This window comes from Stegodyphus dumicola, chromosome X2, assembly GCF_044657685.1.
Source record: "Stegodyphus dumicola isolate Sdum_Otavi_A_Nest chromosome X2, ASM4465768v1".
Classification (NCBI taxonomy): Eukaryota; Metazoa; Arthropoda; class Arachnida; order Araneae; family Eresidae; genus Stegodyphus; species Stegodyphus dumicola.
Window position 1 is genome coordinate 177,961,410 of NC_140781.1, and position 121,896 is coordinate 178,083,305.

The following is a 121,896-nucleotide window of genomic DNA, read 5'->3' on the forward strand; positions in this document are numbered from 1 at the left end:
AATCTTTAAATTATTTCGAAGCATATTTATTGCTTTAAAATCTTTTTTCTTTGGGGGGGGAATAAGCAGTTATAGATTAATTAAATTTGGAAGTACATTTAAAGTTCTTATAGTTTGCTGAATGGCAAACTCTGATAGATGCACATTAGCAACACAGCAGGCAAAATAAATTCCTGATATAGCACTATATTAAAAGCCAGCACTTCCAAGTCACATAGATGATAAATAATAGAACTAAAAAGGTAGGGGTTCTAAAATTTCGGAAAGACTCCGTTAGAAACTTTTCTAATGTCAGCGAAGCCGGTACGACAGGTGCAGATGCACTAGGTGACATACTTTCGGAGCGGCAAATTTTAAAATCTCGGAAAAGAAACGAGCGACAGAATTTATGAACGGCAGAACGCAAAAAGCTTAGCGGAGATCCTGAATTTCATTAATAAGAACTCAAAATCCAAACTACTGTTTTGCGAGATTTTTACGAGTGTTAGTTGTGTCGTAAACCGAAAGAGACCGAAATAAAAAAAAAAAAAAAAAAAAAGAGAGAGATTGGGAATTACCACGCTGAACTAACCTCTGGAAAATGCAACAGAAAATTGATTGGCACCGTAGAAGTGAAAGCTTAGTCACTCTATAAGCCAGGTCTCGTTATGTTCCAAAAATGGTGTTGAGTATAAAAGATCACATGGCCGGAAGAAGGATGAAGAGGAAGCTTAAGTCGGCGCTTTCTGATTAAGATAACACAAAATTCTGGTCTAATGAGATACCTCTTCCAGTCACTATCCTTTCGCTTCAAGCACTGCTTGAACTAGGCATCCTGTATTAAATTTATCTGTTCGATACTGCATGGTTTCTTTAAATTTTTCTCTCGCTACTCCTTTGATTCTCATGAATTTTTCGCGATCCCTTGTGTAAAATCCTAATATCCCAGAAAATGAAATTCGTTAGCGGAATTTAATAGAATTAGATTTCATTAGTTTGGTATTAAAAATAAAATAGCGTCATAATGAATAATTGCTTTTAATCTGTAATGTATTCAATCTCGTAGCTTGCTAATGAGATCTTAAATATTCCAAAATTTTTAATAACTATTGAGACTGGTATTCAGTGTGACTGAACTTCCACGTTTATGCTGTTGTAACGTTCGAACCTACATTTGGTCACCCACCCTCAAGGAAGGTGCAGAGACCCTCTTCTCGCCTCGGCCGGAAGAGGGAGGCGGACTCTCCCCCCCCCCGCAGGTGGATGTAAGAAGAGATTGAGATGTGGAAGAGAAGAGCAGACGCGTTTCTGCGTGCTTTACTGCAGTGAAAATGTATTTTAAAATTTTTCTCAGATGTAATCTGTACATAGTTATATATAGTTGTACATGGTTGTAAATATTTAGTACTAAATTTTAATTAAAGTTATAATAAGTGCCGTATTTGACGGCATATAAGACACACTGGCATATAAGACGCACCCTTATTTAGAAGGCCACACACATGTAGATGTAGAAAAAGTTATGTGTGTCTAGACCTGTATCCGGACTAAAAATAGCATTCAGTATTGAAAGTTAACCTGTGTCCTTCACGTATAAGACGCAGGTAACTTTTTTTGAGACCAAATTTAGAAAAAAAAAGTGCGTCTCATATGCCGTCAAATACGGTAAATATTAAGCCTAGAACAACAGGTCTTATTTATTTGACAAAGTTACAACTATGGTTATACTGTCAATAAATATTCTGCTGTATTTTTAAAGGATAATTTATCATGGTGATTCCCAAATTTTCTTGAAGCTCAGCAGCGGCCCAGCGGTAAATTGAATACTAATACTCGGTCGTGGCTAAAATCCCGAAGAACTGGCTGGTTCCATGGGCGTTTTTATGGATTTTCCAGTATGTAACATGGATACGAGTCAGTTGCCCTCAGAAAATCCTCCATGAAAGCATCTCTCCTCTTAAGCAGATAGCTCTAGTGTGCTTTGCTGAAATCAAAGAAACCAAACCTGACCTTTCTACAAGTTACCAAAAAGCTAAATAAAAAAAGAAATTGTAATTCCGAGCTACTTTTCAAATCACAACCACTAAAAGAAGAACAAAATATTACTCACATAAACAAAATTGCTAATCACTTAATTATTTATATAAAATACAAACTTAAAATGCTTCTGAGACCGTAAACAATTTTTATACAACCCTTAATAATTTTAACGCAACCCACGAACCCATGCCATATTGGAGGAATATACTCGGGGGAACAGATATTCCATGGGAAGAGGTGAAAATGATGGCCAAAACGGCAAAGCATGCAAAGTTTATCTGTTTAAGCGGAGGGGTGTCTTCGTGGAGGATTTTCTAAGGAAAAATTGCTCCGCATTCAGGTTGCATATGGGGAAATCCAGAAAACCAATCATGCAGCTAGCCCATTCGCCTGGAATCAAACCTAGGCCGAATTCCTAGTATTCAGCAATTTTAAGTACTCGGCCACTGGTGGAGGTTTGAAAAAATGAAGAAGTGTGCCTTATGTACACCTATATATATGCATCTTGTAGATATTCGCCCTCATTCTAAAACTTTGAGGCAGAAATATTCAGCTGAAGTTTTGATTTTAAGTAGTTTAGTTTCAGTAAGCTTTTGATATTAACTGCTATCAAAAACTTAAACCGTTAAACTATTTTAAATACATTAAAAACATTAAAATTAATGTATGTTAAGCAGACAACGTTTATTTCTTCATATTACAAGAATGACTTCTTTTAACTTGTAAAATATATACATATATATATATATATATATCTTCTTCATATAGAATACGCCAGATGAGTAACTTGGCTTGTGAGTTTTCTTAGTTGATACAATTCGTAATTTTAAGAGAGAATTTATCAACGCTACAATAGCTGTAGATAATCTTATCTTATTTATCTTACCAAACGAGACTGAAAACTTAGCTCTAACGAGATTCTTTGTCTGATAAGTAAAGACCAGCCCAAACATTGACGGGTGATGTTTCAGCGAGAAGGATAAGAACTTTAAATAAAGGAGCGAAATGCTGCTCACAGACGCCTTTGATTTGCTGATAACTTTTAACTCAACGCATGATTGAATTTATCTCGGGAACAATTTTAACAGGAGATTGCTCACGCATAGTTTATTGAAGGGAGATATAAATTTAGAGAAAAGAGTGAAAAATACCAAAGAAAAAAGTTAACTTTGTATAAATTATGCTTATCAAAATTGAAACCATTTTGCTGCAACATTTAAAATCATTTCATGAAAGGGAATCTAACATAAAGTTAAACAAACAGATTCTGGTAATGCACTGAAGACAGGTGATCTGTAAAATATAATGCTTTGAAATTTAGTTTTTGAGATGCTTTGAAGCTTAGTTGAGCGAAAAGAAAGCAATATAAGTGAACTGAAAAAGCAGATGCAGATGCCATTCACGCTACGACGCATCTGATTTGCTTGCGAGGAATTTCCATAGTCTTCACATCTCGTACTCAGAATTTCAAGATTTAGACAGGCACGATCTCTTCTGAAATACTATATATGTTATTTCTCCTCCTGCACGTAACAGGACGGAAAAAAAAAAAAAAAAAAAATACTAATGTGCAGAAAGATGATAAATGATTCGACAATATGGAATGTAATCTTAAAATATTGATCTTAAAACATTTTAATATTTCATTTAGAAGCTGAAGTTTTAAAATAATACATTTAAATAATATTACATATGGAATAATGAAGAATACATGAAAATAAATGTCAAGTATCCAAGTTTTTTGTTCATGTCATCACAAATTTTCCGCATGGCTTCCTCTGGTCACACGACACACGTCTGTTCGATATTCGAGTTCGGTCCACACCTGTACTAATGCCGTAAATGCACAGATAATGCTCAACTAAAAAAAAAAAAAAAGAAAAAAAGAAATTACAAACCGTGAGATCCGAAGATTGTGGCGGCCATGAGAACAGCATCAGCGTATCGCCCAGTCCATCGGTGTAGGAGTACTTCATAAAAGTAATCAAGCAAATTTTAAAACTGGTATGCAAATCTACATATTTTTAATTTATTTTCCTGTATCAGCTTTTATGCCTTGTGTAATATTTTGTGAAATACAATATTTTAAGCCTGATGAATCACTTATAATCCCCCCTATATGATAACAAAATATCTATGTGCATATCCTCGCTTGCTAAATCAAAGTTAGCTGTTTCTGTTACCAGCGCTTTATCCGCGGCCCGAAATTTTCTTTTCAGTGTTAAAAAATATACGGTAAGTTACAAATCAAGTGCCAAACGAGAACGGTTTTATCATAGTCAAATACACCAACCCATATGTTCCCGGTGTTGTCTTTATACAGCAAACCCGATAATTATCACAAATACAGATGTGGGATTCGAGGCTTAGTTTCATCGGTTATGAAATCCGTTAATGAACAGACTGACATTTTACTGCCCTATTATCCCTTCAAATTGATACTCTACTAATTTACTCATTTAATACTTTCTTACTGATTTATCATAATCTTATGAGGATTAGGTCAAGACGTCAAAATCCCTTATTCTCAGCCCACCAGCGGTCGAGCGGTAAAACAGCTGAATACAGGTAATTGACCTGGTTTCGATTTTGGAAGAATGCGATGGCTGCATGGTCGTTTTCCCGGTTTCAACTTGTGTAATGTGGGTACGAGCTATTATATCTTAGAAAGTCCTCCACGAAGGCATCCTTTCCCTTAGGCAGATAGCTTTGCCGCAATCAAATAAACCAAACCGTAGTCCTCAAATCTGTCTCAGAAAGAGAATGTACAATGGTAAATGTATAATGTTATACATTGTACATTTCATTATTACTTTATTTAATAGTGGTAATGCGTTAGTGTGCGAATTTCAGTAATAAGAGTTTAATTAATTCCTTGTGTATTTACACAAATATCTTTAATTTGGTTTCATCCACAGTTTCAAGTAAAAGTAATAAGTCTTGGAGCATACTGTGAAAAAATAACGGGATATAACTATACATGCACTCACATAGATATGCTACAGATATTGTTAGAAATTTAAAGAAAAGCGCCAGTGAATATCAGAAAAGAAAGCAAAGTAATAAGGGGACAGGAAAGTAATGTCGTTTCTGCGCGTGTCGACAAAGGGCAGAAGTGGAAGCAAATCCATGTCAAATACTCTTAACCAACCTTGGTCGACCATCCAAGAGCATTTAAAGCAGAATGGAAAAATAAGCAAACCAGGTGTTTGAGTCCCCCATAATCTATCCGAAAAGAATAAAGCCAACCTATCCATCACATGCAACGTATTGCTTCAACGGCACCATACAGAACCGTTTTTTGATCGTTTGATTAGTGGAGTCAAAAAAATAAGTCCTATATGATAATCCAAAACTCAAAAGGCAGTTTTAATAGGGGTTACAAAGGGTTTACATCCCGAAAAGGCGCTTCTGGGTGTTTGATAGAGTATTCGCGGAATTGTTCATTTTGAATTGCTGAAACCTGGAAAAACTGTTAACGTAGAGCTGTATTGTGAACAATTCGATCTAGTGAACCAATCTTTAATCGAAAAATATCTGGCGATTGTCAACGGAAAAGGCGTCATTCTGCAACACGACAATGCAAGACCGCACTGTGTAAGACGAACATTGGAAAAATATAATGAATTGGGGTGGGAGGTACTGCCTCACCCACCATATTCGCCCGATATAGCACCCTCGGATTTCCATTTATTCCGATCCCTACAACATTTTCTTAGTGACAAAAAAAAATTGAAAATTTGGATGATGTCCAAAATGCCATCTCGAGATATTTTACTCAAAAACCAATTCATTTTTATCGGTCTGGGATTGAAATCGGCATACTAGATGGCAAAAGGTTGCTGATAACGAGGGTAATTATATTATTGATTAAAAATAAAAACTTGTTACAAATTTATTCGTTTGAATTTAATGTAAGAAAGCGACATTACTTTCCTGTCCCCCTATTATATGAAATTTAAAGCAAGTACCAATTTAAAAAGATGCGGCTGCAAACACACAATATAAATTTTTTAAGAAAAGATATGACATAGGGGGGGGGAGAAGACTTTCATATATTTAAAAAAAGTGACCATATTTAGTACGAATGCATGTTTTTATTCAAAATTATTTGAAAACTTGCCATTCAAAGTTATTTCCAAAATTATTCTGATATTCTTTATTAATATTTTAAAACACACCACAAAATATACCCTGAAGTTTGAAATTTTGAAAAGTCTGCTTGCAAACTATGTTTTTTGAAGAACTCTGGCGGTATTTATATGCAAGTAATTTCGTTACTTATTGCCGACATTTAACAGAAATAGATAAAATCTATAATTTAATTCCTTAACAAAATATTCTTCTGAAAGCAAAGTTTATTTAATAATTTTTTACAATTTATAAACAAAAGTTGGTGTATTATTTTAATCTTAATACATTACAATGTGCGTTTAATAAAAGTGTTTGCGTTAAATTCCCAGAGAGATGTCATACGTATTGGTGACTGCATTCTGAGTTCTAGGAATAAATGAATGACTGCGAGCATTACTAATTAATGTAGTAAAATAGATTCAGCTAAATGTCTTTACTGATTAGTGTACTGTCTACTATGTCTCAGTGTGTCAAAAAATCTATTTCGTGCCGATCTTTTTTCATTTTACTTTTTCTTTACACGAATTAGCTTAATCTAAAATATTTTTGGCACATTAAAATGAAGGGAAATGCAATCTGAAAACTTCTGAATACAATCTAATATCGGGAAAAAAAAAAAAAAAAAAAAAAAAAAAACTGTAAAAATCTCAAAATTAAAAAAAAACTGTAAAAATCTCAAAATTTAAAAAAAAAAAAAGAAACTAATTAATTTACGAATGTAAAATGGAATACGAATTTTATAAACAAATTGCACTCTGATCTCCGTACTGAGTTTCCATTTTAACAACTGATACAGTTTTAGATTCGACAACTTTCTAACGGCAGGGCTACTAGTTTAATAATTACTCCTCATAAATTCAAGACGAGAGTATAATATCGCATATTTAAAACAAGCTGTTCGAAAAAGTAGTGCCAGACTCTATCGGAAACATTTGTTGTGATATCAGTTCTATTAATGCATTAAAAATGAACTTCAGATAAGATTTTTGGCATTTATTTAATTTTAAGAAACTGAATTATTCCAGACATTATCGAGCATTTTTATCGTGGGATCACTTGTTTGCAAGACTTGCAACGAATACTTTCTGCAGGTGAGGAAGCAAAAATATATATTTATAGACTGCAGTTTCGTATAGTGAAAAAGAGTACCACTTTTTCGAAGTTTTTTTTTAAAAAAAAGTGGAAGGCTGAAAGCGAAGCCTTTTTTCAATTCACCCAGCTTTAGATCTTAAAAGCATTAGATCTTATTCAATAAGAAAAATAAGTTAGCCATTTTATACAATATGTTCTCCTTAATAACAAGTTCCTTAAATAAGTTTTACCGATGTTTGAGCTGTTAGTATACTCAATAAAAGGCATTCTTAATGCCATATATCAAATGCTACTGCTAAAAATTTCTTTCTATAATAATTCTAATTATTCGACTTTCTAATTATACTAGTTTCTGCCTCAAATAGGCCTATCAGCCGCCGAGCGGTAAAGTCCTGAACACGGGTAGTTCGATCTGGGTTTGATTCTAGGGGAATGGGCTGACTAAACAGGTGTTTCTTTGCTTTCGCGATACGCAAGAGAAAAATAGGCAGTATGCAAAGTATTTCTAACTACTAAATTCAAAAATTTCGCAAAGAAAAAGAACAATTGATAGACATTTCCTATGATCGAACTCTACTGAAGAAATCAAATACTTGTTAACTTTCGGCTGAACCGAAAAAAAATTTTTTTAAGGCATTTCAAATAAAATTTTTAAATTATTATTGCCTTTTCGCACAACCTATTTGTGTGAACAAGAATTTTCTTCCATGTTACATTTGAAAAATAAATACAAAACAAAATGAAAAGCGGATCCTAAATGAAATAAGACCAGACATAAAGAAATTGATCTCCCTTAAACCGGTCCAGGTTTCACCTAAATTTTAGAATTAAATTATATTTTTATGTGTAGAAATTTAATATAAATAGCCAATAGGTTGCGCAAATGGGAATTTTTTTTAAATATTTCTATTGAGAAACTGAAAAATAATTATTGCAAAATGTAGTAGTGGTGCTAAAGATTTTCAATTTTGTTTAGATGGTACGCGTTAGTCAAAAGGTTGAAAACCGCTGCCTTAGATACCCCTTCATGAAGGCATTACTATCCTTAGGCAGATAGCCCTAGCGTGCTCTGCCATAATCAAATTAACCAAACCAACCTGTATCAAAATCGTAATAAAATCTTATAGAAATGTACAAGTAATAATTATCTGCTTTTTTTTTTTTTTTTTTAACCTAAGCAGTTTTCTTTAAATTAGTTTTGAATCCCGGAGTCAACTACATAAAATCTGAGCTAGCTTACACGGACGTGTTTTTGTTTTTCCTCGTGTTTAACGTGACTGAGACAGTTTTCATAGTAAATTGCTCCATGAATTCGTCCTTCCCCTTAGCCAATACTACTTGTAAGTAAGCTTTGTCACAATCGATTGAGTAAAAGAACAATAAAACTTTAATTTTATTTAAAACGATTCATTAATATTTTGATATAATTGGAAAAGAAATACCCAAATAAAAAATTTAATATTAGACCCCCCGAAAAAAAGATTAGCCTAGATTTTAAATAAAGCTCTGTTGATTTCGAAGGAGATCTGATAGTTCTTCAGAATCAAAAAGTACTTTAATACTTTACAAGTCACCCTATGCTTTATCCACAAACAAAATGCAGAACCAAGTAATCGAAACATTAAAAACCGAAATATTCTGAAGTTAGAATCCTTTTCGAATTTTAAAGACGATGCTGCTGATCTCCCCCCTTCCCAACCAACCAATTCAAAAGGCTATTACGTTGATTTGAGATGTTTTCGTAGCATTTTGTTTCTTTCAAATATGATGATAAACCTTATAAAATGCATTCTGGAAATGATTTTTAAATTTTTACTAGAGATCGCTAGATCATTAAATGAAGCTTTCTGTTATCGATTTAACTACATAGAATTGTTGCTGAGTCACATTTATTTCGACGGCTCTGTAACGACTGTCTGACGGCATTTCGAAGATGTTAAGATCTTTGCCAGAGATTTCAGTGTGTAATTTCAGTTGAATGATGACAGCATTTCTGCAAGAATTCTCTTCTCAGTTAACGATTGGAATCATGAACTTGATACTTAAGTATTAGCTTTTCAAAACTTTATAAATCCATAAGACTTATAAGTTATACGAAACTTGATGTAATATTTGCAGGCAGAATAGAGCCGCCAGACGGTATAGTGGTTAGGGGAGCCTACTGCGATACCGAAGGGCTCGGATTCGAATCCGGGAGAAGGCATGCATATTTGTAAATGCATAGTGTCTTGGTGGCATGGGGACACTCTAAATACATGGCGAGCCGAGAGTCCTTTCGAGAGGTTGTTGGTAGGGGAAGAGGGGTGGGAGACCCTCGGACCAACGACAGGCGCAATGTTGCTTTCCTTGCCACGGTGAATTTAGTGGGCTTGACCTGATGTTACTGTCAGACAAGTCACAACACAACAGAATGATTAGAACAGATAATCGTGCTTGTGCCTCATACCAAAGTGCATGCATGTAACATAAACCTTTTTATGGCAGAATATAAAAATAATAGGAAGAAGTAAAAGATTTACTGAAGTAATTTAAATATAAAGAAAAAAATAATCACTTTTATGTGTATAATTGGACGTCTAAGATTCAAACTGTACTTTTTTAATGAGTTCAACCTGATTTCTAATAATTTTTTCGATTAAGTTTGTCCATTTAGCTTATTATTTTCAAGACATTTACATTATAAAAAGTAAGTTACCTAAGTAAAGTAAGTTCTAAACTTTTTTACTTGCTTACGCGTAAGCTTTTGCTAATAATGCTATGCTCGTGCAGACCATGTTTTATTTAATTATTTTTGTTTTGAAATGTAATAAAAAGTAATTGGTAATGAATAAAATTAATCAAACAACACAATTAGTATGGACGCTTTCGAGGTTAACATAGCGAAAAAAATCACTTCTCTTCAGTATTAATTTCCTTATGCACGTATTTGATCACAATAATAATATCGCATAAGTTCTGTCTGGAACTGAAACTTGTGTTGGTATTTTAATCATTTATAAAATGCTTTTAACTGTACACAGTTGTGTTTAAAAAGTGTCCAGCTGCTTTACGAAATATGCCAAATTAACTTACAATAAAACTTGTGGGAAAGGTTATCACTCATCACACAGGGTTATCGGGAAAAGATCCTCCTTCGAGGTACTTATCAGCACAATTCGCTCTTGTTCTGTCGAAGCTTTTTCTTTTTTCCCCTTTTTTAAGAGAGAGGAAATCCCCCCCCTCCGCCGAAATCTTTACCGTACTCTCCAGTGATAAAACGAAAAGAACACAGGAAAATGTTGCAATTACTAGGGATTTTTCTCCAAAGTGTTAAAATTACTGTTTAATGTAAAACCACACAGCAGCTTAAGAACTTTCCCCTAAAGGAAAGGAAACGAACAAGAATTATCGAGAAATATGGAAAGCTTGTATACTTGTAATAAAAGAATAATCAAAGCAATTCCTTCTTACATTAAATTTTAATAGTTATAGAATTATATATTATATGGATTTATTTTAACAGTAACATAATTATAGACGAGATATTATCGTTAAGTTGATACTATTATAAATATCAATTAGATTTAAACATTTGTTCATGGTTTTAATTCATTGACGTTTATTTAGTAAAGATTATACCTCCTCCTCCCCTCTGAGCCTTCTAAACCAAGATTTTTTTTTTTTATATATACTGCAACGAAAGACCTTATAAAAGTTTTATACATTGGGAAACACAATTTCTTATCTAAATAAAAAGCTCTCATGCTGAAAATTTTACGGAGAAAGGAAATTGATTCTTTCGTAGTTTTGATTATAGCTCTTTTTTGCCGAATTAATTTAGTTGCAACAATATATGCACTTAGAATTAGCAGCATAAAAACAAGTCTTTCTTCATCTGCTGTTTCTTTTACTGTTCATATATGAAGAAAATTTGAAATGGCCATTTTGTACAGTGGCTTCAAGATATCATTATTTGTTCAACAAATAAAAGTAGAACGCCAAAATCTGTTCATGAGACTTATCTTACTTGTCTGGTCGTAACATCAGAACAAGGCCACGAAATTCATCGTGACAAGGAGTGCAAGACTGAGTCTGTCGTTGACTATATGTGTGACCTTGAGCACCATATACGTGACAGTACGACTTTGCTCAGATCCGCATGACTCTTCCTCTACCATCAACCTCTCGAGAGGACTTTCTGGTCTTCTCATATTTAAAGTGCCCCCATGCCGCACAGACACTATACATTTACGAACATCCATGCCTTTCCCGGGATTTGAAAGTTGCGGCAGTCAGCGTCGCTTCCCACTATCCCGTTTGGGCGGTATACCAAAATCTTATGTGATCCATAGATTGTGCAATCGATTTCATAGTACTGATTCCTCGCTAGGTCCACTGAAAAAAAGGCGTAAAATAATATCGTTGTCTAAGATCATTATTTGTGATTAACTTGCGACGGAGCAGGATGTCTAAGCGGATTTACCTGCGATCTTCTATTCTAGTGTGCAGGATCTTCTTGTAGGTACAGGAACACTCTTATCATCTTCATAAAAGAGATCTCTATAGCAGCAGAGCTTTCTCTTCTAGTTAGAAACTCTTTAATGATAAATTTTTAATTTGTGAGCTGTTGCATTTATTCCATAGAAGAGACCGGATATTCCCTAGAAAGTACTTTTGAGAATTTTATCTTTGGAATTAAAATGGAGAAAAGACTCGGTGCATCTGTAATTACACGCTATTTGTAATTATTCCTGAACCACTATCCGAAAAACTGATCAAAAATTTCAGGAAAGAATTTACTTGCTTGAAATTAAACAGCAAACCGATAACTTATTTCCCCCCCCCCAACAACTTAGTACTATGCATTCTAGCAAGAACTGACGAAAACATTTTAGCGCACAGAGACATCGGTGGCGTAGCGTTTGATACAATGGCATCAGAAAGAGTCTACTTATGCGTTTACCTATTTCAGATAATGAATGGGCAAATTAAAGAAAATAATGGGTATCAAAATATCATACTTTAGGCGTCCTGTTAAGAGTAGGCCCGTTCTCATTCCCATTGCGAATTCACTCAAAATTCGCGTAAATCACATTGTGTTTTCAATATTTAATCTTACTTTCAGAACAACATTCTCTCTAAACTGTGAGCGTCGCGGGTCCCATGAGTTTCCTGGATACTTTTATTTTCTTCGTATATATCCGCTTCATGACAGCTACATACAAAACATTATGACGATCAAAACAATTTTTTTTAGTGTTGAATAAATACTGAAGAACGTAAAATTATATATTATAGTTAGCTATTAAAAAATACAAAAATTATACAGAACAATCTTACAAAAGATGCATCGCAACTATACTACTCGCATTTCCGTATCCGTGTGCAACGTGTATACGAGCCAATTTTCTCTTAAGAAGTTCTCCGCGAAGGCATCCCTTCCTTTACGCAATTTCGAGTACTTTGCCACAACTAAATAAACCAAACCATTTCTGTATCAGACAGTTATTGCGCTGGAAAAAGGCCAAAGGGCACATTTCTTTCGATTGCCGACTTTCAGCTGGGCTTTATGTGTCTATTCCGTTATCGGTAGGAATAGACGCTAGCATGCATAATTCAGTGATTAATATCCGAAAGCATATACATAAGCGAATGATTGATTAACTTTGCACAACTGAAAAGAAATATGAATCCTTTGAAATTGGGAGAATGGCCGAGTGCTTCGCGATAGTTTAATTTCATTGTCGAATAACAGCTGGATTTTTTTTTTTTTTTTCCTATTACAAGCCTTTTAAAATGCTGTATTTCTCCGAATCAGATAACTTTAAAAAAAATTATATATTCTCAGAAAAAATTAAATTTTTCTTCGTATTTTTTCATCTTGCATTCATTCCCATTCCTCCTTATTCCCCTTAAATGTGATCCATTTAAAATTCTATAGCATCTTTCATTCTTTTAGCTACGAAACGCAGTTGGAATAGACATTCAAAAAACAGTTTCACAAATCGTTCTTCTTACGCACCTCGAGAATTCCGTAATAACAATCATAATAATAACAACAAAAGAAAATGAAAGAAAGAGAGCGAAAAAATAATAATCTAAAATTTTCTATTATTCATTTGACTATGGAACGTAATTTATTCCTATCTTCTCCCCTCCCCAAATATCTCCATCATCAATAAACAGCATTAGCAAAATTTTCGTAGACTCTTTGCCATACTTGTAATATCCAGGACTGTTTTTTCTCTAGTTTAGTGTAATTTGATGATTTCTTTTTCAATTCAGTACTCTTTAACTTAGCGCTATTCCGTTTAGTACGAAACGTTTGGCCTCATTATTACAACAACCAAATATAATTATCTAAACCTTGGACTATTTTGATTTCTTTACATATTTTGTGCATTTTATTTTGCGCAAAATCCGAGGTACTATTATTTTATCTGACGTTTTTAAATGAACATTATTATTTTACCAAAAAATAAAAATTTTGGAACAGAAGACGTTCAGAAAATAAATAAATAAACAGCATGCCTATCGGTTAACGGAATGCCAGACAATTCCGATGGGTTCAATTGAAGCGACTGGCGACCAGTCTCGTGCCTCTATTATAACGCTTTCTTTGCGTCATCGGAACTTCCGAGTAAAATGCCTCCTCTCGGGAACCTGTACGAATCACGTGGGTGTGAGGATGTGTGACCTCACTTCCGTCGCTGTTGCCTAAAGAATTGAAATTAAGCAGTGAATTTTGTTTCTACCGCCTCATTTCGAATCGGTACAGCATTTGAGAGCGGGAGTGCACACATGCTTGGTAGTTGTTTTGTTAAGAAATCAACTTGTTTTATGTTCAAACAAAGTTTGTTTAGAAAAGAAAAATGATTATTTTTTCGTCAACTGCGGGAATAAAGTTTTTTTCGTGTTTAGTTCAGCTAGTGATATTTTCTAGGATTTCCGGGTATAACTTGGACACGAAATTTCCTATCTTTTATGAAAGTTTACCTGGAAATTACTTTGGTTATTCTGTTGCTCTTCATCGTAATCGAGATGGACCCATGTGAGTATTAAAACTGTTTTAATTTAGTTAATTTAAAATTTAATGTATAAAAATTGCTCGATGATTTTAAGGCAGTTTCGAAGACAATAATACAAATTTATACTGTTTGGTCTAGAAATGTTTGTAAATATGCTTTATATGGCTTGACAAATGTTTACATTCACTTACTTAATATCTGATTTAAATGCTTTGCTTTTATTTCATTATGGTTTCGGTTTGAATATTCCATACTAAAGTATTACCTAGTGGTAATCGAATTATAATATTCCGTACTAAAGTATCCACTAGTATTACCTAGTGGTATTTAAATTTTCTTGATAACTCTTGATGAAATTTCTTTGAAGAGTAGCTGACAATTGCAAATCCAAAATTTAAAATCCATGTTTTTATGTAAAATTAAGAAAAAAAAAAAAAAAAAAAAACCCTCGATTGGTGTAATTAATCTTTTTCTTAATTTTACATTTTAGAGTGGCGTATTTCTTTTCCATTTAAATGAATTTTATTTTGGTTTACACGTACTGGGACTAACAAGCGAAAGTAATTATCCAGAAAATCTTAACAAGTATAGGTACAGAAAGATGCACTAGAAATATTTAAATTCGATAAACGGTATTTTACTCTTTTGGGGGAAGAATAAAATTAGATGAGGCAATGGGTTTATGATGTGCGTGAGGGAAAAGTTAACTTATCTGAATTTTTTAGGGTTTCTTATCTTAAGATACAACCTATGTTCACAGTTTCATTAAAAATCAATTAATGCTTTAGGCTCCTCGCGATAGTGACTTGTGCGATCTCCTAAATCCTCCTGTGAGATGATATTTAATCGACAAATCGGTATTTTTTCACCCGACATATTTGAAGAGTTTGAATTGCTTTTAGCCTTCCCATCCTTGGTCGCAAAAATTCAATATTATTCTCTCCCTCTATCGCAGAATTTACAATAGGGCCAGAAAGTAATATTTTCATTTATTATATTAAGTTTATATTTTGTAGCGCACTGATGATTTTGCTCTTCTGGAAGATCCGGCTATCTTTCTGGAATCAGAACTACACCTGAATTACATAATTGGCTGAAGTTTTAAATAATCAGTTTAATGTTAATGTTTGAGAAATAAAAAAGGGGATGATTAAAAGTATCTGGAATTGTTTTACAAAATATGTCGCATTGATAAAATACATGTATGAAAAGTTATTCAGTTATAGGTATAACTAAATAGATTTAAACAGGATGTGTAAAGATGCGTCAGGTACATGCGGTGATTTGAAATTATGAAAATCTTAAGTCCCTCGTATAATCACTGTCTACAGAATAGTTCAAAGCTCTTGCAAGTTCATTGACGTGTATTGCGAATATGATGATTGTTAATTATTGTATAGGTTTTCATTTAGTAATTATTTAATCTTTCGCGCTAGAAAATGTATGTTGGAGTTTACACCTGATTTATTTTTATTGAGCGTTAGGACTCTGAAAATATAAGCATATTTTTAGTTGTATGAATATTTTCTGATCTAAGCAGTCTGAATACATTGCCATTGGAGTTCGAAAAATCAAGGTAATAGTTAAACATACCACTATGTATGTATTTTTTAATACTTTTGCTCATACCACTGATAGTTTTATATTGCAACAAACTTTGAGAACTTTAATACTATAATAACTTCATCATAAATTGAGTACTTCATCATAAATTTAGGTTACTTTTTCCTATAACATGGATTATTTTTTCTGAATGAAAAAAAAAAAAAAAAAATCACGCAGTGTAGGATTAAAATTTTAGGGGGCGATTTAGTTAAATTCTAATTTATTCTTAAGGTTAATATAATTTTGCTGAAAGTGTAATTTTTACTTTTGCTATGCGATAATGTTGCTGACAGAAATGTGCTACATAATTGCTGATTATGAAATAAACTGTAATTCTGAAGTTGTATTTTTTATGCGGGGAGCGTTATCGCTATCATATTTACATTTGAATGCATTTAACATACTTTAAGCATGTAGTATACCACCTGAAAGAAATACTTGATTAAATATACAAAATTCACTTGATCGCCTGATCGAACGTTATATTTCTGGCGACTAAACGGGCTGACTGAGTATTCCCGGAATGCTTTCCGTCGAGCAGCGGCGGGACGGTAAAACTGCTGACCTGGGTTTGGGTTATGGGTTATTCAATTATAGCAAAGCACATGAGGGCTATCTGCCTAAAGGGAGGGATGCCTTCGTGGAGGACTTTCTAAGGGAAACTGGCTCGTATACACGTTACACATGGAGAAAACCACGAAAACGCCCATGCAGCCTGCCCGTTCGCGGAATTCGAACCTCGGACCGAACTACCAGTGTTCTGCGCCTTTATCGCTTGGCCGCTGACCTGGGTTTAAATCCCTGCGAACGGGCCGGCTGCACTGCTGTCTTCGTGATTTTCTCGTGTGTAACGTGAATATGAGCCTGTTTTAAGCCCTCCACGAAGGAATCCCTTCCCTAGGCTAATAACCGTCGTGTACTTCCCCATAATCTAAATAAAAATCGAATGCCTTGCATATACCTATAGTGTTCTGTTGCTTAAAAATTAAAATGGTTATGTTATTAAAATGCTTAATCTAAACAAGTTTTAAAAAAATACGATACTGAAGGTAGACATACTGCAAAAATATTAAAATAACATGTTTACTTATGATTAGCAAAAATTATTGACAGATCCTTGATGAATAAGGAGTTCCTGAAACTATATTGAAACACTTTTCTTGCTACGTAATATTTTATACATTCATACTCATCTTTAAAAAATATGAAAACTTCTAATGTCACTTTTTTTTTTTTTTTTTTTTTTTTAACGGTGGTGTTAAAAGTTTGCTTGAAAGCAATCGAAACTGCTGAGGTTTCGGTCTTAAAAAAAAAAAGGTGATTTTTTTTAAAATATATTTATCATATAATTGTTCCGTAAATCCTAAACTGTGTTTTATAACTTAAAAAAATTTGTCTTATTTGCGTTTTAGCAGAAGCAGTTTGTCTATTTCATTACCAGCATTAGTCCTAGCTCGAATAACTTTAAGCTTAATCACTATGCTATAGGCAAAGTTGTACTTATAAGTTGTATGAAATTGTATTAACACTATTTGTCTACTGGATCTAGGGATCCTTTGTAAACATATCAGATTTATTTATAATTCTGAAAAAAGAATTTTATTCTAATAATTCTCATTCATTTCAAACACTTTCATTAAATCAATTTAAATACTTTCATTTCGAGGAAGCAGGTTTGTTGTTGGATACTCGTTAAGATTTCAGATATCTTTTTCAGTTTTAAATATCGCTGTAAATTTAAAGAGTACTTATTAATTAAAAGTTTTCCAATCAGTTACCGTTTAAGAAAATATTCCATTAAACAAAATTATCATAATTGCGTGAACATGATATTTATATTTTGAAATTAGAATCACAATTTTGTTTCAAGACTGATGTCTGTAGCTGTTGTCTATACTCGTTTTTTTTTTTTTTTTTTTTTTTGTGGTAGATTATGGGAAAGTATATGGCAACGGGTATCTGTCTTGCTTTGGGAAAAATTGCTTCCGAACGAAAGTGACTCATATTTGTGTTGCTACACTCCAAAGAAAAAACCGTGACAACTTTCATGCAGTCAACTTGTCTCGCCGGAAATCAAATCTCGGCTTCCCGTAACCACTAATAATCAGTAGTTTTGGGCGCCCTTTTTTTTTTCTTGTATGTGATACTGCAATCAAAAACCGAATTGCACATTGAGCATTCCGGTATCTATTGCTAAAGCCCTATTATATTTGTAATTGGTTCCCCTTATATGCAGACTTTTAGGTTCTTTTTAATTGTTTGTGGATGGTAACTTAGGATGTGCAAAATTCTAAATGCTTTCAGACACAATTAAGTCAATTTCAACAAATTTATATTGCCTCTATCTTTTTAATTGGAAAGATAATGTACAGTAAACCCTTGCCGAAGGTTGCGGAGGTTGTCGTTGCGCGTGCGAAATATCGCGTTCCGCAAAGTTAAATAAATGTCTGTGGGGAGTTGGGAATGGTTAGGTATTGTTCAGATTAGAAAGTTTGCATAATTTATACAATCTTAAATACTATTGTAATCAAAAAGGAAGAATGAAACAAATGATAATTGAAAGAATTTCTATTAATGCTTAATAAGTAGGTACATGATGCATTATTTTTTTAAATAGCTGAGGATTTTTGCTTGGGACCATGTTTGACGCAGCTCATTAAACATTTTGTGGTTACAAATGTAAAATTTTTCAATACCTTTTTATAAAGCGTCCTCTTCTTTCTTCATTTGGTTCAGTCTCCATTACAAAATCAGGCAATTTCTGCGTCTTTATCTTCTGCGTCTAGGCTCTTTATCTTCTTCACTATCGCTGCTTTCACTAAATTGGCCAGCATCAACTAGCATTAGAAGAACATCCAATTCTTCCTTTGTCATTTCACGATCGTCATTCTCGACAAATTCTTTAAAAATCGTCTTGTTTCATATTTGAAAATCCTTCCCTGCTTATTGCTTTTTGCAATTTGTACTGTTTCCTTGGCTTCATTTTTGGAAACCCTTAAAATTTTTGGCAAAATCTGGCCGCGCTGATGCCAGCAAGCATTCATTGTTGACGAATTCAGTTGTTCTAATGAGAGTTAAATCATTTCTATTTAGTGTCTTATGTTGAATAATTTCCAAAATGCCATTAGTGTGTCCTGCTTTCCTTAGTCTATCGCTTTATTTGAAGAAATGGAAACATTCCTGACATGATAGGCTTCGAATTTTTTTACGATTCCTTGATTCAATGGTAGATTAAGGAAGTGGTGTTCGGTGGAAGGAATAAAGTTTCTACATTTGTAGGCATTTTTGTGAAGGCTTCAGTTCCGTGTCCTGGAGCATTATCGAGAAGTAGAAATTTAAAGCTCAGATTTTGCTGTTCTAAAGAACGTTTAACTTCTTTAATGAATGAATTTTCAAACCAGTCATTTAAAGGTGACTGTAGCAACGTGGTCGACGCTCTGCAACATACCGCGTATAAATGAAAATATGGCGTTGGATAAATTAAATGGAGCCAATTAAGATAACGCATATACGCAAAATCGCGTTTCCCAAGTCCGCGTTTGGTTAGGGTTTGCTGTCTGTTTTATGCATTTCACATGCTTCTCGGTGGCATCGTTTGAATAGCTAAAGCCGCCGAAATGGTGATAGTTCACCAGGACTTTTATTCCTGGCGATAATACGGGATAATTGTATAAGGTTATTTTGTGATTTTCCTGTTAATAACATAAGAACATGTTGTGTTCCTGACATAAGTACAAGCCAGTTTCATTTAGCGAGAAGCATACCAATGGATGAGGAGTTAAAACCGTTGAATACTGATAATTCGACCGGCTTCGAATAGTAGCGAACGGCTGGCTGCATGGGTGCTTTCGTGGTATTTCCGTGTACAACAAAAATATGAGCATGTTTCACTAAAAACATCTTTCACGAAGGCATCCCTGCCTTTGAGCCGTCGTGTGCTTTGCCGTATTAAAATAAGCACACACCTGGGAAGAATTTTCGCTTAAGGTATCTTTTAAGTAATCAAATGCTTCTTGTAGATAAGTTTCCAAAACTAAAGAATGACTCATATTTTTGCAGCTGCGTATGAATTATAATCTTGGGCTGTAAGTAACCTCTCTATATAATTGTTCAAAATTATGGACACTACGATTTTCATTCTCAGCAGTTTCTTCAAGCTAATTTAGGTCGAGGTTCAAGCTAATAATAAACAGTTTATTTGTTTATTTAATTAGTTACGGCAAAGCAAGCAAGAATTATCTACCAAAGAAAAGAGGTGCCTTTGTGGAAGATTTTCGAAGGGAAATTCGCATGTTTTCATATTACCTATGAGGAAAACACGGAAAATCCCATGCAGTCCATTGGGCAGAATTTGATTCCCGATCGAGCAGCCCGTGTTTAATAGACGTAATTCACTCGTCCACTGGTGGGCACAGCAAATAATTAATGTACGAGTTTTCTCATGCTCAGCAGCCGTACACTGTTAAAAAATTATTTACATATCGTAAACGTCAGAGAAATAAATTTTCAGCATGTTAAGTTTCATTTTCTTAAAAAAAATGGTAGCCCATCAAAAAAAAAAAAAAAAAAAAAAAAGTCCTGCATCTACATACATTTTACCAAAATATTTTTAAGGAATGCACTTGGAGAGTAACAGTTTGTATTAGCTAGACAAAGTGAAATTGCAGCCTTCCGACTTATGAAAAGTCGTCATACTAGTTGTCGAGGTCAGCAGTTTAAGGTGAGTTTTACTATGCAAGAGAGTAGACGAAACCTTGAAAAATAACTTTCATGTTGTTTACCTTATGCAATCGGTGCAAATTTTCTATATTTATGTAGCGTCGAACATTTAATGCCAATTGAGGCTATTGTTATTTTTGAAGAAAAATGAAATAAAACAATAGTTGATGAATGTGATTTCAGAAAAATTAGTGTACCATATTCCCAGTTATTAATTAAATATATAAGAATTAAAATAAGCCCTTGACATAAAATTACTAACACGAGTAGTAACATCTTAGAATCTTAGGTAAAACTTGATTAGGGAAGAATGTGTTTTATACATAAAAATACATTGCTAGTAATTTCTATCTGGTGTGAAAAGCAATAAGAACTAAAATTAACAAAAATCAGTGAACGTAATGCTTTTAATGCGTAGTAAATTTAAGCAGTTCAGAAACATGCCCATGTTTAATTTGTTGACTTCCTGCCGTATGACATAAAAGAAGATACGAAATGAGGCTTGTCAATCCAACTCCGCCCAATAACATCGGGTCACCAGCTGACTGATAAAGTATCTATAAATATTGCTCATAAACGCTGGGGATAAAAATATATTGAAAAGACTTGATGAAACTATTTGCATTTCTCATAGTCTACCATTAAATAACAGTAACAGTGCTAGATGACGTCGATAATTTCATAACTACCACCGCTTTCTGTCTGGAATTAAGAAAGGCTATTCCGCCGAATAATGTTTCGTAAGAATGTAATATGATGATCGGGCCTGACACCATAGGATTTGCTGCCTATTATTGTTTTGCATGTATCAACTAAATCATACAAAAGAAGATTAATATGTATTTCTCTGTCTTGAACTTCTTCTGCAATAGAAAATATATATAATTATACTTCTATTTATAGCTCGTTCTTTTCTAAATTTTGAGCTTTTAAATACTTTATTAACATATCCACGACACGATTGAAAGGAAAACTTCACGCATTCTTTTAAGATAGTACGTTTCAAAACTGTTTTAAATCACAGTGAAGTAAATCTAAATGCAAAAATCAACTTCTATATTTAAGAACGAATAACTGCTTTTCTATAGAATAATATTATCGCCAAACTGTGTTTTAGAGCTATAGAAGGGCTTAACTTTTACACATGTACGAACCAATTTAAGATGAGTGTTAGTGGCATGGCCTGCATATAATCTCTTTGCATTCTTAAATATTATAGTTTAATAAACGTGTTATAATAATAAATAGGGTTTATTTCAAGGCAGTAGTTATTTTTCATACCAAATTGTTATTTAAACACTTTTCAAGAAACAACAATACATAACACTGTGCGCATAAAATATTCAAAATCACGTTTTGAATGCATTTTTCAATAAAATGTTTGTCTTTAAATTAATAATTCACTTAAATTTGTAACACAGATTTATAGAAGCATTACGAGTGCTCATGAGAAGCAAGAAGTTAAGTTTCAGTGATGCTGTTGATGTTTTTTTTTTTTTTTTTTTTTTTTTTTTTTTTTGTGAGTGTGTGAGTGATATTTACACTATCTTTCCGTGTTGAGAAAACAGATTCCTTCATCCGCCTATGGGCATCCAAACACAGATACGATTTTCCTGCTAAAAAACCACCGTATTGGGAATGTAGCATCAATTTTCAAAAGTCAGTACCATTCTTTTCCGTTAAGATCACACAGTGCGATTAAGAACCTATTTTACACTGAAAGTTATTAGGAAGAAATTTGAAAATAAGCATAAATCAAGAAATCTGTTTAGTAATAATAAATGTTGTTAATGTTACAGTAAAAAACTCGTAAGGCCCACCAGCCACAAACTTGCCACTGGTGGTAATTCGACCGGGTTTCGGTGGAAAGGCTGGCTGCGTGGAATTTTTGTGTTTTCACCATTATAACATGAAATGCCAGTTTGTCAAAGAAACATGGTATTCCTTTCCGTAAGTACACTGCTGGCCACCCAAATTGCAACACCAAGAAAGACAAGAGATATCACAACAAAATTTATTTAGTAGATAACATGTTGACCAAGTATCAAATGATTAAATTTATCGACTTCTGTGAAGTGTGGTTCCTTCCAGAATCAGTAGCCGCCATATTTGGAGATCACCGCTGCCACACGCCTCCTCGGCATTGATTCAAAGAGACTTTGAATGTGTTCTTGGGGTTCAACAGACCAAGCAGCTTCCACACGTTGCCAAAGTTGATCTGGTGTGGCAGCTTGGGATGTAATCTGGGTCAATCGTTCAGCAACCATGGACCACATGTTTTCTATCGAAGAAAGATCCAGACAGCGAGCCGGCCAGGGAAACAATTCAATCTGGCGATTGATGAAGAACTCTTTGACAATGCGTGCCACGTGTGGTCGCGCATTATCCTGTTGAAATATGGCTGTGGGCAAGCCCTGAAGGAAGGGAGGACAACTGGCTCCAACACCTCGGAGATGTAGCGCTGGGTGTTTAAAGTACCGGCAATGCGTGTTAGAGGAGTGCGAAAGTGATATCCAATACCGCTCCATACCACAATATCCGGTGTAGGATCCGGTATGGCGGTGCATAACGCAGCTGTTCAGCATCCTCTCTCCACGGTGTCTCCAGACTCGAATCCAACCATCGTGGCGTTGCAGACAGAAGCGTGACTCGTCAGTAAAGACAATTTCATTCCATTCTATCGTCTACATCCTTCATCGCACCATCGGCGGCGGAAACGTCTGTGGTTCTGCATCAAAGGTAGACGAAGCAATGGACGTCTTGCGGACAGACCACTTTGCTGTAAACGGCGTCGAATGGTTCGCGCAGACACTGGATGATGCGTTACAGGCTGAATGTGCTGTGCTGTGCTGTGGTTCGTGATGTGACTGAGCGATCCGTCACTGCCATGCACAGACACAGACACACCAGGCGAGGGACCTCCGTCCCCGGTCTTCATTATACGGGACCCACTCAGAGTTGAAAATCCAACGCCCGTGGGACCTCGTTCTCGCGGGCGCAACCCCCGCAGTCCCCGTCCGGCTTTTACGAAGCATTGGGCAAAACTTAAACGTTGCTAATAAAATACGGTGTCACCTTGCCTCCGGGCACCACTCCATCGGCAAAACCACATTGTAAAAGGTGCTCTGTCCGCATTATTCCTGTCATCACGTGAAGTGGTGCATTGAGGTGGATGCGATCGAACACGTCGGTCCGTCGTACCTTCCTGCATCCAACGGTCACATATCTACATTACAGCTGTTTGGTTTCGTCCAACACGACTACCGATTTCTCTGAAAGAGAATCCACACTCTCAGTAGGCCACTGTCCTTCCTCTGCCGAACTCGGATACTTGATCAAACGATGATCGCTGTTTACTACGAGGCATAATTGATCGCTTTTTTTTTTTTTTTTTTTTTTGAAAATTGAAAAAAACCACAAGAGAAACACAATTGCTGAATTTGAAATCGTCGAAAACTCCAAGCCTTAAATAGCGCTTTGAAGTGGCGTCGCAGGCGCGCGTGATGTGCGTCTGCGCTGAAATTCTAATCATTTGCATATCTCACCTCCGCTAATGCATGTTGTAAATTTCATGTTATTTGCATGCTTCCTTCAAGGTGTTGCATTTACGGTGGCCAACAGTGTAGGTAGCTCTTGTTGCTTTGCCGTATTCAGTTAACCAAACCTAAGCACTAAATTGGCTACCTCGATTTTAGGAAGTGATGAGTAAAGCTTTAATGAAAAACTGGGATAGAGATTATTCACTAATTCCAAAAGTTTAAATATATCCATCAACCTTTGCACTTATAAATATACATAATTATCGAATAAAACTTGATCCATACGAATGAAAATATACAAATAGTAATATATGTTACTTGCATTTTAATAAGAAACCGAGTTTCCTCTAATATTTTAAGAATTTCTTGTGAGATATTTATATTTGTATTCTAATTATTACATAAAAATAATAAGAATTATGATGAAATTCAGAAAAAGCAATTTTTTTACTGTTCACGATCAGAAAAAGAAAATGATATTTAAATGCAAAATGTTCTTTACAAAACCAAAATTATTTATGAGGACACATTTGAAGATTTAACACAATTTATTTACATGCAACATGATATTTAGATATGCTTTTGGAAGCGTCGTAGAAGAATTTATGAAATACAGAGAATTGCGAAATCTGTTTTAATTACAATAATTAGTATGTAAACAAATACAAATAATAAATAAGCGTAAGACGCATTTTTTACATTCTTATATATTAAGACGCTGAAAGGTATGCAGAAACCACGCCCCAACATATTAGCAATTTATTAGACACAGAGTAAGCCTAGTAAATTTGTAGTTGGGGAAGCAAGTATTTATCGCAGCAATTTTTATCATTTCGAAAAATAGTTACAGGTCTTGTTAATATTACTAAAAATATTTCATAGCGAAAGGAATGCCTGGTTTTATTTCAGTATTGGCATCTTGCTAATAGATAATAAACGACTAAATTGATTCTGCAGTGTTTCAGATTACGATTAATGACCTCAGTTTTGATGGAGATATTGCGATATGTCCGGTCTGTTCATAACCGGATGACCAATATTGCGTGTGCAGTAGTGTAATGCGTTCTGTTAACGGCTGGAAGACCGAAAATACTTTTCTATCAAAAAATAGCTCTCTTGCACTTTTGTAGGTTGGATATCTCCGCCAGTACAGTCGGTGAACGTTCTAACATCTGTTACGCGTGTAAACAGAATGAATGCCGCTGTGCAATCAAATAACTGACAATAAATACACAGCTTTTCCGAGCGCGCTTGTATCTGGAAACCGGATTTTGTGATCGGAAACGCATTCATAGTTCTTTTCCAAATTGAGAATGCTCAGAATGTCTCTAAAATTTTAATTTACAACCTTAGCGATGAAGAGCAAAAGAAACAAGTTTTTTTTTTTTTTTTTTTTTTATATTTAAAAATAATAGTTTGCATAGTTCCATATTTGTATTTTCACTACCTACAAACTTGGTGGATTAATATTTTTATCATATATAAGCGTCTAGAATAATTTCAACAGTCAGTACACTTTTGCATTACTCTAAAAACCATTTTCTTTATATCGGGACAAAATGAAGAAATTGTTTGATCATGTAATCCGAATTTATTATCAGAAAATTCTTACGAAGTCTAATAAATATTAGTAATGCTGGATAATTATTTAATAATTTGTCATTTAACTGTAAGCTGTAGATAAGTTACTACCTATGAATGCTTTATGACGTGCAGTAAGACGCTGCTTACGTTGCACTATTTATAAAGTTGGAATAATTTCAAACGAATTCCGAAATAGCAATTTAGTTTTGAAGGAATATTGTGGCCTACTCTTTAAAATTTTATGTCTAAGATTTTTAGCATGCTTTATTGAGATTTTATGGAATGTATAAATTTTGTTTATGTCTTAGCGCAATGATGTAAAATGAAGCAGCATGATCTTAAGTGCTACTTTCTATTTACTTTCATCGCTTTAACTGGAACCAGAACTGCGCCTATTCTTTCGCGGGTTCAAGAACCCTGTATCCTTGCAAAACTACATTCATTAATTATAAACATGTTATCCTTGAACAGAATGTGGCAAGGATTCTTTCAGTAGTTATTGCCCTTAAAAGTCTGTCGAGTATCTTGCACTTTGTTTTAAATTATCTACGCAACTTCTTTTATTCACCAACAATTATTGAGAAATAATGAATAGGAGGATGAAATGGGAATACTTAGTATATCGTATTTTGGGCTAAGACTTATCTAGGGTTAGTTTTTGTTATCTAATGTTAGTGAAACAGTACGAATGCAAAAGGTCACTAGAAGCTGAAAATGACACCAATTTGCAAGATAAGATCGCCGCGGAGCTCTCCTTACCCATTTCGAAGTTCGAAGTGACACTTTTCCCCTCGAGTCACGTGATCCTAAACGTCAAAAGCAGAATTCATCATTTTGTTCATCTAAGGATAGAGAGTGTTTAACGAGATGCGATAATTAGAGAGGAATTCGAAAAGTTTCTATTTTGAAATGTTTACATTTCGATGCATTTAGCAGAGATAAAATTCCTCAAATGCATGCATACGGTTTCTGAAAAGGACATTGACGTTTTTTGGTCAAATACGAAATATCAGATTTTTTTGCAAAAGAGTCAAACATTTTATTCAAAATAAGCTTCCTATACTATCTTACATTATTTAGTGCTAAGTACAGTACACCAATAGCCAAGTAGAAAAGACCGCTGAACACTGCTGATTCAATCCAGGTCAGGGGCGTAGCTAGAGGGGGGGCAAGGGGAGCATCTCTCCCCAGGCGCAGAAACCAAGGGGCGCCAAATTGATTAAATGTTTTCCATCCTTGGCCAGCAGTAGGGGGCGCGAAATCTTCAGTTGTCCCTGGGCGCTGAAAACCCTAGCTACGACTCGGATCCAGGTTCGATTCCCAGCGGGCCCACCAGCAGCCCGAGCGGTAAAGTCGCTGAACGCTGTTAGTTCGATCCGAGGTTCGAATCCCGCGAACGGCTGGCTGCATGGGTGTTTTCGTGGTTTTCCCCATGTGAAACGTGTATACAAGCCAGTTTCCCTTAGAAAGTCCTCCACAAAGGCATCCCTTCCCTTAGGCAGATAGCCATCGAGGCTTTGCCGTAATTAAAGAACCTAACTTAACCTTATCTAACCCAGTAGACGGGCTGGCTACTTAAAGTTTTTTTTTTCCTCATGTGCAACATGGATACCAATAAATTTCTCCGAGAAAGTCTTCCGATAAGCCTCGCATGTTTTCCATATCCCATTAAACAATAGTACTAGGTATGCTAAATCAGTATATGGATAACGACGCCCAGAGTGGCCGAGTGGTTAACACCGTTGGACACTGGTAGTTCCACTTGGGTTCGTATCCTGGCGAACGAGCTAGTTGCATTGAGATTTTCTCCATGCGTAATGTAAATGCGAGCAGTTTCTTTTAGAAAATGCTCTACGAAGGCATCCATCCCTTAGGGTAGGTAGCCTTTGGGCTTTGCCATTATTCCGTCTCTGTTAGAATGTTTTGTCTATATGTACTGGCGTAACGTTTCCAGAGCCACGTAATGTCAGTGGTGAAAGCCCAGTACTAATCAGTAAGCGATAGGCATGCACTCGGTCCACACGGAGTCTCTTTTCCTCTACCCGGTCAAAGCGGCAATCAACTGTTAATTGTAATCCTTACTCCCTCCTTTGCTCGTTTGAAAGAGAATAAATGTTAAGTTTTTTCAACTTGACTTTTATGAATTCATATACAGTCCACAACCACATGCTATCAACAGCCATACTGGAATAAACAAACAATATACGGATAGATTTTTGCGAGTTTCTCTTTACAGATGACCTTCATCACAGTATTTTCCAGGGCATCAATATCAGTGTGCAGCATTAGACGGTATAGTGGTTAATGCAAATTGACCAATTTCTATGCGTTTGAGTTCCGAATTCCTTGACAACGCATGTTAGTGTCTGTAATATATTTACAAAATGGGGACATTTAAAATCTGTCTAGCCGGAAGCCTTCTCGAGAGCCTTGTGATAAGGAGAGAGGCACACGAGACCCTCGGACTCCATAACTGAGTTGCTCCCACGGTGCAGCTCAGATAAACAGTGATTATGAAGTAAACCAGCCTGTGTTATCATATAGAAATTTTTTTCTTCCTCATTCTCATTTTGGGAACGAAAAACAGTTGTAGGTGGCTGTTACATGATACTTTTCTAAACCAAAAAAATTGTCATGCGAGGATCTGGGGAGCGTTAGCATTGTCATATGCAGCAAGTACCAGTTTCGTGGTTATCGGTATTGTGGCCTAATTCTAACATTCTGTCGTCACAAACGGTTTATATTACGCAAATAATACAGTCTGACAATAGTTTCACCGTCTATAATAAATTCAAAATAACTGCTATTTTTTTTAATGGGGCGGGGGCTTCTTTGCTCACGACTCTTGCATACCCGATTTACGGCGATTTCCATGATGCACTTTGGCACTTTGTTCCCACTCATCCTTGAAACGTCTCATCACCCGTAATGATATAATTTAAGAGTTTCGATGTTCATTTGCGTCGTTAACACGTGTCTCGTTAGTTCGAGAGCGAAAGAAATCAAGTAAAAGTCTTCCCTTTCTTTACATTTGTGGCGCAAAATGAAACCTTTCAAATTCTTCAAGAAGCATCTGGCATGACTCTTTTCAGATCAACAACAATGTCCCGCTTATTTTTTCGATTAATTAATCGATGGACATCGTCTTCAGAGAACCTCCCTTTGAATTTGTCATTAACCCTTCGTCTACAAATTAAAAAAAAAGAGTGAACAAAATATGTCATAAATAAGGTAAATTTAGCATTTGGGATTTTTTTGACAAATGGTTTTCAAGCTAAAAGCTGTCCCAGCCTTAGTTAATGGCAGAATACATATTTCCCACGGTGACAAGAAAAATGCCTACAGGAAAAAAGCCTACAGGAAAAATGCTCACAGGTATAAATGCTCACAGGAAAAAAGCTCCACTTAGAAATATGCTCACACGGGAAAAAGCTCACATAGATATATGCTCATATGGAAATAAGCCCACTGATAAATAAAACACGTAGAAATATCCTTACATTAATCAATCAATAATTAATCGATTTGAACATCGTACACCTACTTGAATTTTTCAAAGAAAATTATTTAAATTACCAAAACATCTATGGTGCATATGTATATATCAAAAACTGTATAACTTATGTGTAGATTTAGTTGCTATATTATTAACAAATGGGCCGTTTTGAATTAGGAAAAAGAGAGGAGGAAGGAAGAAAAATGAAACAGAATATACAGCGAAAAATTATTACAATTTTAATTGTTAAAAAAAATAAAATAATAATAAGTATAAGTTACACATTTTATAATATAAACATTTACAAGAATAAGCAAATAGAAATAATTATTTTACTTAAATTACGTAAAATACCTTGTTATATATAAATCATGTATATTTCACATAAACTTATAAGGTCATAAGCTCTCGCCTTCTTAGCATGCCGTCGTGGTGTGGTGGTCTGCACGCTGGACGCGTATTCCAGAGGTCCGTGGTTCGATTCCCGACGAAGGCTTTACTCATTTTTCCCAATCTCCTGCTTCCAAAAAACCTAATGTCTCTACAAACTTACTGAATATTAGCTAATATATGTAAATATCTAATTTTATCATCGATTTCATTATGGTTTCTTACATGAATCGCGATTACCAAACGTAAGTTTTCATATTTTTTTTTTATTACTTCAGCACGCCCTGTATTTACAATAGCTAGTAATAAACGTTGACAGGCTAAATTTTGTTCAGTCCGTCAAACAAAAAACACATACTAGGATGGCTACAATTAAATAATGAATTTAGTACCTTATGAAAGCTTTCGTAATAATTTGCTGTTTTATGAGTTTTTCGAAGACTGCTTCATAATGATTCCACACTTCGATTGGAAACTGTGGTCTTCTAGAACGTTTTTGGCTCCAAACTTAACTAACTATATTCAAACATCAATTTCTATACATACACATCAAAAGTATGCAAAAATAGAGTAAATAAAAAACAAAAATAAACTATTGGCAGTTACAGGGGGCAGTGGTATAAAATATTACAGTACATGCAAAATTTTACTATAGTTTTTATTCTCTTATAAACCGTTCCTTAAAAGGTTAATATGAGCATTTGTCCAATATTTTTTTCAAATGATCAAATAATTTTTCTTTAAAAATTTCAAGTAGGTGTACGATGTTCGAATCGATTAATTATTGATTGATTAATGTAAGGATATTTCTACGTATTTTATTTAGTAGTGGGCTTATTTCCATGTGAGCATACATCTATGTGAGCTTCTTTCCGTGTGAGCATTTTTCTATGTGGGCATATTTCTGTGTGGGCTTTTATCCTGGAAGCATTATTCCTGTGGGTGTTTTTCCTAGACCCACTTCCCACACGTAGCGATCGAGTTACTGTAAGCACACCTATTATTCTGGAAAACTTTATTATATGACATAGATTTACCTCGCAAGGTACAGGATAGAGCATTCTTTGCATAACTCAACATTACATTGGGCAACTCATATTTGTTCTTTTCTCTATGTTCATTTGTGTACAACGAGCACCATTCAGAATATTCTTAGCAATCTTCGACCTAGCGGTAGTTTTTAAACTTTTAGTGGGATATAGTATATGTTCCGTTAGTAGTCAAAGGGTTAATGTCGTCTTCTGTGTGTTTTGAAATATCTGTACTACATGAAAATTTGCATACGCAACAGACAATTATTGAATCAGTGCTTGCGTTTGTGCGTAATTTTTACCAAATTAAAAAAAAAATTTAAATAGAATTTAATATTGTTGTATTCTAATTTGGCGACGACTGGTGTTTCTACTTTGATCTGCATTTTCCAGAAAATATTTAATGTATGCTTTTCGCTAAGTTTTAATTTGAAAAGAAATGTGTTTAGATAACTATCAAACTGCAGAATTTGTATGACGCGGCTAATTTCAGAGGAAACAATTCTTTTTTTATAAAACCACGTGCATATCGTAATAACTCTTCTCATGTATTTTGTTGAGAACATTTTCACGGACATGTAGCAATTTTACATTTTGTGCATGGCATTATAAACCTGTCGAATGCTAGCATCAAAAGCATACGAAGAAATTTCATGTTTGACAGCGTGATTCGTGAAGAATGGTTGTGGAGCATAGAGCAGAAGATTGCCACGAAACTGACAAAATTTCAACAGAAGTCGCATTTCATGCTCGTTCTTGTTAACTTGTCAGTTGCGCAGAACAATCAAAACATTGTCTGAATTCTGCACTTCAAGAACTTACATTTGGCATTGCATTAAATAACTCGTACGGTGATGCAGTAAATAATTCGAAAATTCTACAGATTTGTATATTAGAGAAGCTGCATAGAACTAATCTAATTTATAATTTCATTCCGAATTTTTTGTCAATCTCTTTATCTGAATACAGTTATCTGCGTATTGGAAGGGACGCCTTAATGGAAGACTTTCCAAGGGAAACTTGCTTGTATTTGTGAAAATATTTATGCAGCCAAACCGTTCACCGGAATATGGAATACCTACTGAAAATTTTCTTAAACTCTTAGAAGGGGCTGACCTAAATGTTAGAATGGACTATAACTCTGACCAAAGGCATTTAATTTTTGAATGCCTTCTCGCACCGAGCTAATTGAGTGAAATATTTCTAAAATTAAATATGAAATGTGATTAAAAATTTTTAGGTCCCGGAACACCAAAACTGATTCCTCAAGAAATACTCTACGAAGACATCTCTCTCTAGATGCATATGTTTTGCAATAATTGAGCCACGAACTCGTATTAATTCGTTATAAAAACTTAACAACTGAAAATATAGTACTAGTTGTTAGTGACTAGAATATCAGAAGTAGATTCTTGGCTCAGGTTACAGTATGAGTGCTTTTTTCCCAATCGAATTTTCACGTTTTTCAGTCGGGTTTTGAAAGAAACAATCAAACAAAAGTTGCTTCTTTTGGCATTTAATGGCTCTGTGCGGGGTAAAGCAGCATTCAATATTAAATCTGTAGTGTTCTATGAATCTAATAAATATACTTACGTCTCTAAGAATTTTACACATTAAAGATAACGAAAATTTCATTCTTGTATTAAAGCATAATGGATACAAGGTTTGAGACAATAATGCTTCAGGACTGCAACTGTTTCGAGGAAACTTAAATTTGGTGGCCGCGGTTATCTTGACGTCCTCAACATTCATGAAATTTCAGCTCCCCATTCAGTTTGGGAAGCATACAGAATTCTCATAGTTTAGTTATTTTAGCGTGACACAAACAGTACGTGATAATAAATACGCTGATTACGGATTGAAAGGACAGCATAGAGAAATTATAGTAAAAAGGTGATCAGATGATCTGTTTTACACCTGTTGCAATTAGTGAACTGAATTGAACTACAAAATTTTCAGAAATGCGAGACCACCGGTGGCCAAGCGGTAAAGCTGCTGAACAGAGCTGTTTTGACATTAGGATAGACTGGATGCACGCACGAGAGCCTTCGTATTCTTTCGTGGGTAATGAGAATATGAGACATTTCACTTGAGTCCTCCCATTCTTTTAAAACAAAAATGCTGTAAATTTCTCAACTGCTTAAGGGGCTTCGTACACCTTTAGATCTTTCAATATGTTACTGTTGCAAGAATTGGGATAACTTATTTACTTTAAAAGCAATTATTTCCAACTATTTTACAGCTTACTACATGATATAGCTACTTTGAGAACTAGTAACCAGAAAGTTTGTGTTGGCACAAATATTTTTAGTCCAACAGGGCAATTTGCCCAGAACTACTAATTTCGTTTTGCCATTTTGCGTTGATTCACTAAAAGCGTTGTTTCACTTTTCAAATTGTAGCCACCAAATATTATCACCCTGTATTATATTTAAAGAAATTAAATAATGAAGAATATGCATAAATGTATGTATGTTTCTCGCATTATGATAAAACAACGGCACCTAGAGCCATCAAATTTTGAATAACGTAATCCTCCACCGAATATGAGCATCTGAAAGCCCAAATTTGGAACTGATTTTATTATCTATTTCATATTTTGTCAGACATTAAAGAATTTTTGCTTAATAAACTCCACGACTTCAAAGCGAGGAATGGCAACACTGTATCGAAAATTCTAAAAATATGCTCGTTTTAAAATTATTTTGCGATATTGCTGTTGAATTGAATTTTAAGTACGAAGAACATGATATTTAATAAGTAAAGGTAACGCACAAAACGCTAAAAAAACGCCCCTTTGGACGTAATGTAAAATCTGAAGGCTTTCAGATTTAATTTTTTTATTGCGTTAGACTTTTCCCTCTTTTTCCTTATAATCCCCTGATACGCGAATGAGACTCCTCCCCCCCCCGATTCATTATTTGACGGAACATCTGTGTATTCATTTTAAAGTGTGCCATCTGATTCATTTTCAGAGGCAGTCTTTCCAGCTTATGAGGCGAGGATTTCCTCTATTAAGTGATCAGCCGTGATTTCCCTTAGACTATCTCATTCTCTTAAAATGTCAAAAATCAGATTTTTCTGTTTAATATCTTCTTTGGTAAAGCGTAAAGTATTTGGTTATAATTAACTGCAGATGACAGACATCAATGTTTTGCAAAGTGAACAAATATAGTGCGAATATTCTCTTGCCGTAGGTTATAGAAAGAAAATAATTCTTAAACCTTTGTTCGGCATAATGCATCTACTAGCTTCATCCTGAAAATAAACGTGCATTTTATTTGTTCAGAATGAAATTAAATACAAAAATTAACATAATACAAAAACTATAAAAATAAAATATGCTCAACAATAGACTCGAAGAATCCGTCAGATTAAATGTAAAACAAACTACTTAAAAAGTTTCAATAATAAAATTATATTTACAGTTTATGCTTGGAATATCTGAAAAGGTAGCTTTATATACAACAAATCTTTTGAAAATATATACAAGGTTCATCAGTGAAGTGGGAAAGTTTAAATAGTTCAATGCAATAGTTCATTTTCTGCTCACGAAAGGGCATGGAAGTTTCGGATTATTGTTTGACATTTAATGCCATTTGTTAAACATGGAGCAGTGGTTCGGTGTACTGCATCCTTTCTACATAAAATCATTTTATAAGAATGGTGGCATGATTTAGTTGATATTGGAATGGTGAAAAACCAGGCGAGTTGCATAAAAAGCCATAACCTAGTCCAAAAGTTACGGTGTGGTGTGCACTTTCATCACCTAGAATTATTAAGCCATATTTCCTTAAGGTGATAAAGGTTTGGTTTATTGAGATTACGGCAAAGCACACTAGGGCTATCTGCCTAAGGGGAGGGATGCCTTCACGGAAGACTTTTTAAGGGAAACTGGCTCGTATACACGTTACACATGGAGAAAACCACGAAAACACCCATGCAGCCAGCCCGTTCGCGGGATTCGAACCTCGAACCGAACTACCAGTGTTCAGTGACTTTACCGCTCGGCCGCTGGTGGGCTAAGGTGATAAAGGAAAAGCCACAACTATTAATGCAGACAGCTACACACTCATATTCAGAACATTTTTGATGCAATAGCTCCTTAGGTTTCCAGAAATGATTTTTTTTCCCAACAGGATGGGGGCCACAAGTCATACTGCTTGCGTGTCCATGACTGCTTTAAAAGAACTCTTTCCGGATAGACTCATATCCAAACATGGCGACATCTTGTGGCCTGCAAGATCCCCAGATTTGTTCACGAGACTTTTCTTGGGGGGGGGGGATTTCTGAAGAGCAAGGTGTACGTTCATAGACCCATACTGGAATTAAATATGAATAGTAGACAAGAAAGTGCACGAATTTCAACTTGACCTGCTTCGTCGAGTGATGGAAGATTTTTGGCTATGTTTAAAAGAATGTCTACACAGGAATGGCTCTCGCATGAGCGAAGTTATTTTTAAAAAGTAAAATGGTATACTTTATTCAACTCAAACCTGTAAAATAAGTCTGATAATAAATGTTTCATGAAAAATTGGATACTTTTAAAATTTCATGCTTCGCTGGTGGACTCTATATATGTTTCCGCAGTAAATCCTAAAATAAAGTTTGCCTTTGGTAACTATAAACTTTATTTATTTTTTCTTACATCTATAGGAATTTAGTAATTCCTTTTATTGCTTTCTTAGAATCAACTCTATTTCATCTAAATTTAGCTTGTTTATGTTAGTGCAAATTGTAATTTTTTAAAAAATTAAGCGTTTCGATAAAATATTAAAAATACTGGACATGTCATACTCCTCGAAAAACTGAAAATATATACATATCTTCTTTCTATATTTGGTAATGCAGAATTCTTTCAAAGATTACAAGAAACTTTTAAATTTCGTCAGAACATTCGCCATTGGCGATCAAATTCATCCGAAAGTTATAGAATATTAGCATCTTATTTTTAATGTTATGTACTCCTATATGAGTAGATTCATATCCTTTTGTGGGGGAAATTGAGAGTTCAAGGTTGGACGACCTTCCTTGACAGTGAATTTATACATGGAGTCCTCAATATACTTTTCATAGCTTACTAAAGAGGTTATCACACTTGACTACAGTCCCTACTAGATGGGACCTTTCTGAGAAACAAGATTCTGGTAGCACTGTTTTAAACAGGAGAATTCCTAGAAAAAAGAGCCCCGCCTAGCTACGAAAACAATGTTGCGGCTACGCGGGATTTTTTCAAACCTCATCGAAAATGTCTCCGCTGGACCTCTGTTCCGGGTAGAGACAACCATTGAGACAAAACTTCTGCTTCTGAAGCATCACATGATCCCAATTTGAGCGATAATCGATTAGTGTTTGGCGTTAAAAGTCTTTGTAGTAAGTGAAAATGGTAACCTAGCTACGTGGGTTTCCCGAAATTGTGCGGTTTCTGAGAATTGTCCCTTTCGACGTCAAGTCCTGCATAGCCGAAACATAATGTGATTGGGACTTAACGAAAGGGATGCTTTCGTGGAGTATTTCCTTAAAAAACAGGCTTGTATTCATGTTACAATTTGAGAAACCACGAAAAGCAACCATCCAGCTTGTTCGTCTAGGAACGAATTCGGACCAGACTCCCAGTATTCAATGGTCTTAACCACTCCGCCACTGAAGAGAGAAGGAACGCTCAATTTGTGACAATCTGCATATTGTTCTATCACTTCAAACTAGTCACGAGCTCATTCTCACCAGTGATATGCAGATTTTGAGAAGAGCAGTTAACTTTTAACTGGTTGTTGGTCAGTTGTTAGAAGAATCAATCACTCAGTAGCCTGCAGTTGTCTGATGACAGATCCTGCCTGAGTTGGAATACCGGAAGAACTGCAGCCAATGCCTAGTCATAAGCATTGCATATCATAAGAATAGAACAACTGAAAGCTGTAGCCGTTGATTATTCATTTTGAAGTAAGTAACGACGAGAAAAAGTTCATGTCCGAATCGGTAAGCTAAAGATTTTATGGCTAGCTTGATAACAAGCAGTGAAATTGTGGTTCCTCATAGGATTATCTTTGAAATGTGCATTTTAGCCAAGTGGATAATATCTTTGGATACTGGTATTTATCCTAGGATTCCGTTCTTGGTTGCTGAACAGGTTGGCGGTATGAAATTTTCGTGTTTTTCTTCAAGAATACGAAAAAAAAAAAAAAGTATGCAGAGGTGGATCTTTAAAGTCCTCTGTGAATGTGATCTTTCCCTTAGGATCGTGCAAGACTGGAATGCTTTAACGAACCAAGACATTTTCTTGTAAAGAGCCTAATCAGTGCATAAATTTAGTTTTTTTTCTTCACTAACATAACTTGGTTTGCATACTAGTTTCCGAAAAGAAAATCACACACTAAAATGTCATTTCAGTTGCAAGTTTGCTCGAGAATCCCATAGTGAAAAATCTTGAGATTAATAAGAAAATCTCTGCTCTTGAGAATTTGTTCTTTAAATTTTGGGCCTCAACAAGAATTTCTAGAAACTCTGAATTCTCTCTCTATAATATATACATATATATTATAAATTTTTCTCATGTGGAAAGTTACCCTCAACACACACACTAAACTTCATCAAAGCTACAACTCTTACATACAAGAATAATTTGATTATTTACCTAAATGAAACAACATTTATGATCGATGATGTCTGAGATAAATGTAGACCAAAGTACATTACACAATGAATAACTGGTTTTAAACGAGTGGGGAATGCCAAATTACAAAGTGCAACCAAATGCTATCGCACACACTATGAAGAAGATACTGTTGAAGGGTAGAAAGAAATTTCCAGACCTACCAAATTTCAGTCTTTTTATTTATTGATGTTTGTGTTGCTACAAGGTGTTATGATCTTTTTTTAACATATATGGTTAGCAGAGTTGGAGGAAAATTCTGCAGCAATTATATATCGCTATACTACGGCCGTGGAATTTAGAAGTACTGAAAAATGATTTATTTTACATAAAATCGATATCAACACAGAACAAAACGTCTCTCCATTTCTTCGAATTTTTTTAATGGAAACGCCTTAAATAAATCCTCAAATTGTTTGTAAAGCTGGTTAAAAGAAAAAAGTCGGTAATTTTCAAACTAATAACTTTTTCAATATAAGTAAAGGACTATGTTAAAAATGTTACCTTTTTTTTTTTTAAACTTTGCAAGACATTTTCTGCCTTTTCCCCATTAAAATAGATTTAAAAAAATTTTTATTCATTTTAATCTGAAATTTTCGAAGGCAAATTGCTAATTCAGTAACTCTCAAATATCAAGAAAGCAAGATAAATTTATGTAAATATAATTAGTAGTTTCAACAGTACATTACAATGGGAATTTCTTATATGCATCAGTGAAAAAAAAATGCTTCTCATGTGTGATAAAACTGATTCAAATTATTAGCACGTAGACAAAATTTATACATTTAAAAAGAGCCTATGTGGAGTTTATCTCCTTTAGTGGAACCTGACTACGAAAAAATATCTCGATTAGAAAAGCGCAAATTTTTTTTACGGTAAAAAAAATCTGTATTTATAAAAATTTGCTTTTCATGGGTAAACACAATTTTTTGATAACAGGAGAAAACTATTTTTGAAATTGTTTCCCATTTACTAGTACTTTAACTGAGCTATAGAAATGATAGAAAAAGTGTAAGAGATAAGGATTCTTAATTCGTGTAGAGGAAAAAATGTTAGTTGTAATCGGTATATATATCATTTAGTTTCAGAAATAGTGAACATACATCTGAAGAGTTATCATAAACAACTAAAGAAACTTCTGTAATTATTTTTAATCATGTTTCTAATATATAATTATTAATGATAACATACTACTAATTTTTATAACTAAAGGGTCAGAATGATTTTTTTAAGGTATAAAAAATATAGGTGATGTGAAAGAGAATTACTATGAAGCTTAAGCAGATAGCCTTTGTGTTTTGCATCAATAAAACAGTCCTGAAAAGTAAATGACATGTGAGATAACACTTTGTAGCAACATTTAAAGAGAAATACTGCACCAAAATTTATACATAAGGATGTTTTACAATAATCTAACCATTTATTAACTAATTTACATAAGAATTTTTTCCATAATTTAGCTGATAGACTAAATTAATTGGGGTTAAAACTAACATTAAACACATTTAATTAGCTAATGTACTTTTTGAAAGTATGCTGAAAATATGTAAATTTTTTAGTTGTCAAGTGCATATATGTTTCACATCACAGATTGTGATAATTTGATTAGTCATGCAATTTAATGATGATTTTCGCTAAACATCTGAGGGTGTAATGAAAATTATCATTAACTGAAAGTATATGTGTTTAAAGTCTGTTCAATTATGGCAAAGCATGCCACGGATGCTTAAACACAACAATCTGATGATACATCAACATAAGATAGTTTTCTTTACGTACATTTACTTCAAAACTGTCTTCCATAAAGAGAAATCATTTTCCTTAGGATAGGTTATTTGAATATGGCAGAGTGCATGAGGGCTATCTGTCTAAGAGAAGGGATGCCTTCGTGGAGGACCTTCTAAAGTAAACTGGCTTGTGTGGCAATCCTCATAAAGATAAGAAATTCATGTGTGTGGTCCCCCACAGGTTGCATTATTTGAGCTGTTATATGATGCAAGATGACAGGCTGACATTGCAGAAGCAGTAACTCATTCAGTTATAACTCCACTTGACATTACAAGAATCAGAATTTCATCATCAGTGCCAATAGATTTTAACGATCCACTGTGTCCGTCACAAAAGCCTCTCAATTTCAGGAAGGCAGACATACCAATGATATCATTCCAATTATAACGAATCAGAGGACCTAAAATACAACCAAAAAATTAAGGTGTGACTAATTCAGTTTGCAAACTGTTTTAGACAAGGCAAGAACTTAGAATGCTCTCATACTCTTGCCGCTAGCAATATCCACAGATAATGAAGACTATAACCGGCAGTTATCACTCCTATGCCTTCAATGTTGTTATGTACTGTAATAAAACTTTTATAGATTTATATTAAATGTATTTTAGTTTGATATGAAGTAATACACAACCTTAACAAATGCAACCACACCAATTACTCTTTAGAGTCGTGCCATTAATGCAGCATACTGTCATCCTTCCACTTATATTCAGATTACATGCAGGAAAAACCATGAAAACCAAACATGCAGTCAGCCCATTTTCCTGGGCTAAAGTACCAGTATTCAGCAGTCTTAACTGCTCGGCCACTGGTGGGGGATCCTTCTATTTAGGACAATAGCCTTCGCATGATTTGTCATAATCCAATCCATTACTTAACATTGTGATTGGGGATTTTGTATGAATTACATCTGTTTCTAAGAATATTTGAAACTGAGCTGGCCATTCAGTCTACAAACTTTATAATAATCAGAAATAAAAAGCTGACTGAAACAGTCTTGATGCTTTTTTACTGATTCTCTACTGCTGCAAGAGTCGCCCTAAGTGGTATAGGGGTTAGTCAAGACTGTGCAAAATTTTCAGTGATGAGATGGCTAAATGACCTAAGAGTTTGACCATTTCAAACATCAATGAATGTTTTATTCCAAGAAAATTTAAATTCTTGGCTTGTGTGGTAACAAGTGTACAATAACCACTGCACCTTTTGTAGATTACTCCTGTCAGATGCTATCATATGGCCATATTTTATACACCAGTATTTGCATTTCTGTCATACAAAAATATAGGGTGTAGAGAAACTAATTTAAACCAAAAATGCCCGACGGTCCTCACTTACTTAACTATATAATTATGTGCAAAGAATTGGGTGTAATTAGTTAGACTATGCTTCAGTTTAGTTTGGAAGGGGGTCTTCTTTCAAAATTATTATAAATAATATGTTCATTAATGTCATTAAAACTATTATGAATTATTTTCTCTTCAGCAGTTAGTTTCTTTATTCCTTAGCAAAATGATACATAATACTATTAATAATACATATACGTTCCTAGTTCTTATTTTTCCTTCAGTTGATTCATTGGATAATTTTTGAAGATAACCTTTTGGTATACAATGAAATATGCAAGTAAAGATTATGCAGTTTCGAGCATGTTGTGTATTGCAACTGTCAATAATGCTTTACTTCCTAGCATGTAATAATTTTGTAATATTTGTTGGTTAAATTCCATAAATGTATTCTATTTTTGAATTATGTACAGTAATTGGCTGCTATTTGCTGATAACAGCTTCTTTCTAATCCATATTTATGAAGATTCTGAATCAGAACTCGTGTTTTAATATCTTGAAACACGGTGTCATTTTACATAATAAGTAAATTACATAGTTTTGTGCAGTCCTTTAAATACAAAAAGATCTTTTAAATCATGTAATTATGTACCATTTTTCTTACTTCTAACAGCTATTTGTGACATCCTCAACATCCATGTACTTTAACACACAATTAATTAATCTGCTTTTGAATTCTTCTCCCAAGAACCTAATAAATCTTTAAATGTTTCTTTTTCTTATTTTCAAATAATACAGTAAAGTTCACAAAAATTGCAGCCCATAAGTAGAGACACTTAAAATTCCATGTATGTCGAATATTTAGCTTAAATAAATATATAAGTAAAGAGATTTCCTTGGTGCATTAAAAGGTGCCTGTTTTTATTTGTCTGGGACAACAAAATTACTTTACATTATTCTCTTTCTCTGAGACACATTTTCCAACCAAAGATGACAAAATTTCTTACAATGGGGGGAAAAAAATCGAAACTTAGTGTTAGCAGCAGTGAAAATAATTAGTAAGTTTCAATTCTTTTGTGATATATTTTCTTTAAAACATCAAATTTCTGTTCACATGAAAATGCTCAAAGCATCTGTACAGTATTTGTTGCTTTCATTTTTCAAATGTTTCTATAGTCTGGCTTTTTTTTAATTTGAATTATTTATACTGTATACCTTTCCTCCTAGAAAGTGCTTTATATGAAGGTACCTGTAAACAATGAATTACAGTAAAATATTTTCACTTTTACATTTTGATTCAAATACTGAAATTATTAAAATAAGGGAGATGATGACTTGAAAAACTGTATGTCAATATAACTGTTTTAATTGTCTGTTTCATTAGAATACATACATAAACTGTAAACACTTAAATGATTTTCTAATTATAGATTTTTTGTACAGAAGAGAATAAACTTTTTATGGATCTTTAGAGCAAATATTATGAAATGTGTAGCAATTACAGATTAATTTTAATATGTAATTTTGTAACCATGTGATTGAACTAATTTTTACCCAGTACATGGGCATATTTTACAAAATCATACCAAATTTGTTTTATTGTTGGTTTACTTCAGTTTTCAAGTAAATAAAAAAAAAAGAGGCAATAAATTATAAAAAGAAATTCCACAAATAATAGATGTAGCTAAGGAATTGTTTCCTGTTCAAGTTCTGAAATGTGAAATAATTACAATTAGAATAAAAATACTGTTTTATTTTTGTGAATAGACAAGAGTAGTACAAAATTCTTGAATTTCTTAAAGATTACAAACTAATATCAAAATAAATGTGCTATTAAATAAAAATTCATATCAATATAGATCTAAATAAAATGTGACAGAAACAAAATATTTTTTATTTAAATGCGTGAAAATTAATTTATATTTAAATTTCCATCATAAGAGCTATAGTATTAAAATAATGTAAAATGTTACCCTTCAAAAAATTTTATTTACTCTTCCCTTAAAAATTCTTTTCGCAAAGACAACCCTTTCCTTTAGGCAGAGAGACTTTGTGCACTTTTCCACAACCCAATTAAATCCTCGTTTAAAATGTGTCATTCACATGCTCTGCTTTTAATTATTTAATTTTTACTCGCTCTCATTAAAACACAATTATAAATATCCTGAATTTATTTTAAATCAAACACATTAAATAGATTTGAAATACAGAACATCAATACTTTTTAATCATTAAAAAGCATAATATACTTTAATGATTTATAAATTTTAAAACTTTTCCCTCATTAATCATAACTACAAAACAAATTATGCACTCTTTGATAGATACTTCATTATTAGATAATATAATTTTCAAAATCATTATGTAATGGACATGTGCTTTAAATTTACATGTGTTAATAAATTCTATCTTACATGATTTAAAAAAAACTTTTAAAAATACATCTGCACCATGCAATAATATATGTAAAAGAACAAAACGTGAAATAAATCTAAAGACAATTGTAGGAATTAAATTCATCCAATGCTTTGCAGTTAGAATCATTTGAATTCCATCTTAGGTAAATATGCAACCAGATTGTCTATATTTTAAAGCAAGTTTCCCTAGAATTATAAGTCTCTTAATTTTAAAAACTTCAATAATCATTAAATTAGATTCTACTTTTCACATAATGAATTCTTGTGAAATCTTAAAAAATTAAATATTACCTTTGAGGTAACATCTTAATGGTTTTTTACATCCAAATATTACATCAGTTTAAAAAACAAGAAGCAAAATGCTTGAAATAAATTTCAGTGAATTTGAATAGTAAATATATTACTATTTTCCAAACCACGTTTTTGCATTATTAATGAATCTCCTATTTTGCTTGCAAAAGTTTTGCTCTGATCAAAGTTGGGTTACTTGAATATGGCAAAGCATGAGGGCTATCTGAGAGATGAATGCCTTTGTGAAGGACTTTCTAAGGTCAACTGTCTCATAATCATGTTCCATGTGGGAAAAACCATGAAAACCAAATATGTTATAAGCTTGTCATTTAGTTTCAAAGCCAGGTTGAACTATCAGCATGCAGAGGCTTTAATCATTCAGCGACTAGTGTGGTACATTGACAAAGGAGAATAAATACTTAAAATACTTTGGTGAAGGAGTTTCAAAGCCTTCAGAGATCACCAGAGACCAAGCAGTAAAACTGCTGAAAACTGGTAGTTTGAACAAAGTTCAAAGCCTGGTGAACAGGTTGGCTGTCTGCTAGTTTTGGTGATTTTTCTTATATGTAACACTAAATACAGGCTAGTTGCCATCAAAAAGTCCTCCATGAAAGCATACCTTTCTACTTAACAAAGAGAGCACTCATGCGCTTTCTTATCCAAATAATCCCTCACCTTTAATGTATTTTTTATTTATAATAACTACCTTAAATTCTAAAATCTAATCTTTCTGAATGAAATCTAAGCTTTCTGCCATAAAACAAATTAATAAAATGAATGTAGGGCAAATAATTCCTGTTGTAATATGAATACTTAAGCAGTCCATTTCAAGCATCGTGTTTCTTGATGCGTAGCAAAGCATTTGGCACAACAATATCGACTACCACACTGGACACATGTATAATTCGAATCAAAGCCACAGACTGAGCAGAAATGTCTTTCTGGATACCTGGAAGGTGGTACTCTTGCAGAAAGATAATTAGTTTTATCTTTAGTAAAATTAAATGACTCTTCTTCCAATAAAGCTGTGAAATTCTTTCGAAACCTTTGCTTGTACGGTTCAGTTTTCAACTTTTTACGTTTTTTATTCTCTAAGGTTTCTTCAAACTTTGGTGCTTTTTTATGCATAACCAAATTAGCATGAGGATCATCATGAAAATTATCCAGCTCCAAATTCTCTAATTGTTTTCGTAGGCGACGACGTCTTGCTGCTTCATCTAAAATTTTACGTTGCTCTTTAACTCTGCTAGATTCTCTTTTATCAGCCATTTTAGATCTTTAATATCAAACTAAAGTTTATTTAAATGAAGCTGAGATCTTTATCTTCAAAATTTTCAGTACATCAATTCCAAGGCATATATAAAATTCATAACTGTAAAATAAAATGTATAACAGTTACAAAAGAGCAAGTATGGAAGGAAAAGCAAAGAGCATATTACTATTTTCTAAACTAGAAATAAAATTCCCTCTATTCTACATAAAGTAGCAAGATATTTTGGATTCCTGTCATCAAATCTGTCTTATACAATCAATAAATATTGATCTATATATTGTAATATGTCTTGAATCTGAAGAAGGTAAATGTATTTTTGTTAAAATTTAATTTCACAATTTAATGATTTTTATTGCCTTTTCTTTGTATTAATTACTGTATATACATTAAACTGTAACTTTCAAAATATATTTTCAAATAAGTATATAGTAAATTCAAACTGTGAACCTTTTTTTTTTTTTTTTTTCCCTCAAACTTCGTTTAAACTTATTTTTTCCTGTATTTGAAACATAAGAATGTTATACAAAATTCACATTGTTTTCTTATTTAATTACTTCCCATTATAAGAACCTTGCATGTATGAAATTCTCATAAAACTTTTGATGGAACAGTGTTTAAAATACAGGGCGATTTTACATTTATGAGAAATAAATTTCTTATGTAGCACTGTATTTTTATATATATATATATTCTGTATTTTTTACATCCTGACTAATTTCATGCAAAGCACTCCCATGCAAAAGAGAAAATTCTAGAATTTTAAATCCCCAATGAGTGATCACAGAAGACTGCAGGGATATTAGTTTATGTTGATTTTAAGTTCATAATTTTCTGTCTTTTCCAAATTGGCTTTCCTGCTGTAAATACATATATATATTTGGGACCATCCATATTATAAGAAATGCTTCTTTCATTACATTTCTTCCAATGGTTGATATTTTCTTCTGTTTTGTTTTTCCTTGCACATAAAACATAGCAGTGATAAGTGTCAGGCACTTGCCTCAGGTGAATGGCTAGGAAAAGTACTCAATTCGCTGTGCGAATTTTGAAATACATTTAGAAAATAAGAACATTATTAACTTTAAATTATGAAATATATGAAGAAGCACAGTTTTAAAATATCTCACTTAAAGAATAATAATAATAATAATAATAATAATAATAAAAAATCTGTGAGCACCTGTGCATTTATTTGCATGCTTTTTCTTAATCAATTAACCAAACCAAATAAATTTAATTTTTAAATAAAGCGAGACAAAAAAATCATTTAAAATTTTATGTCTTTGTGGAATCTAACACCATTAGAAAAAGAAAAGGTTTTACTGCTAGAATTTACCTTTTAAAGATATAAAAAAAACTGCAAGCTTAACAGACGGATTATTGCAATATAAAATCCCAGAAGTTAGTTGCATAGATATTTTTGTGGTTTTCACCGTGTTACACAGTCTTATATGACAGCATCCTTCTTCTTAAACAGCCCTGATATGATTTGTCCTTTCTGAATTAATAAAATAATGGAAATAGAAGCAATACACTGAAATACTCTGTACTGAAAATGTGATTTTTGACAAATGTGAAAACTTAGCTTTAAAGATGAATATATCAACAACAGTATGAAGATAAGAGAGAAAGATTAATAAATCAGACTATCAAGAATCGATAAAAGAATTTTTCAAAAAAAAATTTTTTTTTCTGGGTAGAAATGAAGGAAAAGAGAGAGATTTTAATATCGTACCTAAAGCGGAGATATTAAACAAGAAAGCTTGATTTTCAGATTCTAGTGGATAAAAAATTAATGTCATTGAATAAGTATAACAAAATAGAGCAGATTTTAAACTTAACATAACAGAAATGTCTAATCATTAAAACTAAAGTATTTCAATAATTCTGGTTATTAAAGCAAAATTGGTTCTTTTAAAGATAATTCAAGAATACATTTTAGTTCAAATACATCTGAATTGAAAAACAGCATTAAGAATATTCTTAACATTGTTAACTATAATGTTAAGGTGAACATTATAAATTAAAAAAAAATATGCAAAATTTTCTCTTGGCCCAAAATTTAATTCTTGTTTATTATATCAAAAATAAGCTGTATTACAAAATACATAAAATAATTTTGTGTGGTCGCTGTTAACAACAATACATATAATAAAATTCATGCCAGTAGAACTCTTAAAATAGTAAAACATTTATATTACTGCATGCCACTGAAGATGACCCCTAACCTTTATTTTTTCTGTGAAAAGTCTTGTAAGTGTTATGTCATCCTGGCAAATGTATTTAAAAAAAAAGTTACAAAATGGTTACACAGGCATCTGATACAAGGCTCAGCTGAATTCTGTACTATCTTGAATTCCTTGTCTGCAAAATACTTAATACATTCATATAATAATTATTAAAAACCCTTAAATGTACATAATATGTGAAAAGACAGTTTCCGATGAATACAATATTTTATGCTGAATGATGAACATAAAGAGTGTAAGATATTTCCTTATTCTACTGTCAGTCGCGTGTGTACTGAACCATTGTTATACGGTGTGCATTAATTTCAACTTTGCAATATTTTGCCAAAGTATACTATAAGCAAAATAGGGGACAGTGACATAATACATATAATTATATCTCTATAATATGATATACATATACTAATTATTCAAGTTAACTATGCTTTTGAAAATAATTATTTCTACATCATATTAAACCTAAATGTTAATGCAATGCAGAGAAAGAATCAAAAGAGAAGAATTTTTAAACATGAGCTATATTAAAGTATTAATTCTAATAGTTAATTCATGTATAAGTAACAAAATTAACGTTACATAAAATACAACCTTTCAGTGCTACGTAGCATTAATACAAGCATGTAATCAAATGATCCAAATATATACCTTGAAAGAGCTGAGAGAGAAAGAATGTGCTTAATTATCACAAAATAATATTCCAAGGAGTTCAAAGTTTTGGGCGGGGTCACAGTGAAAAGTTCAAAGAGTTCTGAATTCCTGCCTGGATATAAAATTCACTAAATAGGTCGGACGACTGACGTTAAGGTAAAGTTGTAAAAGCACATGAGTTTGTTTGAAACTGCCTTAACTCGTTCAGTGCCGCTCTCGAGTTAACTCAGGCTTACTGAGTTAAAACTCTGTACTGAACAAGTTAAAAAATTAGCATTTTATTGGATGTTTAGAAATCTTAGTAAAATCTGAAAAATCAAAGCCAGCATTGTCTTTGCAAAATATAGGTTGTGAGGATTTATTTATTTATTTTGACCAATTGTTAATTTTTAGTTGACCAATAGTTTATTTTTAGTTGACCAATAGTTTTAAATAATTTTTTCCTGTCGCTCTCCTTTTCACCTATGCTTTCTGCCAGAACATAAATCAGTTAGTGTGCTTATATTCAAATTAAGGGAGAAAGAAATGCTATTTAAGTGAAGGTTTTAGAAGTTGATTTTAAAGTGTGTGTTAAGCCTGCTTAAAGGCCACGTTGTTACCTTGACTTAATAGTGTTATGGATTTTATATTTAATTAGAATTCTACTAAAATAACTTATCTAAAATTGCATTTCCCCATGCCATGCAGCACGAGACAGATCTTTTGAGAAAGCTATGCCAGAAACGTAAGAATACAGGGCCACGTGCATTTAGCTTTGAGTAAATGGATATCTCTGTAATTTGTATTAAAATTGAATAAATGTAATTGACCACTATGTTGGCTGTAACCATAATTCCATCCTCTTATTGCTTTCCAGAAATCTCTAGAAGCAAAAAGTACTAGAAATTTCTCATGACTGGTTGAAAACTATGAAAAGCCAGAGAGAGAGAGAGAGAGCATCTCGGCTCAGTTGCTTAGTTACTGTAGTTGCGTTCCATGAGAACTCAGATTAGCCTTATCTTTAGATGTGCTTTGCATTGTGTTATATTTAATATTTTTAGTAGTTTGATGTATAGCTACCGATTATTACTGCATGATATTGTGAAGACTTGTCCAAATATCTCTGAGGAATATTTCAAAGCTCTTAACATATTTCGGCTAAAGTGCAGAATCGCCCACTTATTTGATTGGCGTTTGTTTGGCGCTTTTTATAAGGGTAAGAAGAATTGGATTTTTGTCAATTTTCTGTGACTTTTTAAGTGAAAATAGGTCGATGTGTACATGGATAAAGTGAAGGGACTGCGCAATGCCATTTTTGTGCAATTCTGGGATTTTTTTTTTAAGTGAAAATAGGTCGATGTGTACATGGATACCGAGTATGTGCAATTCTTAAAAACGTGCCAAGCAGTAGGCGATTCTGCAATTTCGCCCATATTTCTTTTGATAAGAATAAATTTTATTAACCTGTTATCAGACTTGGGTTTAATCCTAGTATCCGGTGCACACGGGATTTGGCTACTTTTGGCGACTTTATGATAAGCAGCAAAGACGGAACATATAGCAAAAACGGGACATATACAATGAGTAGTAAACAGGTCATTCAAAGAATATAGAGTCAAAAGTCATTAATTAGGACACCCATAATCCGGACCTCAAAGCTAAAAACTTTCTGCGTATGCGCTGCGTTGACACATGCGCATAAGCCTTTGTGCGTGCGCGTCGGATCTTTACGACTGCGCATATGCGTGTGCGCAAGCGCTGAATACGTTTTCGCGTGCGCGTTTTATGTATAACGGATGGTATAAGCTAAAATTATCTAATTCAGTTAATGTTGATTGCGTTGTTCCTTAATCTTCGAATTGGATGCGGCTTATTATTTTTTGCAGACTGTAAGAGCAATTTTATAAAAGTAAACTTGAACTTTCGATTATGTCAAATAGAATTTCCGATGCTGGAGCTCCCAAAGGATCTACAAAACGAAAGTATGTTTCGATGTCCATCAAACAAAAAGTGGAATTGCTGCAAAAAATGGATAAAGACATGAAGAAAGTGACAGAGAGGTTAGTGAAAATGAAAAAATTTCGATTGACAAGTTAGTCGGTATTCTCGGCACAGCAATTACGGGACTTGAACAGCGGAACTTTGTAACTGAACAAGAAATTGTGTCTGTTTATAGAATTAAAGAGAAAGTATTATCACATAAAACGAAGCAACTTAAACAACTTACATTGAAAGAAATGTTTAATAAAGTAAACAAATAAATATTAAACTTTTTTTTTTGTAAATTTTGATACCCTATAGATCATAATTGTTCTTTATTTCATAAATTACGGTTTCATATTTTTAATTTTAGAATTTCTGCATGCCATCTTATGAGATTTAAACTGATGATCTATAATCCTGAAAAATCGATAATCTGGTATCGCCGAAGTCCCGACGAGTCCGGATTAACGACTTTTGACTGTATATAGTTATACATAGTATAAACTATGTATATACACACATAGTATATAGATGTTCTTTGGATCATTTTTGGTGTTGGCGATAATTTTCAAAACCGTGCCAAGGCTGCACCGTATACTAGGATTCTACCCAGGCTTGTGCATTCAATTTATTATGAACCCGTATGCAAGCAATAATAGCAATTTGATTCTGTAATATATTAATTCATATTGAGAATATTTTGTTATATTCAAATTAAATCAGGACGTCGTACATATTAACATGAAAAGTCAAAAGTTTTTGTTTTGTTTTGTTCTTTTTTTCTAATATAAAGAGTCACCAAATTTTCTTTTTGTCTAAAAATTTGACAACAAATATCAGCATTTCAATAATATGAATAAAAAGTACAGACACTTGATTTTACTTTCAATTTAAAACATGAATTGCAAAAAAGTAACGCTTATTGTTAAAATGTATTATTTCTGAACTGAGTAAATGATAAAGGTATTTACAGTCATTTGCTTAAAACTTATTGGATATTAAGACTTCCCTTTTTTTTAATGGTCAACACTACGCAGCTGAAATTTTGTTTATAAAACTACTTATACAAAAACGATACTTGGAATATCTGGCATGTCGCCAGTACTATATTCTTTCGCGAAATATACATTTCTTAATAACAAACAGGTACAGTTCTTTAACGGGGATGCAATTATTTAAACGGCATTTTTAAAATTATCATTACCTAGACAACATTGTATAAAAAAGCAAATGAATCATACCAAATTTATAGCTGCTTCCAGACGGCGATTAGATCGAACCAGTTTGATAGCTGTCAGCAAGGTTATTTAACAGCTGATGACAGAAATCTCAATTTATTAATGCAGATTAATCTAATTCTTTCTCTCGCTGCTACAATGCAATTTCTGAAGCAGTAAAATAAAAAAACTATAGTTGATTCAACTACGATACACTACATATCCTCAGCCATCAAATACAAGCCGTCAACTGCTGTTGCCAGATTAACGGAACTGTAAGTTTTCCTTCTGAAGGGGAAGAGGTAGGCTGTTGCTTCGCGTGAGTCACGTGACAAATGGTTGTACTTCCTCATGTTGAACGCGGTCCATCACAATTGACGGAACAATTTTTAAGTGGCAAGATTTTCAAATGAAATTCTGCGTATGCTTTGCATTTGCTTGCTCTGACTTTCACAGCTGTACAATTCTTATTAGCGTTTAAGAGTGTAAAACTGATTGCGGCTAATATAGCCTCGTTTCGGGATAAATTTTAATGAACAAGTATTAATCGATAAGGTGATTTCAGTTTTCTTTTCTTGATTTCAGTTTTTATTGGAAACCTAAAAAATCATAACATTTAAAAGAAAATTATGAACTTTAATTAAGTGTTTGTTGCCAAAGATTTGAAAATATTTTAAATTTTCCTTTCAATAAAGGTTTCTTTCACAAATATTTAATTTTTACATCGTCACAAAACTATTAAGAAACGTGATTGCGAATCGCTTTCATTACCTTCTTGTAAAAGTCCATTTTCTGTATTAGAAGTTTGTGTTGATATTGTTCATTAGGTAAATTAAAAGCATACAGTTTTTTTTTTTTTTTTTTTTTCGATAAGTGCTTTGCGTACTATTATTTTTCCAACAATTACTCTTTAAGGACAACACTGATAAATACCTGAATATTTCGTATCTAAACTAAATATTTAAAGACCATAAATTTTTCTCATTTACAGAATTACTATATTATTTGAATATAGTTTGGAAATGAAGGATTTTATTATAGGACATAAGTTACTAACGACGTACACTATAGCACTGAAAGGGAATATCGTTCGAAAAAATAATCTGTAATTTTGTAATAGGTTACATTGATTTAAAAAGTTTAAAAAGTAAGCTTCAGGTAGTAGAGAATTTATCAATAGAGAGTCAAAAAGTTAGTAACACTGAATCCTGATTAGCTGGAATTAAACGCATATTTACATTTGCATAAACAGTTTTCTTTTTGGTTGAAATGTAAAATAGCTTCCGATTTCCAATTTATAAACTGTGACTTAAATGCTTAATGTCCAATAAATTACACTCATACATGTCAGCATGTTTTCGCAGTAATTGAAAAGACTTTCTTAATATTTAGCTATCTAGAAAACTTGATACTAAGAAACAATAAAACTTATTAAATTTGTATATGAGTACCGAAGTTTACTATACTGCTTAAATACTTATTCTACCTATTAACTATCAGTACTTAACTTAGTATTTTTCCATTTGAATACCTAGCTGTACTCTGTTACTTTAAAATAGGCACTTCAAGTTCCTATCGACACTCCCATCTTTTACTATCCCAAATTATGTCGTCATCACAGCACTCAGAGTATTGGGTATTTTTTAAGGGGACACGATCATTTTACGCAGCAGTCGTTATCATGGTTACAAGATAAGCCCGAAGAGAAAACAAAACGTTATAGCAACCGATTGTCTCCGCCGCTCGTTCACTAATAATTTAGTTGTTTCGAATGTTTCATGATATTCACTTTAATAGATGGTGACACCATCAGAACGCTTAATTTATTTTCTAATTTTGACCATTAGTGCTTTTTGTTCTAACTGCAGGAGTATTGTCTTTTCTTATTGGTACAGCGTAGAATTTTACAAAAATTATGAAGGTAACCTTAATTACACTTGAACTAGACAATTTACTTAATTATATATATATGGGTGTGGGATCCAACTTGTTTGAATTTTAAAAATCTTTCCCCGTTTTCGAAAAAATTTTTAAACATACTAAAGCCTTTACGATATTTTCCGACAATAATTAGGCCCACCAGCGGCCGAGCGGTAAAGTCGCTGAACACTGGTAGTTCGGTCCGAGGTTCGAACCCCGCGAACGGGCTGGCTGCATGGGTGTTTTCGTGGTTTTCCCCATGTGTAACGTGTATACGAGCCAGTTTCCCTTAGAAAGTCCTCCACGAAAGGCATCCCTCCTCTTAGGCAGATAGCCCTAGTGTGCTTTGCCATAATTAAATACACCACACCACACCGACAATAATTAACAGTGGAGTAGCAAGCATAACTGGCGCCCGGGCCAAAATACTTTTTGGCGCCCCCCCTTCCCCGAAAAAAAAACACAGTGATATGATGAAAATCTTGTTTGGAGACTATTTGGCGCCCCTCTGCGAGCGGCGTCCGGGGCATTATACACCCCCTTGCCCCCCTCGCTACGTCACTGATAATTAACACTAAAACTATGTATCTCGCATTTTATACGTTTATATCGATGTCCCAGAAACTTCAGTCATTTCATCGCAACCCCTTTTTCTGAAAGAAAAATCTATTCAAGGCCTCTTAATGTCTGTTGTAAAGATGCATTAGGAGAAGACTGACTGAAAGCATTTGAAAAATGATAGCAATGGCAGATGTTTTTCTATCTTCATGTGAAGAAAACCGTTAAAGAAAAATTGCGTAAAAACCTGCTAATTATTCTCGTAGCTGCTAACGTTGATAGTTTCGAAAAATTTGTTTCTTTTCCTCCTAAGAAAGGAAAAAACTTCTGGGCGCTTTCAGAGTTTTCATCATGGGTAGTATGGATACAAGCCAATTTCTTTTCGAAAATCCTCCATGAAAGTATCTTTTTGTTAGGTAGAATAGCCTTTACTTATTTTACCAAATTAACTAATGTTCTTTTCCTTTGAGACGTTCAAAATATTTAATATTTCGTTCAATTAGAATGAAATATATTTTACAATTTTTTGTGGCGTTACTACAAAACTGTTACTTTATGCACAAACATCTTAAACTGCATTATTTAGAATCAAAATAGGACTATTACTTAATCTATTTCATCTATATTTCTTTTTCCTCTTTGAGGTTAGGTTAGGTTAGATTATTTGAATATAGCAAAGCACACAAGGGCTATGTAAGGATGCCATTCTGGAGGAATTCCTAAGACAAACTAGTTCGTATTCACGTTACACATGAGAAAAACATCGAAAACCAACATGCAGCCAGCCCGTTCACCTGGGATCGAACCCGCAGTATTCTTAACCACTCGACTTACTGTCTTTAGAATTTTAGTTAAAAAAATTCCTTTCGTTTATTACTACTAGGAATGGTTTTCCTTTTTTTCTATTCCATTGGCATGCTTTGTTTCACACACTGAGTGATGGTATGCAAGCTTTTTTCTGAGCCAAAGTTACTATGTTTCATCTTAATTTCCCTCATGCAAAATAAACGTTTTGAAATGTAAGCTTAACGGTTGTGTGTTATGGTGACATTATGATCTTGTAGGATGACTTCGAAATTGGTTTAAATGCGAAATTCTTGTGTGCGAAATGTGTGTTTTTTGCTTTTTAATGTGAAAGGCAAATACAGGGCCCTCCCAAATACTTTTAACATTCGCATCATGGCGCGCTTTTCACGTTCTCTGCCTTGCTCGCAACGCATTCACAACGTGGTATCTTCTTTGTATTAAGTGGTATACGAAATAGATTATCATTTCAAATTCTCGTATAACAGTTAATGACACAGCATTTTTACACCATTCGATAGATAATTTTTTTGAGCTGCGAGCCAACTTTAGACATGTCATTCCATTTCTTGGCAAAATACTTAAATTAATTAGATACAACGTCAGTGTGTATGTCAATGTGTTAATCGCTTGGCTATGCATGTCATTGTATTAATGCATTACCTTGTGGAACACAAGAAATAACAGTACTTCACAAAGCTACGTTTTCCTCTCTAATTTGGTTGCGATGCTTAATCTATATATAATCCGTTAATTTTTAAAGCATTTCAAACTGGTATTAGGTAAAGCAGTTAAACGTTCAATTTCATATTAAATCTCTCTTCTTCATGCCACTAGCAAATAAATATATTACTGAAATTTAATTCATGAATGTACTATTTATTCTCTTAACAGCTTTTATGCTACAAATCGTTTAGTACAAAAATAAAAGTACATTCATCGCAATAATTTATGTACAACTAGAATTGTTAAGATTCTAAAAATGTGCCTCTTTCACACAATACTCAAAATGCATAAAATTTTTACGACGGTTTTGCACTAAATGCAAGTCAGGCAGAGTAAATTTTTGACTGTTAAAGAAAATTATACCTTCAGCTTAGCGATTTATACCATGACAGAGGGGCTAATATGTTTGCAACGTAATTCATTCAAATATTAGCATTACTATTTCAGAATTTTCTGAATAATGTTGTTCTAGTTTAATACTTAAATTTTGAAACTTAGAGAATGTGATTTTTTTCTTTATTAGTGAATAGTTTTCTATTAATATATCGAAATTACCTTACATTTCAAAACCATGCCTCATCTAAAGCGAATCTTCTTAAGCTAGGCGCCGGGCTGTTATAGGAGTAATGCATACGTCCATTGCAAATTAAAAGTGTTTTAGTGAATTATTTGGTATCAGAACATCCGACTGCAACTCCTTCTTATGACATTCGTATGTTATAAAATTGTTATAAAATGTCTGAAGTCCATTCTTAAATTTTTTAAGAAAAATATATACTTTAGTTAACGTTTTTAAGTGTTTTAATTGTAAGAAGTATGATTTAATTTTTAAACGAATCCAGTATATCTTTTAAGTATGTTACAGTTTTCAAAGTACATCTTTACTTAAGTAATGGAATTGTAAAATGTAGGCCTGATTAAAATATGTTGCAGCTGGAAACTTTTGAAAAGGAATACAGAAGACAGATCATTCTTCTTAAAATATCCTGGCAAAGGTCAATCCATTGCGTTATTTGAGAGAAAATAGTTCAGCTCTTTTTAAATGCTTCCATCTTCATCCTTCCGTAAGCGAATTTACACGGCGAATCATAACCCTGTATCTAATGCGTTGATTTTTCCTATATGCCAAAATGAAATTTGATGAGGAATCTGATCTTTCCAATCATTCGGAATTGTACATTTTCAAGGGCAAAGAAAAGTATATTTCGATGAAAAGCATCCTTCTTTACAGTGACAAAATATAAAATAAACACTTTGGAAACTTCTTTTTAAGGAAATTATTCTTTAGCTTTTCAATTTGTTTTCAATGGAGTTTACAAACCAGTGTTTGCTTCCCATTAATTTCCAGAGCATATGCTGCTTTAGATTAATCGTCCATTAATTACTTTAATGGCATTTAAGTTACTTTATAAACTGTGCTTATCATAAAATGAATTAAATGTCATTCGATAACATCTTCACTTTTTATATAATCAAAGGAAGCAGCTTTACCTGTATTTACTTAGAATTCCGGAAAAAGGAAAGTCAGAAGGAAGTTAGACGTTCATATATTTGTCTTTCTAGCGTCATAAAACATCTGCTGTGATAGCTTTCGGTCTGGACATTTTCTCCGCAATTGAAAAATAGCTCTTGAATTCCGAAATCTACGTATTCTTTAATCTTCGTAATTTTCCATAACGTGCTTAATTCTGTGTAAGAACTATCAAACGTATAGACTGTTCTTCCAAAATTTGCATTACATTCGCAAGTATGATGCTACTGAAACTAAAGTTGGTGCTTTCTAAGCCTTAAAGGGAACACGTCCACAAGTAATCTGACGGTCCAGAGTTCGAATACCGGATAGGCCACTGCACATTTTTCGTGTTTCCTGCTCCGATAGAAGCCTTATATACTCTATAGTGGCTTTCCAAATAAAATCTGATAGACTATAATTCGTCAATACCAGGATTTCGTAATTGGGCTCTAGCGGTTTTAGCCTCCTTTCAGTTATGGAGAATGTAAGGTATTTTCTCCTTCTTTACTGCTTACCTTCGTGTTGTAATTGAAATTGTGTCCGACGTCATAAATCATTTGGCTAGCAATCAGGAGACCCGAAGTTCGAATTTTGGCGAGGGCATAGTATATTTTTAAGATTTTCTGCTTCGACAGAACCGCAGCTAGGGTTCTCATCGCCCGGGGAGAACTGAAGATTTCACACCCCCTCCAATTTGCCAAGAATGGAAAAGAGTTCATTCTAAAATTTCTTAACATCAATTTGGAGCTCCCTGGATCCTGCGCCCGAGGACCAGATGTCCCATATTACCCTCCCAGCTACGCTACTGTGCTTCGAGAAACCTAATGCCTCTACAAGTCTTCTAGTACTGCGAAGTTATATAATGCCCTTCATTTTTTCTTATAAGCAGAATAAGTAGAAATATAGCCGTTTATATTTTAAACACTCATGGGTTTTACAGCTTAAATTATTCCTCATTTGTGATTTTGGTCGACACCAAAAACCTTTATATGGAAGGAAAATTCTTACCCAAATTATTATTGTTGAGCGTATGATACTTGAAAATTAAGTTGTCATGAACGATGAGTATATCATTCTTCCCTCATCAGTTCGGAAATTCTTGTCTCGATTTCGAAGTTGGTTGATGATTAAAGCGAAGTACTCCATGGTTGCCTGCTTTGAGTAGTTGCCTTCGCAGATTTTTTTCTAAATGGTCAGTGTTCATATTTACACTCATGTCCATAAATTAAGGACAATGCAGAATCAGGCAAAGGAAGAGTTAGAAGCAAAACAAATTTAACTTATTTGTAAAGCAGCTTATTTATTAAACAAAAGGTAAAGGAGCAAAAAAAGATGCTATATGTTTGATATTATTTAAAAAAATTACCGATTTTTTGTCCTGGAACAAATTACAAAAAAAAAAAAAAAAAAAAAAAAAAAACCTTATTTACAAAAAACCAATATTACATGGTTGGTATAATTATTAATACATTGTATGTCTCCCAGACGATGCAATACAGTCCGTTCAACGCCTAGGCATGCTGAGTATCAAATTATCCATCTGATCTTGAGGGGATATTACACCACTCAAAAAGCAATGCTCTCCGAAGTTCCGGTAGACATGTAGGAGGAGGTTGACGGGCTGCAACTCGTCGGCCAAGCATGTCGCACACGTGCTCTACTGGATTCAAGTCCGGTGAGAATGCTGGCCAGTCCATACGGGTGATATCCTCCGATTGAAGGCATTCGCTTACGATGTTTGCACGGTGAGGACGGGCGTTGTCATCCATAGACACAAATTGTGCGCCCATGGAGCCCCGAAACAAACGTACATGTTGTTCCAGAATGACGTCCCGATAGATTTGGCTTGTCATGGTTCCAATTTGAATATGCAGGTCAGTTCTGGAACAGAGAATAATGCCACCTCAAACGAGCACTCCTGCACCACCGAAACGGTGTCATTCAATGATGTTTTCTTGGTGGTAACGGGTACCTGGAGCTCTCCATATAAAAGTCCGGCGAGAATCAGGCTGCGAGCTAAACCTAGACCTCGTCGGAAAACATCACACAAGCTCACTGTTGCGGTGTCCACAATGCATGCTCTCTACTCCAGGCTAACCGCAGGCGACAGTGAGTTGCAGTAAGTGGAACGCATCTGACAGGTCTACGAGCATATAGACCAATCTGCCCTAAGCATCTGTACACGGTCTGCTTTGAAATTGTCGTACCAGTGGCTGAAGAGAGCTGACGAGACAGGTCTGAGGCTGTGCACCGTCTGTTTCTTTTGGCAGTAACTGCCAAATACCGGTTCTCATTCGGCGTTGTAACTCTGGAGCGACCTGTGCTGTAACGTCTACTTACATTACCATCATCTTGGAATCGTTGCCAAAGCCTGGAGATGACACTCTGGGCAATTCCAAGTTCGTCTGATACTTCCAGTTGGGTACGCCCACATTCCAGACGGCCGATAATTCTACCACGTAAAAAATCCTCCAAATGCGTCCTTTGTGTCATAACTATACGGTTATTGCTCTGAAATGCTTACAAAGCGCCTGCGAACAATTTTACTTCTTTGCCTGTATTCCTTGTATATCATTCTCTTACACTCTCGTCATTGTGACGTACCATCGGTGTCATCTGGTTACTTCCTGAAATGTGCATATGATTCTTGAAGATGTGTGTAGTGATTTTACAGGTGATATATTTATTTTAGAGTTCGATTTCCGCGTGACTCCGAATTATCCTTAATTTATGGAATTAAGGAATTATCCTTAATTTATGGACATGAGTGTAGTTAAACATGTGGGAAAAATAACTGGAAATTCCTCTACAGCTAACTCGTTTAATCGGAAATCAAAATCCTAATAGGACTACTAACGTTCAATGATTTTGACTCGGTCATCATGTCAGTATCATCACATTTATGCAGGCCATGATCACAGCTGAATATATTTTGTAAATTTTGAAGCCAGTAAATTGAGATGGAAGTGGAAGTTACGAGTTTAGTTTTACAAATGCAAATGCAACAGAACGATATTAAATTGTTAGAAATTTTGCAATTTTCCCGAAGTTTGGAGGAAGTGAAATTTTTGTTTTTCAAAGTATGTACTTACATGCGTATCTTTCGAATGTCGAGCAGTTTTCTCGTAAAGCTGATTTTAAGTTTTTTAATTGTTTAGTTGACTTGAATCATTAGAGTTCATTTGTTTATTCTAAATACATGAAAATGCAATATGATGAGTTTATGCGTGATTTTGCTAAGGTACTTAATTTGGGCATACTAGTTCCTCTCATAAAGTCCTCCATGAAGGCATCCTTCCTTTTAAGCAGATAGCTCTCGTGGCTTTGCCAGATTCAAATAGCCTAATCTAACCTGATTTGGACATACCAGTAACCGAGTGGATAAGCCCATTAAACACTGGAAGTTAGAACCAGGTTCAAATCACGGCCAACGGGCTGACTGCATGGATTTTTGTGGTTTTCCCTGTCTATAAATTTTTGTGGATCTGCATGGATTTTTGTGGTTTTCCCTGTCTATTTTTGTGGTTTTCCCTGGTTTTCCCTGTAAATACGAGAACATTTACGGAAGCATTCCTGTATAGTCAAATAGTCCTTAGACGCTCTGCCTAAGTCAGTTCACAAACAAAGTGATCAACTCTGCATACATCTGTAAATTAAGGAATACAGTTATTTTTTATACAAATAAACATACAGATATTAGTCTTAAAACTGTTTAAATTATTATTTTATATTATGATTATTACCATAGTCTGAACTTTTAAAATATATTTACATATATAGAGAGAGAGTAGTGAAAAAAATTAACTGTTAGACAAATAGCATATATTCAGCTAGAGTGCCGTTTTATATTGAAATGCTCGTCATATTCCACCATAGTGAGCATAGAAACGTATGCAACCAATTTCATTGTAATGGTAAGTGCCACATTAAACATTTACAGTGTACAACGGTCTAATTCTCTTAAGGGAAATCGGTTAATCTAGTGGCACAGTTTATAATCTGAATACGAGCCGATTTTGCTTAAGAAAGATTCCTCAGAAAAACATTTTCCCTAAAAGCCCCGTGCGCTTTGGCGTAATCAGTTAGTCAACCCAAATCGGTTTCAGGCTAGTGTACAAGGCAAATTCTCAATGAAACATTTTCAAAAAATAACATTGGAACAGGTTGAAAATCTTCCATCTGCGTTTTGTTCTTTCTCTTCTGGCAGTTGCTTGCAGCTTCTTAAACGATTATGACGCTGAAGATACTCTCTCTTGTAACTCTCAGTAACTATTACCTGTGGTATTGCTCATGCGAGGTGCTTTTTCTGGATAGTAAAGTGCTCTCCACAGAGTAAAAGCATTAACAAATGCAATTACCGCACAAGCTTTCAGTTTTCGAAACCGATCGGAGATCAGTCCTTTTTTACAAGTGTCTGCCTAACTTGAGGCACTTTACTTGCATATCATTTAGCTTTCGTGCACCGAAGAGCTAGAATTTCGTTATCAGTAGCCTTAACTTTCAAGTCTGAATGAATGGTTGAGTTATGTAGAAACCAAAGGGAATTGAGAGCAACCCTCAACGCTTTGTTTTGGGATCGAACTGGAAATTAGTCTAATATGGGGAACGGTCTTCTCTCAAAACCAGGAAGGTCGCGATGCGTGACGGCATATTGGACAAGAGGCAGCTGAGGAGTTCATGTGGCAGTCGATCCCATTCCTGCAGTAAGGCAGTTTCAACTCCAAAATGGTTCTCGGAGGGAGTTGGTGAGATGAAATTGCCCTTCCAAATGCATCCCAGAAATGCTCTATAGGGTTTAAGTCGGGGCATCTGGCTAGCCAGTCCATGCGGCAAAAATCCTCACTTTTCAGGTAATCGTTGACCAACTGAGCCAACCTATGTAGACCAGCGTGTCGTTCATTAACAGGAACTCAGAGCCAACTGCACCCCTAAAAACAGGGTTCTAAGGTCTCCTTTCTATGTATCGTAGCAGTCAGGGAGCCTTTGTCAATCACATACACGGACGGGCGGCCGTCCAGCTTAATGCCTACCCAAACCATTTCATCTCAGCAGTCGTAATGACGGCTCTGCCAGATCAATCCCAGTAATCAGGCTCTTTCCAGATACAGGTTTGACGAGAATCAGTGTCTAGGTTGAATCTCGATTCATCTGTAAAAAGCACAGTGCTCCACTAAAGTTTGGTTCAAGGCGCATGTTGTCTGCCCCATGCTAAACGCATTGTCTTGTGCTTTGCAATGAGCGGGTCTTCTGGCATACAGCCCTATCTCATGAAGCTTTCGGGCAACTGCAAACATTCAAACTCGGTTTTCGTTGGCAGCATACTGCTCACGTGAGAGCTGTGAAGCTGTAGCAGTCCTGTGTCACCGCTGAAAGTGCCAAACAACGATCTTCATTCGTCGTTGTGGATCTTGGTCGATCTTCTCCAGTTCTTTCCGATATGAATCCGGGGTTCTGTAACTGCTTCCACAAACTGCAGCTTATACTGAGCATTACATTGAGCTCTTTAGCCACCTGCGTTTGTGATTGGACTGCCTCCAATTTATCGACAATTTTCCATCTCATTCCGTCATCCATACATTCGTGGTTACTCATTTTATCTGATACCTTATAAAATTTACCCAAATTTTGCGAGAAATACGATTGCAAGTACGAGCTTGCATATCGGCAAAAACCTCTCATGCGCTTATATTCCCTCCACAATCACAGCTCTGCAGACAGACATGGTACACTTAAGTATTCGATTCTCAATATTTGCATAATTTCTGCGGCAGTATAATTAATACCTTTGGTTCAACACTTTTCGAAAAAATAGACATAATTTTGAAATTCTCCTAATTTTGCGCACAAGCATATAAAACATGCTGTATATTATGATCTTAAATATATGAACTTTATTCGTATATTCAGATCCCATTATAATGTTCGTATATATGAATTTTGTTTGTTTATCCTTTCCAGGGCACAAAATGTTCATTTCTAGAAGTTTTGGAAAATCATAGATTTATTCAAAATATTAAACAATTTAACTTTGCTTAATTATCATTAAGTGGTGATCATTGAACGGCTACTAACAGCTACTAACTAAACAAAGCAGTTAATTAGTTTAGTAAATAAACAAACGTTAGTTTCTGATTACTAACGTTTGGTTAGTAGCAGAAACTGCTATTAAACAAACATGAAGTTGCTTTTCTGGCTTCATTAAATTAAAAGCTATTTTTATCTTTTCCAGGGCACTCATTGGAGCACCTCGTGCAAATTCTTCAGTATTAGGTAATCAACTTCATGAGCCTGGAGTAATCTATCGCTGTGCGATTGCAAATTATTCAATATGCACCGAAGTTATTTTGGATAGGAAAGGTATGTATGAAAGAAATCGGTACTTTCAAAAGTTCTTGCTTTTACGCGTTGACATGCTCTAAATTATTTCCTAAGAAAAGATGGAAGTAATATTTGGTATTTCACGAATATCTGAGATCTTTAATTAAATAAATTCGAATATGTTATTTACTTCAAAATGAGAACACGCTATTTTCTTCGTGAAGAGCTCATCTGAAGCATGGGAAAATTTGAAATCTGGAAATAATTTGTATTGCCTTTTGACTAATTTAAGATATAATCCGAATGAGAACAAGAATTTAGCAGGGGTGTTGACGAAATTCAGATAAAACCCCAATAGTATAGTTTCAAAGACCCAATAATACCTCAGCTGCAAGGGTTAGAATATGGCCGATTGTGACTGCTGAACACTGGTAGTTCGAATAGACGGATCTCGCATCGGTGTTTTCGCGGTTTTTACTCTTTGGGTAACTTGAAAATGAGTCAATTCCACTGTAAAAATCCTGCACGAAGTCACCTTTCCCCTTAAGCAGATAGCTCTTTACGTCTTTGCCGTAATCACGTAAGCAAACAAAGAAACAGGAACATGTGGGTTCAAGTGCAAACTCTTCAAAAATCTCTGGTCAAACGATAAAAACCAAACATCTCATACTGCCCATATTTTTTAAGAACTAAGAGTATGGCAACTGGATGACTAACTTAAGGGAAAAAAAGTTAGGGTGTTAAAATTCTCTGTAGAAACTAAATGAAGACAAAATTTTCAATAATTTTTAATAAAAGCAAAGAACTGGAAAGTGTAGTTTTCTGTCGATAGTGGTAAAAATGTATGAATTAACTTTTTTTCGTGATCTTTAGCTCAAAAATTTGAGGACCTTTTTTTTTTTTTTTGTAATGTAAATTAAGCCACACTGACTGAAAAATACCAAGAGCTCATATCTGAGATAGCGTCATTATTGAAGACCGAGCTAAGAATTTTGGTGTGTAAAGAAATTTAAATTATTTTAAATATTAAAAGTTCTTGGCTTCTTTCATAATCCTTGTGATATTTTTAATTGCTCTGATGCTGATGCGATAAAATTCATTCTCATTTCTTTAAATCTGTCATCCATCACAGCCATCATTATTTATTAACATGCAAAAGATTTGCTCAGTATGTTTTTGGTTACAGATAAGTTTTTTGTTCAAAAATTCGAGACTCAAATTTTAAAACTTTATGAGACTTTATTGTATGCATCATGTGTCTGAGTAGTTTCTAATTTTCTGTTTATTTCGAAGCCAACACTTGTATATCCCCCCCTCTACGATATATATTAATATAACTCTATTTTTTGTAGGCAATACCCAAAGTGACCGTGGCAATGATTTTTCTTACTATGATAAAAAGGACAACATGTGGCTTGGAGTCAGTTTAGATATTCAGCAAAATGGTGGTCAGAATGATATTGTGGTAAGCAAAATTTGTATTTTATAAAAAAGGCTCATGCAGTTTTAATATAAACCTGAAATAATATTAATCTCGTTTCGCTTATCTAGTTAAAATTGCTTTGAAGGCTGATATGATTTCCTAAATAATAAACATTGAATAAAATATCAAATCTAAAAATAAAGTTCTGCCTCTGATTGTGTTTAACATTGCTTCCGCTTCCATTTATTTAGTTCATTTAGTAGAAAATCTAGTTCAACTTTTGTGCGGTTGAATTTAAAAGTATCCGAACTCCCATCACTTCATAATAAACTCTTTTATTATGAAATAATACGTTTTTATATGCACATTTTTGTTTATTTAGTCTTCATTTCCATAAAATCTTAGATACTTATGGAGATATCTTCCAGTAGATTCTGGAATGCTACTGCTAACGTTTATTTCCTTGAATTTCAGTAATTTTAGTCTCTCATAATAGAACATTGTTTTGGCTCACAAGTGCTGTTCTAGTTTGCCCCCAACATGTTTGATAGAATTAAGATTAGGGATCCTCTGCAAACCACTCAAACTTTTGAACAGAATATTTTTTGCACCATATGCTGTTTTGCATATGTTGAAATTAGATAAGACTGTAGCAGATCTATTGTTGGCCTACTAGTCGCCGATTAGATAAGCTTGTTGAACGCTGGTAATTCGGCAGAGGTTCGAAATCTGGCAAACGAGTTGGTTGTATTGGGCATTTTCGTGATTTTCTCCTTGTGTAACGTGAATTCGAGCCAATTTAGAAAGTACTCTCCCCTTAAGCAAATAGACTCCGTTTTCCTATAAATGCTAAATTAAATGAGCTATTTGCTGTGAGAATCGTGTTCAAGATTACTAATAGTACAAAGAATCTGCGTTTAGTCTTCAGTTAAGACTGACTGTTAGAGGCTTTAACGGACTCATCCTGAGACATGAAAAACTGTCCTCACGTCTACCCCTAACACAGGCCATAAGTAAAGTTCTGCTTTAAACGCATACTTGCCCATTAGACTGCCAAATGCAAAAGGATTATTTGTTTATGCATAGCACGCAGCACTCTACTATTTTTAAGTCCAGTTCCTAGCTCTAAAGATAAAAATATAGAATCTTTAAAAACAGCCTCAGTGAACCTTACTCCATTTATTTAATGTGTAAATAATGCAGACAAAATTCAGTGAAGCCTGAAATCAGTTTGTTATGTATCAAATGAACGGTGAAAATGGGAGTAGAGCATTTTGCTTACAATGAGAAACTTTTAATCTCACGAAAGCTACTAAGTGCTTCTAGAAGTATCTCAAAGTTTTCAGACTGCCTTACTAGTAGTATACATAAATTGAGACAGAAAAGTTCGCAAAAAAAAAAAAAAAAAAAAAAAAAAAAAAAACAATAAAATAAAATAAAAATCCGTTTTTATTATCTTGATTAAATGTATTATTGCAACCTATAAAAGTTTAACACCTACTTTCCTTCTTTTGAAAAACTCTGATATAGCCGACTCGCCGTTATGGATACAACACTATATCAGAGTCCATTAATAAGTTTGAAAAAAAAATGTTATTTATACGCATTATTTCCTGAATTCCTTGCTGAAAGGAAAATGATTGTTTTTGTATTCTACATAACAAACGGAATTTGTGGAAATTTTAAACAGTAGAAGGTTCCTTTTGAATGAAATGTAAATCCCCTGCTTTTATTGATGAATTTGTTGAATTTTGTTTTATTTGTATTTGTTTTATTTATTTATTTTTTTTATACATGCCTCTTCCTGAATGTTCTTTATTGATATATCGGGTTTGTAACTTTTACTGATGTGTGAACTTTAGTTTTATTTTACTACTTGTATTCTTCTGCATTTTTTTTACAGGCCTGCGGACATTTGTGGAAAAATCAATTTTACCGTCAACATTATTTAACAAATGGAGTATGCTACGTTATTGATCGTGAATTGGACCCTAGTAGTGTAACGAAACTTGTCCCCTTTGTGGATAAATGTAAGTTTGTTTCAAAACTAATGAAATTACATATTTTTTCCTATTTGATAAGTAATAAGTAGCTATTAATGACATTTTATTTTCAAAACTAAACGTTCATGTATATATAAAAAGGTTGTATTCTATAGGGAACATTAAAATCCACCTATTTATCTAGGCAAGACTCAAAGCAATTTGAAAGATAATATTAGATACTTGGATCTTTAGACTCGTCACGGAAGAAATTGCAGATATTCAAAAAGTGTTAAATAACAGGTATTGGAATAGTTGGGCATCTTCTAATTAATTAAAAGTCCTGAGTAAAGAAACTGGGACCGAAAGTCAACATCCAAATTTTGGCCTATCTGTCTAGTTCCCTGAAATGTAAAATATGTCGTTTACTTCGTGATAAATCCAAAATCAAAGTATCGAAAAGTAAATTTATGTATTCTTATATGCATACTTATAACGAAATTTAAAATCTTAAGGGAAAGACTAAGTTTAAATTATAGTCTGTTTCCAAAAGAAAGCAAAATCTCTAAAATAGTCTATCTATATCATGTTTTGTTCTTTCTTTACAGTAAAAGCAAACTAGGTTAAATCGTAATAATAAAATTCCAAAAACCAAGTAAATAAAAAAGAGCAATGGAAAAAATTAGTGTGCAGCTATAATTTAATATTGATTTAATTTCATTCGATTACTGTATAATTATAATTTTATTTTATTCTTAGTTTCCTTAACATTTTAACTCTTATTACATTAATTATTGCTGCTTTAAAATTAATTAAAATTGCTGCCTCCCAAAAGGACTTTTAATAAGATTATTTGGTTATCCCATTATTATACCTATTATTGTTATTATTATACCTTATGATTTAAAACAGTCTTAGGAAAAAAAGTAAAAAGCAAAAAAGATTTTTTCGAATAATTATGTATCTAAATTAGTCATAGTCATTAAAAAAGCAGCTTCAAGTATATTTTGGGTTTTTTGACAGTCAATAAGGTATAGTAGATAATAATCAGCACAGTACAATGGTTTTCTCTAAAAGCATTGAAAGACGAATTGAAATTTGATGCATTACAGTGGAAATGTTTAAAAATAATTATTAAAAATTTATAATATGATTATTAAAACTTTCTAGCTCTATAAGATCAATTTCTTGGTACAGAAAATGTATCAATAAAACGAATGTTCTATGAAAGTATATGGCTATATAAGTTCATATAGGTTTTTAATTCTGATAAGAGCAAAACCAGTTAGTCTTTTTTTCAGCTGCTTTATAAAGATTCTAAGAATTCAAGCTAAAATATTACTGACAGAAACACTATTTGGATAAAGATGATTTATTTCAAATAGAAATAATGTATGCAAAGAAGCTGTTGGTTTGTACATCATATTATTAATGCCAGCCAACACAGCTCCACCACAACTAGCATTACCGAAAAACTTCAGATTAATTATTTCATAATTGCTGTATTATTACTCACAGTTAAACATTGCTTGACTCGGCAAAAAAGGTGCAAACTTTTCGTTCTATTTCCTTTCTTTTGCTTCATACACACGCACACACACACACCAAAAAGAAAAAAAAGAAAAGAAAAAAAAAAAAAAAAAAAACACACACACACAAAAGAAAACCCTCCTATATCGTAAAATGAACAATTATAATCGAATCGCTGTTATGTGAAATAAACAAGACAAATAACTGTTTTATTATTTAAAAATTATAATATTTAAAATTATAATATAATTTAATTAAAAAATTATAAAAATTAAAAATTATATAAATTATCATCTCAAGCTGATGTACCGCTTGAGGACTAGATTTTACAAATTTGCGCACAGAGAATTTTCTGCGAGCTCAATGCTGTCAGATTCTCGCGAATAATGATCAAACTTTAGTGCTCAGGGAAGGAAGATGCGAATAGGCTGGCTGAAAGGGCGTTTTCGAGGTTTTCCCCATGTGTAACGTACATACGAGCCAGTTCTCTTTAGAAAGCCCTCCACGAAGGCATCCGTTCCCTTAGGCAGATAGCCCTAGTGTGCTTTGCCATAACCTATCAAACTAAACCAAATCAAACCATAAGAAGGAAGAGTTATTACCTACCAAGTAAAAGAAGCCAAGATTTTTTTCTATCTTAAAAGGAATCTGAATAATTCAGTGAAGAGAACAGCATTCTGAACTACCTCTACCGATAAGTATTATCTCTAATTAATTAGTCACAAACATTTTGGTTTACATGGTAACTTTGCGTGTGGCATAAATACAGTGTATACTTTTTAAAATTAGAGTCCCCACACCCCCACAAAACACGCATATATATACTGCTCATGAAACAAACTCTTAAAAAACTTAGCCAGACATTTCAATCATCGAGAATGGAAATGGAGCCGAACAGCGCCTGTTTTGTAACTTTAGCCGTTCAATTACTGGTAAGCCTGCAGAAGACAAATCCGAGTCCGTCCGCGTGCATTTATTCAAACTTAATGACAGTTTATGGTTGTAATTTACAAAATTTCATGGATGAACTTAGGTTTCATATGTAGTTTTTCTTAAACGGTTAGTTTATGGTGACAAAAAGAAAAGAGACCTGTATCACATTCTTTTGGAACGCATAGAATATTTCCTTGAAATTATAGGAAAACTCACTTCCGCGTGGTGAGAGGGCGCCGCAGTCGTAGATTCATCAGAAGGCGAGGTGGATTGGATTATTCAATTATAGCAAAGCACACGAGGGATATCTGCCTAAAGGGAGGGATGCCTTCGTGGAGGACTTTCTAAGGGAAACTGGCTCGTATACACGTTACACATGCGGAAAACCACGAAAACGCCCATGCAACCAGCACGTTCGCGGGATTCGAACCTCGGACCGAACTACCAGTGTTCAGCGTCTTAACCGCTCGGCTGCTGGTGGGCCGGAAGGGCGAGGTGGAAACTCATTTCCCTCCATCGCGAACTTTTAACACAATAACCGTAGGAAGGGAGAGGTAAAAGCGGTGATGTTCACTTTTAGCCGTGGATTTTGAGTCAGAAAGGGAAAAATTGGATTCTTGGCAAAAAATTCTATCTCCCACTTAAGGAAACACGTGCAAGTAAAGAGGTTATCACATATGGCTACAGTCCCTGCTAGACGGGATTTTTTTGAGAAACGAGATTTCTGGTAGCACTGGTTTAAATGGGAGGATTCTTAGAAAAAAGAGCCCCGCTGGAAGCAAAGTCCCGCCTAGCTACGGAAACAATGTTGCGGCTACGCGGGGTTTTTTTTCAAACCTCACCAAAAATGTCTCTGCTGGAGTTATCCCGGGTCGACCAATCAGACGAAAATTCTGCTTCTGAAGGATCACGTATTCCCAATTTGAGAGATAATCGATTACTGTTTGGCGTTCAAGTCTTTGTAGTAAGTGTGAATGGTAACCTAGCTACGTGTTTCCTGGAATTGTGCGGGTTCTGAGAATTGTCCCTTTCGACGTCAAGTCCCGCGTAGCCGAAACATAATGTGATTGGGACTTAACCCGACTCCTATCAGCTGTGGCCTGAATGAACAGTTTCAAAGTTATCCAACTGCACATTTGGCGATAACTTGCTAAACTTGGCTTCTGTAGAGCAGTCGAACAACGGTGAAATACAATTTATATGAATTTAACTTGGAATCAGTGCACTAACCAGGATTTAGTGCCGGTCATTGAGGTAGGATGTTTCTTACCTCCATGGTGCGGGTGGTTATTGTACCAAAGACTCTGAATTGGGATTCTCTCATTCATAGTCTTTGATTGGTCATCCGGATATCGAACTTTGTACTTTTTATAGTGAAATACGCTTGAAAAAGGACTGCACTGACTTATTTCTTGAAAGATCAACGGTAGACCAGGGGTTCTCCAAACGGAGGGACTTCCCATTTGTGGGGGAGGTGTATGCTGTCAGCCTTTTATTTAGCTGTTAAGTATTTAGTTTGTTTAGGAAGTTTATTATTTTGGTATTTATCAGCGTTTTCTATACTTTTCCTTCTTTAATTTATGCAACAGATCTTCTACCAGTGGTGAAAGAGGTCCATGAGGCAAAATTAGTTAAGAACCACTGCTCTATACGTAATATGCATCGAATTGAATATTTCTCAAAAACAATTATGTAATTTAATGGAATTAACTTTTGCACATTGAGTAGAATATTACTTCTATGGGGTCATACGAGAAGTTTTAACTTCTCGTATAACCCCATAGAGAAAAATATCCAGTTAATAAAATTTTCATTACACTTTAATTAGTTGAATATAAGTTCCATATGTTTACGTGAAAATTTTACAAAGTTAGTATATTACAACTTATTCACATAGATCAGGGTTTTGAAAGGATTATTTACCTCTGGAAAAAGGAAGCATAAATATGACATCAATTATATCCTAAAAATCTGAAAGCTTTCAAATTTCACATTACGCCCAAAGGGGCTTTTTTTTTTTTTTTTTTCCTTAACATTTTGTGTGTTACCTGTATTTATTAAATATCGTGTTCTTCGCACTTACACAACTTAAGTTCAATAGCAGTATCGCAAAATAATTTTAAAAGGAGCATATATTTAGAATTTCCGATACGCAGTCTCTCGCGCTGGAGATATTTTTTTTTTTCTTTTTTTCCGTACAGTGGTGTCATTCCTCGCTTTGAAATCGTTGAGTTTCTTAATCAAAAATTCTTTAATGTCTGACAAAATATGAAATAGATAAAAAAACAAATTCCAAATTAGGGCTTCCAGATGCCCATATTCGCTGGGGGATTACGTTATGGTACAGTTGGATGGCTCTAGGTACATTTGTTTTATCACAGTGCGAGAAACATACGTACATTTATGTAGATTCTTCATTATTTAATTTCGTTAAATATAATACAGGGCTGTGTAGTTGGAGGCAACAGTTTGAAAAGTGAATCAAGGCAGAAAGTGAATCAACGCAAAATGCCAAAACAAAATTAATAGCCCTTCTGGGCTAAAAAGATAGGAATACTATCGGACACCCAGTTGTTTCTGAGAACAGCGGAAACATTTCAAGGCCCATTTCAATAAGATAGTCCCACGACTACTACTTCGGGGTTTCTGATTTACAATTTCCGCTTACGTGTATATGTTTAGGAAGCCTTAAATCTATTTATTGCGCCGTATTACAGTAGTCCCTTGTTTTATGAAATACTTTTTAAGAAAATAATGTCGCGAATGTTTGGAAAGTCTGTGATATTTGCACTTCCAAAGATTATAAGCACACTGTTCTCTCTTTGAATCAAGATAAGTCCTACGTCGGAATTATCTGATGAGATAATATATTACCCCCACAAATTTCTCTAAAAACTGCATAATTTTTAGCGAGGGATGAATATGGTTGTGTTTTATGATTTTAAATTAAGGCAAATTGTAGTTTGATAGTAATATTGCTATAATAGTTTAATTTTATATGTAGAAAACCTTGGGAAATAAAGAAAATTCTGTTTCGTAGAATAAATCTTGAGCCTTTTAATAATTTTATCTAATTATCTTTTAAATCTAGAAATAAATGATGAGAAAAAGTTTATTAACATATTTTGCAGAAATGAAGTAGAAGTTCCTTTTTTTGCTTAAAAAAAAAACTTATATTTCTGCTTTAGAATAATTTTCAGAAAAATTTTATAAATTAAAAAAAATTAGAATAGCTTAAATTCCCATATGCAGTCAGTTTATTAATGTTCTCTGAATATTCACGAAAATTATCCTGGGTAAGTTAAAATATTTTTTCCAATTAAAGAATTTGTGAGGAATTAAAGCATTCTTCTTACGTGTTCCTATGGTGTAGTGGTCAGCAGTTAGAGCTAGTTATTGGAAGGTCTTGCGTTCGATTCAGTGCAAGTGCGAATTTTTAGTGACGAAGCATAAAATTTGTTTCAACTTTTATAATTCCTCATTTCAGTCTTCCCTTTCTTTGCCCCAAACTTAATAAAGTGCAATTCTTTTGAATCTATCCATTATATTCAATCTATCATTCTATCAACTGGCATCTTCATTGAAATCTTCTGCCTCAAGCCTCCTAACTTTCGCTCTTGAGAATATTCTGAATAGAATTTTTGTGTCATAACAAATCTAATCTAACCCATAATTAATGCGAGCATTATTTGAAAAGTTATTTTGAGTGTTAAATTTCATTTTGCTTCCTGATTTGAGTATTTATCGAGCAGCAAATTTGGCCATATCATTTAATATTTACATATCCTTATCAGCGACAGCAGTTTTATCAAATAAAATCAACAAATGCACTGACTAATTTAGAATTAGGTCTTGGCCATAATTTTTGAGGAACAATGTAGTTTGCTTATAGATCAGTTTCTTTTTAGATCCCGTATGTTTATATCGTTTAAAGATTGTTTTCCTGGTTTGTGATTTCACTGGAGGAACGCTCTTTCCAACTGTCAGAGTTCAGTGCAGCATTTCATTATCGCCCTCTCCATACCTTGAAATTCAATTAACACGATCCACACGTCTCATCGACTTAATTTAATTATTTCAGGATTTTTTTTTTTTTTTTTTTTTTTTTTTTTTTTTTTTCAGTTCAGAAATTTCTTGCAAGATCTATTTAGTCCACAAAATGTTAGTTGTGCATTACAGTGCGTGTACAATGGCTCAACGGTTATTGAAACGAAATGTAAGGAATGTGTAAATTTCACTTATAGTAAAATTAATTAAATGTAAATGTAATTAAAATAAATCTATTTTTTATTGTTTAACATTTTAAAAAATCGGGATATTTGAAAAAGTTAAAACAATAAAAAAATCAAGTTCGTTTAATTACATTTATACTTCCTTTCTCTTCATGAAACGTTTTCTGTTGTACTTTAATATTAATTATTTGAAATGTTAATAGGTAATATATAATAATTGGCTTTATTGCTTGTGAAGTTTTGATACGGTGAGATATGCATAATTTTTTATGGTGTTATTATTTACCTCTATTTCAAATTATAGTTCATATGTATGTAAGCAATTACAATAATTATCGTTTTTAAGTTTTGTTTTCTATGTCGTATCTTAAAGCGCATATTTTATTACAGCCAAACAGTCTTTGCAGTCGAAAATTTATTATTTTGCTTTCGGACAAGTAGGAACATCTGCTACATATTCTGAGGTATGTGTAAAATTATTTTTTTTAAAAAAAGGTTTTCAAGATTATATGTGCATTGAAATATTTTCTATTCCAGAAATTGTATTCTTTTCCTTCTCTATTCTTTTTTCCCTCCGAGTTATAAAAAGAAAATAGTTTAATTATGAAATAATGATAATTAAATATCTCTAAGAATAATTATTACGTTTTATATTCATAATTATATAACAAAAACTTTTCATGACCGACCAAAAATTGTTCCTGCAGTTCACACTCTGGGAATAGTGTGCACATGCTTTGAAAAAGTGAAAAGTTGTGTTTATCAGTGACAGAAACAAAAGGATTCAAAAGTATAATGTAACACGGCAACAGCAATAATAAAATGCTACAGATTTTCAGAATAGGTGCCTTTAGAAAAATGCTCGAAAAATGGCTGTACAGCGGGGCTATCCAACCCATGGAGATTTCTACCTTCATGATCAAACCGATCGACCGCGAGCTACCAGTTAATCGCAGTGTTTTAAACTGATTTAAGTCATGTAATTTTGACAATTCCTTCCCAGGGCCAGTTTTGCACATTACAAACCGGTGTTATACGCAACAAAAGGACTGGCTCACTCAGTGGGCGTTTATGTGGCTTTCCGTATGTGTAACTTGAATATGGAGAAAGTCCTCCGCGAAGGCATCACTTCAATTTGGGTCGATAACCCTAATGTACTTTGCCATGACCCGATAAATTCCAACCGATATGTTTTCTAAATGACTTTTAGTAAGATAAGGAAGAGCTACCATATTGGAGCTTTCTTCCTAAAAAGCTCGAATAAAAATTTCGTATACTTTTACTAAAAAACATTGCTTGGCTGCTGCCATAATCGGAGCCTATTTTACTCGAGGCTGAAGAGCGGCCGAAAGACTAAAGCCGCGAAATACTTGTAGTCTCCTTCCCAGCGAGATCTATTCTGTTATCTTGCAACGTATTCTGATTCCGTAAGGTGAATTGGCTGTACGAAATTTCCATGTCTTTTCCGTGTGTAAATGAACAATTTCTCTTGGAAAGTGATTCGTGGGAGGCAGCCTCCTCAAAAGCAAATAGCACTAGTATATTCGTTCTTTGCCATAATCAAACCAATTCTCTCTTACGTTTCATGTATGAATAAAAACCGTAAAGCCAAGTCGCTTTCCCTTAAAACGTCCTTCACAAAATCTATCTCCCGTTAAGCAAATAGCCGTTGTATGCTTTGCCTAAATCTGACCAACGAACTGAAACCATAGATTTATGGTCAACTATTCAATAGTTATTTAGTCATACAGTTTTCCTAAACTTGTTGTATAAGCATTCGAGCCCGGGCCCCGGGCCCTTTGGTATCGCAGTCGGCTCCCCTAACCACTATACCGTCTGGGCGGCCTGACGCTCATTGTAATGATGCTTATTTACGAACGGTTATTTACGAATTGCTTATTACGGGTAGAGTACGAACTGCGCCAAATTTGATCGAAGATACCCGTCCCCCTCTTATTTAATCCACGAACTGCGCGACGTTTCCTGTCCCCTATTTCTTTCCCAAGAAGATTGGGTGCTACAAAAAGTCATTTATCGCCATTAATGGGACATTCTATATAGACTGACCTTTATTTTCGTTTATCAATATTGTAAAAATTGTGCATGCAAAACAAATATTAATTTAAAGTCTGGCGTGTGCTAAAGTAAAAATAAATTTCTTTTACACTCATTTTAAAGTTTTATGATGCTTAAAGGAATGATGAGCCAGATCTTTTTTATTCTCTGTAAGAATTAAAAACTTTCCAAGTTGTAGATTTTAGTCTCTGATACATATATATCAGTTTTGAATAGTAAAATTAATAGATTAATGACATACACAAAACTGATACATAATCAACCTATCAAATGCCAGATTTGTAGCGCACCTTAAATAAGTTTCTTATCTAGATAAATATTAACAAATCTTCTTAGATAGCAGAATGGTTTTAACTTTCAAATTTACAATTTTAGGTAAACAGTTCTAATTTAATTAAAAACATTCTCTTTATTAAATTTAAAAATTGGACTTCTTAAGTCATTCTAAATTCCCACTAATATTATTGCAATATATTCCCGTATTAAGCTTTCCATTTTTAATCATTGATGTTATTTTAAGTTTATTTTGTTACAAATTCCATATTTTAATACTAGAAATGTTTAAATATTTATTCTATTTTCCACCTGATGTACTTTGGCATACATTTAATTTCTAATACACATTTAATTAATAAATTAATAATTATGAGCATCAGCAGAATTTTCATAATTAATAAAAAAAAAATTCAAACTCCCTTATATTTATATCCTGGAATTTTCATTTCCTTTTTAATCCATTCCTTTTCCTCATATTGTTGCACTGTACTCAAGTTTTCATGTATGTAGAATTTATATATTACTTTGTATTGTATTAATGCGAATTTATATTTAAATGATAATTTTTACAAATTCTTGCATCACAACTCTAGTTAACAGAAGATGTTTCTAACACCTTGGCAAAGCTTAATCTTCAGCATATAGCTTATTTTTCTAACCTAGTTTCAGGCTGAATTATTTGTAAAATTAATTACTTGAAATTATTTGTTAACAATGATGGTCGCTAAATCACGCTAATAATATTTCTAACTGTTGTAATTTATAATGCAACGAAACGAATAATATTTCTAACTGTTGTAATTTATAATGCAACGAGTTCGTGTGATTTATAATATTATTCATTTATAATTTTTTCAGCAGTATTGAAATTAATAGCATGTACTGATAATATTATACATTTAGATTACAGTGTTTTAGATTTCCATTGCCTTCTTCATTGATGCTTTTATGCTACATTCCTAATATTTCATAATGGCATACTTATTTGTATGGCATACTTATCTATGTTTAACTCATTCACCTAACATGTTAATCTATAATTCAGCCAACTTTTGTTTTTACATGTGCTGTATCTTCTACTTTCTTTAATATATTGTTCAGCTTAATTTCGAAAGATCTTACGATCAAGCGGAAAAGTCATTAAACATTGGTAGTTCGATCCGAGTTTCTAATCCCAGAGATCCTCCAGCTTTTTTTTTTTCATACTTATCTACTGTGTAAAAATGTAGCGTAAAAATTTCAGTTCATGAATTAAAAATACTTTTTTAATTTATTCTTTAAAAATATTGCAAAAATTTTCACCTTAACATATCTTTTTACAAATCCCTCTAATAAGGAAAAATAAGGAAAGAAATTAACGCCGTTTCGGTGATTGATACCTCAGTGCAAATTATATGTAACATTTTTCCAAAAGCATAGAGTTTATATGGATATCAATAAATTAAGGATTACTTCTCCATCTAATTTTCTTAACATGTTTATTCCAGAATTTTCTTTTCACACTGTAGCGCTTTATGAGTTTTCTATAATCATTTAATTTCTCTAGCCATCGCAACTTTGCATACCATCTGACAAGTAATCATATTTGTAACCACTGTATTTTAAATCCTGTTGACTATCAGTGCAACTTTCACGAGTGCAACTTTTATTTTATACGCAAATGTACGTAAAATAGCAATACAACTTCAGTTATGTGGAGCTCCTGATCAAGTTTTTGTTTTAGACGGAATGCAATTAAGCTTAATGTTGCTGTTAATTAGCTTGTTATTAATTTAATTATACGTTTCTATTTAATTATATATTCAGATATTTCCAAGTATATTACTCAAACTTTCGCATCCCAATTTTTAATTTTTGGTTAAAAAAATAAACTTTTATTTATTGAGAGGCCTGATTGATTATATTAATTTGCAGTATTGTTTATGTAATTCCTTTCTTCTAGATAAATTTTAGAAAAAACTTCTTAGCATAATAATTTAAATTTATTTACAATTTATACGTCAGTGTTCCAAATGCATAGTAATGTTGTCATAATAGATTTCATTCTAAGCTTTTTTTAAATTTAACTAAATTTAATTTCTGCAAACATTTACATGATTACTTTAATTAACAAAAAATATTTTTAGCACACTTTAGCACACTTTGATATGAAATAATTTTTTGCACGCTAGTGAACTCTATTAAATTTTCCAGTCTAGTTCAGACATCTTGACTATTATTGATATAATTTATTAAAAATATAATTTGTATGCTTTATAATTATTTAATTTATGATATTATTATAATAAATGGAAGATGCTTGTAATGCTAATATGTATGTTTACCAATACCTTTTATTTTCTTTGTTAGCTCTCGCATTTATTACTATTATTCAAGTAATTAGCCTGCTTGTTAGATAGTTTTTCACTTGGTCTTGTGATATGTAATTCTATTTATTTATTTTTATTTTCCTCTTGGCTACAATTGGCTTCGAAAAGTTCAACTGTAACCCTGTAGGCAGCAGGGGGAAGAAATTCTGATCGGCGCAGTTGGACTATAGCAGTAACCGGGGGGGGGGATTTTCATTAGCGCAGTTGAAGTACACCCATTTTAGGATATTCACAATATTTTTAGTTAATTTTTGCAATAGTTAATTTGTAGATGCTTATGTTTTTCTCACAATTCCTTTTCATTCAAAATGATGCATGTATTAAGTGTTTAATTTTCCTGTTTGCTAATATATATATATATATATATATATATATATATATATATATTAAGAGTTTAACTCTTTCTTTTTGTAAAATAAAATTTTAATTTTGTGGACCAGTTATGTGATTTCTGATTGGATGGGGAAGGGAATACCTTACCTTGGTAACGATTTTAAAAACTGCTGATTTTGAGGGCGACTAAGGTTCTTTTGTTCAGTAAAAAAAAAAATTGATTCTGAAAAAAAGAAGGATCAAATCAGTTGGCCTGAAAATCGACAGAATTTTAATTTGAAACGTCTGCCAATACCCCCCCTCCGCCGCTTACTTTTACATTAACGTTTTCCTGTTCCATGTAAAAATATTTGATTTCAATTTCTAGGATGGAAAGCATTTACTGTTGGGTGCGCCTGGATTTTACGACTGGACTGGTAAGCCAGAAATTTTGGTTTTTCTTAATTTCCTCTTTCTAGATTTTACTTCATTTAGTTATGTGAAAAGTTAATGAGTTCACTAAATTGTGTTTTAAGCTTAATGTATAATCAATAAAAATTTAGATAATTCAGATTTAAACATTATAGTTAGCTTTTCAAATACATTTTCTGATTTCTGATTATTCCGTTAAATTCTGATCATTTATTCCAATGTCCTAACAATTATATTACGGTTTAAACTGTTTAGCTGTTGCATAATGCTGAAAACTCTTAATAACAAATTAATAGCAAATGCATATACAAATTTTTATTCATTTTTAATTACTGAAATCGCTTGTATGAAAAATACCGTATAAAATTTTAAATTTTCAAATTTTCCTTGATTTTTTTCAAATGTTTTTAACTGTAATTTTGCTGTTAAGAGTGTTTTTAATTTTTGCTGTTAACAGCTTTTAAATCAATATTGTCAAAACAGTTTTTGTAATTAGACACACTTTTACAGTAAACTCCTGCATTTTACAACCCACAGTGAAAAGTGTCTCGCGATAATGATGCTAAGAAGCTGGGAACAGTTTAACTAATATCTGCATACTTACAGGATCCTCTTATGTATCAGAAATTAATCTAGATGGCAATAGAAACGATTATAGGTTAAGAACAGAGGATCTGATTAATATGGAGGTGATAGTAATGTTTCATCTTGTGCTTCATAAAGTGCTCGTAAAATATTTGTAAGGCTTCAGAACGTATATAATAAAGGTCTAAAATAACGTTACTCTTCTTGTTTAATGTCAACAGGAAGATTTTTGGTGTAGTTTTGCACAAAAAATTATACTCACTGATAGCTTTGAAAGAAGGTGTAATGAATAGCCTTAGCTACAGACCACAAAAAGTAAATTCTTCCATGGTTTAAGGGCACTATGGTCACTAGTGGCTGAGAGGATAAATCGTTGAGCACTGGTACTTCGACCCGGGTTGAAATCTCGACGGCTGGATGGCTGATTTTATGGTTTTCTTCATGTGTAACGGGAATAGGAGCTAGTTTTCTCTCGAAAGCTCTTCACGAAGGCATTCCTTTTCGTGCCGCCCAACTAGGATAGTGGTTAGTGACTCTAACTGCCGTACCGAAGGGCCCTGGTATGCTGCAAGCCAAAAGTGTTCTCCAGAGGACAGGACGGGGAGAGTCCGCTTGCGTGCTGTCCATCAAAATTGGGGCGGAACTAAGTCGTACTGTATTCTTTACATCTCGCGCAGTTGTCATTCGTCCATTTATCAGATTTTGAACAACTGTGAGTCTGTGAATCTGTGCTTTTCTCTGATATTGAGAAAATGCATTTTAAAGGAAGGGCCGTTAAATTATGATATATACATAAGAACTTTGCAATCGCCAAACCAATGGCTGCAGTCGCCAAATCAGTGGCAATTTTTCGGCTCTGTATTTTCTTTGCGGTTTTTTCAAGGCTATCACCTGAAATCAAATAGCTGTAGTGTACGGAGAATTTGTATTAATATTTTCAGCCACTATTTCTGCTGGTTATCGTAGTTCGAATTGGTAACACTCACTCTTTCCCATGCTCTGTATCTGAGTTTGAAACCATCTTGTGCAACACAAATAACGTTTTGTCAACCTATATAAATGCTTGAATAAATTTACCCATCTTAATTTTAGGTGCATGCAGCAAAAGGAAAAAAAAAAAAACCCTGCATGGGACCTTTCTGTCGAGTTGCTGCTGTTAAGCAAACGCTATTTTAAAAAAATCTTAATATTTGAGTAATTCTTTGTTAATTATGCTTCATAATATTAAAGTTAAATTATTTTATAAATTAGGTAAATGATTTTATATTTAAAATAAAACTGAAATCTGGACAATTTATGGGTGTATAAAAGTACGAAGTGTAATTCTTATAAGTTCAGAATCATCACTAAAATAAACTGGACGATGAAACTAAAGCGAAATTACATTTTTGCTGTGAATGATTTAATAGATTACATTTTTATGAGTATTTTTGCTTTGTTTTAGGTACTGTAGTTAATTATCCCATAAATTACACACGATTTTATGACCAGTATCGAGATCCTATAATACCTGATCCTCCTGTCGACCAAAATCCTGAATCATATATGGGTAAGTCTCTCCCATTATATGCCTTATGTAGAAAATTCTTATATATGTAGATCGACCAGAATGGCCGAATGGCTAAAAGTACGGGAAAGTTTTAGAAACAGGGGGAGTTTAAAATTCAAAATCAATGAAAATTGAGAAACTGTAATTAGTCTGTCTAAAACAGGTGATTCAATAGTTTTCTTCTGCTAATTATGTTATTTTTAAACACAAGCTTCTAAATTTTCTTTCGCGCATTGAAATTTAAACTACTAATTAAGTTTTAGGTCTGACTTTTAGATATATTAATCATTCATAGTGAAAATACTCGTCAGTTCTTTGTGAAATTATTTGAACAAAACTGACAAGCATTTTCGCTTTTGAAAAAGGTGATTGTGTAATTTTACATTTCCAGCTGAAATCGTGAGTTTGTAAGTTACTTTTCAAACTGGTTCAGCATTCTAATTTTTAAAGTTATATTTTAAGATCCTGTTCTCGGTAACATATACATTAAATATATACTTAGGTCGTATTATCTATTCAATTTAATAAAACCCTATCGAAGGTATTATGAAAACTGATCAATAAAAAGCAATGACTGCCCTTCATATTTCAGTACATTGTCTTATATATAATTTCCATTCAATGAAATAAAATGAAAATCGATTTTGTCATCCTGAAATAGCATCAGTCTACTCTCTGCAAAATTTTCTTAATTCTGAAAAAATATTAGTCTGAAAAATATAGTATTAGTGAGTATGAAATGTTGTGGTTTATTTTCTGGCTATGACATGTAAATGTGTCATATAAAATGAAACTACAATATAGCTTTAATTGCTGTTATTATTTTAGGATATTCTATCACCTCAGGCAAATTTTACGACAACAATGAAACGTATGCTGCCGTTGGTGCACCTAGGGATGGTGATAGTCATGGAAGAGTAAGCAGTTTTTAAAAAAATTGTCAAATGACATTCTTTTGCACCTAATTCTAAGTCTTCTGACTAATAACTAAACATTTTTTCTATCTATATCTTTGATGTTGCCTATCTTTAGCTTCCTAGTTATTTAAACAAAATATATTATCTTCAATGTTTTTCGTATCTATAATAGAAATGTGCAGGAAAGCTTGTAGTTTCGTAAATTGTCATTTATTTATCTTGATGTGTTATTTTAGGTTTTCATATTCAAACCTACGAAGTCACCTTCAAATAAGCTACTTGTTCATCAGAAAAAAGAAGGAACACAGGTAATAAACCCTATTTTATGTATAAAGAGATGAAAATATTCTAATAGAATAGTAAGAAACATTTTAAACACTCGACCGTAGTTAATTATCGCATAGTATGCAATTATCGCATTTAACAATCTAATATTGTTTAAAATTATCCGAATAAACGAAATGAAGTAACTAAGATACGGTTAATGAGCCGGTAAATAATTAAAAAAATTCAGGAATAATAAATAAGTAAGTAGACAGATAAACGAAACCGACTAATATCATTAATCTAAATAGTGCGAAATTTCAAACAATAGAGCGACAATTTTGGATATTTCAAAACAGAGCAGAAAAATATCGATATAAAATATTTACTATATCCACTAATAAATCATTATCAGAATTAGACGGTACGACGGTAAGAAAATTTGATTGTAAAGTTGACGTTGAAGTTGAAGTGAAGACTTTGAAGTTGGGGATCACAGGTTGGGAGCTGACCTGTGAGTGAGCGACTTGTGAGCTAAGTTGAATTACTGTAGTCCATGTCTTTTCATTCCCCCCTTTTAAAGTTTATTTTGCAGAAACTTATTGCTAAATTTACTGTTGTCTACAAATTCAGGTACTGTATCATAATTTAAGACTATTCAGAAAATAGGAAATGATTAAATTATGTATGTGTATTTACTTGCTATATTTTTGCTTTGATAGTTTGGTGAATATTTTGGTGCTGCTGTTCTTGGTGTTAACCTAAATGGCGACCGATACGCTGATCTACTTGTTGGAGCTCCTTTCTCGTCGTCTGATTCTGGTGGAGACGAGGGAAAAGTTTATGTTTACATAAGTAACGGGATGGTGAGTTCTTAAATTGCTTGTAAATGTTTTCAGCTTCTTTTTTATAAATAAAACTGTCTTAATTTAAATAATAATAAATCATAATAATAAGTTCTTTATACTTTAATAAGTTCATAATTTGTTTTCATTATATACTACCCGTTATTGAAAATGCAACACCAAGAAGGAGTAGCCCGAAAATTATGCAACTTTCAGGAAGAAAGCGCGTCACCGAGTTATGCGAATGACGTGAAATGCACAGTTCTCCACCGCAAGTTGAAAACGATATAAGGGAAGGAACCTGCAGAATGTTCAATTTTCGTGCCATTATTTCTGCTAGGTAAATCATCCCAGAAAATTTGTCCTTGTCTCGCAGGACACGTGTAATAGCAGATAATGCCAAGCCGTTGTCAACGGAGGCAGTTCCAGCAAACAGCCGACATATGATCACACTGAGTAGGGCAGGCTGTTCTATACGGCAAATCTCAGCTCACACGCACCTGGACGCGTTCACAGTGCACAGGCTGTGGCGACGATGGAACATAGAAATATGTCAAGTTCGAGAGGTGCCGGTGCAGCTAGAGTGACGTGAGCACTCGTGGATCGGCGCATCGGCCGACAAGCGGTGGTACACCAGCAAGTTACTACTACCTCCATTCTGCAGCATGTTCAAGGTACCCCGGATGTTCCCATATCGACCAGAACCATTTGCCGTCGATTCGTGGCTAGTGGCTTATACTTGTGGCTTCCGTTAAGAAGACTGCCATTGATCCCCTATCATAGACGCCAGAGTCTGCAATGGTGCTGAGCTCGAGCGATGTGGACGACGGAATGGCGAAACGTCGTGTTCTCAGATGAGTCACGCTTCTTTTTCTCCAATGATAGTCGCCGCGTACGAGTGTGGCATCAGTGTGGAGACAGATCCAATCCGGCAGCAACTGTGGAACGCCCCACCACGCAACAACTCGGAATCACGGTTTGGGGCTCAATTGCATACGATTCCAGGTCACCTCTAGTTCGTATTCAGGGCACAATGACGACCCAACGATACGTGGATTATATGCTGCAGCCGTTGACACTTCCATACCTTCAGGGAGTGTTCAGTGCCCTTTGTTAGCAGGATAACCCCCCGACCACGCGCTGCTCGCATCAGCCAACGTGCCCTACAAGGTGTACAGATGCTTCCCTGGCCATCATTCTCTCCTGGTATCTCACCAATCGAACACATTTGGGATGTGATTGGACGCCATTTGCAGACCTTGCCAGTGCCGCGTTCAGAAGACGAATTGTAACAAATGGTTGACAGGGAATGGAGAGCCGTTCCTCAGGACACCATCCATAGTCTCACTGAATCTGTATCTAGGTGTGTTGCTTCGTGTATCGCCGTCCAAGGTGGTCCTACAACCTACTCAGCCGACGCTGTTCTCACTCTGTATTATGCATATCATTTCGAAATAAAGATAGAAAGATTCTGCTGTCTCTCTCTGTTCACCGAGTTCCATCGCTTTCTGGCCACGCCTTCTTGGTACTGCATTTTCAATGGCAGGTAGTGTATATTAGAATTTAAAAAATGCTCTTACATATTTCTATGAAAATAAGTGCTTATTAACATTCATTTAAATTATTTATTGCATTTCTTTTCACATCCCTTTCATCAATTAAAATTATTATTAATTTAGCTCGGTCTGTCATAAAATTTGTTGTTAAAAATTCACAATATCCATTTATACTTTTAATTTTTTGTGTGAATTAAAAGTATAAATGGATATTGTTTATTAAGAACGGTAGTGTTGTCTACCAAGTTTTCCTGTAATTTACAATAGCAAAATTTTTCTGCAGGGGTTGCAGTTGTTTGCAGAGTTATTCGGTGACAATAAACCCAGTGCTCGCTTTGGTTCTGCTATAGCTAATGTTGGCGATTTAAATCAAGATGGGTACAATGGTATGTATCATGACATGACATCAAATAATATATAATTGATGTTAAGCATAGTTTTTAAATAATTATAAATTTATAACTTAGGACCTGAATTTTGTGGATAATCTAAATTAACTTTTATTGTACTTTTTTAACAGAATTAATGAGTATAATTTAGGCTATAAATAAAATTCAACAATTTTTCTAATCAAATACTAATGATTTGTATTTAACTGAGATGAAGTTGACATACTAGCTTTTGACGCAACAAGCTAGAATTTTCGATATTGTTTACCGAAGTGATATTAAACCTAGAAACCTGTTTAAATAATAATCTGTATAAATTTCAGAGAAACTGTCATCATGTTCTGCTTTCTTTCTGAAACTATATTGTCTTGTCAGAGAAATTTTCTTTCTCAAAGAAAACAGCTTCACAAATGTTTACTGTTATTACTAAATGCTTGTTCAATATAGTTACAAAATTTATTTGTTGACACAATTTTGTTAAGTGCGTTTTTTTAAAAGCAAATATTTTTCTTGTTTTAGATGTTGCTATAGGAGCCCCATATGAAGATAAAAATGGAGCCGTATACATATATCATGGTTCTTCTGTTGGAATTTACGTGCTGTATGTTCAGGTAAAAAAAAAAGTGCTTTTTTTATTTTATAATACTTACATTAATTAAAAGTGTAATATATTTAATCTGTTTAAAAGCATTAGTCTGAGTCTGATAAATTATGTTCATTACATTCAAGGCAAAACGGGATAAATTAGTAACTTCTCAGATTATTATTTCTTTCAGCTGTATTATTAGTAGATTTCCTAGAAATTCCTAGTGATTTACTCTAAATTTAGTTTTCCTGGTGTGACAGTTTTTATTTCAGAATGTCCTATTGCTTAGGATAAGCTTCCTAAAAAGTTTGTTTAAAACAAAAGTCAAAATATATGTATGTTTATGAACCTTTCAGGTAGATGGAGCAGAATTTCACTGCTATATCTGTTTTCTAAATGCACAGTAATGTGTGCTAATGAAACATTTTGCATACATTAGTACATTTTCAGAGTTATAAAACAAATTAATCATACTTTTGATGAATATACCTTTTGAAGTTAGGAGTTTTATATTTTTTCTGAAAAGCTGTTGTTTCTTATATCTTTAGAAAATTTCTGCATCCAGCATCAGTCCAACTTTATCTGGCTTTGGCATACAGATATCTCGCGGGCTTGACATTGACAGTAATCAGTATCCTGGTGAGATGCAGCTTTGATATTATATTTATGGCCTTGTGTTCCATTTATTATAGTTTATTTTTAATTATAATGTAATACTGATGAACTATTTTTAATGTTACAGATATGCTTGTTGGAGCATATGCATCATCAAATGCAGTTTTGTTCAGGTAATTCCTTTTACTAACTCATTATTCCAAATGAACGTGTTTCATTTCAGGCCCTTGTAATATCAGCACATGTTAGATGGCATTTTCCTTCCCTTTGTGGATCAGTCAGATAAATTTAAATAGTCATTATTTTCTCTTCTGAAATATTTGCTTAATATTTAATAAAATTTTATATGACATTTTTTTCCGAACTGTATAGAAAGGACAGGACTTCATATGATAAATTACCCATATACAGTGGGTGAAAAAAAATATTACCTATAATTGATCATATTAGCTAACACAGGAAATGCTTGACAATTTTAGCTGGACATAATGAACACAGGAGGTAATTAACACACAAATGTAATGAAACTTTCATTTTAATAAGCCTTTTACACAAATTATTCAACAAAAACTTAAATTTGCATGCCAAAAAATATTGGCAAGATCATACAGCAAAATGGGGGAAGAAAATTCAATACTTCATATTCGTACCTATTGCATTTACAACAACTTGCAATCTGTTTCTCATAAAGAAAGCCAAAGTCTTATAAAGAAAGTGTAATAAAGTAAACCAAAGTCAAATTTGTCGGATGAATCGAAATTTGACATTTTCGGGAGTGACGGACGACAATATGTGTAGAGAAAGCCAACCACCAAACTGGAAAAACAGCATTTAACACTGACTGTGAAGCATGGTGGAGGGAGCGTCGTGGTTTGGGGCTGTATGGCAGCGAACGGTGTTGATAACCTGTGCTTCATTGATGGTATTATGACAACATGTACATACATTGACATAATGCGCCATAACTTGAAAGTCAGTGCCCAAAAACTTAGCTTAGGAACATCATTCGTGTTTCAACAGAACAATGACCCTAAGCATACAGCGAACCTCATTCGGGAGTGGTTACTCTATAACGCTCCTCGCCAGTTAAAAACACCGCCAATATCATCTGACATAAATCCAACTGAAAATTTGTGGTACAAATTGAACCTAGGAGTCAGAAAACTCATCATTTTGTGTAAAGATGAACTTAAGCGTATACTTCTGCAAAAATGGAACAATATTCTCAATAGTGCAACTAAGACTGGTTTTCTTTATGAGAAACAGATTGCAAGCTGTTATAAATGCAATAGATATGAATATGAAGTATTGAATTTTGTTCCCACATTTTGCTGTTTGATCTTGCCAATATTTTTGGACATGCAAATTTTAGTTTTTGTTGAATAATTTGTGTAAAAGGCTTACTAAAATGAAAGTTTCATTATATTTGTGTGTTTATTATCTCCTGTATTCGTTATATCCAGCTAAAATTGTCAAGCATTTCCTTTGTTAGCTAATATGATCAATTATATAGGTAATTGCTAATACCTTTTTTTTACCCTGTGTATATTTGTCAATTATCCATGAAAATTTATTTTGATTAGCCCTTGCATACCCATGTTTTAGGCACTATGTACAAGTTATTAATACGATACTCTACATGAATAATGTATATGTTACCGTGAAAGACCGAAAGTGAAGAATGTCGACTTTCACCGGAGAATGTCAATATTCGCCAACTACGTCGGTGGAAGATCGAATATTGCATTACATTCTTGTACATTCGGACCCTCACCGGTGCATGTCGACAATCACAGATATGCTCTGGTGTAGGAGTATATGTACACGCTGACATTGCAAAAGGAAGTGTTCCACAAATAAATGCAGTTGTAAAAGCAAGGGCCTCTTGTGCGATTCAAAGTGTCATAATAGTTTAAGTTGTTGCAATAAATAAGATTTGAATCACATAATTTAGTAAGTTTTTTAACTTCTATTATTTTCCTTTCTCATTTTGAATGTACTGTGTGTTTTAAGTTCTTATGTTCTTAAGTTCTTATTTTAAGTCTCAAGTGCGTTTTTCCGCGACTGAACTACGGAAAAAAAAATATAATATTTTTTATACGTTCAACATTCACCATTAGTACATGGTGAATGTCGACATTTACCGGTGTAAGTCAGAAATAAGGGGATTTGGTAAATATTTCGGACATACACCAAGCGACTATGTGAATGTTGACATTCACCGGTGAAAGTCAACATTCTCCAGATTTCGGTGTTTCACCGTAACATATACATATATAAGAAAAACAATAAGAAGTTAAAAATTTAAATTTAAATAACCTTTTCTCTAGCCTGCATATAGCTGCAGAAAACAAGAAGCAAATGCATAATATGCTTGTTTAAGCTATTGCAGAAAATGAAAGTGATTATTTAATTAATTGATAATTTAGTGATTCTGGTTCATCTAGAGCAAAAGGATCGAATGGAAAAACTGGAACCGATATTCAAGTAAAACTGTACGTAAATTTATAGGAAAATTAGATTTTGTGAAAAGAAATAAACCAAATATAAACTATGTTACCATATGAGTTCCAAACAGAAATCCAGCACCTAGTAAAAATAATTAAATAAACTGTAGAGCCAGTAGGACAAAAGAAACACTGGAAAATTAAATTGGACATGGCATCATCTGGGGAAGCGTATATTCCATTTCATTTTCCGGTGTCTGTTTTGTCATAGTGGTGATTTCTACATGCTACTAATATCTATTTTATTTATTAGATATTACTTTTTTTATTTAAAGGTGTAAGGCATTTATGTTTCATATTTAATTTATTGATATGTGGTTTGTTACTCCCACCCCCGAAAACGGTATTTTCCTTTTAATTACATCCTAGTTTTATAAATATTTCTGCACAACATGATTACTTGGTTCTTTTGTTCTGGATGAGGAAAAATTGCTAAATTACTTCCATTTGCCCCTGTAGGTAGCAAACTTATTTTTAAGTACGTGTGTAAGTATATTATTAATCTAATGTCCAACATGTTTATGGCAAATGGTTATAGGAGTATAGGACCCTTTTATTTGAAAGACAAAAAAAAAAAAAAAAAAGACCAGTCGCTTTCGAAACTGCTTTCATTGAAACGCATACACTTTACCAGTTCTTCTGACGTTCTTGGAAATATTCGTAAAACGCCTGTTTTGGCAGCAGTCATAGACTAGCTGGAATTGTCTGGAAACTATTCGTTCCATAGATCCATGTTCGTAAGAGAGAACAGCGGTATCAGACGGTAAGATACGTGAGGAATTTGACATGACAAAGGTTTGTTCCTAATAAAAGAAACCCAAGCTTCTTTGCTCAGACGCCTTTGGCTCAAAATGCGACATCTTGCCGAACTATCAACTCGTAATTTAACTCCCTTCTATTACAACTTGAACTGTGCTATTCTGAATGTTCTACATTTTTTCCTATAACTATTGCAGTAATAATTTACTAGTCAAATTTAATTATTGAAAGTTTTACGTATTACATATGTATGTGTAAAATAAAGAATATGTAAACTAAAATCGTAACTTTAATTTGTAATAACTCTTTTCAGTTTCCTCTTTAATTTAGTTATTTTCCTTTTCTGTCCTGTAAATAGTAACAAGTTTATAAATCTCTCCGCATCATTTCAAAATTAATCCCTGGCATATATAATTCTTTCATACAGGAAAAATTCTTTTAGCCAATAATAAAATTTGCAAACCAAGAGGAATAACCAACAGGAACTTATAGGAATAAAATAAAACCATAACTATTATTTTGACATATATGTAATGTTATTCAACTATATACACATATACATATATCTAATTCATTATATTCAGTGTGTGTTATAAGCAATTACATTAATGTTTTTATTTTTATAAAGTACTCAATGACCATCTGCTGAAAGGGAAGGTGTTATTCCATGGAAATAATTGCTCTTATTTGCATTGCACATGCAATAATATAATATTTATTTTCTGCTATGAATAACCCATTCAGCCAACCTGCTCAGTAACTGGGAATGAAATTCTTGACCTATTTAGTAGTGTCTCAGATCTTTAGCTTTCTTGACTGCTTTCGTTCTGCATGCACAGTTAGTTTTTGTGTGCTTTCTGTTTGCTTTTCTTGGTGTGTTTTCTGATTTATGTGCTTTCTGAAAACTCCTTGATTTCTAATCATTCAAAATTAAATAATTCTAATTTAAAACTTAGTATTTCACAAAGCATATTATATTATTAGGCTTGAAGATTTATTCCCTTTTAAGCAATATAATTGCTTTAGAATTTAGATGTACCATGAAAATGCTTTGAAAATATGCAGAAATAAAAAATATTTCATGAATTAATAGTTTAAAATATACATGCTTATGAATCCCAATGGAAATCTGGGAATTTTTATTTCCCCCTCATTTATACTATCACTCAGTTTGTTACTAAGTTTGTATTTATACAATCACTCAGGAAAGATTTGATTTGTTAAGTAATAATGTTTTCTCATCTCTAATTATTTACTTTGTTTTTAGTGTTGAAAAAGTACCGATTTTGTTTTTATCAATTCTTTCTTTTTTAAATTTTGAACCTATGTGTGTTAAAAAGCACTCCTTATTCCTTTACTCTAAGCTTCTCTTCTTGAAATTTACTTAAGGATTTGCAATACACCAAATGATATATATTCTTTCATTTCAGAGCCCAACCTGTCATCCAGTTATTTGCGAAGCTCACGTTTTTACCTAAACAAATAAACACGAATGTGACAGCCTGTGAGTTTCAGGGAAAAAATGTAACTTGCGTAAATGTGACTGCATGTTTATGGTATGCTGGAAAGCATGTTCCGTTATATCTCGGTAGGTTTTTAATTTCTGTAAAGTATTTTAAAATTAATATAATGTATGTGTTATATTTGAAAAATAAAAGGTAACATTTGTTGTTCTGACAATTTTAGCAAAATTTATTTTTCTTTTTAAAAGAGCTTCAATTATAACTCTTCATCGTTTACAAATAACACTAACACAAATTGCAATAGACAATGCCCTAACTCGGGCTAAATTTTCAGTTCAGCATTTAAATGTAAAGAACTGTGTAAATACGGTTTGCCTCATTAGTTTATCAAGTACTTTGCGCACTTTGTGTAATATGGGAAAGCGAGGAAGCTGAATCATAAATTCTACTAGAGTGTCCATTTGTTTTGCGCTGTTATCAACGATTTTGATAGCCTTTATTTTTTTATAATAATTGACGCTTTGATGCCCAAAGTCTTATAAAGATTTGAAGTGTTGGTAGAAAAATTTTGTGTTAATAACAGGGCGAACCCTGAAAGAAATAATAAATTCTACTAGAGTGAACTGAATCATAAATTCTACTAGAGTGTCCATTTGTTTTGCGCTGTTATCAACGATTTTGATAGGCTTTATTTTTTTATAATAATTGACGCTTTGATGCCCAAAGTCTTATAAAGATTTGAAGTGCTGGTAGAAAAATTTTGTGTTAATAACAGGGCGAACCCTGAAAGAAGTGGAAGTTTCTAGTCGTGGGATATAACAAAAGGATCTTTTGTTATACTTGGGACTAATCTGGTGGATGATTTATGATTTTCTTCAATATGAGGATACTAATCTTATGGATTGTCATGCCAGACCTCAGATTCAAACCCTATGGAACGTGCCTGGACGCTTTTGGAAGAGCTATTACAACTCGCCTTTCTCTTCCCACAACTTAAAAAACAAATAACGTTGCTGTAGGAGTGGGATCGGCTGCCCCAGGGATTTATAAACTGCCTCGTTTCTAGTATGATGTCGTGTTGTGAATGGAATGTGACTGTTGGAGAGGACCAAGTCTTCTATTAGTCTCCTTTTTTGTTCGATCTTGTAGCCTTCGTTTTAGACCTTCCTGTGCTAATGGGCCTTACACACAATTTTGGGTGTCTACCATGACTTTTGTATAGTGTATTTCTTTGTGTAATATTAAAATATGTCTATTCCAAATTTTGTTAAAATCTGTTCATCAGTTCTGGAGACAACCGACCGAATGTGAAAATTCTTAAATTTGAACATAGCGTATTGTCTGTCTACCACAAGAGCACCTCTATGCCTTATCCGTGAACCCGATCCCTTCAGTACGGCAGTCAGCGTAACTAACTGCTTATCGGCTGGGTGACACATTAGGATGGATATACATGAGAAGAAAATAGTTTTTGATCTATCTTACACATTCCGGCAATTATTTTTCGCGCATTTTGTGCAATATGGGAAAGCGAGGAAGCTGAATCATAAATTCTACTACAGTGTCCATTTGTTTTGCGCTGTTATCAACGATTTTGATAGGCTTTATTTTTTTTTATATAACAATTGACGCTTTGATGCCAAAGTCTTATAAAGATTTGAAGTGCTGGTAGAAAAATTTTGTCTTTATAATAGAGCAGAAAGAAATATAAGTGGAAGTTTCTAGTCATGGAATAACAAAAGGATATGTATATATATATGTAATGCAAGATTAAGAGACGAGTAATATAAACTCTGAATTAGACTTAACAAGGTGCTTTCTGATCAGAGTGTTAAAAAAAAATCGCTCGGTATACATAGGCGCGTCAGGCATATTTAAGGTAATAATCAAGGAAATAAAATTGTCTAATGGCCCAGAAGTAACATCGGATCCCACAAATTCCTTTGTGTTGGTAAAACAGGGAAAAAGGGAAACTTTTTCTTTCCTAAATTCTTGAACGTGAAAGAAAATCTAGTTCATTTAACACTTTAAAATAGATTTTAATATTTATCAGGAGATAAATGGTGATGAATATATATGCAGTTGGATAGATAATTGCATAAATAATTTTAGTCCAATATAAATATAAAAGGCCTGAATTTTATAATGTGTATAATATCATATTTGTTATAAAAAGGTCTTCCATGTCCAATTCTATTATTTTACCAAACCGTAGACATACTATAATATTAATTTGCTGAACAACATTTTTATCTTTTGCAGAATTTGAAAATGATTTATTTGTGGAACATCCTAGTCTTACAAATGTAGTAACTCCCAGAGGATTCTTCCATCGCAATAATAAAGCTGTGCATTCGGTTAAACAAAAAATGAACTTAAGTATTGGGATAACTGAGTGTATACGAGAAGTTTTATATATTCGGGTAAGCGAAAGTTTATTATAAAATTTTCCTGTAATGTCTAATAATTCAAGTTACTGAGTGTACATGACTATTACTATTGTAGTGACTTTCAAAAGGGAAAAAGAATATTATCAATGTCAGAGTAAATTTTGTATACGTATGTGAGGTATTAATAATGTGCCAGACCAGAATTATGAAAAGATAAACGTCGATAATTTTATTATCTCTAAAATTACTATTGCTTGGCTCATTTTTATTCTATTTGAGAATGAGAAGAAATTCTACATCTGGCAGAGACATGAGAACAGATAGGACAGAAAATAACAATCGATTTTAAAAAAAGAAATTTTGTTGACAGATTGTTTGTATTTCAGCTTATTTTTTTAGTTGAAATTGTAATGTACACTAATGTATTCATCATAATTGTATACATTAGTATACATTACAATTGTATACATTACAATTCACAATTATACATTACAATTACAATTAATTAGTTTTGTTTTGAGTGACAATAGCCTGGAGCTGAAGCTATTCTTATTTTAAAATACTGTGAGGCACTTGCACGTGAAAGTTAATTTTTGATAATCTGCTTTAGTGTCGCCATCATTTTATTTAGTGTTATTGAAAGACATGTTGAGGTAACCATTAGTGTTTTAAATTTGTTGGGTAATATTACTTTGCCTCTAGTTTACCATCTTTTTTTCTTTTTCCATAGCCAGATATAAAGGACGTCATAACTCCAATTCAGCTACTTTACAGATATAACCTGACTGAAGCGAAAGAGAAGAATGTTGAATTTAATAAACATTATCCTATTATTGACCCTGCATCTCCTACAAACATCACTTCTGCTGTAAGTTTAGCAAATCAATATTTTAACACTTTTTACTTCTTTATGTGGTAAATAGTATTCATGTATGCAGCAAGACGAATTTACCTCCTCCCACAGTCTTTTTATAAGGCTCGAACTGGGAAAAAAAAAAAGGAACGAGAAAGATTATCAACGTTATCCTAGTAGCGCATTTTGACTCCATCATAATAATTGGTGACAGATTATTCATTAATGGAAAAGCTTAGTGTTCCCCGTTATCATCGTAATGGTAAATGTATTAAATTTTAACGAATGATTGTTGAAAAGCAAAAACAATTTGTAATACTTTTTCATTTTCAAAAATAATTGAGCAATTTCAAAAGGAAACAATACCAGTGCACAAAGAGTTCCTTTTTGCGAGTATAAGAGGATGATGTAAATTTTCATAGGGTGAAGTTTTATCATCAGAACAGTTTTAAATTTTTACGAATTTCTAGCACAGTTCTTGCCATTAGTAAGGATATTTTCATAGCATTTTGGTACATTTCTGATTCTTAGAACTCAACTTCAGGAGATTCTTCTTTTTTTTAAACTTAGTTCAATTCTTTTTGAAACTCTGTAGATTCAATGCAGAAAGATAATAGAATTTTAAACTTAACTATATTTTCTATGCAGCATAAAACTATAGCCTTTAAATTAATAAAATTCGAGGGGATTCTAAAACTAAGCCCATAGAAGTCTTATTAAAGACAAACTACCCATAACTATTTATCTCAGCTTGTAACTTATAATATTATCACCTAATCATCTAATGCATAGAATTTGAAACAGAGTACAATTAGTGGTGTTTATGAGAAACCAAAGTTATTTTAGGATCATAACATCTTAAGTCATTCCAGAAAGATTAAAGCTATGGAGGAGGGAAATCATGGGGGAAAAAATTTAGTACCAGACCCAAGCAGCCTTTAAGTTGTGTTGGAAGAAGTTAGGATTGTAATGTTTTTGACTTAATATTTCTGTATTTTGAGCCTATAAAACTGCATTTCAAATGTTAATTTACACTTTTCCTTGATGAAAAATTTCCATTTTCTTATTTCTCATTTGAGTTTTTCACATGCTTCTTTTTTTATCGCTTTTGAAGATTACATTCCAAACTGGATGTGGAAAAGATGACAAATGTCTTTCTAATTTGGTTGTTAAAGCAGAGATCATTGACAAACACAAGTAAGTCTACCAAATTCTGAATATGGAATTTTTGGTTCCTTCTGCGAATTTAATGGGCTGATTACAGCCACCAATTATATAATATAAATAATTAATTGTTACAAAATATAAATAATAGTCACTACTGTAACATTAACTGCGTATGCATCATGCGAATTGTTTTGGAACGAAGAGAACTAATTTTGTGTGCAGAATAAATTAAGGATTTTATATCTGATCTTCTAAAAAGTAATAATTCACTATTTAGAAGCAACTGAATTACATTTCGAAAAGAATTTAGTAACAGTGGGTCAAATAAGCTCGAAATTTTGTGTATAATCTTTTTAAAAGGAAATGGTTCGCTAATAAACTTTATGCATAATGTTTTCAAAAGGAAATGATTCACTAATATACTGAATGCATCATAACAAATTGAATTATGTGCTTCAGTTACAGAATGAAACGTGTTGAAGCTACAATTTCAAGCAAGTCGTCTTGCTGGTATTTCAAATAAAGAAAATAGATCATTACTTAGAGTAAATTAGTTTTTCAAATATCTTTCTCTGTCTTGAGCAACAAAGTTAGAAAAGAGTCTTTGATAAACTATTCTGGTTTACACTGGTATTGGCACACTTCTAAATACACTGATTTCCAAAAATTAAGAAAAAATTGAAAAATCGGGATAAATCGGCTAAAACTGTTCAAAATTCTTGAAATTTGGATTTGTTGCAAATAAAAGCAAACTGCATTATGCAAAAGAGTGACGCTATCATCGCCTTAACGTAAATACGATACAGCTGAAAACCAGCTGTTTAGCAGAGAATCGCTATTCAATGAAAGACGGTGTATTAAATAATTACGAGATAGCCTAAGTGTTAAAATGAGCTTGAGGTAATATTTGCCAGCAAAATTGCGTTATAGAGCTATACGCCGATAAGAAGGTTTTCAGCAATAGTCTGACTTTGCGAGACGGCGAAATGCCGACTGTCCTGTGGTTCCGGTTGTGAAACCTATTTTCTAACTACTGGTTCAGCCCCTTGAAAACTAACCGAAAACATGCCAAAAGAGATAATACTTCTGCAAATGTCCAGTATTTGCAACTTAGTGCAAGTCTCAACAGGACTACAACTCCATCCGAGTTTAGAACCGCGCTTATTTCTGCTAGAGCAAGAACAGTATCAGCAACGGCATTACGCAGAAGCTGCACGAGTAAGGTATGTATGCTAGGCAAACGGCATTGTACAAACGCAGAAGCGTTTGAATTGAACACATAGTCATGTAAACCGGGCTGATAATCACTAGAGGTCTGTTCTGTTCACTGGTGAGTCCCGCTTTGCTTTATAGAGTGATTCTTGTGCTTTAGTATTGGAGAGGAGCAAACACTCGATATCTTCCATTTAACTTACGGAAAAGGAATACCTATGCAGCAGGAAGTGTTCTTGTGTGGGATGGAATATCTTCTGGTTGCGCTTACAGACCTGTATGTGTGCCATATGAAACTTAATGTTTATAGGTACAGAGACGACATACTGGATACTGTTGTCCATCCATATGCTGCCACAGTTGGCAAAACCTTTATTTTGCAGGCAGATGATGCCTGTCCTCAAACTGTTTGTTTCATACACCAATTTCTTGAAGAAGGTATTTTAATCCAAGTGGAATGGACAACACGGATCTACCGAACGTAATCCCGTTGCGCATGCGTGGGACACGCTCGGGAAGCATGTTTCTGGCTTTCAACCCCCTCCCCAAATCCCAGGTAGGCTTAGATATGCATTACGTGATCAATGGGCATTGCTACCCACACATCTCATTGAGAACATCATAAACAATTTACAGTCAAAAGTCTTTAATCCGGACTCGTCGGGACTTCGGCGATTCCGGATTATCGGTTTTCCCGGATTATAGATCATCAGTTTAAATCTGGTAAGATGGCATGCAGAAATTGTAAAATTAAAAATATGAAACCGTAATTTATGAAATAAAGAGCAATTATCATCTAAAGGGTATCAAAATTTACAAAAAAAAAAAAAAAAAGCTTAATATTTATTTGTTTACTTTATTAAACAACTTTCAACGCGCGCATGCGTAAAGCATACATGACGCATAGTCGAAATTAGAAAATTGCAACCAGAAAACTATTTGATGTGTATTCGTGATATTTATAATGACGTGGGATTTGATTTAAATTATATCAAAGATGGAGCACATCGAGATGAAATTTAATAAGGAATTATAAGCCGAATAAAATAAAAACATCTGCCCTGAAGATAAGGATAGTGCTGATAGATCAACTTCCAGTTCATTGCGCGCCGCGACGTCCCCCCCCCCCGCAGAGCAGTGTGAAATTGATAAACAGATTTCGGAATGGTTAGAGAAACAAAGGATATAATTGGCGGGAACAGTTTGGAAAGTTTGCGGTTTTCCAATTTTTCTTATATGTAACATTAATAAGTATATTCCTTTCTGATAGTTCTCCATAAAAGGCACATTCTTCTCAAGGCAGAGAACTTAAGTTTACTTTCCTACACTTTTTATATTTAGCTTTTAATGTCATTTCTTTAAATTGTCCATAATTTATTGGGAACGAGCTGAACAATGGATAAATTATACTGAGTATTGAACAAGAAAATTATGAAAATGTCCTATAATATAAAATTCTTAAATACACATGCTTTGAAATTTTACTTTAATCATTTTTTACCTGTAAACAATAAACAAATTTGACTTATTTGTAAATATTTCAAAGTAAACTATGCGTAAGATTTGAGAAAAAATTATTTTGCTTGGAATTTTATTATTCATTTATATTTGCACTTATTCTGCTTTGTAATTTATGTTATTAGTCTTTTCTGGTTTTTAAATTGTTTCCCGAATTTTCACCCTCTAGGCTCATACCTGTCATCATTGGAAAAGTTTCCACAATAACTATAGCTATAAAGATTGTGAACTTAGGTGAACCTGCATACTTGTCTGAACTACTCATTTATCTGCCACCTGAAATGCCCAGCATAAATCAGGATTTCTGTTCTACTCTTAATGACCAGCAAAATCAAAGGAGCAATGCCAGTCTTATTTGTGAACTTGGGAATCCTTTAAAGAAAGACTCAGAGGTTATAAATTATTCCTTTCACATTTCATATTAGTTATCTTTCTTTTAGCATGTCTTTTAGCATGTCTAGGCCTTGAATCATTAGAAATTTCTTACGTTTGTCTTATAGCAGTCCTGTGAAAGTTAAAATTACTTCCGCTCTACTTTTCATCTGTTCACATTTCACATTTTTATGCAATTTTTCTGTTTCTGAGTATCTTACAATGATTAATTATGCAGGGTTAAAAAACAGATTTTACTGCTTACAAAATTATTTTTTGCAACATAAAAAATATATAATGCATCACTATATAAGAAAGTATGAAAGTTTATTATGACGAAATTTTAAATTTACTATGCGGAAGTTTTTTGACATATATTTATCAAAATTATTAATTCAAAATTTTATGGCTCTAAGTACCGTTGTTTTATCACAGTGCGAGAAACATACATACATTTATAGAGATTTTTCATTATTTAATTTCTTTAACTATAACACAGGGCAATAATATTTGGTGACAATAATCTGAAAAGTGAAATGTGCATTTAAAGTTTTCGACGCAAAATGCCAAAACTAAATTAATAGCCTTCCTGGGCTAACGACCTTCGCGCTAAAAAGTTACAAGGGTAATAAAAATTATTTATTAATAACAGACAGAAAATACAAAAGGGAATTAAGAGGCATACTTGCCTATTTTTTTTTTTTTTTCAATAATCACCAAATTAGTAAAATTTTCAATAATCACCAAATTCGGCGTGTTATTGTGTCTTAATCACCAAATGTATTTAAGCATTTATATGAACTAAGGACCAACTTGTTTAATCCGGCTTTGAGGAAATCACGTCCCTGCCCATTGAGCCAGTTCTCAGCGCTGTTTTCACATCACTGTCCAGAGAGAACCTCATTTCAGATTAAATGTTCCTTAAATTTCGAAAAAGAAAATAGTCACTGGGGGCTAAACCTGGGCTATATGGTGGGAGGTGACTCCAGACTTCCCACTTAAACTTTTGCAGCAATTCTTGAGTTTGTCGAGCAATATGGGCCAGACATTGCCATGCAGGAGGATGACACCATCACTCAATATGCCAGGGCGCTTGCCTCGGATGACTTCACATAACCTTGTATAAGTGGCACAATAATCAACAGTAACGGTATGGCCATCCTCCAGGTACTCGATCAAGACAACGAACCACGGCTCGCACTTCCAAGTGAAACCACTTTTCTAAACGTCTTGCCATTTCAATCGTTCTGACGCATCTGCGAACTTGCCTTACTTACCCGCACAACGTTGCTAGACAACTAGTGACATCTGCCTACCCTTTGGGAATAAAGTATTTCCTCCATTACTTTTCAAATGCTGATGCTTGTAACCTTTGTTTTGGATCCATAAATGGATCCCGTAGTCGTATACAAATTTTGATGCAGACTTGCAAACAAACTGTGGGGTGGCTGATGTCTGTCGGAGAAGCGTTCTCGATAAATGCGTGCAGCGGCTTGTCGATTACCTTCAGCTATTCCATACACAAAGTCTATGTCCGCAAACTCTACGTTCGTACTGCGTACCATACTCTTCATATGGTACCTACAGCTCGAATTAGGTAATCCTCACTTTCCACTAGCACTCTCCTGTACAGCATCCCTGACAGCGTAAAATGACATTTCTGAGCATGGGTTCCTATGCAATTCTTAATCCTTAATGATGTGCCTTACCTCCCACAGAAGTTTGTCGTAACATTTACAAGAGATCCTGTAGATTGAATTATTTGAAAAGTGTCTGTGTTCAACGTGTCTTGAGCGCCGAGTCCTTCCCCACCTTTCGTCTGCAAAGGGTTCAGTTACTCCTCGCAAGACTCCCCTGCATAGGTGCTACAATCAAAGAAACTCCCGGTGTGTTTGAACATGTCCGGCAATTAATGGTCCGTCGGTGTCGGGCATGTTTGGCGTCTGATGGTGCAAACTTCGAGCACCTGTTGTAACATTGAAGCTGTCATACACCATTTGTATTTATGTCCAATAAATGTTTCAAATTAATCACTCTCTTGATTCCTTTCCCATCTTCTAGCTCTGCTATCACTAACCCCTGACATTTCTGGGCATGGACATGCAATTCTTAATCCTTATGATGTGTCCTACCTCCCCCAGAAGTTTGTCGCAACATTTACGTGACACCCTGTATACTTAATCTAAATGAACATCCTTTCATAGCTTTTATTATGAGGTATTTTAGAAATTGCAGCTGAAATGTCCATGTGAATGAAAAGATTAGAACTGTAAACTACGTCAATATTTTCAACTTGAAATTCAGTCTGAATAGCTACTTAATTCATGGCCTTTATTTGATATTCCAAACAAGTTAGAATAAAATTTCAGCTCCTTTATTAGGCCTTGTTATTTAACTTTTATAAAGTTTTCAGGAATGAAATCGAGTCACCATTTACATTGACTAGAATATACCCCTTTAGATCTTAGAAACCGTTTTGAAATGGCTGTGTTTGATGTCTAGCATTAATTTTTCATGCAACTTTTGAAGATACTGAAGGTTTAAATAACGCTTTTTTCCTCCGCGTGAAACCTTCGCGAGAAAGATTTTTCTATTCAGTTTCACTAAAATGATTTATCTTCTTGTGTACGATATTAAACGTAATTTTCATGAAAGATAACCACTTTGAGGAAAGAAACAACGCCAAGTTTTCTTTGGCTCACCAGCGGCCGAGCGGTAAAGGCGCTGAACGCTTGTAGCTCGACCTGAGTTCGATTCCAGGTAAATGGGCTAGCTGCATGGACATTTTCGTAATTTTCGCCATGTACAACACGAATGCAAGTCGCTTTCTTTTAGAAAGACTAAGAAGGTATCCCTCCACTAAAAATCCACTAAAACTAAGAAGGTTACAACAGTGCTTTGTCATAATAATTACACGTATACAAAAAATAGGTGCTCGTATGTTTAGCACAATTCTTATTCACATATCATTCTGTACAATTCCTATATAATTATTCATTATTTCGTACAATACTAGCTAGCATATCATTACATAATATTTTATGAACAATCTGAGGCAAATGTGATCAATAAGAACAATAGAGATATTTCTAAAACGAAGCATTTAAAAAAACTGTATCCGATGTTAAAATTTCTTAAATGCTTAAGTTACAGAACTGATACGATTTACATATAATAATGCATGCATTCAGTTTTTCATCTTTTTTTTAAACGCCTACCTGACATCATGCGAATTTCCTAACTTCACATTCGTATCACAACTAGGGAAGTGATTTCTGAAATGGACCTATGGTCTTCAACTGCGAAATTCGCATAGGTGTAATGCTAAAAGGAACGTGTGAGAGGTCTTCAATAATAAGTGTTATGTTTACATTGTCATGTAACCATTGAATTGAAGTGTTTGAATTAATTTAGTTAGTTAATTTAATTAATTTAGTTAATTTAATTAAGTGTTTAATTGAAGTGTTTGAATAGATTTTGGGTTTTCACACATTTTTGTATTGCAACGAATAGGAATTTGCAAACAAATAAAACATGCTTTTTTTTTTTCTGAGATCCTGATTATTCATTAAATGTGGCCTTTAAGCTGATTTAATTACATTTGTGATAAAATCACTGGGCATCCCCCATTTGTAGTTAATGCCTGCTGTAAATGAATATCATTACCATATTTGGGGTGAACATATCATATACTCAGCCCCCTTCCTGTCAAGAAATAATACTTATAATTTCTTTTTCTTGTAGAGTGGGCTCTGGCATATGCTTACATGCATAATTTTACACGTGAAGCCGTTTTTATATTCAGAACAGTACATTTTAAAAATGTAGCCAAGCTGTTTAGAATTAAATAAATGTGTAGAAGTCTTCATTGCATTCAAAGTAGTTTCACAGCCTTTTTATTTTAGGTTGCTTTCCTTAGAAATTAAAATTCTGGCTAACTGATTTCTTAAGGACTTTTGCAATAAAGTATAATGAGCCTAAATATTTAACTCCGAAAACTAAATGGTAGTGTTATAATTCATGCCATTTGATGAAAATAATGATACAGAAAATTTACTGTTCTAATGTTATATTTTAAGTTGCAAAATTCGATAACATTTTTAATATATTAAGTTAGAAGGTTTTTGAACATCCTTATTGAGATCGTTTGTATAAACAGGATCCTTATTGAGATCATATATGTAATATTTTATTCTGTAAATAATATATTTAATCTGTTTGTTAGAACTTGTAGGCTGGAAGATGAACTTGACGGTTTTATATGAAGTTTTATTTTTCATTTTAATTGTCTAATGTAATTGTATAATTTATTTGAATATAATTTGATGTGTTGTATTTATTTTCTTCTAGGTGAAGATACAAATAAAGCTTGATGTTTCAAAAATTCCTACGGATAAAAAGAAAATTGATATATTTCTTGAAGCCAACACAGCAAGTACTGAAATTGAGCCAGTGGATAACACTTTAAATATTCCTATACATTTTAAAGCTATAGCAGATATAAGTATAACTGGGTAAATATGGTATTTTTCGAATTATCATTTCGGTGTGATTTTTTAAATAGATTAAGTCGTAAAAATTTTGAAATGTCTTTTCCTAAATTTTAGTACTCCATCTCATGAGCAGATCCCTTACGTTGAGGAAATAGATACAGTATCCATAAGTCACACATATTTTGTAAGTATTTATTATCTGCTATTCCACTTCTCTAGCTCTGTCTCCTGTACTATTGTTAAAATTAAGCAGCCTAAACAAATGCTTATGCTGTCAATGTACCTCATACGTTAACCAGGTTCTTGGAATATGAATATCTGACGTCCAAAATCATTTTTCTGTGTATGTTTATAACTACTGCTTATAAAATATGTAGCTTTCCACTGAAATTTCTGCATTTAAAATTATATATAAACTGTAAGAATGAAAAGTTATACTTTATTTGCATGTGATGCTGCTAAATATTAAAACAATACATGGTACACCAAACTCAGTACCTGGTATGATTTTTCTTTTATGTTGTAGAGCCCACCAGCGGCTGAGCGGTAAAGTCGCTGAACACTGGTAGTTCGGTCCGAATCCGTTCGAATCCTGCGAACAGGCTGGCTGCATGGGCGTTTTCGTGGTTTTCCCCATGTGTAACGTGTATACGAGCCAGTTCCCTTTAGAAAGTCCTCCACGAAGGCATCCCTCCTCTTAGGCAGATAACCCTCGAGGCTTTGCCATTATCACACACACACACACACACACACACACACACACACACACACACATCTTTTATGTTGTAAAACGTTCTAAATTGTTTTCACCTATTATGCTACCACTGGAAAGTGCTTAGGGCAATAGTTCTATATCCATAGAAAACTGATACTTATAGGTTATTGATGTATAAAATTTTGACTGTTTCCAGTAGTGCATATTATCCATATGCCAACATACAAGTTAATTCATTTTCATATTGTCATTAATAGGAAAATGAATTAACTCGTATGCATGTAACATCAATTCAATAGGATGACCCACTTTTGCTGATCTTATTGAATAACTACCTAGTTATTCAATAAGATGACCCACTTATAGCTTTGCTGCTACATGACAGCACTTCAGCACTGCCCCAAGCATATTTAAGTTCCATGTTAAATATACTTGGGGCAATACTACTCATGATAAATACATCAAATTGCTATCTGTTTCTAGTCCTCTCGCCACAACTTTACTACTATTTAACGTGATTATTTTAAGCTCATTGTACTTAAGTTTATATATCTGTTGCTTTTTCATTATCAAGAATAAATTTAAAGAATATTGTCAGATCATTTACCTTAAACTTCCACCTCCAGAAGTTTTGAAAAGAGCAACCCTATGCCTTTTAGCTGTCAGATGCCTCCCTTAATTCTATAAATTCTGAAGCTTGGTGCTATTGCACCAGCTCTAGCGACGGCCTAGAGAAAGAATATTATCTTCGTCTTTCTTGCCTTAAATGTAGACATTTCAGATGTAGATGTAATAAAAATTTCCTTTTGTTCTTGAAATTTCGAATTAGTATCGTTGAATTTCGTGAATAGGTATATTCAATAAGCTAGTGTCACAAGAAATAAAAGTCGGAAACGATTTACAAATATAGCATAATGGTATATAAGAAAATTATCAAAATAGATTTCTTATGTTCAACAAATTTAATAAAATCGTAGAAAAGTTCTTAAAATCAGTAATAACAGTTAAGCTTCTATAACCATAGAGCTTCTATTCAAAGCAGTAGTCATGAAATTATAAATTTAATATTATGTAAAATTATTACATTCTAATGTACGTTTATAATACTAGTTTAATAATGCTTTTCACCTTCCTACGTAAGGCTAATTTGAGGTATAACATTCTATTGAATACATCTGACATCTCCAACGGGATGGTATTGCTCACTTTGAGAAAAGAACAGCGGAAGGTTTTTAAACTTCCGCTGTTCTAGAGTTGCAGCGTTTCTCAAAGTGAATACTCCTTTGCTGCTCCATGACAGCTATGATGAACTCATCATAGACGAAATTATGACAGTACTCATATTTGTGCCTTATAGCATCTAGCAAAGGAGAAATGAAAGTGATATTTGTAAGTGGGCTTTGAAAAAGCATAAAGAGGAAGTTTTACTCACCCTTTCGAAGTACTGTGTTGATTAAAGAATTTGTATGTGTGGGTAACTTTTATGCAATATTTATTGCTTATTGCAAGCAGAGGAATTCTAAGTAACTAAAATTTAACTCGCGATACAGGTTACTACTTTTCCATGTATATTTTTTGCCATTTACAATAAATATTTTCATATTAAACGAGATATATGCATATTGGCTTTCGTTTACCTACTTTTTTTATCATATGTTTTAAGTGCAATCCTCATGTCTTCCCGAACTAAAAAAAAATAATTCTGGAAAAGCTGTGGCTGCAAATTTCCACCTGCTGCACTATGTTTCCAAGATCAAAATTTTAGCGCCTTCAGTTAGCTACTAGAGGGATTATACGTATATTAGTCAGCGACGGGTTCAACGCATGGGCTTATGCGAGTTTCCCCTGTGCCCTTAAGCATTAAAATCGTATTTATAATAGTAATAAAAGCAGCAGACAAATTAATATTAGAAGGAAAAGATTTTATTGCATCCTTATTGATTGCTGACGGCTTCCTGTTACCAATAATGTGAAGTATACAACATTTTCATTTTTCTGACTATTGGTAGATCCCGAATTCTACAGCTATAGAATATTTCAGAAGTTAAAAGGGAGCATAAGTACTTAAGACGAAATCTTATACATAACTGTCATCCCAGTTGAGTTTAGTGCGAGCATGCTTGCGAAATAGATAATTTTCAGTGGAGGTCAGTATTTTAGTAAAAAAGATAAGAAGTCTTTTAACCCATATTAAGATGTAATTGTTAATATTTTTTTCTTATTTACATCAAAATGCTGAAAATGTATTATTATTAATGTGTCTCAAAATTGTTTTAGATTACAAATCATGGACCCAGCCCATTACAGATCATTGATATAATTTTATATATACCAACCTCATTTGAAGGAAAAGGTGGACTTGTCAGTTTCCTCACTTTCACCAGTTTAGAAGTAAGAAAGCTTCCCCATGGTTCTTTTTATACTTAATTCCATAGTTTTTTTTTTTTTTTTTTTTTTTTTTTTTTTTTTTTTTTTTTTTTTTTGAGTAGATCTTTATTCCTTTCTAGAATGTGTTACTTTAAAATAATCAGCTTCAGAACTACAATAAGTCATAAGTTTCCTATATCACAAATTCACTATTTATTCATTTATTTTATATATTGATAATTTCTTTTAGGCAGACAGTGGAAAACCGCTAACTATTCCAGCTAAGTGCAATGATACTTATCTTCAGATCAAGCCAGTTACTCCTCAAACAAAGAAAACACAAGGGGATGTTTTTAGGGAGGATGAATTAATTGCGCAGGAAGGAGAAAATAATGCAAAAATAAATTTTGTAAATAAAACTGAGATGGAGAAAACTGATTCTTCAAGTACTCGTGCAACTTCCCGTTCCAAAAAAAGCATTGAAAGTAAAACGAGTTCAACAAAGAAAAGAAGAGATGTAGTTATTGTAAGTATTTTAAGTGAATAAGGCACAAAGAGTATCTAAGTGTATCTATTATATAAATTACTGAATCTCAAGTATAAATTTGAATAATTATGACGTACTAAATGTTAATAATCTTAGATTTTAGTCGGTTATCATTTTTGCTTTTGTTATTATTGCATAAGTTGTTATTGATTACCATTCTGTTACAAGAATTAAAATGATACTAATGCATTGTTGTTAGGAGTAGGAAAACACAATATTTTCAAAGGAACAGCATGTTTAAAGATAAATTTCTCTGCATATAAGGATGCCGATTTCCGAACTCTTTAATGACAACTGTTGTATGGGGAAAACAAAACAAAACAAAAAAAGATGACTAAGGAAGACATCTTAACCACACATCATTATACGTCAAATGCGTACCTGAATTACTTCTGAAATAATGACATGGTCAGTAGTCTGTTCCAGTGAATAACCATTTCGAAAAAATGTTTCTTCGGTGACTTACTTTATGGTAGCTAAGTCTGCACAATACTGCTTTGCTGTTAGATATAAAAATATTGAGTCTATCTTAATCAAAAGAGAATTTTCTGAAGAAAGTATATGGCATCTGAATAATGAGCACAAATTCTAAAATTAGGAAAATATTAAAAATTTGAAGCGAAATTTGAAGATACAATTTTTTGCTAACTTATATGATAATGTGAAAAGTAATTTTAAGCATATTAAACATTTTTGTTAATTTAGCTAATCTTTTTAGCCTGTAATCTGTTTATTATGTCCGAAATTATATGTAATAGGGCCTGAGGAAATGAACTAATTTTCTGGACAACGGTTTGAAGGAATATGGTAAAAATATGCATAACCTTTGTTACGAGTAGAAACAGGAAATGCACCGAACTGCAAATTATTAAGACTTTATTTATGTCTTAAAAATTGCATTAGAAAGAGTGTTACCATTACAAATAATTTTAGCATGGGTACTTTTGCGTTAAGCTATACTCGCCGACACACCTCCAAAAATACAACTCTGACTCTGATTCCTGCAAACATTCGACAACCAAAGCTGCTTTAGATTCTTATACAATTTTTTATTTGTTTTCGTATTAATGATCTCTGTCTCATTTTTGGAGATAGGAATGATTATGTATTTTAAATTTAAACTTTAGACCAATTAGAAGAAGCATCTGTATGCGCTACGCAATTTTTAATATACTCTTGGCGGATAATGCTCGTGAAACGTTTATTTGTCTCGTATTTATTTTTACTGCATTTTTACTTCATTTTGCAACTTGTGTTTACTAGACATGCCAGGAAATGAAGCAATTCTTCATTTCTAACCTTACGGTACTTTACCGAAAATTCGCGAGTGTTCTAGTTCTCACACAATAAAACTGTTTACGACGAAGATATACAAAGGAAATCTAATGTCAGCAATACCCAATGAAGTATTAGGACAATAGCTTAGAAACGGTTTGAGAGAAGGCACTAGCTTTCTTATTTAACAAAGTCCGTATAAAGGCAGAGACAGTTGCTGAGAATAACAATCTTATGCAATTGCCAAACAATGAGTCGGAAAGTAATAATAAATAAGTAAAAACCATGTGTTCTCGATCGGCTGATACCGAAAATATATTTCATCACCGAAAGACGCTAATAAATTGTTAGCGGCATATCCGCGGACACCGACTAATCTAAAAGTACGTAATATTGCAGTCGTGCATGGAAATTTCGCATAATATGCTGCAATATAGTGACATGTCAAATGCCAACAATTAATTTCAACACGATATTATTACAGCATACCTTAAACATCATAATTGTAATGTTCTTCAAAGTTCCCCGACAGTTTTACTTTTCTGGTTTTGATGGTTTTACCAACTGACTCTACTTTCCTTTCCATAGGTCACTCATTAAGTGTATGCGACCGAACTTTTCTACATCCAAGAGATTAAATTAATTGTTATATATGTAGAATTTACTTTCAAAACACACACGGTGAGCACGTCTATTGCATTATTAAATGCTTTATTTTACTAATAAGAAATAGATAAAAGTAATAAAAGGTAAGTTAAGTAAAAATTAATATTGCAGGTGATGTCATGATAGTTATACTCAGTCCACACAGGATTCATGTAATGATGAACATTTCTCATACACTCGTAACAACCACAGCTATCTTTAGAAAATATGATCGGCTTGGCTACAAGGAACTTAAACATCGAAGGAAACCGTCTGTTTCCACCAACTCTTGGAGGATTTACAAGCCGTCTGCTTGCCTCCGCTCCTCTCCATGTCTGGACGCTATCTAGCGTTGTCTCGACTGCTCCGCACTGTGCTAAGTTGGGATGACGTAACCTCACTAGGTATTCGCTAAGTTAGCATCGGTCGTCGATGATTTCCACATATATGAAATCGGTCAACTGATGTAGCTATATTGCAGAGTATTTTACAAAATTAGCAATTATCATTTGAGAACTGGGTGGAATCCAAGGATCATTCCATCGCCTGGAATGCTCTGAATCAAATTAGTATGGGTTATAAAAAGTTAACCCTCGTAGGCTTTATCATAGTTGAATAATCCAGCCATTACTTCACAGGTCTTGCTTGCACTTCCTCCTCTCCTTCTTTTGATTACTAGCATAACGCTAGCGGATTTCGAATCCATTACTTCACTCATTATTAAAAAAAAAAAAAAAAAAAAATGTGAAGAACATCCATGTGTGCTCCTTTTATGTTCTCTAATCACTAACAGCAGGTCTTTTATGTTTTGACTTCTTTCCTTTTCGTTGCCATGAAGATTGCACAGTAAATTAATACACTGCTCGACATTGAAAATGCAACACCAAGAAGGAGTGGTCAGAAAGTGATGAAATTTGGAAAAAAGACAAAGAAAGCAAGTAGCAATAAGTGATCTTTATTTCAAAATGATAATCAAAATACAGAGCGAGAACGGCATCGGCTCAGTAGGATGTAGGTCACCGCGGACAGCGATGCACGAAGAAACACGTCTAGGCATAGAGTCAGTAAGAGTGCGGATGGTGTCCTGAGCGATGGCTCTCCATTCCCTTTCAACCATTTGCCACAGTTCGTCTTCTGAACGAGGCAGGGGCAGAGTCTGCAAACGGCGTCCAATCACATCCCACACATGTTCGATTGGTGACAGGTCAGGAAAGTACGGTGGCCAGGGAAGCATCTGTATACCTTGCAGAGCATGTTGGCGGATGCGAGCACTGTGTGGTCGGGCGTTATCCTGCTAAAAATTCCATTAGACTGCCCCTAAAGGTAGGGGATTGCTACCGGCCGCAGTACATTATCCAAGTATCGTTGGGCCGTCATAGTGCCCTGAATACGAACTAGATTTGACCTGGAATCGTAGACAATAGCGCCCCAAACCATTATGCCACGTTGTCGCGCCGTGGGGCGTTCCACAGTTACTGCCGGATTAGATCTGCCTTCACGTCGACGTCACACACCTATGCGGCGACTGTCACTGAATAAACAGAAGCGTGACTCATCTGAGAACACGACGTTTCGCCATTCTGTCATCCACATCGCTCCAGTCCGGCACCATTCTAAACGTTGGCGTCTACGCAGTGGGGTCAATGGCAATCTTCTTAATGGACGCCGTGAGTGCAGGTCACGTTCAACCAATCGACGGGAAATGGTTCTGGTCAACACGGGAACATCCAGGGTATCTTGCTCATGCTGCAGAATCGCGGCACAAGTGACTTGCGGAACCGCCACAGCTTGTCGGCGGATGCGTCGATCCACGCGTGCTGACGTCACTCTGGCTGCACCTGCACCCCTCCTTCTTCCCACATTTCCTTGTTCCAACCATGTTCGCCATCGCCGACGCACCATGCTCGCATCCATGTGGGTATGAGCTACGATTTGACGTAAGGACCAACCCGCCCTTCTCAGTCCGATCACCACACCCCTGTAAAATCGTCTATCTGCTGGAAGTGCCTTCGTTGACGGCGGCCTGCTTTCCTTCCCTTATATCTTACTTCACGTGCGTCGGAGAGCTGCGCATTTCACATCATTCGCATAACTCAGTGACGTGCTTCGACTCTAAAATTTGCATAAATTTCTGACCACTCCTTCTTGGTGTTGCATTTTCAATGTCGAGCAGTATATATTCTTTGCCTGTCTGATGCGACCAAATTTATGCGATTTAAGTAGTTTTCGTTTAGGAAAATATTCTCTGCTGAGGAAAGGAAATATTGGATTGTTTGATGTTAAGTATCATTAATTCCTCATTATTATGCACTAAAATTCAAAATGTTTTTCTTTTAGAATTGTGAAACTGCACATTGCATGGCCATTCAGTGTTCTGCTTCTCCATTTTCGGACATTAGGAAATTTGCTAGGATCGCAGTTTCAGTACAAGTGAATCTATCGGTACTCAATGAAGTTCTAGTAAGTTTTGATTATTTACAACACGTTTTCACAAAAGAATTTATCAATTTTTATAAATTAAGCTATTTTGATTAGTGAAATTGTGATAGCAACCACTAATGTCTATGAATATATGTGTTCTTTAATTCAGATTTTTGCTTAAAAAATAAGTCCATCGCTTTTCAGTTAAATTTAGAACGTCTTAAAATAATATCAGACTGGTGGTTAGTTCTCTAAATTTGAATGTTGTCATTTTACTCAGTGCTTGTATGATTGAAATGTTTCTGTGTACATTTTCAGCATGTAGCGAGGATTATGAATAAACGAAATATTTTGTACATGTTGCATCCTCAGTAGCAAATAATAAATATTTTTCAAAATAGTTAAAAGCTTGGAGAAATAACATCTTGTAGATCAGAAATAGAGAGATTTTTATTTTCACAGTTCATTGACCAAGGAGTTAAATAAGGCGCATATCCGCCACTTTTTAAGAAGAGAATTTATTTCAGATCCAAAAATTGTGAATATTTTTAAATAAGTTTTTCCTTGTTATTCAAATGATGTATTGTCAAAAAAAAGTCATCGCTGTCATTTAAATGCTAAAAAAAAAATCTATTGTGTGTATAAGCCTCAAGTGTACGTCTTAACACAAAAGCACTTCCATTGCTTTTGTAATCAATTAAAGTTTGCATTCATTTTCTGGTTTTTGATTATTATGTTTTATATTATATATATTAGTTTAGCTGTAATTTTTCCCGAGGAAAATTAATAATTAAATCTTTTTTAAAGGACCCATGGTACAGAATAGAATTTTTTACCAAAGGTGAAGTTTTTATAAGGGATGATAAAGCTGATGTTCAGCCTAAAAATCACCACCCAGATGTGACAACGGTAAGTTAGGTTTCATGTCTTTATTTATAGTCGTTTCAAATGCGGTCAAGAAGGGAAGAATGACGTTAACTACTACCTTGATGTTAATTACGAAAGGGAAAGTAAACAAGTGTGTTAGAAGTCATTAGAGGAGATACATTGTAAAAGAAAGAGATTTTTAGGTCTCTTTCAGTATCAGCATATAAGGAATAACTTAAGTTTCGTTCAGTATCAGCATATAAGGAATAACATATAAGGAATAATGGAGCTGGAAGTGGGTGGTTTAAAAACAATTAAAGATACTTTTTTGTATATTATCTGATGAAATTTTCCCAAATATTAGAAAATAATTACTTTTATTTATTAATTCTTTTCTTTCATTTTATAATAGTTTATTGCTTATCAGTACAAAAACTGAGGTAATTAAAAATAAGCTTTTTAATAATATAGTACATAAGCATTAATAATAAAGTACTTATAGTTTCTACAAGTTATCAACATCATTAATGTAGTTAATGAAAACCATTTGAAAGCAAAATATGATTTGCATTAGTGAATTATAGTTGAGAATAATAGCCCTCATTGTTCTGAATATTATTGGAATGATTTAAAGATTAACTCTGATAGTATCTTAAGGTGGTTTTGCAGTCAGAAAAACGAAAATATAACTCATTTTGATTCACCATTCTTTACTTTAGAAATGCCGAATATCTGTTTGCCATACACTTGATTTAAATAGGGAGTAAGTGTTTTAATTCAGATGATAATATTAAGCATTGATTAACATTTCCTGTAACTGCTTTCTAATTAAGCTTCCTATGAGCAATCTGCTTAATTTTGGGTCGTAGCCTTTATTTTTAGGCCAGGATATGAGCATAATGTTAATCTACCTTTAAACAATGGAATTTTTTTCAGCCCTCTGGCATGAAATTGCGTAGTAATAATAATCTTAGCATCACTAAGAATCATTTTCGGGATTCTCACATTGATTTTCCCCCAGATATATTAAAAGTTCTAAGTGACGAGCATAAACAATGTGTGTATATATGTATATGTATATATATATATATATATATAAAAGTAGCAAGACAACATGAATAAGAAAGACCTTAGTGGTCAAGAATTTTGCGCATTGAACTGCAATTTTTTTTTTTTTTTTTTTTTAATTTAGGAATAAGAGGGACGTTTAAAAGCTTATGCTAAAAAGAACATTTGACTCTATAGTTCCTTAGCAAAAATGTAAAATCATTCAATAACGAGAAACAATAATAAAGTAGTAAAAGCAATCTCGTAAAAACTAAATGTTAAAATTACAAGTTGAGATGATTTCAAAATCAAAAAGGGTGAGAAAAAATTAATAAATTTTAACTCACAAATAATTTTAAAAGGACTTTTGTAAAATTTAAACATATTACAAAAATACATGATATGAACAAAAAATTGCAACAAATGGTAAATAGCTCAATTCGAGGTTTGAGACGGATTTTATGAAGGGAAAAGCAGCTCAAAACTCGAATCAAGTTAATACCTATAGCACATTTCGTCAAACGATTATAATTGAGACTATAAACGCATTTTCACTAATAGAAAATTCCAACTTAATGATCTAAAAAAGTTAGGTAAGTCTCCATTATATCGCTTTTTTCCCGACGCTTCGTAATTTAAATTAAAAATGTAAAACTTACTATTTAACAAGAAAAGCTTTACAAGAAAGCTCAGTTATGCAAAGGTGCAATTAAAATAAAATAGCTAAAAGGCTATTTACGAACTGTAATTTATATTGTAAATGTAAAACTTACTATTAAACAAGAAAAAAAGCTATACACGAAAGCCTAGTTAGGCAAATGTACAAATAAAATAGCTTTAAAAGCTATTAGTCTAAAAATTACACAATTTTAAGGGATAACCCTCTAAATTGAAAATTATAAACTTTTTAATGAGAAGAACCAAAAGAAACATAATAAAAACGTATCGAAACGGGTATTGCAAAGACCAAAGAATAAAACAAAATAAGGACGAAATATACTTACGCCGAAAGCCGCTCCCATTGGGGTTAATCTGAGTTAAAGGAGACAACTGACATGGTTGACCCATCTCCAAAACCACTTTTTTTCCCATAAGGCAGCAAGTTGAAAAATCTGAGCTGCAGGCATAGTGGAGCTAGTCGACACATGGAACTGACTCCTTTTTAGCTCAAATAAACCCCAGTAAGAACGACCCTTTAAACATAAAATGATCAAAATAGCTACACAGGGTTACCTTAAAACGCAGCTTTCTATAGGAGTGTTACCAGATAAGCAAAGTAGTTAAATTTCCCCAATACGGTGAAGCTCCGTCGAAGGGGAGGGAAACTGACGAAAAAAAGGCAATAGCCAATAGTAAGCAACGGCCAAAGGGGGAGAAAAACTTGCCTTTTTTGGTTGAGGGTGTCAGAAGGTAAATGATGTAAGCTATTTTTATCAAGATGGCGTCTTGTTCAAAACTTTGTCGTGAATACATGTGAAGCTGAAAAACAAAATGGCTAATTTTTAAGAAAGTGCTAATCTGGCCGAAAGGTGTTGAAATTGGAAAAATGAGCAATTTTTTAATAAAAGGTCGTAATTCTTCGCGCTAGATGGCGGTCAAGCGCCTTGTGAAATGAAAATAGCCCTTAAAATTAATAAAAGTATAGGTATGGCAAAAAAACAGCGATATTAAATAATAAATTTAATATTTTAACTGAGAGTCTGTGCCAATTAAGAGAAAAATGGAGTCAGTAGAAGAAACTATGTTACATTTTTACACTAGATCAATTGAATTAGCCATCCATCAGTTACCTTCCTTTGGGATTTAAGTAAAAATTTCATTATCTTATTCAAATAATCTAAAATAAGATGTAAATGCCAGCTTTTTTTAAGGAATTTTTAATGATAGCTTTGGGAATAAGATTGTTTTTTAAGATTTGAATGAAGTAGAGTATTTCTTCTTGAAGGAGGTCTGCGTTATCACAGATACTTTTGATTCTATGAAGTTGTGCATTAATGGTATTGATAATGACTTTTTTAGAAATGTTAGAAAATCAATTAGTATGTTTAAGTGCATGAAAATTGAAGTCTCTGCGCTTGTCAAATATTTTAATAAGATTGTAATTGAGAATTTGAAGATCTAGGTAAACAATATCATTTTGAATAGCATTAGTGGCTTTAAGTTTGAGGCAAGTAGGGTAAATATTAGCATGTTCTAGTTTGTTAAAGTTGTTAAAGGCAATAACATCATCAATATATGTGTTGGTAATATTTTCGTTCTTCAAGATCAAGTGAAGGTACAAATTTAAATTCTTGTGTAAAAAGGAATAGCCCACAAAATGCAGTTGAGCAGTTTCCGCCCATGGGTATTCCCTGTTCTTGCTTAAAGATTGTGTTATCAAATTGCAAATAATTGTAATAATAAGTACACTTTTGAGGAAAAGTTTCCATTCTTCAAGAGAACTAATCGTGAGAATCTCCGGAAAGAAACTGGGGAGAGTGAAGAGGCTACTATGAATTTCATCTAAAGGTAAAGTAGTATAAAGGTTTTCGAAGTCGTAACATTGAATATGCTCTATTTCAAGTAAATTTAATGTCTCGAGAATTTTTTCGTTGTTATTAATCATCCAGTTGCAGTGTAGATCTTGAAAATCGTAATTATTAACAACATCCAGAGATCCAGAATTAGTTTAAGTTTCTGGGCAATCAGGTTCTTTTAGAAAGCTTTTAGCACTATTAGCAATGAATCTAAATTTGACAGGAGTTTATAAAATTTAGGAAGAGCATAGAGATTTGCAAACTTATTACAGTACAAAGTCCGAAATCCGGACTTGTCGGGACTTCGGCGATTCCGGATTTGGGATTTTTTCCGATATTAGATCATCAGTTTAAATCTAGTAAGATAGCATGTAGAAATTATAAAATTAAAAATATGAAATCGTGATTTATTGAAATAATGAAGTATTTATGAACTAAAGGGTATCAAAATTTACTTAAAAAAAAGCTTACTCTTTATTTGTTTATCTTATTAAACATTTCTTTCAATGTAAGTTGTTTAAGTTGCTTCGTTTTTTTGTGATAATACTTTCTTTTTAATTCTGTAGACAGCCATAATCTCTTGTTTAGTTACATTGTTGAAAACTGCTGTTTCGAGAATTCCGACTAACTTGTCAAACAAAATTTTCTCGTTTTCAGTAACTTCTCTAACTTTCTTCACTAACAGTAGAAGTATTTTATGGATCTAGAACCATAATACAAATTTCGCCATTCATTAATTGATTGATGATTGAAAAGCATTGTCATCGCAATGAAAAACTTCTTTTATATCATCTTCATTTATTACCGCTTCTCCACATTTCTTTACAAAATCCATTAGTTGGAAAATTTCACCTTTGTTTTGCGATATCCGAAAACCTTTAAAATTAGCGGTTAACATCATCATCAAATTTAGCTAGCCTTCACTATACATATTTGGCTGTGCATCATGAGCTTGGCGACTATAAGTTGTTCCGTTAAATTTTATCTTGCTTCTATCGCGCGGAGACAAGCCGGAATTGTATTAGTTATTTATAATGGTACTTGTGTCTATTTCTTGCACATGCTTAAGGGTTATCAGAGTTCTGAATAAAATTCCCACATATACTTAAGCCTTATTGAGGGCCGGCGCAAGTTGTCATATTTTGATAAACATGCGGTAATGAAAGAAAAGTATAATAAATAATTATTCGCCAGGTTGGCGTCAGATCAAGTATGTATGCGGAATGTTTCGGTTTGAGATATGTGTCAAGCAGATACGCAGCAACGGAGCTAACTTACTGATCGTACAAATTTATGCTAAAATGATCTTTGCTTCAATAACAAGGTATTTTACTTAGTGTCGAAGTGAAATTAATAATCGGAACTCTCCAGATGTTTTATTATGCGCGGAGGGGGAATCAAATGCGCATGCGTGAAGCCTACGAGAAAAAACGTTGATGGTTTTGAAGTCCGGATTTTTAGATCATTCCTTATAATGGACGTTCGAATTTCGGACTTTGTACTGTATTTAATTTGTTAGGACGAATTTTGAGTCTTATGCAAGGCAGTGGATTTTTTTAAAAGAATTTTAGTGTTTGAAGAAACTTGTTGATAGGCCCTAGTGCTAAGCAACTCTTTTTTGCATAAGCTCAAAATAAATGTTTTTTTCAAATAGTACTGAAATTATTACTCGCCTTGTCTATTTTGGTAATAATGAAACGTTCTTGTAACTTCTTAATTTGAGATTCTAGATTTTTTTTTATCGTGCAGTTGATTAAGGCTTGGCAGATTAAAGAGAATTTGTTCACAAACTTTGCAAATGGCAGCTTTCTATTCTAGAAAGGTAGTAGTCGGTAAGTTAGTTAAATTGCTAGCTAAAATAATAAATTTATTCAAATCATTGCAAAATTGCCTAAAGCAATCGTATTTATTAAGATAGAAAGTGGGACGAAATTTGGTTCCCAATTTCATGAGTTGCCGAAGTTGACAGTCTTGAATGATGTTAAGATCACCTGTAACTATCTGCTTGTGATCCACAAATCTAACTAAGGATCCACAACACTAATGATCCACAAATTTATTGTAATCATGAAGTTGGCAATAACAGATGCTAAAAGCTACTACATCGTGGTGATTAACAATCATACTTCCTAAAGTTTATTCAAACTTAAAACACGGAGTTATTTGGAGCTATTGGTTTGGAAGCAGCTTATACTTTTTGCAGATTTGAGGAATTTGGAGTTGATCATACAATGGGTGCTTAAATTGTATCATAGAGTAAATTTTTTCATGGAAAAAATTGCTTTTCTTTAATTTAAAATTGCAAAAGTCGATGATCAAATCTTTGGCAATATGGAGACCTAGAAAATGTATAACTTTACCAAGTAAATTCCATAAGGTGACATTTTTAAAAGCATGTAATAAGTTAATGGAATTTTTAGAAAGGCCTTCTTTTGAAAGTAGGTAAAAATTTTATTTTAATATTTAAATCTAAACCCTGAGTGGAAAAAAAAAAAAAAATATTGCTTGAATTTCCTCCTCTTTTTCCTCTGGAAGTTTTATTACTAAAAAATCTAAATTGACCATAAATAGTCTTCTTCATGTCTGCAACACCACCACCATTATTAAATATGTCGGTGGTGTAACAACCCTAGCCATGACCTGAAGTGCCCTGACATCTGCTTTCTTGACTATGGGCACATTCTATAGCGTTTTTTGGTAGCAAAATTTTTTGTAAAGATGTAGCTAAATGTATAATTTATTAATATAATGCAAACTAGTGACGCTATTTGCAACTAATTTTTTTTTCCACTGAAAACTTTCTCATTCCATCACAAAATTTCACAACTTTCTGTTCACTAGTTTCGCTTGTAGGCAGCTTTGAAATAGATTTCTTTAATTATAGACACCTTGTATGTAACTTAAAAACTTCTAATTAATTCACCTAACAATTTATATTACATAAATGTATTTACGTTAGTGAACATTGTATATTTGAGATTTTATAACTTTTTCCACATTTTGTTCAATTTATATATAGGTATATACATATAGACATATATAATTTAAGAATTCCATATTACCTAATACGTATATAATCAATAATTACATGAATAATATATTTTCAGTATTATAAATTTCATTCTTAAGAATTTGCTGCCGTCTAGTTTACATTATTTTATTCATAAGTCCTGGATCAAAAACAATTAAATGTTTGGTATCAGAATATTAGCAAAAAGCAGCGACTCTCAATGTATTTGTAATTTGAAAAATGGTCCTTAGCCGTGAAAAGGTTGAAAGACATTTTAGTTAAGACTATTTTGTCAGATACTTCGTATACATGTAACATAGCGTTCGAAATGCAAATCCATTATGTAACAAATGTGCCTTACAGTTTATCGTTCACTAATGCATTTTCATACGGAAAAAAAATTTCATTCATTCAAAGAATTAATCCCCCCTTCCTCTCTATAAAACTGAATGCAGAGAAGTTAAGATTTTTAAACGACCCCCTACCCCGAAGCGCGCAGTCTCCCCCTTTTTCCAGCATTCTCCGTGTTTAATGTCGTTTGTAATTTATGATTTGACCGCATCTAATCAGTATTTTATTTTAGTAAAATATTTTATTAGTTTATTAAAATTAAACAAATTTCTATTAGTCGAAAAATATATTTCCTTTTGAAAACTGGATTTATCTTTGCATATCGGAAAATAAATACAGATTTTAAATACTTATTTTTAAATAATGAAATTTCAGGTAAAAACGGTTATTGTTTATCCTGGTCCTCCTCCATCTGAAGAAATTGCACAGTGGATAATCTTTGTTAGTATAGGAGCTGGAATTTTACTACTTATAGTTATTCTTATTCTACTTATTAAAGTAAGTATATTTAAGATTTAGATCAACTGTTCTTGTTTTTTAATGATTTTCTGTACTGACTTAAAGTTTCTCTCATCTCTTAAAAATAACGAAAATTATTCATTTTTTTTACTGATATCTATTTCATTGGAACATTAAAAAGCATTGAAATACACTGTTATTGAAACACAGTATAATTAAATGTGTTATGTTGGATAAATATTTTTGTCATAAATTAATAAAAACAGAGCTTAACTACTGTCTATAAATACATTTTGGAAAGGAAATAAAAATATAAAAATCTATATTGAGAACACGGGAAATGCTTTAGAAGTTTTCCAAAGGCATGGATGAATACACTGTTGAAATTATGGTACTAAAATGTTCTTGTTATTCGTACAGCAAACTAATGTATCTTTCTTCTCCCAACAGTCTACCAGTGCCAAAGTGAATAAAACCACTTAACATTATAATTAATAATGTTCCAGCCCCACAAACGGGCTGGCTGTATAAATGTTTCGCGCTTTTTTTCCATTTGTGTAAGTTGATTATCAGCCTTTTGTTTTAATCATAATCCGGTTTTTTAAGCAGATAGTTTTCCTGTATTTTCCCTTAATCTGTTAACCACCACACCTGACCCAACAGAAAGTGTATTAAATTTCACATCATTTAGAAAAAATATTTCTTGCACAGTAGATAAATAGTGGGACAGTTTCCAAAAAAGTCATAAAATTAACCAATGGATATAAAATCAACAGATTGACATATCAGAGCAGTTTCTACATAAAAATTTAACTGGTAGGGTAAATTTTGAGCAAGAGTTATTAGTGAATTACAGTTCATATTTTTACCCCCCTAGCGGGCCCCATATCGTGCAATAAAACTGCATTTTGTTTCAGCATCTCAATGTAAAAGAACTGTAAATTCTTAAAATTCATGTAAAAAATAAGTTTTTTTTTTAGACTTTTTTCCCTTCCTTTTCGGTTAATTCAGAGCTTTTAAAAATTTTTCATTTTATTAGATCCTGCTTTTTTCTTTCAGTTTGGCTTTTTCAAACGAAAACAGAAAGAAAAGATGCAAGAAATGATGACTCAAGAAGACGGTAAACATTATGAAGCTTATGATGAAAGTAATGAAAGAGAAGCTTTAAATTAATCATGGTCATTCGAGTATTTTAAAACTATAATAGCATTTTTGATGCCAAATGCAGTGGACATGAAACTATTCTCAATCCAAAGAGCTTCTTCAAAAGGAAAACAGAATTTAGCTTGTCAAAAAAGAGAAAATTTCATGAATATTTACTGTGAATATTTTTTCAAAGCTGGATATTTTTCCTAGAGTTTTTGTTATTAGCGACTATACATTTCATATCGATTAAAGCGAACTTGTTGATTAAGAAAACAATTTGCATTTCAAATAGAAACATTATCTGGGCAATCTTTATGGTTACAACGTTTTATAAAAACGACAGGTACATTACTTGCACAGAAACCTATTTGCAATACAGTCATTATTTGCATATGAGTATTTTGCTCATTTGTGCTATGTTTGTGATAATTTGATTTGATCTCAGAATTAATGAAAACAATAGGAATGAACTTTTAAATTATTTAAGCAAAATAAGTTTTAAGATTGTGAAATGTGATGACGAGCTTTTTATTGAAAGCTCAAATGTTCCTAGAAATTACTATAAACGTTTTAATATTCTAAAATATGATCATTTTATGTAAATAATCTGAAGTATGAAATGTAACCACAATAATAACGTAAATAATATTGAATGATACTTTAGAGGACAATATTTTCCTCCAAAAGAATAAGATTTTGAAATATAATTTAAATATAGATAGAAAATAGCTAAATTCAAAATGCAATTTTTTATTGATTTTGCAAGTAGTCCTATAACTCTGTGAGATGAAATTTCTTGCAGTTTATTAAATCTGATATTGAGAATGGTTACTTAGCTGTCTTAAGTTAGATACAACCATAATCATTCAGTAATTTTCTTCGCACAAGACTGGTTGCATTGTTTCATTCTTCACAATGTGTAAAATGCGTTCTCATCTGTAATTATTGTATTTATATTTTTTGTTTAAGCATGTCCAGTTAACTGTGTAACAAAAATATGTATATATTTTTACTGAAATGTATCCATGTTCATATTTTATTTATTTTCATATTGTATATATTATCATTTTTATCATTGGAAAATATATATTAAAATTTTTATAAGTTGGTTATATAGTCAGACTGTAATAATTATTAAATTATACTTAAATGTTATATGGAATATAAGTTATGTGCCAAAATCAAATGAATCATGCTTGGCAATGTAAATTTCTTTAAATTATCTTAAAGTATGCTTTTTTGAATAATTATTTCAGACATAGCTAATTTTAACGATTTGCGCTACGACTAAACTTCACAGTTGCGGTGTAATAAGTATATCTTCATTTTTAAGCAAATACCTTATTTGTTTCAAATACTGTAAAAATTGACATTAATATAATAAAAAATATTTTTGTTCTGTTTCTCTCTAATTAGTCTGAACTGTCTAAAAAATTTATATTTAAAATTGAATAAGAACAACAGTTTTATCTGAGTTGGAATTTTTTATTTATGTACTTATTCTTTTACAGGCTTCAAAAATATTTTCAAATACAAAACATTTTATTAAGCAATCTATCCAGCAATCAATGGCCAATATGGAAATTTTTTTTTCCACAATTACACATATCCTGAAATAACCTCTATTAGAGGGGCTGCTTTGCCATTCAGAAAGCATATTTTAGATCATCTATATTTTATGTACATTGCTGCTGCATGAATACAAAATTTTTTATGCCAGATTATCTTTTCTGTACTTTTTTTTGTATGTCTGTTTAGCAAGTGACTAAATACTTCAACAGAATATTTTCCATATAACGAATGTTTCAACTTTCCACTTTTAAAACTATAAAATAAAAACCTTGCATAATTTTCCTGCAACTTTTGCATTTTTCATTTCTGAATGCAATAAATGGTTTTATCATCATAGTCTTACAATAAAATATATCTAAATTTCAGGAATGATTTAAAAAAATTCTTATGGATTTCTAAAGTGCATCAAAATTTATAGGTAACAAAGACCATTAAAAATAAGAATTATTTATCAAATATTTTTTCCTGAAGTATATATAAAAGATCCATTTTATCATTAAATTTCTTACAAAAAAACTTCATGCAGACACTGGTGCTCAATCTTTCCAGTTCTGTTAATACAAAGTTATTACAAACATTATATATATCTGCATAAAGGAGCGAAAATTTATAAATTGTTTAACGCATTAATCTAAACTATGAAATGTGATATTTTGCAATTAGGATATGAAAGAGCAGTATAAGTTAAGTCTTAACTCAGAGTCAACTATTATCACTATCTTTATAGATTTGTTTCATCAAAGTTTAAAAAATAACTCTCCACAGACTTTATATGTGAATATTTCAAAAATGAAAAAAAAAAATTCCCTCCCTCCTATTTCAGCATACTGTAAAATCCCAGTGCCCGAGTAATGTGGACTGATGTTAACTTCAAACAACTAGAAATTCAGATGCACTGAAGAGCATGACCGTTTCAGAATAAATACTATGGACATAAAAGGTTCTATCAATTTATACGGTACAGTGTCACTTTAAACATCTTTCCAGCTCACTTTCTGTATCCAGAGTTTAAGTTCAGAATTACAGCTAGCATCTTATACTTTCTGAGGCTTTGCAATTCCTGTTACACTGCACCAGAGCTCCAAAATATGATGAGCTTTGGTGCTCCTCTAATTCCTTTA

At 33.3% G+C, this 121,896-nt stretch overlaps 2 protein-coding genes across 2 annotated transcripts; one reads left to right on the forward strand and one right to left on the reverse strand.

Annotated features, from left to right (window-relative positions):
* Window positions 1–13,973: 13,973 nt before the first annotated feature.
* Window positions 13,974–120,615, forward strand: LOC118187086 (integrin alpha-9-like). The gene is made up of 27 exons (XM_085809674.1): window positions 13,974–14,275; window positions 62,144–62,271; window positions 63,585–63,697; window positions 65,559–65,685; window positions 72,723–72,796; window positions 77,754–77,802; window positions 79,827–79,931; window positions 80,760–80,848; window positions 81,085–81,156; window positions 81,835–81,978; window positions 83,797–83,899; window positions 84,422–84,513; window positions 85,037–85,127; window positions 85,231–85,276; window positions 89,800–89,957; window positions 92,095–92,255; window positions 92,953–93,090; window positions 94,190–94,272; window positions 97,142–97,364; window positions 101,695–101,858; window positions 101,952–102,021; window positions 104,830–104,943; window positions 105,170–105,445; window positions 109,724–109,846; window positions 110,615–110,716; window positions 117,974–118,096; window positions 119,117–120,615. Exons 1-27 carry the CDS (start codon window positions 14,097–14,099, stop codon window positions 119,228–119,230), a joined length of 3,261 nt encoding a protein of 1,086 aa, XP_085665800.1. The 5' UTR covers window positions 13,974–14,096; the 3' UTR covers window positions 119,231–120,615.
* LOC118187093 (zinc finger HIT domain-containing protein 1-like) lies at window positions 42,069–50,664 on the reverse strand. Its single transcript, XM_035357287.2, has 2 exons — window positions 50,418–50,664; window positions 42,069–44,416 (listed from the first exon to the last, which is right to left on the reverse strand). The coding sequence occupies exon 2, from the start codon at window positions 44,311–44,313 to the stop codon at window positions 43,858–43,860; it is 456 nt and encodes a 151-aa protein (XP_035213178.1). The 5' UTR covers window positions 44,314–44,416; window positions 50,418–50,664; the 3' UTR covers window positions 42,069–43,857.
* Window positions 120,616–121,896: the final 1,281 nt, after the last annotated feature.

Excerpts from the sequence above, each read along its gene's own strand:
- LOC118187086 (XM_085809674.1), top strand. The coding sequence starts at position 14,097 with ATGATTATTTTTTCGTCAACTGCGGGAATAAAGTTTTTTTCGTGTTTA. Across the intron at positions 77,803-79,826 it reads TGGATTTTACGACTGGACTG|GTACTGTAGTTAATTATCCC; the intron begins GTAAGCCAGAAA and ends GCTTTGTTTTAG. Across the intron at positions 105,446-109,723 it reads AAAGAAGAGATGTAGTTATT|AATTGTGAAACTGCACATTG; the intron begins GTAAGTATTTTA and ends TTTTTCTTTTAG.
- LOC118187093 (XM_035357287.2), bottom strand. The coding sequence starts at position 44,313 with ATGGCTGATAAAAGAGAATCTAGCAGAGTTAAAGAGCAACGTAAAATT.